At 39.8% G+C, this 123,971-nt stretch overlaps 2 protein-coding genes across 3 annotated transcripts in view; one reads left to right on the plus strand and one right to left on the minus strand.

The window, feature by feature from the left end:
* LOX (lysyl oxidase) overlaps positions 1-2,870 on the plus strand; it is a 12,397-nt gene extending 9,527 nt beyond the window's left edge. The window contains exon 7 of the mRNA XM_064140207.1: positions 377-2,870. Coding sequence (XP_063996277.1) covers positions 377-383 — 7 coding nt within the window. The 3' untranslated portion in view covers positions 384-2,870. The remainder of the gene's footprint in view (positions 1-376) is intronic.
* Positions 2,871-18,170: 15,300 nt separating this feature from the next.
* On the minus strand, positions 18,171-101,153 carry SRFBP1 (serum response factor binding protein 1). Of its 2 annotated transcripts, none has more exons than XM_064140358.1 (8): positions 100,965-101,153; positions 69,651-69,739; positions 68,625-68,697; positions 43,141-43,212; positions 22,134-22,215; positions 20,557-21,304; positions 20,123-20,160; positions 18,171-18,964 (listed from the first exon to the last, which is right to left on the minus strand). In XM_064140358.1, exons 1-8 carry the CDS (start codon positions 100,992-100,994, stop codon positions 18,777-18,779), a joined length of 1,320 nt encoding a protein of 439 aa, XP_063996428.1. In that variant the 5' UTR covers positions 100,995-101,153; the 3' UTR covers positions 18,171-18,776. The 2 variants fall into 2 exon arrangements, with proteins under 2 accessions (XP_063996428.1, XP_063996429.1); XM_064140359.1 differs by lacking the exon at positions 100,965-101,153 and adding an exon at positions 75,709-75,772.
* Positions 101,154-123,971: the final 22,818 nt, after the last annotated feature.

Genomic DNA, 123,971 nt, shown 5'->3' on the forward strand with positions numbered 1-123,971 from the left:
CTGTGTAGTAGTCAGACTGGCAAGAAACAGAGGAAAAAAGAACAGTAGGCTTCCTGCGGGTCATGAGTGATTATTTCTGCCAGACCTGGGGCAAGGGCTTTTAAAGCATTTCAGTCTAAGACGGCTGACTAATCGGTACTTCTAGGACCACTGTTCTGCTCACATTGACACTTCTTTCTTCACGCCCTGTAACTTGTAGTTTTCCCATCTTGCTTCTGTTGTGGTCATCAAGTCAATATATTCATGCAGGATGGGGAAACAATTTCTTTTATTGTTTGTAGACCTGTGTCTTCAAGCCGACAAAAGGATAATTAGCAAATACTCTTTTTTTATCTGTTTACTCATCTGCATAACACTGTTTTTTTTCTTTGGACAGATACTGAGAAAGATGCAAGAAAATGGATGAGACGTTGCCAAGTGTTTTGAACTGAAGTATCATTATATAAACTTCAATAGGATGTAAACACTATAGAAACAAAACTACAGAACATACACACATACACCCATTCACCTTATGTGATTCCGAAGCACTTCAGCTGCTTCTCAACCATATCTGTAACTGGATTTTGAATATTTAAATTGGCATTGCTTCTATTACTATTCAAATGTGTGGAACTGGTTATTCATGCACAGATACTCTAGATTTTTAAAATCTAACTGATTCATAGAAGTGAAGCATTTCTTAACTCCTGAAAATTTGGAGTTTAGGTGATAATAGACTTCAGTGGGAATATTACTGGTGAATGAGTTGAATGTATTTTAAAGGTAGCAAAAAATGTATAGAAAATGAATTAAATTAAATACAATAGAAAGTACTAACATCAGCCATCTCAGAAAACACCAGAATGAAAAATAGCTTCAGTGTAATGTTAGAGTACCATTACAATAAAACTTGCTAGGACATGTCGATGTGAATTAGAAAAGTATGTTCAGTTTTCAAGGAATATTAACAGAGCAGAGAAATACATATATATTTATATATATCAGTTATACCCCTGCAAGAAAAGTTACATTTACATTTTTAATACATTAGAAGATTTTTCCATTCTCTTAAGTAAAAAACAGATGAGGTTTTGAAAGAAACCTTTCATCTGTGGAAGCAGATTAAAATACTTAACCACCTTTCCATGTTGAAGAGGTTTTTTGAGGTGGGGATTTTAAAAGACTTCTGTAAACCTAATGTGCATAAAAATAAATGCATGTCAAAAAAAGGGCTCTTGGAAGTGATGATGAGTCCCTGATGTAGTCATCTGTGTGGAACATCCACCTTAAATAGGTTAACCATCAAAATAATACAGGCAATTAACTCAGGCGGCACCACAAAGCAACAGAAGTTGGTCAGAATCTGACAAACGATTTCTATTGTGAAAAAGTCTAGTGCCTGCTTCCCCCTTAAGTACTGTGTTTGACTTTGAAAATGTATATCTCAGTATTCAAACAGCGAAGTTGAAAGTGTATTCTATGTGGAGAGAAAGAACAAAAGTTAATGTGTTTAAGGTCTTATTTTAGGCTGTTCAGGAACCAATTGCAACATTGTTCAAGGTGAAAAAAAATTCCAGCCCAAATTAAAGTTTTTGCTGAACTGTTTAACTGGTGCTGAGTACACCGCTCCTCCTCCCATCCCCAGATCATTTTTCCTTTGCAGTGCACCCTGCTGTAAGATACGGTAGCTGTGATTTTGTTTTTAAACTGTGAAATTACACATCGCAAGGGGATCTGGTGTTTCTGACTTTTTTCAGAAGATTTCTGATTATGTAAAAGTGAAGGACCTACATTGGAAACAAAGGGACCTAGAAATACTGTTTGGTATTGGTCAAGTTTAATTCGCAGTTCAAAATACTTACTGAATCATGGAAAGCTCAGTATCTTTGAAAAATGCATGTGCTATTCAGTATAGGCAAAAAATGAAAAATCTGAGGAGTGTGGAGAGGTTTTATTATCACTATTGAGAATACTCCATGCAGTATTTGGAAGTGTTTCATACAGTAGAACCCTATGGATTTAGTTTGTGACTTATACAAATTGCCACAATGTTCTTTTAGGGATCAATTTGTTCTTTACTACATGTAATTAAGCTTATTGCATGATGATAAAGTGTTTCTACCTTAATCATAACTTGATTACAAATCTACATGATTAGTATGTATACTTTAAAAGAATCTAAGAACCAGCAACTGTGTTACCGATGACTGGGCGTAGGTGCAGAATAACCTTTATCAGTGCAGGTCCCTTTTTGTTTGCTGAGAGATCCATTTTAGCAACCAGTTACCAGTATGGGAAATAAACAGGCAAAATTTGGACACTCAATTTATTAGAAAGTTGGCTTATTGCATATGTCTGCAAAAAGGAGGGTCTGCTTAAAGTCTGAAATCTCAGCCCACAGAGAGAGTAAAGAGGTATTAAAGCATACAAGTGCATTCACCTTTCTACACACTTAGGTCAAAATTGGGGTGAAAGTCCTGATAGCTTGAGCAGTGGACACAAAAGGTACTGTAATGGAAGCTAGGCTGTGGGCATGGGCTGCTTCCTGGTAAGAGGTTATGTACTAGAGGTTATGTGCTTGTACCTCATTGGGCCTGATGCTGAAATGTGGGATAGAGCACTAACTGAACACAGAGCGGCCACAGAAATTGGGGTTATCCCTCATCTTACAAGGCAGTAACCTGCTCACATGTCTATACCCAAACTACTTGCAGAACTCCACTGAAGTCAGCGAGGAGCCGGAGGACCTTGAGCATCTGTGTAGGTGGAGCAGTTTGTAATACTGGACTTAGTCCTTTCAGTGAGAATGGCCTGGTTCAGAAAGGTGTTGAACGCCGTAACTTTGAATATTGGGGATATTGTGGCTACAAAAATGTAGCCTTTTTTTTTTTTTTGGTAGCAAATTATTATATTTGTTCTGAAATGTGTATTAAGCAGCATGATGGTGATGTACAATAGCACAAAAATTGCCTAAGATAACACAAACAGTCTATTTAGAAAAACGAGATTTTAGGATTAAAAAAAAAAAACAAAACATGAAGGAATGTTGAGTTTTGCTTCCCCTGTTTAACTATAGTAAATCACAGTGGAGTAGAAGAGTTTTATTATGTTGCATGTGTAGAAGTAGTTCTAAATAGGGGAGTGCCAAGCAGTATTTTCACTATCATGGCTCTGCAGTTTTGACCCAGACAGACATCTTAACTTACTTTTTTTCATACTGGAATATATTTATGGGTTCAAGTGCACTTCTGTTGAGAAACATTTATTAGTTTTTTTTTGTTTTTTTGTTTTTTTTTTTTTTTTATAAAAGCTTAGTTTTTATGGCAAATTACATTTTGGAAGCAATTTTTACCAGTTTTACCAGGCATGGCACTTATGCCCATCTTTGAAAAGCATCTTGCCATTTGTCTCAGAGTACAATTAGATTTCAGTTTTCTAGGAATTCTGGTACAATTTGTTTGTTTGTTTTGCAGTCTAAAATTTCCTTAGAAAAGCCAAATTGTGAAAATATGTGTGAAGCAATTACCTCCCACATTTCTGATCCTTTGGATAAAAATTGCACATAAGGAACTTAGTATATGTCAGGCTCATTACAGGAGAGGTTTGTTATATGTATATGTATATATTTTTTTTTTTTTTTTTTTTTTAATCCTGAAACACTTTTGATATTTGCATCTTTCTAGACAAAAGTGTAACAAAAATGACAGATTGGTCACCAATGGAACCAACATACTGCGTAGATTGTGTTTTTGTGTTATTAGAAGTGTACTCATTTTCTCTCTGCTCTGAGGTTTACTATTTAGTGTTGAATGAGTGCCTTCCTATAGTAATCCATGCATTGTTTTGCAGTGTGCTCATTCAAAACCAGCAGGGTGAATTTCATAAATGAGACATCGAAAGGTGGTTTATCCTGTGTCTCATATTTATGCCGATCAGGCATTTTCATTTTCTCCAAATCCTAAAAGGTGCTGAAAGATTTTAACTTGAATTAAAACCAGAGAATGTGTTATTGGGAATTGTTTATTATGCAACTAAGTGCTACAGATACAGTGAAATGCCACTTGTTTTTGCAACTTCTTTTTTTTCCAAAGATTGTTCATGATTTCTTTCACTTTTCTTCCAAGAGTCTTAGTAATTTCAATATCTTTGCATCTTTACCTGAAGAGCTCTAATTTATGATATTCAGGCACTAGCTTTGTATTCTTCATTGCACTTTCATATTCTTGTGTTACATGCCGGTATTATGGTTGCAAGTTTATGTGAAAATGACTTGAATAAAATGTTTCAAGCGGTTCTACTTGTCAAAGTATTGTACTTCGTGCATATAGGCCAAATACATCTCTCATTGAAAAAAGCTTCAGTTAAAGTTGCTACACCTGCATGAAAATGCAGAAGATGCTGTCGTGCACATGGTCTTAGGAAAAAATGTCACAAGTGAGATGTAAGAAGGAAAAAGGTACAAGACATGATAAATTAGCTCATGCTACTCAAAGGCTTAACTCTTGAAGGCAGAACAGGATGAAGTGTGGTTCACCTGGATACAAGACTTCTTTACCATATTGGCTGTTTCTGTAGGAACAGGAATTTAGAAACTACTTTCAGGATTTCTGCTCCCAAAAACTTAACTTTCATGGGAAGACATACATTTGAGCAGTCTGTACTCTAGAAAACTGACTAGCACATTTAACTCTGTTGCTCCAAGACCGTTATATCCTTTGTTATTTACAGTCTGTGAGTACAAAACAATGTCCTTGCTGTCTCCACTATGTATGCTAAACTGATAAAATAGAATGAATTGTGAAGCATCTTCTGTACCTTCACTGAGGAATTAATACCAAAAAAATGTGGTTTAAAAATTTTGGAATGTTAATTCTAGTAAGAGGTTGTCAAACACTTAAATACCAACTAGTGGCACTCTTGCCTTTGACTAAACAGAGACAAATTGATGTATCTTCTAAAATTTGTTAAATAAATGTAGAATTACTTCAGATATAAGGAATGTTGTGATGATGTTTCTGTAATTTCTTAACAAAGTTATTTCTGTGCTACTACGTAGTAGAGCTAAGAGCTTAAACCTGAGAAAAGTGTGATCCTCAGAACGCAGAGCTCAGTGTGGATCGGAGTCCATGCAAATACAGAAACACAGCAAAAAATGCATACAATTATTGCATAAAGTATATTGGAATTTATTGAAAATAAAGTATCTCCTAGTTTGCAAGTGTCTTCTTCCTGCTATTCTGCTATCTCATTTTTTACATTAGATCACCTGCTTAAGTATTGCTAAATGATCTATTGCCAGCCTACAATTAGAAAGCAGCCCAACATTTTCAGTTAAGAAAATACTGCTGTAACTGAAGTTTCATTGAAGTTCTATTTCCTGTGATCTCTCTATCTGTAAAAACTGATGAGTAAGGTATTTATGCTTGTTTGGAAACCTTCAAACTAACACCATCAACATCTGGGGTTTTTGGGTGGGTTTTTTTTTTTTGTTTCTTTGTTTTGTTGCCTTTTTTTAAAAAAAGAAAAATAAATCACATTTAAACTAATAGTGACTCTTAAAAGAAGCTGAAAAATTAGAGACTGTTGTCAATAGACTACTTTGTCAGTAACTCTGAAGTGAAAAAAACGTGTCCCTGAAGCAGTCTAGTAGTATCTGACAGTATGTACCCTGACAAAATGTTTCTTCTGTGGTATGTTACTGAACTAGAAAGCATGGTTCTCAGAGGTTTTGAAATCTAATCACAGAGTGAAGAAAGTGAAAAAAGCTTACATATCATTATAAAAATGAATTGGTAGTACTTTGTGAGAGGCCTCTGTCTAAACAGTATTATAGATAAGAGTTATGTTAAAATCCTGTATATAGTAAAAATGTTATATTGTTAAAATGAAGAGAAAATCCTGTGAACTTTATCAACAACCTCCAGGCAAGTTCACTGGGTTTATCAGTTCACAACAAAAATGTCCAGTTGCAGATAAAAGTATCTTACCAGGTTTTAACCATCACTGCTGCTTTACATAGTACATTAAGGCTGTGATCCAGGTGTTACTAAGCACCAGCTAAAAGTAGTAGTAATCCATTAAAGCATGAAGCAATGCCAGTAACCTAATCTCTCTTCACTCAGTCATGTTCAGTGTATGCTATCTTTTCCTTTTCTTTAAAATAAGCTCCAAAGTGGTTTTGAAAACAGATACTTTGATAAATCAGGTTTCCTTCAGAAAGAATACCATAGCCACAAATTATAGCTCTAAGAATGCAGTAAGTAATGTGCTCAAATGCCAAGATAAACCAATGCTTCTAGATCTCTGAGCACATATAAGAAAACACTGTAGAACATACCCTGCTTAGAGAGACTTCCCCCTGCCCCATCTATTTGCAGTCTTTAACATTTTGTTCTTTAATGTGAATCACTGCTTAAGACTTGGTACTCATCTCTTAAAGCAAAGATAGCCATCCATTAAAAACCTTACTTGACCTAATGACCTACTGAATGAAATTTTTCTTGCCCTTCTGTTGGAACCAGAGAAGCCACATTTTATGGCATAGGAATCAGGTAGGGTTTATTTTCTTACTTATTTAAAACACTAAAGATTGGCATTTGCACTTGGAAAACTTTAAAAAGTTTACATATAGAAAGAAAATGCATGTTTTTTTCTACAAAATGTGACCCTTCCCTACAAAAACACAGTAAACCTTTCCATGCTTGATGGTCCTGCCCTTAAATGTTGTTCTGTGTGGTACAGTGAAAATAACACCAACAGAAGCCACTAGGAAATGGAAGGCTGTTTGAATCATAAAATCACAGAATGTTTTGGGTTAGAAGAGACCTCAAAGATCATCCAGTTCCACTCCCTTGCTATAGGCAGGGACACCTCCCACTAGAACAGGTCACTTGAGGCCTTGTCTAACCTAGTCTTGAGCACTCCCAGAAAGGGAGTATCTGCAACCTCCCTGGGCAAACTCTTCCAGTGTCTCACCACCCTCACTAGTGCTCCATAACATCTAGTTTAAATCTCCCCTCTGTCAGTTTAAACCCATTACTTGTCCTGTCATTAAAAGACTGTGATGGTTTGGGCGTTCCCTGCCCCCCCACACTTTAGAAATCACCCAGACTAGACTCAGCCAGCTCTGGAAATATGAATGAAGCTATTTATTTACAGCTAGCACAATATACAAGCAGATATTGGCAGTATAGACAGTTATAGACAGAAATATACAAGGTAAAAGGTAATACAGAAACACAACTCCCCTCCCAGAAACCTGAGTCCCCAGGAGGAGCATCCAACCACCCCTACACCTCCCCCCCTGCCCCTCTCAGCCTTACCCCAGACCCAAGGAAGAATAGAGGTTTGGCCAGAGGGTTAAGAAGCAAAGTGGGTTAGTCCAAAATGGAGGGTGAGGTTAGAGAGTAAGATGCAGCTCAGACAGTTCCCCAGCAGCCCAAGGAGTGGTTATCTATGTTTTTATTTCTTGTTCCTATACATCCCAGAAAGCCTATGAGGGAAGCAGACATCACCCTTGTTTGTCTTTCACAGCCTGTAATCTAGTTCTTCTCACCAAAACATTCTAGCTAGCTTCAAACTAGCACAAAGACCTTGTAAATAGTCCCTCCCCAGCCTTCCTGTAGTCTCCCTTCAGATACTGGAAGGCCACTATAAGGTCTCCTCGAAGCCTTCTTTTCTCCAGGTTGAAAAGCCCCAGCTCTTGTAGCCTGTCCTCATAGGAGAGGTGCTCCAGGCCTCTGATCATCTTCACAGGCCTCCTCTGGAATCGCTTTTGTGATTCCTCTGAGTGACAGTGCCATTCAGGAGGATAAAACTGCACAAATACATTTGTTGAGCATGCAGGAAAGAAAGCCTAACTTGAGCGGGGCTAGGACATGCCTAGACAAGAAATTATACAAAATGGATCAACCAGAACATTCAGCCTTCAAGGACCTCACAAAGGATGAGCAAATGAGCAGAAATTGCTAGTATATAAAGATACAAAGTCTGCAGGAGAGGTGGCCATGCCTGCAACAGAGTCAGATCACATTAAAAAGCCTAAACTTGCTGCTGTCATTTGACTATAATATCATCCCAAGCAGAATACACTGAGGTTATCACACAGTGACTAACTACTTGTTTTAGATGCGCCCAGTAGCTTCTTTGTGACACTGGTTAAAGACTCCTTGTTTAGCTCAGTCCAAAGTATACAAAAACAAAAGGAGTAGAGAGAGTATGAAGACAGCTCTAATTATCATCTACTTCAAAACCACTGTCCAAGCAGGGTCTTGAGACTGCTACTCAGGAATGCATACAGCAATAGAACCAGCAATAGAACAAGGGGACACAGTCTCAAGTTGTGCCAGGGTAGGTATAGGCTGGGTGTTAGGAGGAAGTTCTTCCCAGTGAGAGTGATTGGCATTGGAATGGGCTGCCCAGGGAGATGGTGGAGGCACCGTCCCTGGAGGTCTTCAAGAAAAGACTGGATGGGGCACTTAGTGCCATGGTCTAGTTGACTGGATAGGGCTGGGTGATAGATTGGACTAGGTGATCTTGGAGGTCTCTTCCAACCTGGTTGATTCTATGATTCTATGATACAGGCAGATTCTGAGCATTTCCAAGGATGAGGGTTCCAGTCATTCTGGGCACTTGTGCCAGTGTTCTGTCACCCTCACTGTGGAAAAGGGTTTTCTAGTTCAACCAGAGTTTCTTGCATTCCAGCTTGTGCCCCCTGCTTCTTGTCTTGTCATACTTGATTGATATTCTTTACACTCCCCTGCCACCCTGTGTTTATCTCTTCTCCTGGAGCGCCTCAGCTCTTAGTTTCTGCTTGTATGTCTTCTACTCCAAGCCCTTAATCACCTTGGTCACTTTTTTGCTGGATTCACTCTTGTCTGTTCTTGTGTACTGGGGTGTCCAAAGCTGGACCCAGATTTGGCCCAGATATGGCCTTGCTGATGCTATGTACAGGACAATACTCTGTTGCCAGGACTCTGTTGCAGCCCAAGGGCCAGCTGGCTGCCTTCAACAACGTGTAGAAAAAGATTGTTTTTCACAAGAGTGTGATACATCTTAAAGGATTCCAGAAGTTTACATGTATTTAAGAGCAAACAAACCTGCGGAGAAGGAATCACAGAATCATTTTGGTTGGTGAAGACCTTTAAGATCATTGAGTCCAATCGTTAACTAACTGTACCATGTCGGGTAATGTCCCTTGGCACCACATCTATGCATGCTTTAAACACCTCCAGGGAAGAAGATTCAATCACCTCCCTGAGGAGACTTTTTCAATGTTTGATAACCACTTCAGTGAAGATGTTTCTTCTACTACCCAATATAAAATCCCTGGTACAGCTTGAGGTCACTTCCTCTCGTTCTATCACTTGTTACTAGGGGGAAGAGACCAACGCCCACTTCACTACAACCTGATTTCTGTTTGTTGTAGACAGCAAAAAGGTCTCAAAGATCTCAGCCTTCTCTTTTTCAGACTAAACAACCCTAGTCCTTTTAGCCACACCTGATAAGACCTGTCCTCCAAACCCTTCACCAGCTTTGTTGCCCTTCTCTGTATATGCTCAAGGACTGCAGTGCCTTTCTTGTGAACTAAACACAGTGCTCAAGCTGTGACTTCACGAGTGCCAAGTACAGGCACATAATCAATTCCTCAGTCCCACCTTGTCACACGATTCCTGATGAAGACCAGGCTGCTGTTAACCTTCTTGTCTACTGGAGGCACACTGCTGGCTCATGTTAAAGCAGCTGTCAATCAATGCCCCCAGGTTCTTTTCTGCTGGGCAGCTTTCCAGCCACTCTCCCCCAAGCCAATAGCATTGCATTGGGGTTGGTGTCACCCAAATGCAGGACCCAGCACCTGGCTTTGTTCAATCTCATGCTGGAGAGTCCAATGGAGAGCCATGAGGATGACTAGACTTCAGCATCAAGCCTGTGAAGAAAGACTGAGAGACCTGGGGATGTTTAGTCTGGAGAAGAGAAGACTGAGAGAAGATTTCATCAATGTGTACAAATATCTTAGGGGTGAGTGTCAAGTGGATGGGGCCAATTTCTTTTTGTTGGTCAGCAGCAATAAGATATGGAGCAATGGAACAGAGACGGTTTCACCTCAACGTGAGGAGAAACTTTCTTACAGAAGATTGGAACAGGCTGCCCAGAGTTTGTGGAGTCTCCTTCTCTGGAGACTTTGAAAACCCACCTGGATGCAGTCCTGTGTAGACTACCCGAGGTGATCCTACTTTGGCAGAGAGGTTGGACCCAATGATATCTGGAGGTCCCTTCTGTCAAGGTCCAGAGAACAGAGATTAACAATATCTCTGTCCAGAGGAGCAAGATCTGTTCTTATGGATTTCCATGTTGTGAAATTAAGGTGCAAACGAGACCATATATCACCATGAAACTATTTATTAAAGGATAAGGTTGGACAAAACGGGGGGGGGGGGGGGGGGGGATGGAGAGAGAATGATAAAGAGAACAATGGAGAAGAGTAAAAGAGCAGAGAAGGAAAAGAACTGGGATCATATCACATTACCCTCAGTCGCAGATGGAGGGGAGAGAGAGAGACGAGTGCGTGGCCCAGGGATGATCTTCTGTGGAGGTCGTCAGAGGTTCTGCTGGTGGTGGTGCAGCTCTGGTGGTCTGGTGGTGGTCCGCCCTTGGTGGTCTGGTAGAAGTGCCACTGGTGGTCTGGTGGAGGTGCCACCCTTTGGCAGGCATTTCTCCTGTCATTCATACAGTTTTCTGCTCAGTGTCTGGCTGCAGCTCCCCAGGGCATCTTCCTGTGTATCCTCAGGCATTCGCAGGGGTCCTGCACCACCAGGGAGAGAGCCTCCGCCCCCTCCCTAGCTGTACCTGCCCATACCCTGAATAAACACAAGCCTATCCCTTGGGGGTAGCTGAGATAAGATGTAGGCCTCCTGGGCATTCCAGCCAGGCTGAGGTCCAGGAGTTTTGAAGGTGTTTGTCTGTTGATTTGCATCCCTGAGCTTTAGGCCAAGCACCGAGTCTGAGTGCCAGAAGCAATCTTTATCTTGTTGATTAGGGAGAGACCCAGACTAGACTCAGCCGGTTCAAAGTAAAGTAATGAAGCTTTATATTCACAGCTTAGCACAATACACAAGCAGATATTTACAATATATACAGCTATATACAGCAAGAAACACAACACCCCTCCCAGCAATCGGAGTCCCCAGGAGGGGATCCCAGCCACACTTCCACCTTTGTACCACCGTCTGCCTTATCCCAGAGTATGCCTTACAGTCAAGGTGAGCTGCGAGGATCGGCAACGGGGATTAGAAGCCAAATTAGTTGGGTTACATGGCAAAGGCCCAGAGAGAAAAAACACAGTGTCATGGGTTAGGGTGGACCTCTCCCCTGGTAAACTCACTACAATATGGATTTTTTTTTTTGAAAGTCAGGAAGAATATAATTGTATTTCTTATAGTTTAACTATAACAGTATAACAAGAATAAACTGCTGCAGAAATATATTAATCTTAAGGAAGGTGGGGAGGGGGTCAAGCAGCAGCAGCCAAAACAGTGGCGGGGGAAGATAGCAGTGGGTGCAGCAGAAGCAGCAAGGGGAAGACACAAGCTGTACTTCCAGACATAAAGCTCTTGATGCTCCAATAAAATAATATTAACTTATCCATTGTTGCCATTATATGGCCTATCCCTAGGATGTTCACCTCTTCACTCAGAGCTTCCACTTTTAAGTTTCTCTTTTCAGAATTTTTTTTTTATGGCTGAGCTAGAAATATAGCTCAAACGGCCACAATCCACTCCTTTAACATAATCCCCAGTGGAGCATCAAGTCATTCCATCTAATTAGGGACATCAGTGTCATTGACAGTAGTCAGGCATTTTCTCCAATTCCCAGCCATCCATCTCCTCACTTCCATCTGTCTGAGCACTGGCAAACAGTCAGATATTTTTCTTCAGTGAATGGGATGGAGCAGGACTCTTAGCACTCACAGGGTTCATGCTCATATATGGTAGGTTCTTCATGGGGTTTATGGGCACCACAATTATCTGCAAAAGAACTCATAATGACTTATATCTACATTCTCTCTGATAATGTCAAGTTCCTCTGTGGAATACATTGTATTTCACCATTCCTTTGCATAACCCATTATGAATGAGCATATCCTTTGGCAGAGACCACCACTCAGACAGGCATAGCCTCCCCTGAAGGGGAGAATACACAAACAGACTTCCCTAACAAATTCTTCTCACGAATGACAAGTACTCTCTCACCTTCTACCTTTTGTAACACATCTGAATGAGCTGGACCTGCTCGGTTGGCAGAACTTCTACTGTTCACCACTCAGGTAGCTTGGGATAGATGTTTCTCCCAATTCTTTAAGGTTGTTCCTCCTATTCCTTTTAAAGTTATTTTCAGCAAGCCATTGTAACATTCAATTTTACCTGAGGCAGGTGTGTAATAGGGGATGTAGTTTATCCACCCAATGCTGTGCTCTTTGGCCCAAGTTTTTATAAGGTTATACTTAAAATGAGTGCCATTATCTGATTTGGTTCACTTTGGAGTGCCATGTCACCACATGATTTGTTATTTCCAAGCTGAGAATGGTGTTACATGCAGTGGCATGGGAAACTGGATAGGTTTCCAGCCATCCAGTGCTTGCTTCTACCATGGTCAGCACATATTGCTTTCCAGTCCGAGAATGAGGTAGAGTGATGTAATCAACCTGCCACACTTCACCATATTTATACTTTGCCCATCGCTCACCATACCACAAGGGCTTCAGGTGCTTGGCTTGTTTAATAGCAGCACAAATATCACAGTCGTGTATAACTTGTGTTATAGCATCCATGGATATGTCGATTGCTCTGGAGCTCCACCTTTCTCCAATGCATCATGGATCACTGCATGACAAATCATTGAGCTGTGCTTCCACCCCTGGGGCAAATGATTAAGCATATAATGAATCCCCCTCCAGGTGAAAGCAAACTAAGGCTTGCATTCCTCCACTATAGGAATAGAAAAGAAAGCATTAGCAACATCTATGGTTGCATACCATTTGGCCTCCTTGGATTCCAGCTCATGCTGGAACATGAGTTCTAACTGGAGTTCTGGCACAGCAGAACTGATGGGCAGAGTTACTTCATTTATTCTGTGAAAGTCAACTGTCAGTCACCATTCTCCATTTACCTTTCGTACAGGCCATATTGGACTGTTGAAAGGTGAATGAGTTGTTTTTTTTTTTATGATGTCCTGGCACTCAAGACAACGAATCAGATCATGTATGGGCACCAAAGAGTCATGCTTTGTTCTATATTGCCTATCATGTACAGTTTGAGTGGCAATTGACAACTTCACATCCTCTATATTATGCTGTCCAACAACTGCAGACTCATCTGAGAGCTCAGGTCTAAAGAACAACTTCAATCTGTCTCCAACAGCTTCTACAGTTGCTATTCCAGAGGTCTATTTATAACCCTTGGGATCTTTGAAGCGCCCTTCTCTCACAAAGTCAATTCCCAAGATGCAAGGTGCATTTGGACCCATTACAATGGCATGTCTTCACCTATCACTCCCAGTTAAACTTATCTCTGCCTCCCATCTTGTCAATTCTTGAGATCCTCCTGTAATTCCAGAAATAGAAATAGATTCCATTCCTTTACGACTTGAGGGCATCAATGTACACTGAGCACCTGTGTCCACTACAGCCTTACATTTCTGAATTTTCAAGGTACCAGGCCGTCTAATACATACATTCCAGTATATCCTGATATCTTCCTGGTCCCTGGTCTCCACCTAGTAAGGGACAGGGCCCCTTTAATGTTGACAATTGCAAGCACAATTGGCACAGTGTTTAATGGTATTATCTGAATCACTGCCAGAACTGTTTTTGAGTCATTCAGCGAAACCGAGGCAACTACTCTTTTACTCTTGTCATTTTGTAACTCTCTCACTCTCTTCAGGAGAAGTGAGGTAGGTTACCCATTCCACTTGTCCATGTTTTCACCAAACTGGTCATGTAAGATTACCCAAAGAGACTCACATGACTGTTGTCGTCTATTTTTAAGCAAGTTAGTTCAAATTGGTCTTCTGGGAGATGAGACATACCCACTCCGATGGCAAAGAGGAAAGCTCATTATCCTTCACCAACTGGGATGTGGAGGTTTCAGATTCCTCCTTCTTTCATGCCATCTTTTCTCTCTTCAGCCATAGTATTTATAGCTGACACCATGGCATTAAATGTCCTCCATCTGCCTCATCTGATCAGCAAACTCAACAACAGTCAGAGGAGTTGTTTCATCATCTTTCCCCACCATTTTACTTGCCAATGTATGGACATAATTAGAGGGAGTAAGCTGAATAAATTTCTGGAGGAGAGCACAGCTCACAGGTCCTCTGTCACATAATCTCCATAGATTAGCTCTCTTATGGCCATCTCTCACAACCACTGAATCCCCTGTTCAATTGTATTCCAGCGTGAAGGTCTCCAGGGCAAATCACCCCTGTTGGGGTACCACAGTACCACAGCTGTCAATACACGCAATCAGAGGTTAGAATTGCTGCTGAGTTGTCCTAAGTGCTTATTTATGCAATTGTCTCTCAAAAAAACTCTCAACTGCCTCACTGTCTGAGGGTTTATTCCTACAGTATCTGTATCTCCATCCCAACATGTGTTTAACCAACTCATCAACAGTTCTCTCTCTTTCCGGGCATAATCTTGCTCAATATGCCTGACCTCCTTCCTTGGCAATGAGGCTTTCTCTTCATCATCACTATCATCCATTTCCTGAGCATATTTTCCGTAGCAATAGCCTTTCCATTTCTTTTACCCACAGGGGTACCAGCCTTCACACCAGTAGATGTACCTTCTCCTGGATCCTCTTGCCTTTGCTTCATGAGTTGAGCAAACTTCTGAAACTCCTCAATAGCAGCAAAAAGGTCTCTAACTGTTCCACCCTTGGGATTACCCTGCTCTGGTTTATGCCCATCATCATCTCAGCTATCTTGACCCCCAATACTAGCCGCCATCCTTTTCCTTGTTTTAATTGCAGCAAGGGAGATCTTAACTGTTCCATTTGAATCCTCCTGCTCACTGCCATCTGTCTGCCTCTGTTCCTCACGTGGTGGTGGAATTGTGACTGAGGCAGATGGACTCTTTCTCACAGCAGTAACAGTCAGCTTGGCAGAAACAAGTGGGGCTAAAGCAAGAGCAGCATAATTAGCAGGCTCGATGGCATTAGTGGGCTTGCCCTCCGAGGACCCCACCGCATGCTCCAGTACCGCTTCAAGTCTCCTGACTGCAGGAGGAAGAACCTTTGCCTCAACAGCCCCTCTAATGGCGAATGGTCCAGTGTCAGGTACTCTCCTGCTGATCAAAACATTTGAGATGCATTTTCTGCAAGCAAGCTCCTCACCTTTACCCATCTGAGGAACTTTGCCATAGCTCACACCATTTGCAGCCAAATCCAGCGCCATCGCTGCAGCCCTCTGTGACTGCACCCCTGCAGGGGTTCCACCACTTCTACCCTGACTTTCTTCCATTCTATTTGTTACTAATGGGAACCAGATAGTTTCCTAACTCCATGCTTCAAGGTCAGTGGGGTACAGGGCATGTCCAACTACTTTTTCCTCTTTCAAAGGTTTCAAGGCAGGACATTTTGTTGCTCTGTGAGCCATCTGTCTGCCTGGTGCCATGGCCTTCTCTCCTCCATTTTGGTTGCAGACTGTGTCTTTAACTCCTATCTCCTTGCTACTGCCTCCAGAGAAGGTCCAAGACCTCACTCAGAGAGAGATTCTCCTTAGTCCTCCTTTTGTTGCTAATGTATTTGTAGAAGCGTTTATTAACAGCTGAAGTCAATTTCCAACTGGGCTTTGGCCTTTCTAATTTTCTCCCTGCTTAGCCTTGTCGTAGTTTTTTTAAAGAGAGACGACAGAGATTAAACTCTCAAATCAAATTAGAGAGAAAATACAGAGTTATATTTAGAGAGAGAAAACAGCGATAGACATTACAAAGCAATTGCCATGGCAAACCCCCTTGAAGTTTCCCCCATCCCCCAAAAACTGAATCTCCATTCCCCAGTGCTCCAATCCTCCCCCCCCCGCCATCGCCTCTGCCATCCAAGAGGTCTACTGCTTACATGTTCCAAATAAATTGGCTCCTGCCACACACTCAGGGCAGAAGGAGGAAAGGAGAGCCAGCTGACCTTGTTGTGAGTCTATAAAGGGATAGCAGAATTATGGGATTGAATAACAATCTTCTAGTCCCCAGAAAAATTTTTAACCCTATAGCCTCAACCTGGGACAAGCCTCTTAACAACTTGGTTATCTTCCTGAGTGCCCTACCCCTTCTTCCAAAGACCATTGTGGTGGTTTGGGCCTGACTGGGAGTCAAATGCCCACTGGAGCTGCTCTACCATTTCCCTTAGATGAACTGGGGAGCGGGGAAAATACAATAAAAGGCTGATAATAAGGTAGGGCAATTTAATAGCACAGGGAAAGAGCAAAGGCTACAAGTGGAAGCAAAAGCAAAGAGAGATGTCATTCTCTACTTTCCATCAGCATATGGTGGTTGATCTCAGGAAGCAGGGCTCTACACATAACAGTTGCTCTGAAGGACAGATGCCATCGATGAATATCTCCTCCTACTTCTTTCACTTAGGTCTTATGTCTGAGTTGACACCATATGGCATGGAATACCCCTCTGTCCAGCTGGAACTTGGATGATCAACCGGAGTATTTCTCTCATGAGAAGCTGACAGATCTGGGGCTCTTTAACCTGAAAAAGAGACTGAGAGGGGATCTTATCATGCACTTCTGCTGGTTCTGCTGGTATCATGAACAGTGTGGCCAGCAGGATTAGGAAAGTCATTCTTCCCCTGCACTCAGCACTGGTTAGGCCACATCTAGAATACTATGTCCAGTTCTGGGCCCCTTAAATTAAGAAAGATATTGAGATGCTTGAATGTGTCCAGAGAAGTGCAACAAGGCTGGCGAGGGGACTGGAGCACAGCCTTACAAGGAGTGGCTGAGGGTGTTCAGCCTGGAGGAGGCTCAGGGGAGCCCTTATTGCTGTCTACAACTACCTAAAAGGAGGTTGCAGCCACGTGGGGGCTGGTCTCGTCTCCCAAGCAACCAGTGACAGAACAAGAGGATACTGTCTCAAACTGTACCAGGGCAGGTTTAGGTCGGATGTTAGGAAGAAGTTCTTCACAGAAAGAGTGATCGGCCATTGGAATGGGCTGTCCCTGGAGTTGTTTGAGAGGAGATTGGATGAGGCATTTAGTGCCATGATTTAGTTAATTAGAAGGTGTTAGGTTGATAGGTTGGACTTGATGATCTGCAAGGTCTTTTCAAACCTGGTTAATTCTGTGACTCTGATTCATAGAAGTATCTAAAGGGTGGAGGCCACGAGCGTGGGGCTGGGCTCTTTTCAGTGGTGGTCAGTGATAGGACAAGAGGCAGCAGGTACAAACTAGAACACAAGAAGTTTCATTTAAGGAAAAAAATCTTTACTTTGAGGGTGTTCTGCCCAGGAAGGTCGTGGAATCTCCTTCTCTGGAGACTTTCAAAACCCACTGCACACGTTCCTGTGCAACCTCATCTTGGTGTACCTGCATTAGCAGGGAGGCTGGACTAGGTGGACTCCCATGGCTCCTTCCAACCTCTACCATTCTGTGATATATCACTGTGTGATTCCCCTATCTCTGTGCTTAAAATACCCATTTTTGACTACTACTGAAGATACTAGGCCAGATGGACCTTTGGTCTAATGCAGACCTATTCCTCAGCATTAAGAAATGCTACATGAACTCTACACTGTATTGTCTTACATCCATTGAATTATTACAAAGTTTCTGAATTCATCTTGACTATGAAAGACAAAGATTATTAAATATAACTGTACTTAACCAAGCAACACTGTTTAGGTTTAATTATGAGTACAGAACTTGTTTCAAATGAGCAGTAGGAAAAGCTCTTGAAGAAAAGTACAATGAAGACTTTACCTCATATCCAAATTAAGTCCCAAACTGAGAATGATACTTAAAAGTCAGATGCTTCTTAGTGTACGAAGACCTTTCATATTTTCAGCATTTTTTCAGAAAGTGCAGGACAGACATGCTGCAGCACCCAGATAATGTCCTACAGAACAACAGTATTAAAGATAGCCTCAGCTCTACAAACCGGCAGTATAATCAAAGGACATGAGATCACAATTTAACAGGATAATATTTTATTCTCTCCAGAAATTTTCACATTAAGCATACTATAAATTGGCTTCTCCAGCTACCTGACACATTATTGGAATTGTCAAGTCTCAGTAAGTTTATGAATCTCTTTTTAACAAATGAGATACAATTCACAGGATCATCAATTCAGTATTTTCCCCTCACTACAGTATTTTCCCCTCTTTTGACATCCAAGTTCTCATGCAGCTAAAAATTAGAATTTTAACATATTCCACTCCCCTGCCCTCACCCCCCCAAAAAAAACCCAAACCAACAGCTCCAAAGAATCTCTACAAGTAATGGTCCTAAACCTCATTCATTCGCATTAAGCTGTATTTCAAGAATGGTGGCACAACACTCTGGGATTTATGAACCAAGACCATACAAACTTAATCAACAGACAGCACACTGAATAAATGAAAGCAATCTTCATTACTAACAGAGGGTAAGTTCTAGCAGTTACCTTCTGTAGGTTGTGAATGATAATGACAGTGTAACAGAAAGGTTCAAACAGGACTTGTTACTTCATAAGAAAATATCACAGGATGCAAAACTGTACGGATCCTTTTTTAAAAAACTCAGCTTACACATAGCCTAGTCATCAAATTTGATCTTTTTCCCTTGGAATGCTGTAATTAAAGACATTTGTTCCCGGCGCCTCTTGCTTGCTTCCCATGACGGATGAAGAGGCTGCTCCAAACGTGCTTTCTTACTGTCATATTTAATATTTCCAGCTTTTGCAAATTGTTGCTTCTTGAGCTGTGGTTCCTTTTGGAGAAGAGCTGTACAAAATAAAATAAAATAAAATAAAATAAAATTAAATTAAATTAAAAATAAAATAAAATAAAATAAAATAAAATAAAATAAAATAAAATAAAATGTTAACTACACCACAAACCTTCATAAAAATATGCTAAAATTACCTTGGGATTGTACATACTTACAAGAGTTTCTTAATGAGCTTTGGGGAACGCATTAATGTGGATGTTTACAGCAAGATTTTCTTACATTTATTTATATATTTATTATTACTGATCACATTTAACATTTGTGTAGACAAATATTCATCACTGTCTCCACTTTTTAATTTTCAATAAAGAATGTAACACCATTGGAGGGCTTGGAAATCTCCCCTATGAAGAGAGACTGAGAAATCTGGGTCTGTTAAGTCTGGAGAAGAGAAGACTGAGAGGAGATTTCATCAATGTGTACAAATATCTGAGGGGTGGGTGTCAAGCAGGTAGGACCAATCTCTTTACAGTGGTCAGCGGCAGTAAGACAAGGAGCAATGGATACAAACAGGGATATAGAAGGTTTCATCTCAATTTTAGGAGAAATTTCTTTACAGTGAGTGTGACGGAGCACTGGAACAGGCTGCCCAGAGAGGCTGTGGAGTCTTCTTCGCTGGAGACTTTCAAAACCCTGTGTTCCTGTGCAAACTACCCTAGGAGATTCTTGGCAGGGCGACTGGGCTCAATGATGTCTGGAGGTCCCTTCCAACCTCTAAAGTTCTGTTGATAATTTGATTTTGTGACATGATTTCCAAAACAGTACCACATATAATAGATGGAATAGAATATTTTAGGAGGTACTGAAGAGATTACTCACAAGAGACTACTTGTTATGTATTACAAGGCACTATTATAATGCAGTGGTTAACACTAACTGCTCAATGTGAAGTGCTCAACAGAGGAAAAAGCACTTTACCTGTGTAAACCCTACTTTAGGTACTTCTAATATTCAAAACAAGAAAACAATAAACAATATGCACAGGCTAAAATGAAAGCTCAACAATTCGACCACTGTAACAATAAATGCTACAATCAATACATGCCACAAAACTGAAATGAAACAAAAACCAGCCTGCAAAAAACTGCAAAGGCAACAAAATCTCACAATGTTTTTACTCTTAAAACTTTACCAGGTTAAGTGATACATACCTGTTCTTCCATTTCTAAGAGGCTGGTCCTTAGGATTTCTGAAAATAAAAAGAGAATTTAGGATTTTTCATGAAACTTGTATGATAATCAACATCTACAAATAAAGAATTCTCATCACCAAAACATTTGTATAGTAACTTTTCAAATGTATCATGGAAATTCTTTATATATTATTTCCTCTTTATTAATAAATGAATAAAAGTAATCAGTAGTTATTTAATTTGGATGCAGGTCTAGTTAGAAATCCTGAATGTCAATGCTAATGTGAACGTGAAAACTATGTAAGTGTCAAGAAAGCACAAGATGACTTAGAAGTAGTTTATGTGATTATGTTTTAAGCTGTAATTGGCTGCCATTTTCCTTGTTTGGCAAGGGCTACAATTTCCATCAGTGGGAAGATGAGAGGGAATGAAAAATAAGGGGAAAAGGTTTACCTTCTTCGGTTTTCATTTTTCTGATTAGGGGTAGACAAAGAATCGCAGAACATTGATTCTAACTTGCTTCCTTTTGCATGTGGCTTTCCTTTTTCCATGCCAAAGTCTTGTGCTGTCTCAAGGGCTGTGTTCTTTTCTTTCTTCAGGATTTTCTTTTCCTGTAGTCTGTCCTTTTCTTTTGCTGAAGAAATGTCAGTAACTGCTGCTACTCTTTTCTTTCGTTTTACTTTGCCAATGAAGAAATCATCACTGCTGTCACTGTCAGAATCTGATGACTGGTTATAAAACCTCTCTTCAGTACTATCATCAAAGTAGTCATCTTCATTAGGATGCTTCTGTTTACGATTATCATTCTTTCTTTCTTTTATTGCATTTAATTTGTTCACATTCATATTTTCTTTCCTTTTCTGATAGGCATCTTTCTTTTCTGTTTTATTCTGAGTGACCACTTGAATTTCTGCTGCCTGAAGTGATGAGTCTTCTGGAGCACACATTTTCTCCACTTCCACAGTTTTTTGCTCAGAGTCACTCTCACAAAGTTCTTTGGGCACTCTGTCAGTTTCTATTTTCATGCTAATTTTTGTTTTGTGTTCACATCCTTGCTGTTTTTGAGCTAGTTTAAGAGCTTGGTCATCCAAATTGTTTTTGGAAACTTGTGCTGATTGAGCCTGTTCCTCTGATGCAGCCTTTTTCAAAGGAGTGGCTTTGTCTGGGTTCTTTCTTGCATCCTTAAAAGATGTTACAGCAGCTATACAAAGTGCAGAAGAAAAATCTTTTGTTGCAGCTATGCATGAGTTTCAGAAGTTACACTGAAATAACGAAACATTCTTGCAGGATAAATATGTTGTATTAAGTAAGCATATTTTCAGTGTCCTTATCAATCATTTACTGAACACATGGAGCAAGAAATATTTTAAGAGTCCAATATCAACAAAAGTGAGGAAAATAAATTATCAACTGAAAACATTGTTAAACTTGAGTTTAACTGTGAATTTTCTCTTTCAGCAAATAATCTGCAGCTGATAATCATCTTCAGTTACGGCATTACTCTGCAAGCAAAAACTGCCGACAAAAAGCGCATTACTCAGACACAATTTAATGGGTACTTGATGTTCTCTGTTACTAACTTTGTGTCATTATTACTAGGATTTTACCATTTTTGGCAACAATTTTACCTGAAAAATTAGAGTTTAAAGAAAGCAGGAGTTCTACATACAGGACTTGACTTTGGAAACCTGTCATAATCTGTCAGTTCAATCCTATTAAATTTAGAGATGCACCACTACATCTGTTAGATTTTTAGAGTTCCCATTATGATCCCTGCTTCCCCTATGCCCTGTATCTTAAATGTCATACAGCATATTGTCACACATAAACTTATTCCAACCAATGTAAATGAATATAAGCTTGTGACGCTTGGCTCACTGAAGCGAGTTAAGATCATCACAGGAGCTTTTTGTTGGAGGGTTTTTTTTAAAACTTTTCATACTTGTTGTTCATGTCAGGAATATACAGGAACAAGATGACACAATACTGAACTATGTAAGTCAGAAACCAGTTAGTGCAATACTTCATACCTTTAAGTTCAACAAATCTGGGTTTCAAGATGGGATGTGTTGCAAGTCTTGCAATGGCTCGTTCAGCTGCAGTACAGTTTGGCTATACAAAACAAATTCGAAGTCACAAAGTCAATAGAATTGTGAATGCTCAGGCAGTTCTATATTGCTTACTGATGTGATTCACTGAACAAGAGGAAAAGCTTAAAAAACGGCAATATTTTTCCTGTTTTACTGTCACTCTAAATGCAGAAAAATCTGTCTGAACACTGACAGAAATGTATCAGACACTTAAATCTGCTGTTTCTCAGGTACTGAATAGGGATAACAGGATTTTTTGTTTAAAAGTATACCTTTTAAAAGGACACATCTTTCAGAGCTAACACATCGATCTTACATTATTTCTTACAATTGCAAAGCCCTTGAACAAAGGACAAATAAAGATAGCTGGCATTCTGCATGAAGGAATACAACAACATGCACAAAGTGCAGTATGTATGCAAAATGAAGGCAAAATGACATAGCAGGTATTGAAGGAATATCTATAAAATGTGGTTGAGAGACAGGGTTTAATCTTGTGGTAGAATACTAGAACTCTGTAGACTGATTTGAATAAGAAATAAATCTCCTTGCTTTAATTTCAATTAAAAAAAATCTATTTCTGACTTTAACACAGCAAAAGTTACAGGTACAACACACTGTAAAACTCATCTTATTTTCAGCTTCTTATCATAGCTCTGCTTGAAAAAAAAAAAAAAGAGAGGTTATCTAAGACCTTTCCAAAGACACTTTTGTCTTTCTGTTGAAAGGGAGGGAAAAGAGGTGAAACAGGCTTGTAAAACTAAAACCTATTGTGGAATTTTCTGAGGTGACAGCAGATGCACCTTTCTTCCTTTCTCTGAGAAACACTGTAACGGGTACATTTAGGGTACATTTACATTGTTGTGACCTGCGACTTGAGCTCTATGCTACAGGATGCACTGCAGCAGAAGCCACACAAACCAACAGATGATAAGCCTTGCAAAGGATAGGGCAAATGCCCCATGACCCAAGCCAACCTGAGCTGGGCTTGGTGTCCAACAACTCAATACAACACACTGCCTCTCCTGTCCTGAGTAACCACCACAAAAGATGGAGCCAAACTCACAGGTATGTAAACAGCACAGAATAAGGGATGGAGACTGTACTTTCTTTGCCTTGAGATGGAGTTAATTTTCTCTGTGGCAACCAAGAGGGTGCTGTGCCTCGGATTTATGATTAAAATATTTCAGAGCTGGTAACACACCCATCGTTTAGATATTGCTGAGCAATGCTCCCACAGTATCAAGGTCTTATCTGTTTCTCTCTTCTCACCCAACAAGCAAGCAGGGGTGGGCAAGAGGTTGGAAAGGAAAATCACACCTGGGACAGATGACCTAAATTGAGCAAAAGCATATTCCATTCCATGTCAAGTCATGCTGAGCAATAAAACCTCAGAGTGGAAAAGGAAAGGAGGAGGTGGTGGGAGCTTGTGGTTATGGCATTTGTCTTCCAAAGTAACCTTTATGTAAAATGAAGCCCTGCTTTCTGGGATGTGCCTGAACATCCTGCCCATTGTCGAGAAGCAGTGAATAAATTCGTAATTCTTCTTTGCTTACACATGCAGCTTTGCTTCCTTAACAGAACTGTCTTTATCTCAAGCCATGAGTTTTTCTCATTTTTGCTCTTCCGATGCCATCCTCATCCTACAAGTGAGCAGCTGCTAAGTGCTTTGTTGCCAGCTGGGGTCAAACCACAATGACATGAAGACTACCTAATACATAAGCAATGCATTGTTAAAGGATCTAATATACTTAACATGAGAGCACTTAGTGGGGAATCTTACTTGTTTATACATGTAGCAGAATTATGCCACTTAGTAGGAACAGTCATGTGTGCACTGCATAAAGATACAGGATCAAAGACAAGCCTACTTTCAGGCTAGTTTAGCTCTGAGAAGGTGAAATCTGAATTTTGGTCCTTGGGTGACAGTGCTTCATGCTGCCACCAGATTCCTTGGACAGCAAGCTCACATTTCTGAAGATTAAACACTATTTGTTTTGGAGACTTTTCTATAGCTGTAAAATCTATTTCTGAACTTAATTAATACACTTTTTCCCTCAGCTACTTCTTGTGGGTTTTGAAAGAGTATACCATGAGGTACAGAAAGCAGCAGCAGCAGCAGCAGCAGCTTCTGTGCAACATCTGGTGTCCTTTAATTCAAATATTTATAGAAAAAGTTTTTTTTTTTGTAGAAAAAGTTTAAGTGTATGCCAATCCATAGAGAAAAACACATTTTTTCCTTATAGCAAAATGCTTCACAAACACTATATGCACTGATAGACAGAAGTCAACAAACATGCAATATGACATTCACATTCTTTATAATTTCCCATTTTCTGTTTTTGTGTTTGTTTGGTTGGTTGATTTTGTTTTGGTCAGTATTTTTGTTTTGGGTTTGGTTTTGTTTGTTTGGGGGTTTCATTCGTTTGTTTGTTTTCTGGTTTTGGTGCACATCCAATGTTCAGTTTATTTTTCCTCAAGTATTTTTCAGTATATAAAACTTTGGCAGAAAATAAAAATTAAAATAAAAATGTCAGTTGTATTTGCAGCAAGAACACCTCTTCCTTCCTTCTGCCCCCAGTATGGGAGCTGCAGACAGGATAACCTGATGGTCTCCTCAATTTTGCCAAGCAATGCATTATTTCTGCATACAGTATTAAAGACTTCTACCATGTCATTCAACTCCATGAGGACATTTAACTGAACTCATCTCTGCATTTTCAAATATCTTAAGATGGAAAGAAACCAAAACTGCAAAACAAGCATTCTTCATCCTGAAAGGTAGATATGCACATAGGTAAGACATGTCCATTATAGCATAATAAAGCAAGAGTTGTATAACTGAGACATGTGCAAGTACACATGCTCCGCACAAGGGAAAGAACCTTTGTACAGTATGGCAATGACTGGCAAGAGAGTGGACATTACATGCTTGCTAAGACGAAAACAGATTCACAATTTAAGTTCTGAGACATACTAGGACAGGGGTCAGAAGAAGTATGGAATCTGACAGCTAGCAGTACTGTGTAAAAACCAGGCAGATGTGCACAGTGCTTCACACAGCACAGGTGAGAATGGAAACTGGGTGCCACAGGGCCTTGGGGCAGATGGGATTAGAGGGGCTGAAAGGGAACTCTTGTTAGCACACTTTAGACAGCAAAGGTTCAGGAAGGATCAAATTGCAGAAGCCTGAGATTAGTATGGCAACATGAAATGAAGAGTTCTGACCATCACTTTATTCTGATTAGCCTTCCTGTTAAAATCTACTTCAGTTTATACTGTCTCTGATACAATCAGTAATAGGAAGGGAAGAGGTCATACTTCTATTCTCCAATTTACTTTCGCACAAAATGCCTTGTTTCAGCTCTCATCAGAAACAAGTTTGTTACTAGAACAATATACTAACACATAGACTACTACTAGAAGGGTCAAAGGATGGTGCTATGAAAGTGGTAATGCCTGGTGGCCCTTCAGATCATCTATCAATTATTTACAATGATGACATTTGAATGGAGATAGTCAGAAACCCCACTGACAAGTATGCAGTACATGGCAAAAGCCATGGAAAAAAGTAACCTTGAAACATGTCATACTCAAGTTTCTAAACTGACTGGAAATGTAGTTTAATGATGACTGTAGCAATAGCCTGGTTTTAAAAAGAGATAATGGTTGGCAGAGATAATGCCAACCATGGTAAGCATTTAAAAATCTCAATGTTGGGCCAAAATATCATTGCATGTCCTTTCTAGCTGCTTAGGAGAAAAGCTGTTTACTGAAAAAAACCCACAACCAAACAAAAACAACCCAAAAAACTCTATTAATCCACACATTCTTTCCAGAACTGTAATGAGTTACAGCTGTCCCTCACAATAGCACGTGTGGTTGATATGGAGTCACGGGGCGGCTGAATGTGCCAGAGCATGGCTGCCACCCAACTCCATCCCATGACCTCATATTTCTTTGGAATAAGTTATTTTGTGACTGTGAAATGTTGCTAGTTCTCCCTCTTCCTCTATGTCTACAGGACTTGTAGTCATCAGAAGTGGTGAATATTTTGCTATGAGAGGCAAATAATTTTTGTTCTCACCCATGGCAGCACTGCTGTGTCTCAGCTCCTGATAGCAAGAGACTAAGTCGTGATTTGGCTCTGGCTGGACACTAGATGCCCACAAACTGCTATGTCACTCCCTCTGCTTAGCTGAACAGGTGAACATTCTTCCCCTCAACTCTCTCCTTAGGGAGAGGGGTCCTCACATTCTTCCCTTGCTCCAGTGCATGGTTGCTCTCACAGGAGACAGTCCTCCACAAACTTCTCCAGCACTAGTCATTCCCATTGGTTGCAGTTCTTCATTTACTGCTCTACCATGGGTCCTTTCCACAGGGTATAGTCCTGCAGGAACAGACTTCTCCAGCTTGAGTCCTTCCCAGAGTCAAATTCTGCCAGCAAATTTGCTCCACGTGGAGCTCCTCTACATGGATCCACACATCCTGCCAGAAGGCTGCTCCACCACAGGTTTAGCAGAGTTAGGGACTCCTTCACATGCACCTACATGCTCTAGAGTGGGTTGGAGTCCTCCATCAACCTCAGCCTGCAGGGGAGGTCTTTATTCCAGTACCTGGAGCACCTCCCTCTACTTCTTTACTGACCTTGGGGGCTGTAGGACTGTTTCTCTCAAATACTTTCACCCCTCGCTACAGTTACACAGGCTTCTCCCTTCCCACATTGCCGCTATTGCTGATGGGATCAGCTTTGGCCAGCAGCGAGTCATCTCTGGAGCTGGCTGGCATTGGCTGTATTAGACACGGGGGCAGCTTTTAGCAGCTTTTCACAGGAACCACTCCTGTGTATCTTTGCTACCAAAACTCTCCAAGGCAATCCAATACACTCGCCATAACATGAGGATGGATCAGCTAGGGAACACAGTAAACAAGTCTGTTGGAATTGGCAAGAATTCAGAAAAGAATGGTTCTCCAAATACAGTAATATTGCATATTATTAATAATAATACAGCACAATATTACTGCATGCAGAATTATTGCATAATATTAATAATAATACTGCATAATATTAAATTGCCACTGTATTCAGAGGAAACATCAGCACTAAATGCTTCATACTCCAGACTGCAACTGCTTAGTTAAAACTTGTTCCACTCACCATCAGCTTTACACAGTTTTCACTCAAGTTTTCCCCATAGCATCAAATGATGGTACATGTATTACTAAAGAAGTAGGTAAAATCTTACAGCAATTACTTCTGTGTGGGTCTCTGGAAAGCAGGCATGTCTCTACAGATTTTTTTTTCTTTTACTATTCTGAAATTTTAAAATAGGCTGATGAAAAATGTACAGTTGAAGCTAAAAGGTATGTCCTCACAGATATAAAGTCTTTGCAAAAAACGATGAGTTTTTGCAACAAAACTTGTTCCACTCACCATCAGCAGAATGAAGTCTTGTAACAGAACAGAAGAAAACCTGAACAGTTACTTACCAAACACCCAGATGCACAAATAACTTGAAGAAATCTCCCTTAGTTTCTTGTTTAGTTTTTAGTCTTTTCAACACTTGCAACTGTTTATGTTGGTTTACATTATTTTCTGTTATTGTGTTAATTAAACTATGCAAATGTTTGGATATTTATTTATCATGCAAGCGTTATGGAATTTGAAAACCCATAGCAAGAGGTGTGCTTGGAACAAATTTTTGGCTCATCTACAGAACTGCAAACAATAGAAGGTAAAAGTTTGGAGAATCTAACTGACATTTGATTGACAGCAGCAATCCTGCCTGTCAACTCATCACTGACTTTTGCAGCCTCTTGAATCCAGCATCAGATATATGGATGAGATTCCTCGAAATACTGTCAAGGTGCTTACACTGTCATAACTTCACCTGGATATCTGGATTGAAGCTATTGTTATCCCCATTGTTTGGTCACTTTTACCTTTACTCCTATACGCAGCTTGGCTTGTCTTTTAGCAAAAAGAAGTGTGAAGTATAAGCTTGTTTCTATCACTGTCTCCTTTCAAATATGGCATAAGTTTGAACAAAAATAACTCTCTTGCTGCACTTCCCTGTGTGTATGATAAAAAGATACCTACTATCCAAGCATTTGAAAACTTTGGAGGCTATTTTAAGAAGCACAGCACTTTACAACTGTTTGCAGAACATATCTACCTGGAGTATAAAAGCATCAGTAGAATTTCTCTGAATTAATCTGTCACAACTAACTTAGCCAACCATACAAATATGAGCTAAAGGCAATTTTTCTCCGGTTTAGAAAATAGTCAAAGGGGAATCAAGTGTTTCATCCCACACTACCACTGCGATCTACAGCAGAGCTTGGCATAAACACCAGACCTGCCCAAATACCAATTATATATTTAATCATGTATTAATTCTTTCCTTCTTCTCCATATGGATAACATAATTGCTGTGATTGTTTCAATAAAGGAAAGTCACAGTAAAAGTGTCCTGAACAGAGTAGGCATAGATTCTTAGTTTCATCTCTTCATAGAGAACAGGGTCAGCTCTAGTGTTAAGCAGAAACAGCAAGACTGTGAGAAAGCTAAAATGCTGCTAACTTTCACTAGCCCTGGGAGAAGTAAGAATGTCTATAATCTTCTCAGTATGACATCCTGTGCAAACAGTGTACACACTTAAGGAAAGAAGATGTCAACTTTCAAAATAAAAGTTATAGAAAGGGACATAAAACCAGCACCATGCCAACTCCTGCACACAGTTGTGGTGGTTTAACTCACTGTGAATATCAACACTGAAACCTTGCTGGCCTTTAAAAAAAACCTAAAAGCATGTTGAACATTACTTTATGCTATGGACAACTGTGTCTATGATGAGGACAAATTCAGAGTGGAAAGCAGGTGTGAATAGAGTACTCCCTACATCAAATTCTAAAACAATTGTTAACATACATTTGTAATGTAAAAATATTCCGAAGTTTGAAATCGTACATCCAAGTAGACAATTAAGCAGTACAAAGCATGAACAGTTCTGACTGTATCGTGAAATGAAATACAACGTAATGTAAAATGAAGTAACTGTATAAAGGCTTTTTGCTTTTTATGCAGAGCTTTGTATATAATACATGCTTTCCATACACTTTGGAGGTGCTGTACCACTGTAACATAAATGTCTTGCCAAACTGAATAAAAACATTCTGGCACACAGCACAGCAAAACAGATGCCACTAAAAAAAAAAAAAAAAAAAAAAAAAAAAAAAAAAAAAAACACAAAAAAAAAACCAAACAAACAAACAAACAAACAAACAAAAAAAAAAAAAAAAAAACAAAAAAAAAACCAACAACAAACCACACCAAGGGAAAAAACCTCACAAACCAGCCAAAACCAATTATAAAACAAACCAGCCAACTCAAGTCTTCCCCAACCCAAATCAACCAAAAGACAACCATACTGAGAAAGTAAAGTGGAAAATAAAATATCATGAAATAGAAACCCTGAAGCAAAAAGTGTACTTCAGGGGAAAGAGAAACTAAATGGATTTTGGGTAACAGGCAGTGGCTGTGAACAACACAAAGAGAATAGTCTTTGCCACAAAATTCACATAGACTTCTTTGAAGAACATAATGAAATTTGGAGGAAAGGTCATATATAACTTAGTTTGGCAACCACTGTGTATCAGATCTGAAACCACAACTAACTTTCACAGAAATGCAGACAGATCATTTGCTTGCTACCGGCCATCTAGAATGAAGGTATGAAAACTCAAAACAGGCAGTGGTTTATTAACTCCAAACAGAGGGTTAAGATGGACAATCTCAAAACAAAATCTGAAACAATCACTATTTGGGAAAACAAAATTTTAGAACCTAATTACTTATTTGTTGCAGAAAGGCTAGCAGAAACACAAAGCAGAGCAGCAACAATCATGTACTGCTGCAAGCTAAGCAGGAAACAGAATTGTGCAAGCTTGCTATGACCTGAATGCATCTGAGCTCCCAAGCTGAAGCTGTGCATCACAGAATGAGCTCCACGTTATTAGAACTATTTAGTGGACCAAGAAGTTCACCGTAGTCTGTGTTGAAGGAACCTGAGAAGTTTCAGAATTGAGATATCCACTAGTATCCCTATGAAATCAAGCCAGTTAGCAAACTCTGTATCAAAACTTTCAGGGATGCAATCTTGAGAGCCTTACAATATTTTACTGTTATAGTAACAGATGCTCATACCTGGAATTATCACTTGTCAGATGCAGTCTGATACAGCACTATGTATACAAGCATATATGAAAAAGACAGAGAAAGCAGACACAGATCTTCAAATTTAAAACAGATGCAAAGCTAACACCTGACAAACAAGCTGTGATTTAAACAAGTATGTTTCAGGTAGTGTATGAGGTAAAAGTAGAAGATTTAAACCTGCCAACAAACCTTGCCTTGCTCTGAACTTCACATTTATAAGCTTTCTACTAGAACACACACCAATAAGTAACTGAAGTATTGTCAGGTCAATGTCTTCAGATAAAACTCTTGGGAGAGATGTATTTATGCTTTAGAGCACTGCTGAAGGAACTAAGTATGACAGCCAGGGATTTGGAGGCACAGATGACTTAGAAGACTTCATGAACACTGCACACACTAACCAGGGATAGGCCATGTTACAATATGCTTCTCAAAACAAGACGCAATTTCTTGGCATACCGCATCAGAATTTTTGTGCAGAATTGAAAACAGACTTCCTTTAATCTATGTATGTTTCAGTCCCCTTCTGAAAAAGACAATGGAAATACAAATTGTGTTTGCTAAAAATCTATTAAAACATCTGAGATAAACATACCAAGTTTTTGGCACTAAAACGCACATTTTCCATCACTAAGTCTATTGAGAGACTATATGCACTCAAAACTTATTCTAATGATAAAAACATGTCAGATATATATGGAAATCTTGATACTGGCTTGAGCATATCGGTGGATAAGGATGCAAAATAAATGAAAATCCTGGATGTTCACAATTTATAGCAGGTGTTTCACCAGGCACCAGGCACACAGGAACTGTCACCTCTATGCTTAAAGGCTCTCAGGCATCTTCTAGGCCATTACATTATTATTACTGAACTCTGGCATGGAGCTTTTTCCTAAAATCGCCAAGCAGTTACTTATATTCCAAACCTAAGAGGAAGTAGATCATCACCCTTCAAATTTAATGTTATAGTTTCAATAAGTGTCTAGTTACCTCACATTTCCCATACTTTCTCTTACCATAGAGGAGCAATAATCTGTAAATTTATACTCTCATGTTACAAAGCTGTAACTTATTTTTTTAATACAAACACTTCAGCAGCTATACTGACTGACATCCCAATAGATCAGATTTTTCTTCAAAAAGAATTCTGGTAACTTGAGAACATCTAACTTTCCTCCTACACTTACATTTTAGAAAGTTCACGCAATAGTGCCTCCAGCACTTCTGACTTTCCAGCATTAGCAGACTGATGGGTGTCACACTGGGCTGAAAGGGCCCTCCTAAGTTCTTGACTTCCTCCACCCCCCCCCCCACCCCCACCCCCCCCCCGCCTTAGCTTTTATTTTTGTAACTCTCCGTTTCTTAAGTTTGAGTGTCAGCACTTTAAAAACTGATCTGAATAGGAAACGGGGAAGAATGTATAATGTTTTGTACTTTATTTTTTTATACGACAGACAAACAAAATCTTGATAGGGTTTAATTTACAAAAAGGGCAAAATACAGCTGTTTTTAATTATCTGAAATATCACAAATGTCAGATCTAAAAAAAATACTGTTTTTGTAATGCAATTCTGATTCATGATACAAAGCATATATACAGAAAGTTTTTTTCAGTTAGCAATGTGTACTTGTCTTTAAGGTAAGTGATTGCAATTGTTTATGCAATATTAAAGATGTCTTAACACTTTAAATTCACTAACCAATCAAAATAAAAGAAGACTCCCACTCAGGTATTTTCTATTCTCCATTTTCTCATTTACAGTTCTCTTCTATGCCAACTATATGGTGCTTCTCAGAACAAGACCAAGAGTTGATAGACTGTGTGGGTTTGAGGCTAATTGGAATACTGTAATGAGAGATCATTGGTTGTGAAAAGAAAACAAGCACAGAATCATCCAGGTTGGAAGAGAGCCTCAGGATCACCAAGTCCAATCTACAATCCTACACTACAAGATTGACATTAAACCATATCCCTAAGCACCACATCCAAATGACCTTTAAACGCATCCAGGGTTGGTGACTCAACCACGTCCCTGGGCAGCTCATTACAGTGTCTGACCACACTCTCCGTGAAAAACTTTTCCCTAACGTCCAATGTAAATCTAGTCTCAGCTTGAGGCCATTCCCCCTTGTTCTGTCTCCAATTACCTGTGAGAAGATGCCTCAGCACTTTCACTGTCTCTAGTTACCTCTGTTTCTCCCATTCACCCTCAGATGATGAGGTCTGTATCACTCACTGGTTTGCTGAAAGGGATAAAAAGCCAAAATGCAAATAATCTCTGGCCTGTGTCACTGGATCTAATCACTTCCTCTTAAATCTGCCCTAACATCTTTCCACTAATCTCAGCAAACAGAAAACAACGCAAGCTGTGCTCCTAGTTTTGTTTGTCTGTTTGGAGAAGCAGAGGGAGAAAGAGAGAGGGTAGCTTTGAGCCCCTTCTGGGCAGTTTCTTTCGTCCAAGAGGGAGTTTGGATTTCTGTAAATTTGTATAGAATTGTAAATACTTGTAAATAGATTGTCTATATATGCTTGTAAATTTTGCCACACTGTAAACATAGCTTCATTTTACTTCCAAGCCATCTGAGCTAGTCTGGTAAATTCCAAAATATGTTAGGAAAAGTTCCTAACATATGTCATAGATTATGGCCACCTTTCCCTCAGTGGTACACTGGTTGTGGTTTCTAATACAAAAAAGCCCTGTTGGAAGTCAATGCTTTTACTATGACCTCTAGTACCTTGTCTGAAATTGCTCAGTGGGTTAACAATACCTACAAGACTAGCAGATAGATAGATGGCAAGACAGGAAAAGCATGCTGATTGGTCATTTGGTTAATCATACCCTTCTCTGTGCACCCTCATGTAGATGATTCTCTCCTTAGGACTCAAATTAATTAAGGTGAACCAAAAATTCGCACTACTAACCTCTGCTATAAATTTGCAACTTAGAATCATAGAATCAACCAGGTTGGAAGAGACCTCCAAGATCATCCAGCTCTGTCCATCACTAGACCATGGCACTAAGTGCCTCATCCAGTCTTTTCCTGAACACCTCCAGCAAGGGCAACTCCACCACGTCCCTGGGCAGCCCATTCCAACGACAAATCACTCTCTCTCAAGAACTTCCTCCTAGCATCCAGCCTAGACCTCCCCTGGCACAACTTGAGACTGTGTCCCTTGTTCTGTTGCTGCTTGCCTGGGAGAAGAGACCAACACCCACCTGGCTCCACTCCAGCCTCCTTTCAGGTATTTGTAGACAGTAACTACAGATTTAGGATTTAGGAAGGGCAGATCCTGCCTCTCCAACCTGATCTCCTTCTATGATCAAGTGACCCGCTTGGTGGATGTGGGGAGGCCTGTGGATGTGGTCTGTTTGGACTTCAGCAAGGCCTTTGACACTGTCCCCCACAGCAAACTGCTGGCTAAGCTGTCAGCCCATGGCTTGGATGGCAACACTCTGTGCTGGGTTAGGAACTGGCTGGAGGGCCGGACCCAGAGAGTGGTGGTGAATGGTGCCACATCCAGCTGGCAGCTGTCACTAGTGGTGTCCCTCAGGGATCTGTGCTGGGCCCCATCCTCTTCAACATCTTCATAGATGATCTGGATGAGGGCATGGAGTCAGTCATCAGCAAGTTTGCAGATGACACTAAGCTGGGGGCAGATGTGGCTGAGTTGGAAGGCAGAAGGGCTCTGCAGCGGGACCTTGACCGCCTGTACAGATGGGCAGAGTCCAATGGGATGGCATTCAATAGCTCCAAGTGCAGGGTGCTGCACTTTGGCCACAACAACCCCATGCAGAGATACAGGCTAGGGTCGGAGTGGCTGGAGAGCAGCCAGACAGAGAGGGATCTGGGGGTGCTGATTGATACCCACCTGAACATGAGCCAGCAGTGTGCCCAGGTGGCCAAGAGAGCCAGTGGCATCCTGGCCTGCATCAGGAATGGTGTGGTCAGCAGGAGCAGGGAGGTCATTCTGCCCCTGTACTCTGCACTGGTTAGACCACACCTTGAGTACTGTGTTCAGTTCTGGGCCCCCCAGTTTAGGAGGGACTTTGAGATGCTTGAGCATGTCCAGAGAAGGGCAATGAGGCTGGTGAGAGGCCTTGAGCACAAGCCCTACAAGGAGAGGCTGAGGGAGCTGGGATTGTTTAGCCTGGGGAAGAGGAGGCTCAGGGGTGACCTTATTGCTGTCTACAACTACCTGAGGGGTGGTTGTGGCCAGGGGGAGGTTACTCTCTTCTCTCAGGTGGCCAGCACCAGAACAAGAGGACACAGCCTCAGGCTATGCCAGGGGAAATTTAGGCTCGAGGTGAGGTGAATGTTCTTCACTGAGAGAGTGATTGGACACTGGAATGGGCTGCCCGGGGAGGTGGTGGAGTCGCCGTCCCTGGAGCTGTTCAAGGCAGGATTGGATATGGCACTTGGTGCCATGGTCTAGCCTTGAGCTCTGTGGTAAAGGGTTGGACTTGATGATCTATGAGGTCTCTTCCAACCTTGGTGATACTGTGATACAGTTTGTGTACAGTAGAACTTCTCTCATCTCATTTAGCATTTTCTGTTTAATACTCATTATTCTGGCTAGAGGCCATAGCATATTACTAGCACCAAACCATTATGACACTTGTAACTCTCATTCACATGGCTTCTTAGTGTTTCCCTTTTCCTGCAGTTTGTTTGTGCTGTTAGACTTCAAATACAGTGCTTCACAGCACAGCGCCACACTCATGCACATACATTCTACTCCATCATGGTACCTTTCTTTATCTTGCAGACCTGTTAGAAGGAAGATATCTATTACATCTGTGGCTTCAAGAACTGGTATGGAAATATTAATAATTTACACCCTTTCACTAGTTTAGTATTGGAGGTGCCTATTAACTGGCACTGTAGACAGTCTGATTTGCAGATCAATTTGTTCCCTCCTTGGTCTCTAGGTGACACCCTGAAAAGCAGCCACATGGCCCCACATGGGTCACATCACTGTGAATCAGATGTTCCTCCATGCATATTGTTGTCTCCTTGCTTTTACTTTAAGCATTCATTTACATACTTTAAAATTTTCAATGTCAGCAGTCTGGCATGTTCATCTTTCCTGTCTGGTCTTCTCTTGCCACACATGTTCCCCAAACACCTAAATCTCTTCTTTCTATACCATGTTCTCACTCCTGCATTGAGATTCTGGTCCTCTATGCACCTCTTGGGCATTGTATGCAAGTCTGTACAATATTTTAGAGTAGGATACCAAACAGATTTTGGACATCAGTAACTTGTTATCTTTATTTAAACAAACAAACAAAACCCCCACAAACAGACACAAAAAATCCAACACACACAAAAAAAGCAACTCACAAAACCCAACTGACATACTCTGAGAACCTCACTACACTACATTTTCTATTTCTGCATTTTCTTCAAGGAGAACATAGAAACAAGACTACTTCTAATATTTTCCTCTGCTGTTCCCAAACCAGCTCATATCTAGTAACATATTAATATACATCACTTAAATACTCTTAACAAAATAAGAATGAAGTATGAGAGTTGTCTCTCCTGAGTGCTGTGACATAAATCTGAGACTGAAAAATAGTGCCCATGAAGCACCATGTGAAACAATATCAGTACTACAGACACATCTGAACTCAAAGACACTGTTCTGCACACACCTTTCTACCCATTTATACTCTTGAAGTGTGTTTACTGTGTCTGAATTTCCTAGACAATCCAAGACAAGTATCATTTACAAAAATGTGAATCAACTCCATCTGAGCTTGACTGACAACAATACAGCAGCTCATTTTGGTCTGATACATCAAATAAGTGAAGTGAGGATATGCAAACTTAAAGCAATCACACAAGTTCTGAGATTGAGCCTTGTCTAAGGATAAGAATTCACCTAGATAAATCCAACAAGACAGCCAACAAAATTAAGTAATATATCTTCACAGAAATGCAATGAGTGGCAGAAAAATGCCTGGACTAGCAATTTAAATTCTGACAGGAAATGGCATTTTTGTGTCAGAGATAAGTGTAGTATTCCTCTGAAAAACTACCAAAGTTACTAGCAGTTTAATTTCAATACTGAACTTTAAAACGATTCTTCCCAGAATGGACAAAATCCAAAGTGTAATTGAACTGAGCTCCCTGCAATCACTACTCTGCTGTTGAAGATGGTGGTAGCTTTGGTCTAGTCTGTCTTCTTGCCCTCAAACAGTGACTCTACTGAGGCACACACTTGGCAGCCTAGTTTAAAATGCAAAGAGGCTACAGAAGAAGAGATTGGCAAAATGGTCTAGACAAAGTAAAGGAAAGAAGGTATGTATACCTGTGCAATAGCTAGCCAGAACCAGTCAGGCAATGGACAGAATGTATCATAGACAGGAGCCTGAACTCTCACATTGGAAGCCTGGGAAGGGACTGACGTTGGCTGGTCTGATAGATAGAGAGAGAACTAGATGAAGAAGGAGGTAGGAAGAGAGAAAGATTTATCAAAAACTGACTTAGTTTTATACAAACACAAATTTCAGTTGGAGCCACTGCAACTGATTCTAGGCTCTGAAGTATAGAGGAGTACATACATAAAAAATGTGCAAAACAGCTCGCAGTTCAAGTGCTCAAATTCGGAAGATGAGAAACATCAGGGAAAGAAAACAAACCCCAATCAGTCACACACAGAAAGTATTTACGCCTGAATGTGATATTCGTCACTGAATGTAAAATTCTTCACTTCATCAGTAGTCTTAGAAAGACCACAGACATTCCTGTTTAACGTTAGCATCTGGTGTTTGACATGGAAAATTCTCAGGAAACAGTGGCTTCACTTATTCAGTGTAACTTCAATTCAAACCGTCAAAATATTCAGGACAAAAAGAATTCAGCTCTGCAACATTGATTCCCCAGCATTGAGCCAATTATTTTAGCCTTTGTTACAGGGAATTGCGCTATTAAATCAGTGCAACACATTTCAAAAACCAGAAGATGTTGATAGATGCAACTATTACCTAGGAAATGTGCATCTGGTCTCTGTCATGCAAGTGGATACCTTTATTTCCATACTGAAATAAGCAAGGAACATAACATTTTAACATGAAGGGAAATAAATGGTATTATTTTACTATTTGCAGAGAGAATAGTGACAATATCTGTAGTACAGGACAATGGACTCACTTTTAAATCCATGTTAAGTAATGTTTCCAGTAAGTGACACTTAGAAGGGGTGGGGCTGTGGAATGCATGAGGAATGAGATGGAGCTTGTTAACAGAGTCCAGGTAGGTGATCATTAAACAAGTAATTTTTCACATTTTCTTCTTATAATTATGCTCTAATTATCTATACATGAATTCTAATTTAGGAGGACTAAGCACACAGAGTTCAGATAGAGAATGGAGTTTTGCCTAAGTCCCTCAAAATCACCAGCTGTATGCTCTCCCATTGCCAAAATCAAACCATAAGACATGGAAGTGAAAAGGGTTAATAAACATATTATATGAAGTTGATGCATTATCAGATCTGTATTACACATAAGACTGATTATTCATACAGTAGTTATCTCTCTATGGTTTATGGATTGCAAGCAAAATATTTTCATAAGCAAAGAATACTAAAAATCCACATTAACTAATTATCCAGTTATACTGCTATTAAAGGCACCAATAACAGAAACAGAAGTTTTATATCAATAATAACATCTATACTAATCAGAATGTTTTTGTAGTGTGTACAATTCTTCAGGGGGGCTTAGGGGAGAGAGGGGAAGGGAAGGGAGGAGGTTGTGGAAAAATCCCCCAAAGCCGAAACAAAAGACAGCAACTATTTTGTGCTTGATCCAAAGCTTTGAAGTTAACAGAAAGTCTTAAATTAAACTGCAGGAGACTGCACCAGGCCTCTTTTATGATTTAGTGCATTTCATTTCCTCAGATTGAACTCAGAGAATAGAGAGGTTTTTGTTGTTATTTATTTTTCCACTAGGAAGTACATTTTTAAAATAAACTAAGGCAAAGATCACAAGTAAACATTAACACCTTTGTATTTTCCTAAGTTAGAAAATACAGGCATGACTGTTCCTCCTCAGAGGCAGGGGTGTTTAACCAGAAGTTCTATTCAATTCAGAAATCACATCTTTCTGTCTCTTAAGAAGTAAGTGTATTCATCTGAAGAAATGCATTTATTTGTTGTGTAGCCTTGTCTTGTATGTGTTACTGTCTTGTAACCAAAGATTAGTCCCCAGTAATATTCTCTAGGGATTCTAATACACCAAATAATTCCTTGCTGGCTGTTAATTAATGCCTCAAAGTCAGTTACCTTTCATAAATTGCCTTTCACACATTGTTTGTGTGACATATGTCTTTAGCATAAATCTAACAGCACTATGACTACCCTATTCTTGCTTTTTATTTTTTAGTATTGAGAAAAATGTGGACTGACAAATAGACTAATCTGAGGATATTCCCACATAGTCTTGTAACTTCATCCTTCTTGTTACTGCTTATTCTAGGCAGAAATACCTTTCTACCTCTTTTTCAAGTCTTTCTTGCTCAAGAGCTTCCTTAGTCCTACACTAGAGATCCACTGAAATCATAGAGAAGTTTAGGAGTTAAAACTGAGCCTTCTCACATCTGAACTTGTTGAACTCACACTTGATAAATCACAGAAAACACGTTCTTATTGCAGTTAATTTTAGTTGGTGCTCCAGTCTCAAATTAAGACATAGAGGCAAACAGCCATAGACAGTCAAGTCACTCATCCTTGAAATAACATAAAGAACTGAAGTATAACACTTCAGTCACCTACTAAAAATATCTGGACCTGAAGCAAGACCGCACTAATATCATCCCTTCCAAAACCATGTCAAGTACAGCTGTCCTCACCAGGCAGCTTAGACTTTTAATGACTAGAATCATACTGTGCACTAGGCTGTTCAGTGAAATCTTGGCTTGTCTCTCTATGGCTGGGCATGAGCTGCCTGAGATCCTGTTTCTGAAGTCTTTGAATTCCTTCTGAATTCCAAACAAGACAAAGCTAGTTCCTGAACATGAAGCAATCCAAAATAAGCTCACCAGGTCTTACATTAACAAAGAAAAAGCTTTTAAGAGCTAGTAATGGCCTACATTCTGGTCTAGAAGAAATTGCTCAACTCATTTTAATTGTGGCATGCTTTTCAGTAATGCTGAGACTCAAGAGGCATGTGGCACAGCCACAACAAACTTTGGAGATCACAAAATACAAAAAATTTGCTGTGCAGAATCCTCTTTGCAGACAAGCACCAGCATGATTCAAACGTCACAGGATTGGAGTAATGTGAAAATACAAGGCTTAGTAGGAAAAGGTGGTGCTCTTCTAGGACCACAGATTAAAGCTCCGTGGAAAACTTAAAAAAAAAAAAAAAAAAAAGGAAATGATGCTACTAAGTTAATGTGAAGATTGTATCTGGAAACAAAAAAGAGAGGATGTATTTATCATCTGCATATATTGTTGGTATCTTTGCAAGTCAGATGCATGTGATCAGTTCAAGCCATGACAATCATGCCTGCTTGTGCTTTACTCTTCAATCTAAGAAAAACACAATAGTCCTTTGCAGTTGCAGTCTCAATCCCTCCCCTCTCCAGGATTCTGAAAGACACTGAATTCTTAAGTGCATAGACTGTATCACTTAGAAAAAGCATTTTGACTTAAAGCAACATGACACTCCAGATAGTTGCTTGTAGCAGAGTTCCAATCGGCTGAAGCAGATTTTTGTCATTCTCAGCATTTTAAACATGTAAGTTCTTTTTCTTATGTCCTCAGACCAACTGGAATAAAACTTAAATGAGATGATACAGTAAATTAGTCAGTATCTCTTTACCACTAGTGCAAAGCAACAAAACTAACATTGATTATGATGAAGATGTTCACAGGTGGATGGAGCAGTGTTTCCTCTTCTGGAGAAACAGCACAGATGATACATGTAATTTCTTAAATACCAGAAAAATATTAAAAAATATTAATCTGTCTATCTTGCCCATTTTAATCTATCTAAATTACCTCACACCTATGCCAGCAATAATTTGAAGATAACAATTAAGACCTTTGTGAGCTCCCAGGTCAGTTTTCTGCCTGTAATGAATGACAATTTTAGGAGTAGCTTTTGATTTGTAACTTGTGTACTGTAGCACAACATTAATGAAGCAAACCTCTTGTAACAGTTAAAGTATGAATGCCATGAGAAAACTTCAAAATGCAATCACAGTTGGCTAAAAAAAAATTAGACAAAAGATCTGTCACAAAAACTTAAGTCAAAACGTAGAAAATACAAGTTCCATTTTTCAGCAGTTATAACTGAACACCAAAAGTAAAACGTCTAGTTAAAGTTAACATGACAACACTGACTACAATTTTTACAATGGAATAGGAGTCTGTTGTTTGCAAAGGTGCCAGCTGCAGCAGTATTAAGATGGGTCAAAAGTTATTTCATCAGAGATAAACAAAGAACTGTTTGCCTTCTCTTGAATTTGTTAAGCTCTATAACATTGTTATAAATTAGAAAAGGAAGAAGTCTTGTATCATATGGCTTGCCAACACACTCAGCAACTATCACAAATCTGATCTGCTTACCAGCAGCTATTGGGATAGCAATATTGACAGAAAAAACAGGAGAATTCCAGTTAGCATATTTTTATTGTGTTTGACTGAAATCTATGCAAATTCTTTTTAAATAGAAAAGAAAGCTTATCTTATTCTGAAAAAAAATATATGGGGAAGCGATAATGGAACATGGAATAGCAGTGGGTAGAAGAAATTAAACAAATATCTTGACTACATGTCCACTATGCAAAACTAATATTCAACATTCCAGAGTGAATTAAAAGCAGACTGCCTTTTATCAATGAAAACAAACCTATTCTAAAAATGAAAACAGCCACAGGATGTTTTCATTCAAATATTTTGAAACTTCAAGTTAATGAAAAGGTAAACAATGTGGTCTGCATTTCATGTGACTTAGGGAATATTGCTAGGGATAGAAAATCAATGAAATGTATTTTTTTTTATTGCATGTACAGTAACTAACTGGGAAAAGAAGATAGAAAATACTGGTAAGTTATCAAAGGCCAGAAGGAATGCCTTTAGTTAGGGGTATTTAACAGATTTTCATGCCACTGCAAAACAGCCAGCAGCAGAAAGAAACTGAAATAACAACAGTTCTAAAAAAACAAAATGATTCCATGAAGGTATCTGTATGATCTGATTTCTTGGATCACAGCTAAATGAAAGCCTATTTCAATTAAGCAGCATACAGCTTCTAAAGCAAGCATACAGTCAGCTATGACTATGGATATGTCAAAAATAAAAGGATAAAATAAATGAGTAAGATAAAACTGCCTGCTTAGAAAATAAAATTCCAAACATAATCCTGTAAAGTCTTTAAAGAAAAATTGCAAAAATTATTTCATTTTGTGACTCATGTACTTCATGTGAAGAGTGTAAGCCTGACGCATTTGAATTCTTGACAAAAGAATCTCCTAGAAATTTTGAATTTAGCATTGTTCTTCAAGCATGAAATCCTTCTCCATGTGTCCTTGCACACCCAGAATCTCCACATATGCACCATGTCTAACATTACAGTAGGCAGCTTGTGACTGGTTTACCTTCAGACTGGAAAAATCTTGATCAAACACGTTTAAAAGAATACCGCTTTCCAGCTCCTGCTAGTATACTTACAACTTCCTCCTTACTCTTTTCTGTGATTAAAAGAAGGGTAAGAAATACGGTGTTTCCAATCAAACACTGCTCCAGAAATACCAAATTCCTACAATGTTTTCCCTACTAACTTGATTTTGCTCACATGAAGCACAGGAACCCTACTGCACGCTATGCCAGTAACTGAACTACATCACACGTGACTGTGCTCTGCAACAGCACAGCTGTATTATGAACCAGTGCTGTCATCACGGAAGGAAATACTAAAACTCAACCTGTGAACTAAAAACGTTACAGACTCCCTCAGTGGACCACCCGTAGGACTGTAGGCTAGCACGGAGGAAAATACACGACATCATGCACTGATATTTTTTCATTCATACCTGCTTTCTGGCATTGCTTCTGCAGTGCTTCTCTTAAAAAGTTACTTATTTCTGCTCCTTTTCACTCTCCATTAGAGTGCTCTCAAGCTCAACTACTAACTTTCAACAGGCATCTTCCTAAAGGAAATTCTTAATTTCATCTTTTGCAAACATCACTAGTTAGGCAGTCAGTAATTAATAGTGTACCATCAGTGGGCTTCAAGGCACTGAAACTAATGAACCACAGGGGTTAAAATTCCACCTTTTATTTCAGTCTAAAGTTTGCCACATTTTGTTTACATATGGAAACTTCTCTCTGCATCAAAAAGTATTCACAGCCTTTTTCCAACTGTTGTTGAAAGCTTACATTATTTACACTAACTGAACCATGTACATGTACTATATAAACAAAACAAATCTATTTATAAGGACTCAAAAACCACTAATACGCCTCCTGATATTCTGTTGCAGTTGCTGAGGATTAGCTAACACCTCAGAGAACAAGTCACTTGTACTAAACAGCTATACAACTCTTTCTGTAGTTCTCTCCTGGTCAATAGAACTCCTTAGAAAAAGAAGTAAGGTCTCCAATGAAGACACAATACAACATGTAAAAGCATGCACTCCCACATATCCTAAGGAGTGTTCTCACACTTGAGAAGAAAGGGAAAGCAAACAGAAACTAATAGGCCTTACCTTTCTGCAGACACTTTCAAAATTAACTTCTGTCCTAAGAGCAAGTCTGGTAACTTCATCTGGCTTTACTTCCTGTGAAAAAAAGATATATTTAATCTTCTTATGGGCAGGCTTTATAAAATCTTTCTGAAGTTCACCTTCCCCTAACTTCTTGGCATCACCAACTGATCTATTAAAGGCAGAAAATCAGTTTGTTACATGGAGACTTTTTTGTGTGTGCATGCAAAAATTACATTTACATATTTCCAATACACTACGTACACCTCAAATGATTGTATTGACTGCTGCTGAGGGCAGCAGAGACTTTCAGCATTGTAGTACGCAGAAGGGTGACTTTATTTAAAGGAATGGTTGAACTGTCTGTATTGTGCTGCAAATAAACTTCGGAAGGTTTGAAACGACCCACTTAATCTTAGACTGTGACACTTCATCAGAATTTACCAACATATGTCAAAATATAAGTTTAAGTCAATGAAAATTGACTAGCTAATTGAAAAGCTAAGAAGAAAAAAATAAAAGAACGTCTCTTCTCTGAAGAGACTGACTACACATGCAGTTTTCATTCCTGGACTTAAACATTTCCATTGGCAGCTGAAACAGAAGCATGAAGTGGATTTTGTTGAAAGTTGAGTATTTTAAGAAATGCACACGGCAGATTTCCTGTCATTTTAAAATACGCACTTTACAGATATCATAGCACAAAACTCATTATTAAGCTTATCAATTGAATGCAATGAATATTAGCTTTTTCTTCCAGGGCACTGCATCAAATAAATCATGTCACATACCAGCTGTTTGCCAGACAGCCATTTTAAAAGCAGGTCCACTACTGCTATTCATAGACCAAGTAACTTCCACACATTCATAATTCTGAAAAATGAAAGACTTTCTACAACGAAACCTAGTTATTCTGACAGCTTTCATCTAGAGCTAGACTATGCTGGTGGCTTCAACACCTGAAGATGATTACATGTTTGCTGAATTTCTAAAATTTCAGGAATGAAGACGACTTAAAATGTAAAATACAATATTGGCTTGTGGTCAATAAATAGGAAGAAAACCCATGCACATTATTTTAGCTTGCTAAAATGAGACACGCCCAGGTGCTTGAATTACACCTTTAGTTAATATTACACTCAGATGTGAAGAAGAAAGAATGGAAAACCTTTAAAAGCAACAACTGTAAGTATTGACTCAGAATAATTAATATGTAATTATTCATATGCAAATCAAATTATGTAAAACACAGTAATTTACAAACGTCTGGGGAAAACTATTATACAGTAGAGAAAGAATTCCATGCTCAACAACTAAAACCAAATTATACTTTTTCCTTCCCTTTTCCCCAATTAATCATGCTTGATAAGTATTCCAACAGTTTAATATCCTATTCTATTCTGTTTCTATATTCTATCTTGTTTCTCCCCTAAATGTGAAGGGGAGAAACAAGATAGAATATAGAAGCTTCCTTAGATGTAATTTCACGAAGAACCAAGTAAATTATTTTCTTACACAGGATCACATCTCACATTTCAAAACCTTACTTTGTCCTTCCTTCTACATATTAAAAGACACCCTATAGGGATTTTGCATCTTACCTACATCTTTAAGTGTTGCATAAACTCCATATGCTTTAAAAGTGAAAGTAAGCATACAATAATGGAAATAACAGAATGAAATACAAATAAATAACATTTTTTGTGAATGTCAGAACAGATTCCCGACAATGAGGTCTAGAAGTCTGCAAAATCATCTCCCAAAAGTACTGGTGGAAGCCCAGTAACCTGGAGGACAGAATCCCGACTGGAAAAACATTGGTGGATGTAGGAAACAATCTTCTACTGGCAGGTAGACAGTTGGATGATCTAATAGAATCTAGAGATGGAAAAGGCCTGTGATTCAGTTTCCCATGACTTTCCAAAGCATTTCACAGATGGCAAAAATAGGACATGGTGGCTAAGCGACATGCTTACTGTCACATAGTTGGTTAGGGGCTATGAATGAAGCTCTGAAACCCAACAGTACTCAGTAAATCAAACTCCTGAATTTTGGGGTTTCTTAAAGACACTTTTTATGATCCTTATCCCAAATGCAAGTATGTATTTCCTGTCTCTTTAGGGTTTATATGTAGCAGCCTGTTTCAGAGGGTGATAGGTAAACATCATTCCCTGGACACTAGAATGCCAAAGATTTAATTTTCATGTGATGATATTGCAAAATGTCCTCAACATTGCAGAATGATGCATAATAATGGGATAAAGAATGACTGGCTGGAATGTCAAGCCATGAGCAGAGCTTCACTGAAATGCTTAGCACACAGAATGAGACCAAGAACCTCCTGTTAAGGCTTAAATGTTTAGATGTATAAAGCATCTCTCTCACTTCTCCTACAGCAAAACAAGTGGCTTTTGACTTACTTCAGCAGCACACTGGTTTTATAAAAGCAGATGTGTAAGTCAAGTTACTTCAATCAACAGACCTTTCTTCTATGGCTATCAACAGTCAGTACCAGACAAGAACATATTAAAAAGGATATAGTGGTATTTTTCCCAGCACAGTACTCGGGAACTCCTGACTCACAGATAAAACTTTGTATTGATTATCTATCACAATATCTTCTTTTACCAGTTAAAGGATGTTTTAAGTGGCTGCTATCTCTAACATTTCCAGGATCAGTCTAAGGATTCTTCCTGCCTCGATGTCTGAGCAAAATCCAGTGCATCTGGAGACCTGGAAGTCTCCAGCCCAGGCTGACAGATTCAGGAGTTACTTTCTCATTGGCAGAATCAATAGGTGGCAAATCTCAGCTATGCAGCTAACTGCCACAGACAGGGCACATGTGCATGTAACACTCCTAGGACTCAGTTGAATTTAAGTACAGCCAGAAAAGACCTTTCTCCTTTTCATCAGATCAGGACTGAAGTTCACTAATTAAAGTATGTTCCCTTCCATTCCCTCTAGATTCAGAAGCATAGGCACATTCATGGATCCTTCCAATACATGCACAGTCTATCCCTCTGCCAAGGGCTGGAGCCCTTTTATCCATTTCATGTCCTTCCTGCATGTTGATTGACAGCAATACACTAGAGCAGGCAGACATACGCACACAGACTCATAGATACCCTTGTTTTAAAGGCACCCCACGCTCACAGGTGCTCCCCTTGCCCAGACCCTGCACTTCTTGTTTGCTGATAACTCAGCTTGAAGTTTGCTAGTGAACTACATGTGCCAAGGAGACATACAAGTGGGGTGAAATCACAAAGAAATACAAACACTCTGCCCACCTTCCAACAGCAGCAGGCACACAGGGCTGGGACCTGTGCTCCCAGTGCAGATACTGTGATGTAAGGCTCACTTGCTTCACTTACCCCAGTCCCAACCATCACTGCATCTAGGGCACACATAGCCTTCTGTCTTCCCTGTCTTCTGTGCTGCTCCTGCCCCTGTGGCTGGAGATCAAACACGTTTGCTTTTGCTGCTGACACCACAGCCACGGGGCACCTACACTCCTGATCTGACTCCAGTTGCTGGCCTCATATCTACTCATGCTGGTTCACCCAGTAGTTATCACCTAAACCTTACAGTGCCTGCACTGTGCCTTTACACCAGGTAAAGTAAGATTACACAGAGAGTTAAGAAAAGATTTATGAAAATAAATGGTGTGGTGGTAGGACACAGGGCTTGGTCAAGTAAGTGTACTGGCACTAGGAGGGATTGGCCTCTACAATACTTGCTCCCATCTATGCCTCCTAAGCATTGTTTAGTAAGTTTCTGACAGTCCAGAGGTATGCAGTATCTCAAAATCTCACATTCATTTTGTTTTCCTTTCTTATCAAAATTCAAGCTGGCCTTCTCTGAAGAAATAGGAGTAGTTTCTTAACCATCTATTACTCAGTGACTGGAGACATTTTGTCTTTGTCTCTACTAGCTCTTGTCTACCAGCTCTGTTCATCTCTGTTCTTTTGTCCACTACTTACCCCTTCACTTACTACCTTTTTCGCATTGAAAATGTCCACTACAGGAGAATGAAGAATGCACTCACCACCTTCCACACACTCTCAGATTACAGCTACTTTCCAAAATCATGTTAGAATTTGTGATCATAACATCCTGAGCCATCAATTTCCCAAGATTAATGAAGTGTTATGTTCCAAGTAACAAGCAAATACAAAAGTTAAGAGGGAACCAGATAAGTATGCTACTTTATCTAGTATTTGGTATGCAATAATCCAGATTAGGTAAATACAGACAAAGACCCTCTACCAACCAACACACACATACACACACACACTCTCCTTCTCCTTCTCATCTAACAAACATTTTAAACGACCCCCAGATATCTTACATTAAAAAAAGGAAGTGGGAGAGGGACAGGCAAAAAGCAGCATTAATGTGTTGAAGGGCTGACTGCCTCTTCAGGGATGATGTAAAACAACTGTTGAGATCAGCAGACCCTTCTCCCCTGCAAGCTGCCCTTGTTTTCTTTTGTGGGAAAGAGACTACAGTTACAAAAGTTACTGACTTTCAGATACACTGCCAGTGCCAATTGCACCAGTGTCCTTCCTTGATGCCAAATGCTGGCACACTGGTGGATAATGAGTTGTAAGCAAACAGGGCAACAGATTGTTTCCTTTTAACTGCAGACTGCATCCTTATTTCAGCTTCTGCCACAAAGGTGCGCAAGGAAAGACTCTCTGCAGGCATGTAATGTACATGTCACAAAGCTCAAAGTACACCTGTAGTTCAATCTCTGTAATGGTGACTGTGCTCAGCCAACAAGATGAGACTAGAAGGAGGTGATGAAGACAACATAGAAGCAGCAGGACCAGCCTGGCTTTCAGTGCTGGGATTTGCACAGTTTTGCAAGTTTTTACAATGTGGAGAACCAGGCTCCTCCATGTGCTCAGTGCTCCAGCAGCTGCTCTGTGCTCCAGCAGGCAGTGGGAGAATATTAGGCAAACCAGCCCATCAGCCAGTTGGACCTCATCACAGCTGCAGGCAGATGACTAGGCCTTGGCCTGAGATTAAGCTGAATAAACAGGATGTGAGAAACTACTGGACATGACATAAGAAAACTGCTGGATATGACAGATAATGCGAGAAGCTGACAGAGTGGCTGGATTTTACAGATCATTAAGGCAAAGTTACACGAAAAACAGACAAGCTCCATGGAAAGGTGGAGTACAGGGCAGCTATGGGAGGAGGGGAGGGGTGACACACATCTTGCAAAGCTGACAGTACCAAGGTAACCACACAAGTAATAGCAGACAAAGCCAAGACCACCTAACGAGTCAGTCTTGGGAAAAAATAACTATAGGTGGGCAAAGACTGGCTTGTGCTGGGGCACAGAACGGGATACAGTGCTGTGCGAAATGGTTAGCTGTAGAGCAGCCATGAAGCCCTGAAAAGTCTCAGTACCAGAGCCAATGAACTCAAGACACTACTTACAGAAAAGTAAAATTTGTGTTTATTGATTTTTAAATTATGAACTTATTTAAATAGACCATAACTATCTTCCATAAAGGCAAGTCTATATAGTACAGGAGTATGTCCAGCAAAAATGGCATCTGAAAATGTTATTTTATGCTCATATTAATTGTTGTTGCTCAGAATACACTTATTCAAGTGACACTGAGGAAGACACAGTTTCTAACTTAACAGTTACTGAAATATAATTTATTGAACAGCTTTCAAGATAAAGGAAAGGCATAAAAAAATCTTATCAGATGAGGCTTTGACACATCTCAGAAATGCAAGGTTATTTACATAAAATGTATTCCCACCTTTGCTCTCTAAGGCAGTGCTAGATGATACTCAAAAAAGAAAAAAAAGGTATGCCAGTAGTGGCCTGTGATAGCAATTTGGGAGTTCTCACACTACTGAACAATATACAGTTTCAATTTTGTTTTGACTAGTACTTTCCTTTCACCTTTATCATGCAATTCATTATTTCTCCTCATTTCATTTTTTCTACATTTCCTTAGCCATAAGAGTGTTATGGTTTTCAGTATGAAATCATTCACAGAACGTAGGGATTGGAAGGGATGTCTAGTCCAACTGCCCTGCTAACACAGGTACATTTAGAGCAAGTTGCACAGGAACGCATTCGTGTGTGTTCTGAAAGTCTCCAGAGAAGGAAACTGGGCAGCCTGTTCCATTGCTCCATCACTCAAAGCAAAGATGCTTCTCCTTAAGTTCAAGCAAAACCTCCTGTGTTCAAGCTTGTACCTGCTGCCCTATGTACTGTCACTGGGAACCGCTAAAAAGAAGCCAGCTTCATCCTCATGACCACCACACTTTAGATATCGACATGGTTTTCTCTTTTCCAGGCTAAAATGCCCTAGCTCTCTCTGCCTCTCCTCATAAAAGAGATGTTTCAGTCCTCCAATCATCTTTGTGGCTCTCCATTGGATTTTCTCCAGCAGCTCCCTGTTCTCCGAACTAGACACAATACTCCGGGTGTGGCCTCACTAAGGCAGAGCAGATGAGGAGGAGAACCTCCCTTGAGCTGCTGACCACAATGTTAACACTTCTAACACCACATCTTTGTAAGATGGTTTTTGTTTTAAAATGGAGGAAATTCTATAAAAAACAGGTAATAGAATCAGAGTATGTACAGCTAACTAACACAATACCCATATTAAAAATAAAGTATTTCTGGTGAAATTTTAAATGTAGTTTGTTACTCATTACACTTAAATGTTTTAAAACACAATAATTTTTACCTTTGACGAGGTGTTTAGGACTCCTTTCTCACACGGTTTCTTAGATTTTTCCACAACATTCAGTCTGGGTTTGCTGATTTCTGTCATTTTTCTAGGTTCTTTCATGAAGGACAAAGGGATAGGAAAAAATCCAAACCTCATTTCAGAACAGGGCTTCTGCGGCCTTTTTTTTTTCCCTCTGAAAATTCATCATTGCATGGCTTCCTATTAGAAGACATTTGTTCCCTAAGCCTGTAAAGTTTGGTATTTCAGTTATTTGGAGCAAAACTAGTCCCTTACTTCTTAAGTGTACATACTACCATTGTGAAAGTGCCCAAAAATGGCATTATGCATTTACAAGCAGGGTATCTTAGAAGTAATGAGATAGATCACCCATGGTTCACCTGAAAGCTTATATGCTTTTCCAAAAGAAACTAAAATTATGGTAAGAGTACTATGAACGGCTGCCTTCAGGAAAACAAGCATTCAGGTTATACCAAACTGATTATGAAGAAAAAGTGACACTTACTTCCCCTGAGAGTTTACAAATACAAACACTTTGTCAGCAGCTGTGACCCAGGTACATACATCCATATACAAACATATATATATATATATATATATATACAGAGAAAGATACACACACAAATACACACATGAGAATTTCTACAGATGTAGAACAAATGTCACTCTCCCCATGTCCAAAAAAAAAAAAAAAAAATAAAATAAAAGGGTAAAAAAAAAAATCCGTCCCTCATTTTACCAGATGTGAAACCAAGATGAGTAAGTAAAAAGAAAGGAATTTGGATAAAATAAACAGAACAGCAGGACAGAAAATTTAACCTAGTAAACAAAAATGTGGTATTTTCTATGTCGTTGTGACTTAAGCTTATTAGTTACTACACCGAATAGCTGCTTTGTTATAAAATCACTATATAATTTTACCAAAAGACAAAATCAAGCAGTTCTGAGTAGCTGTCTGCCTTCTTTGCAATACTTAAAAACTATCACGTCACCTCTCACGTTCCCTTTTGAGTTTGTTAGTGACTTGAACTTTATCTACTACAGAACGAAAATTTGCCTGTAGGCAGCCCATCTAAGTCTTTTCTGCAGTTGCCATCACAGTTTAACTACTTTTCAACATAGGAATAAAACAGGGTGCTGTCTCTGTCTCACTAATATGTAGAAGAAAAGAACTCCCATTCTAGACAGAGACTTTAGTCTTCCTTACTACTGGAAATTCAATCTTCCATTTGGCGTTACTTTTTTCCTCAGTGGAAACCAGGCAATCCATGTCAGTCTCATCTTTATCCATTGCTTTTGAATTACAAAAAATCCTTCCAGAGAGGTCTACTGGTTTGTCTTGAATTTGCCCAACTGTAACCTAATGTTAGATAAACTCAGAACACTACGTTACTTGGTTGTGATTGTGCCTTCTGCAGCAAAGCTTCTGACACCTATAGGATTGGACTTTCATTTTAACAATTTCCTGCTTTGTTGACTGTGACAAGTAATCCCCAAAACACATTTTATCTCCTCCAGACGAATCACAACGTGCTAGTCTGAAGCTAGTTAGAATGTTTTGGTGAGAATATTACAGGCCGTGAAACAGGATAATGTCTACTTCACCCATAGGCTTGCTGAGAGGTATAAGAACAAGAAATAAAAACATAGATAAGGCACTTCTTCCGCTGGGGAGCTCAGAGCTGCATTTTTTTCTCTCTCTAGCCTCTCTGCTGTTTCTCTGATTAATCCACTTTGCTTCCTAACCCCCTGGCCAAACCTCCATTCTTCCTTAGGACTGGGGTAAGGTTGAGAGGGGTGGGAGAAGGTGGAAGGGCGGTTGGGAGCCCCTTCTGGGGACTCAGGTCTCTGGCAGGGGAGTTGTGTTTCTGTATTACCTTTTACCTTGTATATTTCTGTATATAACTGTATATACTGTAAATATCTGCTTATATATTGAGCTAAGCTTTAAATATAAATCTTCATTCAAATTTCCAGAGCTGGCTGAGTCTAGTCTGGGTGACTTCCAAAGTGTGTGGGGGACAGGTAACACCCAAACCATCACACACAATATGAGAATACATGAAAGGTGCAACTGCAACATTTATTTGATTTGATTTGGACAATCATATTGCAATGTTTCATTTCTAAGTAGTCAAAACATAAGCAAATACATTAATTAAAATACTCAACATTTTGTTGCAGGCAGCTCCTAGGAATCTCATCTTTGCACCTACTTCTTCTTACTAAACATATCAGCACAATCTCAAAGTGTGGCAAGGGAAAAAAAAAATTATTTTTCATCAGGAATTCAACCCAGTATCTCGACACTTTGGTTCTAAAAAAAACCTGCTATTGCCTCCTGCTGCAGACACTTTACATAATGTAATGCTTCTCATCCCTGGATGTGAAAATATTATATACCACAGTAACTAAGGGTTTAAAATGACTGCTGTGGTAGACAAAGGGTTTCAAACTGTGGATAAAAATCTAGGGGTCGATTACACTCTCATTAGAGGTAGACTGAGTCACAGTGAGTCTATGATGCCATTGTTAGGGCTGTCCCTGTCACAGACTTGAATTTCACTGATGCTCAGAAAATTAAAAGGGGACACAAACTGCCAAGTCACTTGTTCAGAACATTACTGCCCTTCAAGTATTCAGACATGTCTGTGCTGAACAGTTTCATAAGATTTTTGTTTGCTTCTTTTAAGCAATCATTTGGAAAAAAAACCTGCACTCACCAAACCTAGAGGTGTTAGCTCACTCATTTGCCCACAAACAGTTGAAATGGGCACTTATTCTTGCAGTTCTTGGGTCAAACACAATTGAGGCTCGGGGCAGAGAATGTGCTGTTAAACTTTAGGGCTTCAGGTGCACCAGTTTATAGAATCCTGCCATACAACACAGAGAAGGGCCTTCCTATGCCTCCCAAACCTCACTCAGTCCAGGTTTGCTTTAAACAAAATACAATTAAAAGCATTTATTTCTAAAACTTTTAACAGACACAGAAACATTTATAAAATACTTAGGTACATAAAAGGCAAGATATGCTTAATTTAATCACAATAAGGTTAAAGACCTCTCTGCCTTGCTCAGCATGAACTTGCTGTTCATCCTGACAAGGTGACACTCGGTGTTTTTGCTGTGTGGATAGTTATGCAAAAGCCTACATCTTCCAGGCAGAGAAAACAATGGAGTCTATTTGCAAGCTACTGCCATAGATTCATTTGTGACATATCGGTGCCTCCCTGTCATAAATCCTCGCATTTTAAACTACATATGGGCAAAACAAATCTAAGCGGTACAAACATGTTAAGCTTGTAAATTACACAGTACTCTACTGGGTCTTAAAAGAGATCCAAAAAGATACTAATTAATCACTGCAGGGTGATTTTATTCAGCAAGGTGGATTCCCAGTCCTTTTCATCTAATATAACGTAATACAATGACAAAGTAAAGACTGTGTGTTGAGGCACAAGTGTGATCAAGATTAACATAAACAAGACAAATAAATCAGCATATTACTAACATATTTGTTTTTCTACATGAAAGCGAAATGTCACATTGCAATGGGGGCAGGAAAGTCTTTCCAATTAGAAATACTCTACATGTTGTGTGAACTTGTCATTACTAAATCTGCTTTCATACAAGCAGTCTTGCACATTATTTACTACTATTGTTTGAATAAGCATAATTTCAGAAGTCTGCGCATTTTCAGGACACTACCTTCTTTCAATAAATGACTTCAAGGAGTTAAAACTTGTGCTGAGCTTACAGCCAACGTAAGTTTAATAAAAGTTCAAAGTATGTGATGTACAGATTTAGTTTTCCATAAAAGTCAAGTTTTACTGTAAATACCTGTGTTCTAAAGAACACACAACTGCCGGAAAGCAAAACCACAACAAAAAAGATTCCACAGATCTTTTTTTGTTCCACCAGTCTGGCCAACAAAGCTTTTCTGGGCAACCTGACTGTATGATTTGATTCTATATCATCACATACTGAAACCAGAGGTTTTAACCGGTAGAAATAATAAGACATTTTCTCTCTAATTGCAGACAAATTAAATGAATTATAATTCAAATACATTCCCCTATGTCATTAGGGTTTAAGATTATTATTATATCCTGCAGTAATTATAGTATTTTTCACTTATCAAATATCTAGATTCTGCATTACGAAAAGGAAAGCATACAAAGAAAGGGTTGTACGGTTGCTAATTTTCCTATAATATACATTGAAGAAAGCTTCATGTATTTTTAATGACCTGGCATATTCATTAGATTGCCTTACATTTCCAAAATAATTCCACTGTTGTTTTAACTTGCCCTTTCATTTTGGTATGCAACTTCTCAAAATAAAAATTAATCTCCCTGAAACCATTTAATTTTTAGCCTTGTTGGATTAATAACAACTTGGACAGGAATACTAAAGAACAGAATAAGACAAAATAGTAAAACTAAATTCTCATTAAAAACAAACCAAACCAACCAAACAAAAAAACTAACAAAATAAAAACCAACCCAAACCAAAACAACCCAAAATAAAACCCATTAAAAAAAAAATCAAACCCAATAAAAAAAAAACAACCAAACAAAAAAACTACCAAAACCCAAACACATAAAAAACCCCAAACCAAACAAAATCCCAAAACCAAGTAAGTCACTGGAGGGAATGATTACAACAAAACTACTCCAAAGAAAAATCAAAACTTTGTACAACAATCTAAGTTTTAGATGAATATATGACATTCACTTTTCTTGGAAATTAACTATTACCAACTTATTAATAACAAAAAAAAAAGAGTACTGCAAAAATCACAGTGAATCATTGGGAAGGCAAGAATGTGTTTCAAGTGGAGCTTGTCTTGCAATTGTTCTTTTTGTTAACTACACTGGTGTCAGGTTTTTGCTGGCACCAATCTTAAACATTACTAAATGTCTACAGTATTGCTGTCTCAGTTTAGATCCAAGTGAAATGCAATGTCAACCTGAGAGTTTTCATCTACTAATTTTTACACTACAAAAATCCTATGGTTTTCTGGATTTATTGTTCTCTGGAAAATGAAAGTTTTTAAAATACTGAAACAAAACTACACAATATTCCTATAAATGCTTTCACCCAAATGATTAAATTCCTCTAGCTAAATAGCCTTATTCTGCTGTGCTATACAAGCTGTCTTAAAAGCAGAGCATGCAAAGAAGATTACTTATTCAGGCCATTTCATAATGAAACTAAATGAAAAAGTAACTCTCCAAAAGAATGGTTAACATAGATAGTTTAAGCTATTGTAAAATACCCAAGCTTTATTTGGAAAGTATAGGGTGGCTCTTTTCTGCCACGTTTATAAACTAATTTAATATTTCAAGAGGTATGCAAGTCAAATGCCAGCAATTACATCAGTTCACTGAGATGAACACTGTGAACTTGGCATTTTATTTCATCACTTAGATTAAATGAGTTGCTTAATTCTGGAGGTTCCCATCTTATTCAGAAGCCATTCAAGGAGCAGCAGTCACTGTTTTCACCATAGGACAGAAAAAACGAGTTAGCAAGTCTGTAATCTTGAGACAAATTCAGAAGTAGAAAGTATTATAAAAGCTACAATTACAAGCACTCAAATGAAAAGCACCCAAAAAAAAAAAAAAAAAAAAAAAAAAAAAAAAAAAAACAGAAGAAACCAAGCTCACTGGATTATTCAGGACAGCAAGCATGATGATGCCAGAATTATTGTTATTTGGATACTCTTTTTATTTTGAACATCTTTTAAATCTGAATGTCAGTGTTCACTTGGACTGGTACAATCTGTAATTTCACTCTGTACTGGCAATTTGTTCCACACTGCTTTTCTAATATTAAAATAACAACCACATGCAATTTCAGGGTTAACATATTTCCAAGCAGTCCTGCACTGGCTGGAACTATCTTTGGTTTTGAATTACTATCCCTGGTATTCAGAATTGTTGCCAGTACTGCTGGTTGCCAGATGAACTATTTTTGAAAAATTTAAAAGAAAACCAGCATTACCTACCAGAAGAGGACGCTGTGCACAACTAGCACAACGCTGCCTCATTCTCAGTTTAGCTTCTTCCAGCAGGGTCTTGAGCCAGCAGGACTGCCACCAAAGCAGCCATGAAAAGGATATGCTATATTCTCACAACATTCTCAATAAAGATGGTGAATGACAAAGGGGTGCAATCCTGCTAAGAATCTCCATCTGCCAGATTCTGGTTTGAATACATAGGGAAACAGGAATTAGTATGGAAAACAGAATAACCTGGAAAGATGCAGGAAAAGGCAGAAGAGTGTGAATATACACATACATAGCCCCTTTGTCTGCTTCCAGAGGGCATGAAAGAAAAAGAGTTTGAAATTTATACAGAATAGAGAAAGAAAGAATTTCCTTTTTCCATTCCCTTTCCGAGTACACACTATCTCCAAGAAAAGTACTCTTCCACCAGTCTTCTCTTAAAGCACCATGGGGAAGAAAATATTTTCCACCTTTCCTAAATATCTTGAGCAAGACAAACCAGCCATCACATTGGCTCAAGATGAGGTGTAAACATGGAAGGAAGGCATCTGGCAATAAACCACGAAAAATGCTATGATTTTTAACAGTACCTGCAATTGTCCAAATTGGGTGCTAAGAGCTCCTGAGCAAAATACTAGTAAACAAAGTGAAAAATAATTAAGCAGGACAAATACGTGAATTATGTAAACCTCCAGCACCAGCAATTTACTTAAGATCTTGGGGAATCCCATTCCAATTTTGTTACACCTTCTGTAGATGCTATGTCATATCTCTCATCATCCTTTTGCACTTTTGTTTACACTTCTACTAGTCTTATTTTACAGAGGATTTTTGTGTGTGTGCATGTGTGTTTTCAGTTTGTTTTTGTTTAAATACACTAATGACAACACTTGGGCAGTATATGGCTGTGACACTTTGAGGTTAGCTGAAATATCTTAGTGAGAGATTTTAGATTACAGCCCGTCGAAAGGAAACAATGGTGATGTCTACTTCACTCATAGGCTTACTGAGATATATAAAAACAAGAACACAAAACAAAGCTAATGCAGTTTGGCTCTGTTGCAGCTGGTGCCTGTACTTTTCTCCCTATGCTGCTTTCTGTGAAACTAATCCTTCTGCTTTCTAACACTCTGGCCAATCCTCCAAACTCACCTTGCACGTAAGGCAAACTCTAGGGTAAGGTAGAGGTGTGGAAAGGAGGTGGAAGGGTGGTTGGGAGCCCCTCCTGGGGAATCCCGGTTTCTGGGAGGGGTGTTGTGTTTCTGTATCACTTTTAACTTGTATATTTATGTATTATAGCAGTATATATTGTAAATATCTGCTTGTATATTGTGTTAAGCTGTAAATATAAAGCTTCATTTCTTAATTTCCAGCTTGGCTGAGTCCAGTCTGGGTGATTTCGTAAGAGTAGGGGGCAGGTAACACCTAAACTGTCACAATTCATTTAAATAGGAGCAAACTCTCTTCTGTTTGAAGACACCAAATAGCAATACAGAATTTTCACACAAGTTAACTGTGGTAGTTCCAGCATCCACCTCCTCACTGGTAATAGTCACTTTCAATCAAGTGCAAAATGAACCACTGGAAACAGAATTCTCATTATCACATGCATTATTTTACATTTTCCTCTACTGAATTTCTTTAGCCATTCTATTAGGCAGTTAGGAAATTCTGTAATATTATTCTGCAGTGTGTTAGTGCATCTTTATTATCCTGAAATTTTGGATTATGGAACTGTCATTCATTCTCGTTTTCTGAATAATTTCCAGCACTAATTCCAGCAGAACTCCACTACTGGCTCTCCACCATCACAAAAATTAACCATCTCTTCCACTGAACATATTTAACTCTGAGACTAGAAGAAAAAACCCTCATATCCACAAACAGCTTTTTTAAACAAACAAACACCACAAACCACAACCAACCACACCCCAAATCTCCCAAAACACCAAAGGTTTGGTGAAGGCTAGACAATAGCTTTTTGGACATTTAAAACAACATGCAGTATTGTGCTAGTTTGAAGCAGGCTAGAATGTTTTGGTGAGAAAAAGTAGCTAATTGGATGTGAAAAGGAAAACAATGGTTATGTCTACTCCCCTCACAGTCTCGCTGAGAGGTATCAGAACAAGAAAGGAAAACATTAGATAACACTTTCACCATTTTGTCTTCACTTTCTGGCTGGCTTCGGACTGAGCTACATCTCCCTAACCTCACTGCCACTAACCTTGCTTCTTAACCTTTTGGCTGAACCTCTTTTCTTCCTTGGGACTGGGGTAAGGTTGAGAGGGGCAGGGGGAAGGTGCAGGGGTGGTTGGGAGCCCCTCCTGGGGACTCAGGTTTCTGGGAGGAGAGTTGTGCTTCTGTATTACTTTTAACTGTTATATTTCTGTATATAACTGTATATACTGTAAATATCTGCTTGTATATTGTGCTAGCTGTAAATGAATAGCTTTATTTATATTCCCAGAGTCCGACTGAGTTAGCTGGGGTACCTTCTAAAGTGTGGGGGGGCGGGTAACAGCCAAACCACCACAAGTATTAATCAGCAACATCCACTGTATTTATTCCTTCAAAGATCTCCCGCTGATTTGCAAGACATGAATTTAATCTCCTAAAGGTACAATCATTCATCCATATGTTCACTAAATAAATTCTTTTAAGAAAAGTGCAAATGAGTCTGTCCGGCACTGCAGAAATATTTACAATAGTATTACATTCCCAGAACACTTTTATTTTTGTCTTCTCTTTATTTGCAAGCATGAGGCAACCATGGGGGAAATACGATTTTACACACAAAAGCATCAGTTGGAATAGTTATACCAGCTACAGCCACCATTCTGCATTTTTTTGTTTACAAGTGGCTATAAAGATATTTACAGCAGGTCTCTAATCTCCACTACCAACCCTTTCAAATCAAATAAATAAGAATAAAACCTTTGCTGTAGTATTCAGTAACATTTTTTATAACAGCTGTGAAAAACAGGAGACCTAATTTTTGCAGCACTTTTTTTTTTTTTTCAAAAGGGAGAGTCCCAAAATAGACAGTTGATTAAAAATATGAGGACAGTTTCATATTGCTCCACCATACTAAATTGATTCACTATGTACTGAAGATATTCTTAGCTTCTGCAGAATAACTAAAATACACAGGCCAACTAGCATGCAGCAAGAAACTAAACTAGAAGTGCTGCAGAGACAGAATCACAGAATGGCTTGGGTTGGAATGGACCTCAAGGGTCATCTAGTCCAACAATCTAGATCTAACAAGATAAATCTTATTTGGCAGCTATTAGCTAGTATTATTAGTATATATCAGCATGGGATAGCCAAATGGTAAAGGAAAGGTATGCAGTGCTTACAAAAATGTATTTTCTTATCTCAGGTTCAAGAGAAGTATGGAGGTTAACGAAGAGGCCTAAGTTTGTGCACCAAAGTGAAAAACACATTGGGATGATGAAAGAAGTCAACTACAAAAAGAAACTAACTACTTGGAAAACAGATAAATATTTTAAATATGAGCACAGAAACATGCTGACGCTTCTGTCATTATTTTGAGTAATAATACGTGGTTTGGTTTGCTGTCGCTGCTCCACTTTGAAATAAATGAGGGCATACGGATTGCATTAATTTGTTTTTTGTACTACTGCAAAGGTTGCCTCTTTATTAAAATAAACAATAAAAACAGTTATGCGGAATCCAGAAAGGAGATGGAGACTCATCTGCAAGCCATATTTCTCAAAAAGTGAAAATGGCTTATTTTGCATCCTCAAAAAAAAAAAAAAAAAAAAAAAAAAAAAGTAAAATTCTTACACAAGAATCAAGAGGGAAAAGCTTCACATGCAAGCCATATTTTTAAGATAGTTGATAATCTTTACCAAGAATCTACTTTAATATTTTCCTTAAGTTGTCTCAAATCCAACAAAAAAGCTGCCTTTATGATCTGTTTTCACTTTGTAACCAAGAATCTAGTGGATAAGAAACAAAATGCCATGATATTACTTCTAAGTATCTTGTCAACAACAAAGTCTTGAAAATGGAGCTGGTGAAATTTGTACTGACTTTTATTTAAGAAATGAAGTCCATCTTTTTTACACAATTCACAGCAGTACTTGGTGTAGAAGAAAACCATTACTTCTGTTAATGCCAATGAAATAAAACAGCAAACATGTCTGTCAGCTTTTTTTTTCATTCCAAATAAAATTGTACTGTACGGGACCTGCTCCAAACACTTTCATGTCAGTTTTTCTTACAATTCTAAGCATCTTTTCTGCTTGCTACCTAGGAAAAAAGCCCCAGCTATCAAATTCCACAGTTTTCTCACTGCTCCATTACGACAATTTGACTCCACAAGAGAAGCAAACAGGACACTGACTTGGGAAAGGCTGTTTTCAATATGGGGTATCTCATTTTAGCATAAACATGAATACAAGCAACGTATAATATGAAATGTGATGAAAGTTAAGAACAGCAGTCACTGAGTGAATCAACCTCCTTTACCACAACAAAGATAGGTCCTACAGACTTGTCTATGCCCACTTAGTTTGATGTTGTTCCCTAGCCTGATCCTCTTCCATCAAGTATTAATCTTCTTAAGTCTGGACTTTCCCAGTGGCTCCAGGGTCCCATGATTCCCAAAGGCTGCTTTTACCAGTAAAGACTAGCATGAAGAATGATGGATCATCTTGACCTTTTAAATGTCCTTTATCAGAGATTTCCTGTCCACTCACTAGGGGACTCACATTTTCCCTAGTCTTCCTTTGGCTGCTAATATTCCTACAGAAGCCTTTGAGTTGCCCTTCATGATCCTCACCATATTCAACTACAGATGCACACTCGGGCAATGCTTCTGTATTCCTCCCCAGAGGGCATCTGTCTCTGTTTCCACCTCGCACACTTGCCTTTTACATTTGACTTGGTCATGATCTCATTGTCAGGTGAATACCTGAAATATCAAACTCTCTGGGGCTTCCCTCCAGAACCTACCATGAGATTCTTCCAAGCAGCTGCTTGAGAAGGCCAAATTCTTTTCTCCTAAAGGTCAGGAATCCTGTCTTTTTTTTTTTTTTTTTTTTTTTTTTGTTGCTGTGCCTCAATATCCTGAACTACTTCACCTCAGGTTCACTTAGCAATGTTGCCTCTGACCTTTATCATACTGACTTCTTTACATATCTGGTCCAGCATAGGATCTTCTGTCACTGGCTCCTGAATCACTTGTGTTAAGAGTTACCATTAGCACTGTGGTTTATAGCTCTACAGCAGGGGCAGTACAAGTCTGCAACAGACTGTGGACATAAGGTTACTTTTAGTTGTCTGAAGACGGCTTTCTCCACCCTGGGAAGGCTGTTGTTGAAGGAACTAGGCTTGCTTAGTTTAGAGAAAAGGAAGCTCACAAGACACGTTATTGCTCTGTGCAGCTCCCTGAAAAAGGGATGACTCCATGATTCTATGATGTGGAATATTTTCCTCATGTACTGTAGTCTTTTAGAATCAATTGTCTGAAATATCATCTTAAAATATTTCAACTATATTTACTCCTAGTGTATTAAAATAGTTGTATACACTAAGAAGTGTCAAATTGAGTCCTTTTAATCACAAAGGTCTTCCAGTGACAACATATTATCATGACACTTGTGTTTAATTACATGTTCCTAAGTCAAAACATATGTCAGACTTTCCAAAATACCACCACCTACCTGTCACTGCCATTACTGTAGCTGCAAGCCAGGTTCTCATAATAAAGGATTTTGGAACTTCAGAAAACAGATGAAGATGATCATCACTGTGAAGACCTAACTATCTGCAACAAATCTTTAATCTGTGATAAAATTCTTGCAGCCACAGAACAAGCAGACTCAGTCTTAACTTGTGCTGGGGAAGGTACAGGCTGGATGTTAGGAGGAAGTTCTTGCCAGAGAGTTATTTGCCATTGGAATGGGCTGCCCAGGGAGGTGGTGGAGTTGCTGTCCCTGGAAGGGTTCAAGGAAAGCCTGGATGGGGCATTTAGTGCCATGGTCTAGTTGATAGGATAGGGCTGGGTGATAGGTTGGACTGGATGATCTTGGAGGTCTCTTCCAACCTGATTGATACTGTGATTCTATGATTCCTCTCCCAAGTAGTAAGTGATAGGATGAGAGGGAATAGCCTCAAGTTGCACCAAAGGAAGTTTAGGACATTACAAAAAAATTCTTTACTGAAAGAGTTGTCATGCACTGAGCATGCTGCCCAAGTAAGTGGTGGACTCACTGTCTCTGGAGGTACTTAAAAGACATGTGGTGCTTAGGGACATGGTTTAGTGGTAGACTTGGAGGTGCTAGGTTAAGAGCTGGACTTGTTAACTTTAAGGGCCTTTTCTAAACAAATTTATTCTATGATTTATTATTTATTTTCTGATAAAGTGTTGTGTAAAAGATAAAATAACATCATCCATGTTGGTGTGTCCGGCAATGCTGACCCTAATGCTCTTATCTGACTTGTAATCCACTGTCAGCAGTGTTGCATGAATTCTGCTCTCTCATAAATCACAATATTCCTTTCTTTGTCTTTCTGGTTCTAGTTTGGCTATAAGGAGATTACAGGAGACTGCCACAGGTTTTACTGAAGTCCAGGTATAAAACACCTGCAGCTTTGCTCTTGTCCATGCAGGTAGTCACCTCATCACAGAAGGTAATCAGTTCTGTTAGGCACACTTCACCCTTGGTAAATCCATTCTGCCTATTCCCAGTCATCTTTCTGTCCTTCCTGTTCCTGAAATTAGCTTTCTGAAAGACATCTCCATAACCTTCCTGAATATTAAGCTGAGACTGACCAGTAGATATTCGCTAACATTCTCTTTGAAGTTAGCACTGATGTTTTCCTTTTTCTGAATGTCACTAATGTCTTCCAATTATTATGACCTTTCAGAAATTATGAAAGCAGACACATCTCCTTCACCCCAAATACAAGGTATCTGTTTCCATGAGTTTGGATGTCAAAACGAACTATGCATTCCTTAACGACATAATTTTCTGCTGTGGGTAGCATCTCACTCCCATAGACTCTGCTTGTAGGTTCTGGAAGCTCAGAAGCCAAACAGAAAACTGACTAGTAAAAATCCAGAGGAGAGAAAGGCACTCAACACCTCAACCTTTTCCATATCTTCTTACTGAGCTGTGCACTTTTACTTCCTCTTAGTCCTACTTTTGCTTCCAGAGTACTTGAATAAGCCCTTGATGCAGACCTTCATATCCCTCACTATCTGGAAACTCGTGTGAGTTTTTTATCACTGCCCCTGTGCATTCAAGCAGTATCTCTACATTTCTCCACCTTTCATGGACTTTCTTTTTGCATTTGGACTCAGGAACATACTGGTTATCCACACTGTCTTTTTCTACATTGTTAGGTGCTACTTATATTGTGTTTCCTACATGGAAGAGCTTTCTACCTCAGCCCTGACAGAATTTGAGATGAAAGGATTAATCAAAAACTGTATCTGTCAGTAGAAATACTACATGGCTTTTTGAAAAAGACTGGTGTTTCAGGACACTAAAAGAAAGATCTATCAAGCTTTGTAGGCTGACCTACTATAAAATCATCAGCTACCTAGTCTTGAGCAACAGCCCTTTCTCACCCATATCACTACTACTCTCATGAAACTGGATGATTTTTGTTCCAAGACCAAATACTGTGAAAACATCCTTCAGACTGAAGCTTTACCTTTACAATATAATTTGGCCTTTAAAAACTTGAAAGTAGCACTGGAGTTAATAGGCAACTCCATTTCTGTTCTTATCTTGCTAAAGGTTGAGAGAAAAAAAAGTACTATTTTGTTCCTGTATTTCTTCTACTGAACTCATTATTCTGTGATAAATAATTTGGTTTAAGTGTATTAAAACAAAAGCACAGTACTGGTGTATTTGTTTCTCCAGGGACAAACTTTATCAGAATAGAGAATGCTTCTTCTCAAGCCATGTAACAGTGGTTGTAACCAATTGCTGCTTATCTCCAAAATCCAGAATATGTTTTCCCTATTGTGTTTGCGTCCTCCAAAACCAATATTGCTATAGCAACTTCTTCCATAATATAAAGATTTTTTGTTGTAAGATAAAGACAAAATATACTCCTAAATGCACAGTAAAGCAAACACAAAGTTGGATTAAGTTCTAATCTCAGCCAAGAAATTTACATAGTTCAGGATATGCTACATGTTGCTAAGAAATCACCAAAGAGTCAAGTTAAATTTGTGCAAAGAAACTTTTAAAAAGATCATAGCTTCATAAACATGCTAAGTAGTAGTCCAAACTGGGTAATTATGCTGTTTTGACAGTACCATCAAGCTTAACAAACAATTAAGCATTTCCTGTAAGCACAGAATCATAGAATGGTTTGGGTTGGAAGTGACCTCCAAGGGTCATCTAGTTCAACTCCCAGTACACAATTTTGTGTTTTAAAAGAGCAGAATCACAGCAGAAGGACTAGAAAAGAGCAGGTTTTTTCCACATCTTTCAGGAACTGTTAAGCAGTTTTTATGATTCAGGTAAAACAAAATCTGAAGAACTAAAAAAAAAAAAACAGCATACTATTCCAATAGCCTTGAGAACTCCTTCAAACAACTACCCCAGTTCATGCATCCATGTAGTTGGAATTTTTAACTGCTCTACCTCCCACAGTGCTGACTTTTCATTTTGTGCTTGAGACATTATTAACTGCATCTGCCAATTAAGTTAATGATAATCTCTTAAATTCCAACAGTGAAAACATACACAAACAAAAATTAATGTCATTGGAACAATAACACAATATATGCTATTTGTAAATCCAAATAACAATTTTTTTTAAGAATATAGCCTAGCACCAAGACCTTCTAGGTCTTCAAAATATGCAGAACTGTGCATATGGGAGTATGCACAGGATACCAAAAACATACACATAGACAATATTTAACCTGAAAACTGAACACCTAGTTATACCCCACTCCTAGGAAATAGTACAATCACAGTGAAATTATGCCAGTAGTGTCTGCTAGAGTCTACTTGAAGAGAGGAAAAAAGCATCCTCCAAGAGGTAATGACAGAACAAAAGTTATCAAATAATAGCAGGCATTTTCTTCATTCTTTAACATCAATTGTAATTAGTTGGGTTGTGCACTAGAAAGAGAAGATCTTGCACCTGAAAACTCACACTTGCCTCATTCAGAAGGACAGCAGCTCCTACAAGGCCTGCTAAGCCAGCTGCGAGCAGTCAGCTTCTAACAACAGATAAAACACAAGGCAATTTATTTTTATTTTTGTGTTACAGTGGGGTCGAAAGATAAAAAAAAATGTTCTATGAAGTAGCAGCAGCCCTATTGCCATGCTGTGCTGACCAAGTAAATGAACTAATTCCCCAAGTAAATGAACTAAGATTCCACAGGCAAATTAACTAGTATGAAAGATTTGCAGGTTTACAGGCAGCTGAATGCAGAAATGCAATTCTTAGGAAAGTAAGGAAACCCCTCATTGGGATTTTAACCCCTCCAGTTTTATTCCTGAGAATCTCGTTGCATTAAGAGAGATTTTGACACACTTGTCTCAAGAGAATTTCAGTCTCTCTTCCCTGAGATTGAAATAAATTTCCTGTGAGATGGAATCTTCCTCTTGGGCCTTCTGAGGTCATCATAGAGTCCTTCACAAAAGACTTTCTTCATGCCAGCAGCCTCCAGAAGGCCTTTCCTGGATATGTGGTAGGGGAAAGGGGGTCTGGGTCCATTCTTGACAGATGGAAGAAAAATGCATCTTTAGAAAGAAGTATGCTGGTTTGTGCAACTGGTTAAAAAAATGAACAGAATTTGTACAATTTTCCTTTTCTTTCAAAGATGTATTTTTTCCATCATACTGCAACTCTTTGTGTCTCTGTCCAACCAATAAAACAAGTAGCTGCCATGGATTGAGTTGAATCTGCTGCTGTTATTCATACCATGATGCTGTCATGCCAGCTTCAAAAAATGAAATTACTAACTGGAGCAAATTATTATAGGGCATGAGGTTCAGACTGCAACATGGGAGGCTTCCTTTTCCAGTTGCTGCATCTAGGTTCAAAGTTCTTGGGTGTTGGCTCTTTCATGCAGACAAGGTGGTAGAACGGGTGGGAGTAGGGCTGCTGGCTTTGGTTTTCTATTTCATACTGTTTGCTTCTTTTTCCACGCCCTATATTTCACTGACCTTCTGCAAACAGGCTAAATTAAGGTAACCATACATTAATCAGATTATTAGCTATATGCAGTGTGATTATGGTATCTTATGTTACATTAAATGCTTATGTCTTTGCCTCAATCTTCAGTTCTGTGTATTACTTTTCCCCTCACTTTTGTTTTGGGGGAGTAGGCAGCCATCTCAAGAAATCTCCTAATTTCAATACACACACAAAGTCAGACTCTGGTCTCTAACGTCCACTTTCTGACTCCAAACCAATCTGGCTGGCGTAATTATTTCTTTTGGGTTTTGTCTTTTCAGGTGAACTTTTCTTTGCAACTTGATATACTCCTCAAGACTAGGCAGTCAACAAGAGAGAAGGCAGGCATTTTCTCTTTACATGAAACACTGAAGTAGAATGTCGACTATTGGAAAATGACCAACTCCTGTATTATGCACACAGTCAGATGATCAGTTTTGACATGATTTTGAATCTCCTCTGGAAAGTGTTCAGGATCCACACAGTCAAAATGATGAGAATGGTCTGGGTAAAACAATACTGCTCTAAGTTGCGACTCTATAGAACACTTACCAGCTTACCTCATTAACCATTTCTACATAGCCCATTCTTTTCTAGAAGTTATAAAATATCCATTCAGGTTATGCAAAAGTTCTTTACGAATCCTATGATCAATAACTTAAGAAAAAAGGTTGCTGGGAATGACATTACACCAGTATAAAATCCCTCATTATCTCAAATAATAACAATTATTTCTGTGACAGCTGATAGTCACTCTTCCATGCTGAATGAGGAATGTTTCTATGACAACTCCAAAAAGCTGTCTTAGGTCTAGAAATCAAGTGGTGAAGAAATGATGTAAGTAATGTCTTTTCGGCTGCAATTCATACGAAATAGTAAATTTCTCTCTTCTAAGAAACAAATACACTGTAGAACTAGTAACTGTATCTTTCTTAATTTTTAAAGACAAAAAACTCCCAATAGACCTAACCTTCTTGTTATATATTAAAAAAATTAAATAAAGGTGCATCTTTTTATACCAGAAAGACCACTTATAGCACATTTTTCAGAAAAATAAGAATATTTAGCAGCTGTCTTCCTGAGAAGTGAGAGAACTTTTCCTCTTTTTCAGTTGCTCATTTTGAAGATTTCTCCCTTTTCAAATATTGTTTCAAAGCCAAAATTTGTTTGCGTTCATCTGTCCAGATTGCAAATCTATCTTCCCTTAACAATCGCTCTTAAATTCAGCACTGTCAGTCCTGCATTCACTAATGTCCACTGAAGAAACAGCTTGAATGTACTTGGCCAACACAGTCCTTAGTGCAGGCAGCCTTTAAGATGCCAATATAAGCCAGTCCTGGAAGGAAAAGCACAATGTGGACAAAGAGAACACTTCTGGAAGGGTTGTGAAGAATGGATCTTGCAGTGAAACCCTCTTAAGAGGACTCAGAGATGCCCCAGTAAAATGGTAACTTTTGATGTCTGTGACGCACCACACCTAATCACTTGAGATATGCTATTGTAACTTGAGAGACCTTTACAGGATCCTCATCATGCCATCATGCAACAGACACATAAAGGAATCATGAAAAAATAAAGCAATCAAAGATTAAGACTGGTGACAATCCAGAAAAGCAGAATTCCTCAGTATGACAGCCATGTTGCCTGACCAGGCCTTTTATGCTCTAATACTCTAATACTATGCTCTCCATTCTCTCTTCCCCCTTCAGTGATTTGCAAGGACTCTCGTTTTTAAGAACAGTTCTAAAAATATACATGATTCTGTCTGATAAACCTGGCACGAAGCAAATCTAAGTGGGCCAGTGAAGCCTTTCCAGTTACCAGCTTTTTTGAAGATTAAGATCTGTGTGCACAACCCAGAAAGAAAAAAGAAAAAACAACCAACCACCAAACCACAAAGGTTAAAAAAAAGACCCAACACCAAAAATACCAAGTACACAATGGGAAGGGCGATTAATCATGACAGTCAGCAAGGAAAAGTAACTAAACAGTCATTTTATGTGAAGCACTTGCTGCTACGTCATAATGCAGAAGACATATAAACTGTATGAACTGATATCAAAGCTTAAGATAAACAGAAAGAAAAGTCTGACTTAAGGGTTTTTAGTCCCTTGCAGCTAAAATTTCCAACTACTACAGAACTTTGAAGTCAAAACCAAAATACAAGTTGCATCATACTTAAAGCTAAAAGAAGCAACAATGAGGATACTGCTTTGCTTTGTCAGGCACACAGAATTATTTCCATATTCCTGAGCAGAATGGTAACTTTTGTTTCTGTGCTTTAACAGTTATGGGAAATCCTTCAAGCACCACACATTTCTAAATAAATTCATGTTTAGCCTGGCAAGCTTAAGACTCAAACTGTCTCACACCTTGACAAATGCAGCAAATAAACACAGAAATACACAAATATTCATAAATTTCCAACTGTAATGACAGTAATGACAAAGCTGACTCTGGAAATATTTTAATTCAATTTCAGCAGTACAGTCACAGAAAATTGACAAAGTTTTTTGTTATTAAAATTAATTGCCATAAATATCTAAAAATGTTATTACCTTCATGGCATGGATTTCTTCTATTAATCTCTCAACTCGCTTTTGGTTCTTTAATTTCACGTCTTCTGAACCCCTGCAAATAAAGTCTGTCTTTATTAAAAAATATCTGGGCTCTGTACACTTTATTCCTCTGTGGTCTAGTACTAAGTAGCAAAATACAAGTAGCACAAGAGTGGTCATGAACACATTCCCTTGTTGTTAAATAGTCATTTTAGCTAAGAGTTGAACATACTCTAATGCTTCTGTTGTCCTGAACATGCAAAAAAACAAACAAACCAAAAACCCCACTGAGGATTTATCAGAACAGTAAGATAACCAAATGTTACTTTATTATAAAATAGTAACTACAATTTTTATCAAAAATAGATAGGAGACACTGGTATCTCAAATAAAATTCCATTTCCAGTTCTGTGATATTTAATATAAAAGACCACTTGATTTGCTTCCTATTTTGCATTCTGTTACTAAAGTTGTGAGATATCCTCCATTTACACATCGAACATAGTAACAGACATATTATTTCCATTAAGATCTGTTGTAAGCTAGTTTGGGCCAGTTATTTTAAAAAACTTAACCTTTAAAATGTTGTATTTAATTAAATATTAAGTAAATCTCATTATATTAATAATCAAGTATAACCTGTGTACCTATGCAAGCAGAACAGTATTTTTTACTATAGAACCTTCTCGCTGCGGTGAGAAAAGGTTGCAGTGAGAAGAGGCTGCACAACACATCAAATAGCAAAACAATCTAAAAGATCAAATGTGATACAATAAAAGTGAATTGGATTAGTTTCCAATACACTATTTTTCAAAAACATTATGCCAGCTCTCCTTTTTGAAATGGCTTTTTAGTTAGTAATTTTAGTCTATCTAAAGTAACAAACATAAGACTTTTTTTTGCATCATGGTGCTTATGTTTAAAATGCAATACATGTTTCTCCCATTTCTCTGTGCTTGGAAAAATTATTAAGATACTGGATCATTTACAAACACACAAACAAGAAAACTGATATTTAAAACTGACTTTTTCAACTTCAGCTTTTTGATGTGTCTGGTTAGTTTGCGAACAGTCAGGACCCTGGCCTTCTTCACATCTTTTCTCATCTTCACCACCTGTTAGAAAGATGGAAGACATAACATAACTTGTTTTCCGTGATTAGCTCCCATATGCAATGCATTCATTACATTGAACTAGTTTCTAAAACACAAACAAACAAAAAGAGCTATTTTTGAAAAAAGAGTGCGTTCTCATGCTAGCCCAATCCTAGTTCAAATTAAATGTTTCATTTAAAAATCACACTGCTTTCTTAAACACCAGGGGAAGAACAAAGAAGTCTTAAAATGTGGTTGAGATCTAAAGAGAAGACATTTCTAACTACCATATTTTAACATTATTCTTAGAGCTAGACTGAAACAGTGATTTGAAAAGACTCATCTCTTGCCATCACTTTATTAATTTTTGTCCCAGTGAAACAGCATTAACTCTACATGTATCTACATTGGTAAATAATATGCAAAAGCATTTTTGTCACAAAACATTTTGAAAGACTAAGACTTCAAAACTAAATATTATTGTTGTAAAGCAGAGTTTGCTATGTTAAAATCTGCTTCTGTATTTGAATTTTTTATTGAAAACAAAACCAAAAGCGATTTCCAACTCACTAGTCTTTTTCAAACTCCTATCCCAAGCATTGCAACGTTTCCAAAACATATTATAGAGAATATTAAAGAAAAACCTGACAATGATGTTTCAGTCTCATTTCTCACCTCGAAATAAAAGAAACAGAACCCCAGTTATCATTAGACACAGGACACAAACAGATCAACCTTTGGATTCTTTTTTGCTATTAAATTCTATCATGGGAATCCTTATGTCTAGGCACTATTTTCTTAATGACACACACTTTGGAGATACAAAGTCTCAATACTGACTTTTAACTTTGCCTTTTTCAAGACACAAAACCCCCTTATTATGTATGGAGACATATCTTACTACTAGAATTTTGGTCCTAACAGTAAAACTTCTGAAATATTTACTTTAAAAACAAGTAAGTCTTCCTACAAAAAGCCAACTTTCCCTTAAATTTTTCCAGTGCGGTAAGTTTTAAAACAAGTCCTTCCTTTCTCAAGGAAATTCTCTACCTCAGATTTCTGTTCGCTTTTCAAAATTCTCATAGATAATGTAAGAAGCGATTGCTTGACAGTGATCACACCATCAAGTCAGTTGCACCAGGAATATTTGCACTATTACTCTTCAGAATGCACAGAGAGACAATTTAAACCTATGATGGGAAACCTGCACTACACTACCCCCTCATACTTTGAACAGCAGATTGCATTTGTAGTTAGGACACCAGCACAAACAAGTGGTTAAGCCTTCAACTGTACTCAGCAGCAGCTCTACTGAATCAGTCAAAGCAAAACAATTTCTAGAGAAGCATCCCAACGATTATAGCCCCATCTCTGCCAGGGAAGAGGAGGACTACGTAGAGCAGCGCTTCTCCGAAACCGGCAATAGGAATTGTATTGGGGCAACACTAGTGGCACAGAGAGAAGGAAAAAGGAAAAGATGGCCTTTGGGACATGAATGACTGACTTAGGATCTGTCTCCTGTTCTAAAATTGGCACAGCTAAGTCAGTAACTTTGTCAGTACTTCACTACATATTGAAAATCACTGTGCATACAAGCCTACCTACAAGCATTTCTACCTCAGTTAACAGCAGAAACCAGGTGTTAAAAAAGCACCTATGTCTTGTGTCTGCTGGAGAGTAGCACTGCTTTAGTCTCCATAAGCTAAGGTAGAAACCCTTAACGTTACCCTTTGCCATCTGAGCCTGTAAGCATTTCCTTTTACAACATTTCGAAACAAAGCATATTCTGGTTGAATACCTGTTAAGTACTATACATGTTCAAAGAGTTTGGCTCTCTGGATGCAAATGTGGTATGCCTTCTTAAGAAGTCTAGGAAGGGAGGATTGTCTGTTCTGGCTTGAATTTTGTTTGTTTGATTAAATAACCATTAAAAACATCCATGAGCTACAAACACATCTGAATTTAAGTAACTCATACTTTACATATTATCCAAACACAAAGTATATTTAACTTTCTCTCTCAAGAAAAAAATTCACAATGTATTTTTTAACAGAAATATGAATGTAAACACAGCATGTTTCTGGGGCCTGCAACAGCCAAACTCCAGCCTCCTCTGCTGCCAGCCAGTGAAGCCTGTATAGACATATGACAGCAGGAATGAGGGAAGGTATTCGTTCTTTGGCAGACTAGGCATATCAATTTATGTAATCCACAGTCACTTCTTTCACACGGGACAGTATGCATCAACTTTGTTCTTGGAAGTACTCACACAGTTCTCAAGAAAGCAGTCTGCTCTTTGGGATGGAAATCAAAAAAGTTTCACTTTAGATTCACAATGTGCCTGAAATAATGGGGCTTAGGCCACCAGAGTGTCTCCTATGGCCCACTGAACTGTCCACCTCTTGTGTTATAAAGTGAGATAGCCAACTTCCTCCTGAGTAAAACAAAAAAAGCAAAACCACATGCATGCACACACACCACCTCATCCCCACATGTGCTAGTTTGAAGCAGGCTAGAATGTTTTGTTGAAAAAGAACTAGATCATAGGCTGTGAAAGGAAAACAATGGTGATGTCTGCTTCCCTCAGAGTCTTGCTGAAGAAGAAATGAAAACATTAGATAACACTCTTGCCATCTTTGTCACTCTCGAGCTGGGCTTTAACTGAGCTACATCTCCCTAACCTCACCTGCCACTAACTTTGCTTCTTAACCTCTTGGCTGAACCTCTTTTCTTCCTTAGGACTGGGGTAAGGTTGAGAGGGGCAGGGGGAAGGTGCAGGGGTGGTTGAGTGCCCCTCCTGGGGACTCAGGTTTCTGAAGGGGAGTTGTGTTTCTGTATTACCTTTTACCTTGTATATTTCTGTATATAACTGTATATACTGTAAATATCTGCTTGTATATTGTGCCAGCTGTAAATAAATAGCTTCATAGAGCCGGCTGAGTCTAGTTGGGTATTTCTAAAGTGTGGGGGGGCAGGGAACACCCAAACCATCACACCACAATAAAAACAAACCAATATTTACAGATAAGCAATATTATTTTTAATATATATACAGGTTAAGAAAAGATAGCAAGAACAAGAGAAGTCTTTGGACTGAAATGTAGAAAGGCTGCAGTGTAAGTACTTAACCAACGCTTTAAGACTAGGCAATAAGGACTTTTAATCTACCTGTCAGGTGGGGTAAACACAAAAGAATTAACTATGAATGTACGCAAATGTCAAAGTAAAAAAAAAAATCTTCTATCAACAGAAATATATTCTGGTATTCCTGCATATTCAGCAACTCTAAGCAGAAATAATCATTTCAATGATGCTGTGCAACAGAGGACAAGAGATACTTTCTTTTGCTGAAGACATTTCTTTATTCTGTAGGACACCACTGCCTACTACAAGGCATTACGGCATGACTTGCCTAAAGGCTTATGAGCACAACTCAAAAGCTATGGTTAGGAATGAAAACTACTGTGCCTTCTTCCACTGCTGTGCTGACGTTACTGCAGATCCTAAACAAAGATGAAATGCAAAAGAAAAATTCAAGGCTGCAGGTATTCCACAAAAAGAGGCTTCCAGCACCCCTAGCAGCTTGCAACCTACAGTAGGTATTGCCACAGAACATCACATCTACCAGCCAACTGCACACAAGTCATTTTAAGCCATAGGTAGATGGCAGCTGCTGCTGTTTCAAGAAACAGCAAACTCATGAGCATAGCATGGGATCAGCAGATTACCAACCAGACAAAAAACCTGTTCCAGCAATTTACTTTTGCCCAAGGAGAGCAAATTGCTGAGCAGGACTGCAAGAGGAATTACTGACTTCTGCACAACATATGTGATAGTTCTCAGTACTCAGTGCTGGTAACAGCAGTATCTGGCAGCAACAAGAGCCACGATTTGAATGGAGGTGTACCACTTGGAACAAATTAACAAGAAGGTGTACATTGAAGCAACAAGGTGATTTCCAGAAAATAATGCATCTAAGAAGTGTGCATCTAAAGGCATCACCAGTATTTAACTCAGGACTTATAGCTGAGGAAGGAAGAAACCAACAGCTTCAGTCACCTTTCCTTATCTCTGGTTTCCCCTGCCTCTGAAGGGTGAATAACCATTCCCAGAGACTTGCAGTCTTGTGTATGTGGAAGTCCACTCAAAGCTTCCTCAACTTTCAGCAGATTCAAGCCCTTCTCATGCCCAAGCACAGCAAATAAAAGGAGAGAAATGAACACAGGATTCTTCAATTGTACCTTTGATTGCCAAGTTTTCTTCTAGTATTTTTCTACAAGAAAACAGATTGGTTTGAATACTTATACTTTAGTTGCAGTTACAGATTACTTAATTTCAACTACTAAAAATCCTTAAGGACTGAATAAGCATTTGAATCAGTATTGGACTTAGAGGAAAGGGCTCCTGATCACATACATTATTCATTTTACATTAATGTGACATGGTTATTCCATGTTATACAAGACAAAACACATGTGTAAAAGAAAGTGATTTTAAGAGCCTCCCATATAATTAACTTGCTGCAAGCCTTGTATTTTATTTTAAAAAATCAAGTTTCCTGAAGAGAAACCTCAGTTATTTTTAAGTGAAAGGAAAAAAAAAATTCTAGTTTAGGTTACAAAAATGTAAATCACTACCGAATGGTCCTTCTGTTGGTGATGGCAACAAAACCACAACACGTAATGTGAACAAAATGACAGTACAGACCCAATATTAAATTCAAATTCACACGACTAGTCAGAAGTATTTGCTGTCACATTTTTAAGAAAACAGCAGCAAAGTTCTCAAAGGAACACTACATTAGAATAAAATGTTGTATTTGGCTGCTTCTGAAACTTGTTTTGAGGTCTGCACAGGCAACATGACTCCAAACTAAGCTAGTGTTCAGCCAATTCAAAGAAAAGGAGGAAAAAAAGGGAAGGGGAAAGAAGGGAGGGAGGGAGGGAGGGAGGGAGGGAGGGAGGGAGGGAGGGAGGGAGGGAGGGAGGGAGGGAGGGAGGGAGGGAGGGAGGGAGGGAGGGAGGGAGGGAGGGAGGGAGGGAGGGAGGGAGGGAGGGAGGGAGGGAGGGAGGGAGGGAGGGAGGGAGGGAGGGAGGGAGGGAGGGAGGGAGGGAGGGAGGGAGGGAGGGAGGGAGGGAGAAAATGTGGCTAAAGATTTGTAGATGTGCCAGGAATGGCTACTCTGAACTATAGTATCAACTACATTAGATTACATGATTACCCCCTCAAAATCAAACTGCTCTCAAAAAAAAGCAATACCATTTCTGTACATGACTTGTTTAATATAACCTTCTTTAAAATCACTGAAAGACTACAATTCTGTAGGTTTACAATCTGAAGAGTTTGTTTTTATTTCATGTTAGTATTTACAAAAGCCAGTACCACACAGTTTTCATCTATTTTCTGGGTATTTGCAACCTTAAATATTCAGAATATCCTAATTTTAAAACTCAAAATTAGTAAAAAGTTATTTATGAAGCCAGCTCCAATACTCAAAATGCATAAAAACCAATAAGCCAATGGCCCTGTCTTTTTCCTTTAGAGCACCTGAAGCACATACAACTACTGTCCTTGGGCTTCAGTCCATGAGGTGAATACTGTGGTCCGGATCCAGGAATGCACTTAAATCTTTAAATCCTTAAACAATTAGCACTAGACAGACTGAAGTTTCTTAACCCACTTCTGCTTTATGCCAGCACACAGCCTAGTCCTAGTTTCTGTACTAGTAATTGGAAAGAACAAATCATCCCTGGGGCTGTTCAAGGCAAGGTTGGACGTGGCACTTGGTGCCATGGTCTAGCCTTGAGCTCTGTGGTAAAGGGTTGGACTTGATGATCTGTGAGGTTTCTTCCAACCCTGATGATACTCTGTGTGATACTCTCTGTGTGTGATTCTATTAAGGATTCTTCATTTAACCTCACTCAGTGAAAAACTCACTGCAAGAGTTTTTTAGCATTCTGAAATATCTCTAACATTACAGAAACACACACCTGTTAAACAGAGGCTTCCTTTCTCTTGCTTAACATGGTGGAGTCTCCTGTATGCACGGATTTCACAGCCCTGACACAATTTCAAATGATTTTATTTGTAGTTTGAAGATACCACTCCTAAGCAGGGCTTTTTAATTCTCAGTGGACACAGAAACATAGAATTGTTTTGGTTGTAAAAGACGTTTAAGATCATTAAGTCCAACTAATATGTCCAAATCCACTTTGCAATATAAGGTCTGATGTATTTCCCATCAGTTGATGTCTGGAAAAAAAAAAAAAAAAACGTAGTTCTTAAGTTTGCTTTTCTGTTCCACTTTCTTCCTGTAGGCTTTATCTGACATGAAGGTCACATTTCGTCAATTCTCACAAGAAAGAATCTATTTTAAATACATCTTATCATACTGCTATCAACATATTGTCATGCATTTGTGCAGACTGGTTCTCATGAATGAATGATGGTGATACATGAGACCACGGGTGCAAGCCATGCCTTGTTCCTGGTGGAGACCTTTCATGCCCAGAGAATGCTAGCAGGTTGAAATGAGAGTCTGATCCAGTAGTAGCAAATTGGTTTGAAGCAAGAGGCAAAAATAATTTACATGTGCCCAAAGGCATATAATAGCTTTTCTATTTTTATTGCATAAAGAATTTTGCTTCAAAGTCCCCTCAAATTTAAGGTGCTCTTCCGAATTAGAAAGGGGGAAAGCCATTAAAAACACACCAAAACCATCTGTGTGCACCTTAAATTATGCATCAACAAAATCCAAATCAAGAAATCCATCTTTTATAGTGAAATATATTTGATTATTCAAGGTCTCTCCAATACCTACAAGAAAAAACATGGAACCAAGTAAAGTTTCTTTCAGTTCTCACTGATTTTCTTTTCTTTCCTCATTTTAAGACACACCAAAATCACTAGTTTCATTTTACTGTTACTTGGCAGTCTTCTATCCAAGAAATTACTATGGCAACAGAGTAGTCTAAATGTTAAATTTTTGGTGCTATTTGGCAAGAGAGAGTTTTAAAATTCAAAACACCTGCAGTTGGATCACATACTAGCCAGAACTAACAATAGTACATAATCTTTTGAGTGAATAATCTAAGTGAAAAAATGTTTCTGGAACTTCATTACAAATATTTCTCTCTATTATCTGGAATGTCAGCTTGAAAGATCTAATGATTTTAAGATTCGTAGGAAAAGTTAGGAATGGCCAAATTTACTTTTTTTTTTTCTAAGAAGAATCACTACATTACAGTATATATTTTATGCATGTCAAAATATGTGAAAATAGCCAGTCTTAGGTTTATTACAGGTTCATATGTTTGCACATAAACACACACACACACACACATACATATATATAAAAGGAGGTAAATGCAGTATGAAGAATGTAAGTGCATCTATCTGCAGCATCAAGGTTCAGCTGTTGAATTCCAGGACAATTTTACACAAATGTTTATCCACAAAAGAAGAAAAACATCACATGTTCTAACCTTACCAAAAACAAAACAAGGTCCGTTTTCAGCCACATCAGTTTCCTGGACTGTTTGTCCTTACGGTTACACGAATGCTAGCTAGTTACTAGGCAAAAGAGCAGAGAGAGAACACTCGGGAGAATACACAGCTATCCCTGTATTTAACATAAAGATCGAATGCCATCATAGACAGTGCTAAGAAACACAGTTACTGTAGTTAGAGTCTATGACACACCAGCGTAGCACTAAGTCTCGCCTTTGTTACCTTCAGCTATGCATGCAAACAGGTTCAGGCAGAGTGGACTGAATTATACTGCAATATATATAACAAAATGTAGACAAATCCATGGAACATAAGGCAACGTTTTTTCTGCATTAAATTGTAGCTCCCTGCTCCCCAAACCAGACAGAAGCACCATCAGTAGCTGGAGACAATCACAAAACAGAACATCTGTAGTCTCTGAGGCTCCCATGCACTCACTCTGTTAGGCTCTCAAGGTGGGGCTGCTAAAAATTACTTGGAAATAACACACTGTCCCCTTGGGCAGGTTTCCACCTTTATCATGGGAAAAACAATATAACACACTCCTTGTGAGTTACGGTCAAAACCTTTCTCCACAGTCTGTTCGCGGTGCCTCTTTGTACTTTCTGAACTGAAGCACTGAAATATGACCATCTTTTTTTTCAATGCAGCACTATCTTTCCTCCTGCATGAAGAATGGTTGACATTTCCAGCATAATTTCTCCAAGTGGAAACCACAATGAGTACTCAGACTGCTAGCAAAGATCACTTTGATCTAAAGGTTTTGAAAAGCAATTCCAAGTATCTCAGACAGTTGGGAGAGAGTAAAGCTAGTTTAGAATTACTTGCCCATTGCCAAAGACAAAAAAAAAATAATGGATTTACTGCTTCAAGTTCGTTGTCTCGCTGTACAGAGTCAGGCTCTATGTAGTACTTTGGAAAGCATCTGAACTTTCAATTCTAAACTAGGATCCTGAGCTGGCTAGACCCATTTCCAAAACCTAAATAAACATCAGCAGTTGTAAATGTCCAGATAAGAAACAACTACGACAAACTACCTCAAAGATGCTACACTACATAAATCACCACATACGTCACCACATGGAAATAAAAACTACAAAGTCTTCCAAAACATAGGACTACCTGAAGGCAACTTCTAAATTAACTGATCATCTGGACAGGAGTTTGAAAACCCCAGCTAGCACTTTGCTAAAAATATTTCCACAGAATGTTGCAGGGGTATGTGATCAAGGAAGCAAACACAGCCAAGCTGAAATGAATGGGTTTCTATGTCTAGGACTTCTTAATTAAATCCAAGGTCTATCTAGAAGCCACATGTGAATCTTATGCTCATTTATGCTTAGGTTTCACAGGAAGACCATAACAGCAAAAGCTACAGTATTGACATATGAATTATCAAGATAAACACACACAAATAAATAATGAGAGTGGTGAGGGGGAGTTCCCTGTTTTTACTTCAAATGCTTAACTTTTTAAAAGCACTGCTTCAGTTGCAACATTATAAATCCACTCTACCAAAGAAAAGGAAAAGGCTGAGCTGCTTAATGGCTACTTCAGTATTTGTCAGTGATCCCAGTTGCTCCTTGAGGGGTCAGTCTCTGCAACTGCAAGACAGGGAGGGGGACCAGAAACCAGCCCACACAATCCACGAGGAAAGGCACCTGCTGTGCCACTTAAATGTGCACAAGTCTATGGAATCAGATGAGATCCACCCAAGGGCACCTAAGGAGCTGGCAGAAGTGCTCACCAAGCCACTCACCATTATCTGTCAACAGTCCTAGCTAATTGGGGAGAGGTTGTAATTGACTGGAGACCAGCAAATGTCTCACTTTTTGAATTAATTATACAACTAACAAACACTATCCAAACATGTAGAGCTGAACTGCTATCACAGAAACTGTGGCAAAACCTTTCACAAAGTCAGAAATGCAACAAAAGCATTTCCAGAATTAATATGGGGGAACTGTGTGATTGCTTTGTTTTGGGATTGTTAGTCTTGCTTTTTTTTTCTCTCCTTTAAAAAAAACCCTGTCATGTCCCCTCTTCCATTTCAAGGGAGATTGGCATCTTTCTGTAGAAAACACACATCTGTTAAAATAAGAGCCATTCCAGAAATTTTTAAGTTTACACTACTGTTCTGAGGATATTTAAGAAACATGACTCAGATTAACACATATTTTTGAAAGATTAAGCCTCTTTTACCTAAAAATGAGCCTGAGTACTGCTGTTGAGCACTTGCCACCCTTTCACTTACAACTCACAAACCACTGTATTAGTTTAACCACTATCAAGGAGCTAGAACTCTCTCTTCTGACTGATTGGTATCATACCAGCAAGCTCTGTATATGCATGGTAAATTCACACTGTCTGTCAAAGCCCCAGAACATAAACAATGAAACTGTTTGATAAAACTAAGAGATGCAAGACTTCCTGCTATGCAAGCCAGCAGGAGGTTCACTATATACCGACTTCTTTGCAACAGAACATAGAACTAAAGCATGTGAATAGATATCACTTCATCCTGCAAGAAAAGCAGCAGCAGGACTGGTTGGTAGCACAGGGGAAAGGACAAACCAGTGCATAATATTATTTTCCCTTATTCTGCCTCAGTCTTCTTGTCTCAGTCAAGGACTGTCAGTTACTTTAAGAAGTGCCCTTTAGAAGTTGTTTTAAAGAGGAGAATGGTAAAATAGTGAATGAACTCTGGCAAACATAGCAGTGTTTCCTTTATGTTCTTCTCTACCTTATCTATATTTATTTCCATGTAGCATTGGACTGTGGAACATTCATACAGAATCACAGAATAATTTGTGTTGGGAAGAGATATTTAGAGGTCATCCAGCTCAACTTGTGCCAGTTTGAGGCTGGGTGGTACCTTTCAGTACCACAAAGTTGAAGACTCCCAGGAGCCAGTTGTCCAGAAGGCATACCAGAAACTGTAATCTTTGTATTTCATACCTATAAACCTGCATTCCCTATAAAATCTAGCTGTAAAGTCAGCATTTTTCTTTTGCCACGTCCCTGTCCTCCTGGGGAGCATGAACAGGTTCTCATGCATAGAGGAGGAGGCCTGCTTGTTGATCTTGGTGATGTTGCCAGTTAGGCAGGTTAATTGGCCCTGGAGAGGCCAAGCTTCATTTTGTTCTGCATCACAAATGCTTTTGGTAGGGAGGTGACATTTAGAAGGCCTGTGGAATTAAGGCACTGTTGAGGGGATGGCTTTGGAAGGTTCTAGCCAAATGAGATTATTGTAAGCCCAGGTCACAGGACCGGACCAAGGCTGAATATGAATTTGTGTATTTTACATGCTTTGCTATACTCACCACTATGTAGAACTGTAACATTGTAGCTTCTACATTTCTTCCCCATATTTTCCAATAACCCTCCAATCCATTGTGTGTTTTCTTTTGACCCTTTTGGAGCAGTAAAGCAATCTGTATGCTCATTAAAATCACATCAACCCCACGCTATAATGAGACAAGACTTCTTCAACTGGATCAGGTTGCTCAGGGTCTTGTCTAACCTGAACTTAGAGCAATGAGGCTGATGATGGGTTTGGAGAGCATGTCATATAAATTGTGGCTGAGGTAAGAGGTATTGTTTTGTCTGGAGAGCAGGATAAGGGGTGATGTTATTGCTCTCTACAACTACAAGAAGGGAGGTGGTACTGAGGTTGGTATTGTTCTCTCCCAAGGAAACAGTGACAGGACAAAAGGAAGTGAGTTTAAGTTGTGCCAGGGAAGGTTTAGACCAGACATTAGGAGGAACTTTTTTACTGAGAGGTGAGGTATTGGAACAGGCTGCCCAGGGAGCTGGTGGAATTGCCATCCCTGAATGTGTTCAAGAAGGCAGATGTGGCACTTCAGGATAGGGTTTAGTGGACATGGTACTTGGTTATGGTTGGACTCAATGATTTTAATGGTCTTTCCTAGCTTTGGTGGTTCTATGAATGTTGCCAGAGATGGGGAATCTACCACCTGGGCAACATGCCCCAGTTTCCATTTCCCTCTTTACAGAACTGCTTCCTGATCTCTAAACTAAATTCCTTTTGTTTGTTTGTTTGTTTACAACGATTACCCCTTGTCCTGTCACAACAGACTCTGCTAAAAATTGTCCCTGTCTTTTTAAAAATTCTTCTATATACTGAAAGGCTGCAATTAGGTCTGGACTAGAGCTTATGGCTGAAAACCACCAACTTTTAGTCTTCATTCACAGGAGAGGTGTTAACAGCCCTTTGATAATTTTTGTGGCACTCTTCTGGACCTGCTCCAGCAGGTCCATGTACTTCTTGTGCTTACAACTCCAGAGCGAGAGACAGCACTCGAGCTAGGGTTTTACCAAGGGCAGAATTACCTCTTTTGACCCACTGGCTCTGCTTCTTTTGATGCAGTTCAGGATTATGGTTGGCTTTCTGGGCCGTGAGCACACATTGCCAGCTCACATCCAGCTTTTCATTCACGTGTGCTCCAAGTCCTTCTCTACAGGGATGCTTTCAATCTCTTAATTCCCCATCTTATACTGACACCAGGGAATGTCCCAACCCTGGTGCAGGACCTTGCATTTGTCCTTCTTGAAACTCATTAAGTTCAAAAAAATAAGCTAAAAAATTTTCCTTAAGTGTGCATTTTAAGCATCCTCACACCATTCTCCTGGCCAGACAGTCGTGTTTTTTTATGCTACACTTCACTCTGCCATTCGTGTACCATAAACAGACCTCTAATATGTTATGGCCACACTGTCGGCAGGTTACCTGTCATTCTGATTAGGATATTAAGCGTGCTATGTCATGAAGGAAAACATCAAGATTTCTTTATTAACTACAAGAAAGCTGACTGGTTCCAGCTGCAAGATCAGTCTCCTGTCCTAGATTACTATTTGGGTGTGGAAGGGAAATAGGGATGGTGCCAGCTGCATGCCAATTAACTCTGAAGAATACTTGCAGCCTCTCTTTCTTGCAGTGGCAGAACTGGTCCCACATCATTCATGCATTCACATGTTTGGAAAATATCTACTGAAAGCAGTTATTTGCATCCAGAAAGGTAGCACAGTTCATGATGGGGTTTAAAAGCAAGCAGACAACCAGCACATGTGCTGACTCAAAGTGCAAGATGCAAACTCTGAAGACTGCCAGCCAAGCTGATTCTTCTAAGTGTAGTTTTAATAACTTACTTTTAAGTTCTTTAAGCATTACATTAATTTGTGTAACTACTTTTACATAACACTGATGTTAAATTACATTAGTTACATCCTCAGAAAACAAAGGAAAACACATCCTATACTACATTTAAAACATATTGTGTCCATACCACCTTAAGAGACTCACTTTCTCAACTTTGTTTCAAAACTTAATTTAAAAAATTTTCTGCTCCGCATTTGCAAAGAGTCAATGACGAAGTCCTGAGAGCCAATACATCCCAATTTCCCTCAGCTATCCTGAGAGTAGAACATTAACACTGGGTATTCTGGAATTAATTTTGTTAACCTTGTTTCTGAAGAAATTACATGTGTCAGCATGTTGTTTTTCTGGCAGTATACATCCCCAGGAACTTAAAAGGTTATTTAGCAGAAACCAAGTTTGACAAGTCAGCACAGGCCAGAGTTTCTTCACACTTGGTGAAAACTGGTAGCCAAGCAAGAGATAAGGACTAAAATTAGTATGTTCAGCACAGAAGAAATGCACAAGCAAGAATTAAAATATTTTCCATTCTGGTTCTCAGTTGGTACAGGTATACTCATTTTCCATCAGGTCTGACTGAAGCAGTCATAGAATCATAGAATCAAGCAGGTTGGAAGAGACCTCCAAGATCATCCAATCCAACCTATCTCTCAGCCCTAACCAGTCAACTAGACTATGGCACCAAGTGCCTCAGCCAGGCTTTTCTTGAACACCTCCAGCAACAGTGACTCCACCACCTCCCTGGCAGGCCATTCCGATGGCAAATCACTCTCTCTGTGAAGAACTTCCTCCTAATATCCAGCTTATACTGCCCCTGGCACAACTTGAGACTGTGCCACCTTGTTCTGTAGCTGGTTGTCTGGCAGAAGAGACCGACCCCCACCTGGATACAGCCTCCCTTCAGGTAGTTGTATACAGTAATGAGGTCATCTCTGAGCCTCCTCTTTTCCAGGCTAAACAACCCCAGCTCCCCCAGCCTCGACTCACAGGGCTTGTGTTCCAGGCCTCTCGTCAGCTTCGTTGCCCTTCTCTGGACATGTTCCAGTATCTCTTGAATTGAGGAGCCCAGAACTGGACACAGTACTCAAAGTGTGGCCTGACCAGTGCTGAGTACAGGGGAAGAATAAGCTCCCTTGTCCTACTTGCCACACTGTTCCTGATACAAGCCAGGATGCCACTGGCTCTCCTGGACACCTGGGCACACTGCTGGTTCAAGTTCAGCCAGCTGTCAACCAGTACCCCCAGGTCCCTTTCTGTCTGGCTGCTCTCCAGCCACTCTGTCCCCAGCCTGTAGTGCTGCTTGGGGTTGTTGTGGCCGAAGTGTAGAACCCTGCACTTGGCTTTGTTAAATTTCATCTCTGCCCACCTATCCAGCCTGTCAAGGCCCCTCTGCAGGCCTCTCCTACCCTCCAACAGAACGTTTGTCACATCTCCTGATCAGCCAAGCAGGTGTGAACCACAGGCCATACCTACAGTTACTGATAAGGGCTCAAAGAGAGCAGCTCCAAAGACAACACATTAAAAAAAAATGTAGAGACAGAATAATAACCGAGAATGCTGATATGAGGTTTTAAAGAATAATAGACTCAAATCTGTGAAGATGCCAGGCATCATTGGTTCTGCAACCTGAACACACAATATATTCTACATGTACCAAATCCTTTAGACTGATGTTCTTAATCTGGTGACTGAAATGTTGAGGCAAATTAGAACACTGACAGATTGCTGAAATGGTAAGAAGGAGGAAATGTTCTTCTGTGCAAGATAGTTTGTGTACAAAGAGGCATTTTTACAGCTACTTCATTTACCTTCAGCTTGTAACAGCCTAACCTCCAAAGAAGCCAGGGAAAGGATGGGAAACCTGTGCAGCACTATATCAACATAATATTTGCCAAATATTCGTATGTTACTATTACCAGAAATGCATTATTCTTGTGAACCTGTCATTCAGCACAGGCATTCATTTTGTACCAAGACTCATCCATGTCACAATTTCTATTTCAGTGTCACTACATAGTTATTATGCAGGCATAAAGGAATTATAAACAAAAAATGGTTTCACAGTCATTAAACAAAACTTGACATAGGCCGAGGAGCAACCAAGTTCAATAAGCACTTATTTAATAATTTATCTATTTTTCTGTGAATCTGAAGAATAAAAAAGAACAATTTTTTTTAATTTTATCCATAAAGTATATGTATAACCTATTTTTGTAAAAACTGAGAATAATAGTAACTGATTTTACTTTTATAGGAAGTAATCTTTTTTGTTGCAAAGTCTAAACTACTTTTCTTCAAACATCTCCTCAGTAAAGTTCACTCCTGTCCACACATCTAAGAAGAGCAGCAGGAAAACAAAAGGCAGGAAGGATCTTCAGGTATGTGAAAAATCTCATCAAAAAAGGGGAAGACCTCAACTATCAACTCCTGTCGCTAAACTCAATACTAACTTAAATTCGTTTTTGGAGAAAACCCCACACCAAGTTAAACCTTGTACAATGAAAGCTAAGTTTGTGAGTCTCACCAGTACTGCTGCATTTTGGAGGAATACCATAAACTCTCCTCAGATGAAAGAATTTCCACTGCACAAATATAGTTTAATGAAAAATGTTCTCTGGTCTCTAACTCACAAGAGTACCTACTTTCTTGCCTGATGCTCAAATATGATACTTCTTGAGCTTAGGCAGGAATAAAAAATTAATTGGAATTACAATACGATAACAAAAAACATCATGCAGGAGATAAATAAAGAGAGATATGTCATGGAATGAAGGCTGTGATAAGCAGCAGCAGATTTAAACTCAACCTATTATTCAAAACCATCCTGCCTCATGCCTGTTTTAAAATGGAAGTGCTGGCTGGAGCAAAGTATTATGGGGCTTGAAGTTCAGACTGTAACACCAGAGTCTTCTGGTTCTGTTTGCTGCTTCTGGGTTCTGTATTCTGGTTGTTGGCTCTCTTTCACTGGGATGGCAGCTGGACAGGAAGACACGTGATGGTAGCTCCCTGCCTTGGAATTTTAGTACACTGGCTTCTGCTTGCTGCTGCTTTTCTGTATTTTGCTGCACTTTTTCTGCAAATAGGCTAAGGCAATTGTGTATCATGTTACTTTATCTATATGAAACTCCTTTTATCTTATCCCAACTCTTTATCTCAGCTTACAGGCTTTTTTGTGTGTGTTTCTTTCCCTCACTCTGTTGTGGGAAAAGGCTGTGCTAAACTAGCACAAAGGCATATAAAGGGAGCAAAGAATGATGTCTGGCCCAACAGAATGACCAAACAGAAGTTAAAATAAGTAAATGTGGTTCAGGGAGGAAAAAAAAAACCCCATAGGTATTCTCTTCCTATTCCTGGAAAGAATAAAAAAAAAAAAAAAAAAAAAAGACAGAGAGAAAAAAAGCTGTGACCAGAAACACGTAATAAGAATTTGACATTCATGATTTCAAAGGAAGAAATCCTTTATTAAAAAAAAAAAAAAAACATGAGAGAGGACATGAGGGGAAGAATAGACATGTATGTAGTTTTTCACTTTCAAAACACTTGCTGCTTTTGCATACCTTCTTAGAAAAACTATCTTCTTTTTGTATGAAAAATGTTAATAGAATCACATTTCTTGTGATGTACAATAAAGTTTACCTAAGGACTTTTCCAATGCCTTATGCTGCCCAAGGCCATCTATCACAACATATATACAAAATACAGTTCTCTGTTCAGACATAGGATATCAGAGTGACTGACAAAAGCCATGGCCTTAGAGACTACACTGACATCAGGGAAATCCAGACTTGGATGACAGATTTTTCAGATTTACTCAAACAGAATTCAGCCTGTGTCATCTGAAAGAGGTAAACTTCTGTTAGCTTGAAACATGTTTCACTATTACTGGTTGGCCAGACCTGAAACAATATTGCTCTTCCATACCCTTGGTGAATTAATAAAATTATTAGCTAAGATAATTATGCACTGTGATTATGGTATCTTATTGGTGATTATGGTATCTCTTTATCTCAACCCTGAGTTTTTATGTGTTATTTTTCCGCTGTCTTTTGTGTTGGGAGAGCAGGCAGCTTAGCCCTTGCATTAACCTGCTACATTCCACTAAGCTGATTTCTGCTACCACATCTCTATGGCCTACCTATTTTTGTGGGAACTCTCTCTCATGCGAGAGTTACAGATTATGCTGAAAAATAACCTTAGAAAGATATTTCAATGCCACTACCATATAACTCACTTCTCAGTCTTTTTGGAAATGACAGGAAGAATTCTTTCTAATGGGAATGTACCTTGCTACAACAGTTAAGCATTCTTTATTCTGAGAACAGCTTAAAAAAAATCAATTTCACAATGAGAATTTATCATAAATACAAACACATGGGAAAGTCAGTGTTTTAAAGAAACACAAACTCTAATCATCTGCATTCTTCCAATAAGTTTATGACACAAAACAGAAATTGAGAAAAAGGATAAGTATCAAAAGTATAAGGAATAAAGAACTTAAAATATCTCTGACACACACCGCTCTTGTTTAAAAACAATACCTTCAACCAATCCGTTTTCAGACAGGCACCTGGCAAGACACTAGATACACAAGAGTTTGATACTGATCCTAGTATCAGTTGCTAACAAGGCAGCATCTGAAGGCTCCTGCAAAATTATCTCTGTTATAATAGACTAAGTGCTCACATTACCCACTTGGTTTAGGTATGGCATGTTTATTCTTCAGCCATTAAGAACTTCTCCACACAAAGTTCTCGTTCTCCCGCTGATTCCCTTCTCTGGAAGCTTGCAACTTCCTTCTTCTGTCTTCATCTTTTTCATACCAAACACACATTTGCCCTCCATATGAGCTTTTTATTCTGCTCATTTTAATTCCTCCTGCCCAAGAGCTCACCTGTTATTTTTGACTGCTGCAGTATTTAAAGAATAACCACCTCTCTCTTCCATCATTTTAAACTGGTCAGCAAGCCAAACAATCACCTTAACTGCCCTTCTGCTTTCTATCATCTGGAATTCCTATTTATCATGCAACCAAGTGTAATTTATGCTCTCTTGCTCCTATGCTACTCATTTCCTCTGCAGCCATCTCCTAGTGTTTTTTGCCTCTGGATGAAATCTCTTATTCATTCCTTTGAACCAGTTGCATGAGAGGCTGGTAAGAAGTGTTTTGAATAGCAGCTATCTCTTACTCATCCCTTCCAGCATCAGCGTATCAGATTTTTCGAATGCACTCTCATACAACAGCGAAGAGAGCTTAACAGAAACATTTAGGCTGGAAAAAACCCTTAAAATCATCAAGTCCAACTGTTAATCTGTCACTGCCAAATTCACCAGTAAACCATCAAGCAACACACCTACACATCTTTTAAATAGCTGCCAGAATATTTACTCCAACACTTCCTTAAGCTGCATGTTACAATTTTTGACAACCCTTTCAGTTAAGATTTTTTTCTAATATCCAATTTAAACCTGCCCTGGTGCAAAAAAAGGCCATTTTCTCTTGACCTATTGCTTGGTACTTCAGAGAAGAGACTGGCACCTAGCTACAAGCCTACTTTCCAGTTTCATAGGGCAACACGCCCTCAACTCAGCCTCCTTTTCTCCACACTAAACAATCCCAGTTACCACAGCTGCTCCTCAGATTATTTGTACACTAGCCCCCTTTCCACCTGCACTGTCCTTCCTTAGGTACACTCTAGCACCTTTACGTCTTTCTTGCAATAAGTGGCACAAAATAGAGCACAGTACTTAAGGTGCAGCCTCACCAGTGCTGAGCAGAGGGGCATTATCACTTCTCTACTTCTGATGGGCACATGGCTTCTGACACAGGCCAGGATGTCATCAGCCTTCTTGGCCTCCTGAATGCATTGCGGGCTCACGTTCAGATGGCTGCTTATCAACACCCCCAAGCCCTTTTCTGCCAGGACATTTTCCAGCCACTCCTCACCAACCTGTAGCACTGCATGGTGCAGTTGTGATCCAAGAGCAGGACTGTTGAATCTCATAAAAATGGCTCAGCCTATCGATCCAGCCTGTCCAGGCCCCTCCAGTATATCAACACACCCTCTCAGCTTGGTGTGGTCTGCAAACTCACTTGAGGCTGCATTTGATTCTCCTTGCCCAGATGACTGAGAAACATTGAAGAGAACTGGTCCCAAAACTGAAGCCCTGGGGAACACCACTTGTGACCGACTGGAGGTCAAGTAGGTTTAACTCCATTCACCATCACTCTTTGGGTCCAGAAATCCAGCCAGTACAGTACAGGAAGAGTATGCCAGTCCAAGCCTGGAGTAGTCAAGAACTCTCTACAAGAATGCAGTGGGAAACAGTGTCAGAGGCTTTACTAAAGTCCAGATAAACAGCATCCACAGCCTTTAACTCACCCACTAAGTGGGTCACCTTGTCATAGAAGGAGGTAAGTTAGTCAACCAGGACCTGCCTTTCACAATCCTCTGCTGACTGGGCTTGTACATGTCTGTCCTGTACATGCTATGTGATGGCCCTCAAGATCATTTTCTCCATGACCTCCGCTGCCACCAAGGTAGAACTACAGGCCTGCAGTTCCACAGATCCTCCTTTCAGCCCTTCCTGCAGACGAGCAGTTAGCAAGAACAGCTGATAAATGATGGGAAGTGGTTTGGCAAGCACTTGGCCAGCTTTCTCAATAGGCTTGAGTGGATCCCAAAGTTATTGCTGATTCTGAGCATAACAAAGATGGCCTGCTATCACGGAAATAATTTTGATATGTCATTACCTGCTACATCTTAACGGCTACAAATTTATCAGAAAACGTTTCCATAACCACTCAGGAATTCAGATATTCATATTCAGCATTTACCTGTAGCTCTGTGTTTGAAGATTTTTATTTGAAATGGGCTTGCTCATTGTTACAGTTATTTGGGAACTGAGTTAAGCCAACTGGTATGACAGTTCTAATCTAAAATATCTTTCAAACAAAGATCTATTTCAGATCCACTGCTTATATTTGTACCTTACCTTAATACACAGTATCTTCTAAGGGAAAGACAAGTCCAACATTTGGCTCATTATAGAATAGAAACAAAAAGCCCCTCACATTCTACTTTTGAGCTCTAAGCTCCTGCTCCTAGGCAGGGTAAAAAAATTTTGAGATTGAACATCAGTTTCAAAGACCTTACAATCTAACATCTCACCCTACCAAGATGAGCTATAATAATATCTTAAATTGACAGCTGTCTAATTCAGTTTCTGAAACTCACTTCACATTCAGTCTTTACCTGACAGATAAAAATAATTTTTTAAAAAATCTACAAACATGCAATAAACTACCTTTCAATACAACTGAATGAATCCAATCAGATCTCTAGACAGTACGTTCAAATTTAAATGTGTGAATTAGAACCCAGAGGCTCATACTTGGTCTCAGGCAGGAAGATCTCATTATCAAGCTGTCTGGTAATTTATTTCAATGGAATTTATCTGAAAGCCACTACACAAATAATGTGCTGAGCTCAATTTTCATATGTTTACTCAAAAATTATAGAATAGAAAATACATCAGAATAAAAATCAAGATATATTAGTGTTCTAAAAAAAAAGGCTAAATAATTTACATTCTGAGTAGTTGGTTTGGAATACACATATACACGCATATATGTCTGGTATTACACAGAATCATAGAATCAACCAGGTTGGAAGAGACCTCCAAGATCATCCAGTCCAACCTAGCACCCAGCCCTATCCACTCAACTAGACCATGGCACTAAGTGCCCCATCCAGTCTTTTCTTGAAGACCCCCAGGGATGGTGCCTTCACCACCTCCCTGGGCAGCCCATTCCAATGCCAGTCACTCTCTCTGTGAAGAACTTCTTCCTAATATCCAGGCTATACCTACCCTGGCACAACTTGAGACTGTGTCCCCTTGTTCTATTGCTGGTTGCCTGGGAGAAGAGGCCACCCCCCACCTGGCTACAATGCCCCTTCAGGTAGTTGTAGACAGTAATAAGATCACTCCTGAGCCTCCTCTTCTCCAGGCTAAACAGGCCCAGCTCCCTCAACCTCTCCTCATAGGATTTGTGCTCCAGGCCCCTCACCAGCTTTGTTGCCCTTCTCTGGACATGTTCCAGCACCTCAACATCTTTCTTGAATTGAGGGGCCCAGAACTGGACACAGTACTCAAGGTGTGGCCTGACCAGTGCTGAGTACAGGGGAAATAACCATGTATCATTGTGACCAGTCTTTCCAATGGAAATGGTAACTTTTTTCATATAGAATTAGTATGAAAATTTAAAATGCACTTGTACAATTAAAGAACAACCAGTAGAATTAATGAATTTAGTGGGTGGTGAATTCTGTGCTGAAAATCCTGAAGTTTGTTTTGTTTTTTTCTCTTAATGTTCCTCGCTACTGGCCACCACCACATCATAAGACAAACAGAAAACAACTTTATCATTGCCATACCAGCCAGCAATTTGCAACAAATTCACAAGTGTTTACTGTCCTTCTAGAAACCCTCCATGTCACCAAATCCTCAAGTTCTATTGGGAAAAAAATTCAACACCACCCCTTCTCTCCACACCCATTTCATTCTGGCTTCCCTCTTCATTTGACAACAGGGTTCAGGCCCAACAATGCAAAGGTTGCAAAAAAAGATGTCTGAAATGATGGCAGTAAGCAATTAAGCATACTCACCATAAGAGAACCACTTTTTGTAGTATTTTATGCATGCCAATACACTCATAAATTACAATGGACAGAAGACTATACTGTGTACTGCAAGTACCTCCCAGTTCCATTAAAAAGAGTTGCAAAGTTTCCCATGACCATGTTTGCATGTTTTTTTCATTACTGTATACAACCACACTGAGAAACCACAGATGTTTTGGTTTAGAGAGCATCTTACTAGTCTACGTGGCCTACCACACACACTTTATATAAACCACTTTAGCTAGGAAGAGTTTTTATTTCTGTACTGAAGTACAGCAGTTTGATAACAATATACAGTATACAATATTGTCAGAAGCAAAAAAAACACATAGTTTGTCATGTTTAATTGGTTCACTAATCTGTTGAAAAAAAAATCTGTGTGAATAGCAGATCAGAATTTGCTGTTAATAGTGATATAACTGATGATGTGGCAACTCTAGAAACAGCTGGTGGAGTGGTTCCTAGGGATTAAAAAAAAAGAAAAAAGCCACAATTCCTCAGAATTATATCTCACAGAGTATAAGTTTGGAAATTTCATAATCTTACAAAAGACCTTTTCCTTAGGACATTTACATGGTCGGTAAAAGAATGTCAGCAATTTAACACTTGAACTGTTCTAAGCAGAATCCAAGTCTAGTCCAGCACAATTTTCTTCGTCAAGGAACTGTTGTGCTTAGAATTATTTATTAGTAACACAAGTTACGCAAGAATTTTTACATGCATTTCCATAGAGCTAAAATGACTCCTGCCAAGTATTCCAGAGCTTAAGAAGAAAGTCTTATTTGCATTCTGACTTTGCACAGACTTAAAATTTACAGAAAAAGGTGTCATTTTTCAGTATACTGAGAAATAAACTGATGGAAAAGATTAGCTATTTGGTTTTGAATTGTGCAGAATTTTCCTCAGTTCTCACAATTTATTCCAAGACATTAGATCAAATTCAGTGCTATGTAAGAGACTGTATGACCAGCTTTATGGAAGGACTTAAGAGTTGTGCAAACTAGGGATACGCAGGTCTTGGCAGTGTCAGAATTCAGCCACAGTTTCAATTTAAACCACAGAGTATCCTCAGACACTTACATTCTTTCAGAAGTATTTAAGTGCTAATTACTTTTCCTTAAGAATAACTTTGAAGTGGTCACAAATGAACCTAAAGCTAACTTAAGTTGCCCAAGAGATGGAATCTCTCTGATAGAGCATTACCACAACAACAGACAGCTCAGAACAGTACTAGAAGTGGTGCCCACCACCTAAGGAAGTCTGGATAATGGGGCATTTACAATAAGCAAAAAAAGCCTGTAATTACAGACTTTCATCAGTGTGAGTCTAGACAAATGCTTCCACTTCAAAAGAGTGGCTTGGCCAGCATGCTGGATAGATGCTGGAACAAATAAGGTTTATAAGCCAGAGATGAAACGGTAAAAGGGAATCCATCTGTAGACCAGCAAGAATAATTTCCTCAGGGATAGAGACTCGAGTTCCAGTATTTCCTTTAAAGAAGTTCATGTATTTTATGTTAATTGTTGGATAAGCTGCCTTTGGAGCACTGCCAAGGACTTTTCCTACGGAAATGCTCCCACTGGTGAAATACAAGACCAGGCTTCCCTCTCCCCATAAAATCTCCCATCCTTGCCGGACAGTAGCCTAGCATCAATATTTGTTAGTATTTGTGGTTAGTGCACTCTGCTGGTCATTAAGATTACAGGATTCATCTCAGGCTGAGGGAACTTATACACTAGCTTTCTCAACTACTGGGAAGTTTTCTAATGATTAAGTCATTAAACAAAAAATGCAGTATTTTTCGTATCAGACAGAGGCAAGCTTTGAAAGAAGGCATGATGCTTTGAATTATGAGCATTAAAGACATCACACAGCTCAGGTCAATAACAGGTAATTGGCAACATAAGTCATAACCTCATGTCTTGCCTTCACCTCACCTTTAGGCAGCTATAAAGTGATCACACAGGAATATAAATTATCTTAAAGGAATTCCTAAATTCTCACATAGCCCAGGGGATAGTACATGAAACCTGGAGACTAGCTACTTTATTTCAAAAAGAAGTCTGCGTCACTGTACTGGTTGCCCAAACTGCTTTAAACATCATAATGCCTGCGGCACTTAGTCACTGTTGTTTTTAAAGTTTATATCAACAATTCCTTTTTATCACTGTTTAAGAAGGTCCAGAATGCATTTAAAAATGTCACATCTTGCTAATGTTGCAACTACTCTCCAACTAACTCATTGTGTAACATTAGCAAGATCAGACAAATTCAAGGGCTCCTTAGACTTCTACTTTCAACAGTGTAGTTCTCCAGCCCTCACAGCCTTGATAGAATTTAATTTCCATACCGTAATTACCAGGCAATACAACTGCACAATTTATCTCTGAACACTGTTCACAAATCTTATGCTTATTGTGCAGAAAGGCTACTGCCTGAATATAAATACTTAGGTGAGATGCAGAATAGCGCAAGACTACCAGCCCCATAAGCTAACTGAACAACTCATTACGACAGAATTGGGACAGTCCATCTCCACTCTTCCACATGCCTCCCACTCTCCGTGTTCTGCTGCTCTTACTCCCTCTGTTGGATGCTGAGAGAGCTGGCAGATGAGCTGGCCAAACTCCTCTCTATCACGAGTCGTGGCTCACCACAAAGGTCCTCGAAGACTGGAAGCTGGCCAGTGATGCCCATCCACAAGAAGGGCCAGAAGGAGAAACTGGGAAATTACTGACCTGTCAGCCCAACCTTAGTGCCAGGCAAGGTCATGGAACAGGTCACCTTCAGTACAATCACACAGCATCTACAGGACGGCTAAGGGATCAGGCCCAGCCAGCATGGACTTAGGAAGGGCAGGTCCTGCCTGACCAACCTGATCTTCTTTTACAATCAGGTAACTCACCTGGTGAAAGTGAGGAAAGCTGTGGATGTAGTCTACCTGGACCTCAGCAAAGTCTTTCACACCATCTGACATAACAAGCTCTTGGCAAAGCAGGCAGCTCGTGGCTTGGATGGATTCACTCTGAAATGGGTCAAGAACTGGCTGGAGGGCCGGGCCCAGAGAGTGGTGGTGAATGGTGCCACATCCAGTTGGCAGCCAGTCACTAGTGGTGTGCCCCAGGGATCAGTGCTGGTCCCAGTCCTGTTCAACATCTTTACTGATCATCTGGACGAGGGGATTGAGTCCATCATCAGTAAGTTTGCAGATGACATCAAGAAAGGAGCAGGTTTTGATCTGTTGGAGGGTAGAAGGGCTCTGCAGAGGGACCTTGGCAAGATGGATGGATGGACAGAGGCCAATGGGATGAGATTTAACATGGCCAAATGCAGAGTTCTACACTTCGGCCACAACAACTCCAAGCAGCACTACAGGCTGGGGACAGAGTGGCTGGAGAGGGACCTGGGGGTACTGGCTGACAGCCAACTGAACATGAGTCAGCAGTGTGCCCAGGTGGGCAGGAGAGCCAATGGCATCCTGGCCCGTATCAGGAACAGTGTGGCCAGTAGGACAAGGGAGGTTACTCCTCCCCTGTACTCAGCATTGATCAGGCCACACCTTGGGTATTGCATCCAGTTCTGGGCCCCTCAATTCAAAAGAAATTCTGAGGTGCTTCAACATGTCCAGATAAGGGTGATGAAGCTGGTGAGGGGCCTGGAGCACAGCCCTATGAGAAGAGGCTGGGGGAGCTGGGGTTGTTTAGCCTTGAAAAGTGGAGGCTCAGGGGAGACCTAATTGCTGCCTAAAACCACCTGAAGGGAGGCTGTATCTGGGTGGCGGTTGGCCTCTTCTGCCAAGCAACCAGTAACAGAACAAGGGGACACAGTCTCAAGCTGTGCCAGGGGACATACAGGCTGGATACTAGGAGGAAGTTCTTCACAGAGAGAGTGATTTGCCATTGGAATGGGCTGCCCAGGGAGGTGGTGGAATCACCATTCCTGGAACTGTTCAAGAAAAGACTGGATGAGGCACTTAAGTGCCATAGTCTGGTTGACTGGAAAGGGCTGGGTGCTAGGTTGATTCTATGATTCTATCTTAAACCAGTAGTAGAGTACCCTAGTAAAAAAATTGTGCTGCTCACAGAAAAGGCTGGCAGAATCACATGGCAGGAATGGGTGAGGTGCAAGGAGCAAGAGAAGCCTCAGCTTCACAAGCAATGAGCCCAGCTGCCCCTGGAAACGTGGAGAACCTTTCAGGAACATGTGTGTCCAAGACACCACACTCTGAACAGGAAAGCAATTCTTAAAAGCCTGTGCTAGTTTGAAGCAGGGTAGAATGTTTTGGTGAGAAAAAGTAGATAATTGGATGTGAAAGGAAAACAATGGTGATGTCAACTCCCTTCACAGTCTCGCTGAGAGGTATGGGAACAAGAAGGGTAAACACTAGATAACACTCTTGCCATTTTTGTCTTCATTTTCTGGCTGGGCTCTAGCTGAGCTACATCTCCCTAACCTCATCTGCCACTAATCTTGCTTCTTAACCTCTTGGCTGAACCTCCATTCTTCCTTAGGACTGGGGTAAGGTTGAGAGGGGCAGGGGGAAGGTGCAGGGGTGGTTGAGAGCCCCTCCTGGGGACTCAGGTTTCTGGGAGGGGAGTTGTGCTTCTGTATTATTTTTACCTTGTATACTTTTGTATATTTCTGTATATATTGTAAATATCTGCTTGTATATTGTGCTAGCTGTAAATAAATAGCTTCATTTATATTCCCAGAACCGGCTGAGTCTAGTCTGGGTACCTTCTACAGTGTGGGGGGGTGGGGAACATACAAACCACCACAAAGCCTCACATACAAGACCTTTCTATGTCAAAACCTGTTCCAGTTTCTACATTTGAAAACATAATAGAAAAAGTTGTTAACAGACAAAATCTTGAATTGCATGTCTAAATTGTCATGTCAATGAAAATACAGAAAAGGTGTATGATATCTGAGCCATGCGACAATTACAATGCTGACACAGGATGAAAATAAGGAAAATCTTAAGTAACACCAAGTAAACACTATGGTGAAATCTTAAATTCACTTTATACAAAATGTTCTCCTGCAAAAATGATGATCTTTAAGTTAGTTTTATTTCTGGTCAAGTTAAAAGTGCCATTTATGCAAGCACACTGGAATTTGTATCAATAACTGTATACTCGCCTCTACACATGGCAGTTGATGATAATGTGCTGCCATCTAGCAAACGTTTCCAGAAGAATTTAACTTTGAAAGCTATTCTGGGAAAAAAATACCTGAAAATTCTTCAGAAGTTACTTAAAATAGGAAACATGCAAAAGATGGTGATTGTTTTTTAAAGAAAGATTCCTCAGTCTGCATGCTTACAAAATTAAACATGAGATGATAATACAATCAGGCTTAATACAGACAAACACTGCAAAAGAGTGATCATATGCAGTTGATAAATAATTGCATAACTGGACTTTTTGCTTCTGTAACTTATGTGTTCCCTTGAATAAAATAATGTGGCGAGTTGGAAATGGTAAAAAATAGTGCATTTCTCTCTTATTTCTCAAAAACTTCACTGTTCCACTTCATTCTAAATTTCTGCAGTCCTACTTGCTTCATACCTCTACTTCTTCCTCAGGCACAGAAAAGAACGCAACAATCTCATATAGGATTAGGATGTTGGATCTGTAAAAAACAGTTGCATTTTTTAACTCTTTTTAATCTTAATTTCTCAGTCATGCAATCATACTGAAACTGTACCATGCTGTTTGTCATCAGCAAGATGATGGCTTGTTAAAATTACTAGACCTTGCTAACTGTGGGTTCTGCCAAGATCTTGCATTTTTCTGTTAATATCTAAGTATACATGCAATTAAAGAAAAAGAACATTCACACAATACAACACTTAATGTAATACCCATTTGTTAACATGGAGATAACAAGAGTTTCTGAAGCAGTTACACCAATACAAAAATATTATATTTTCAAAAAGAAAAACAGATTATTACAAAACAACACAAAACCCCATCTAAACTACTCTGTGAATATCCTGAACAAATAAGACAGAAAAACATACAAAATCAGTTCTAATTATCTCATCACAACTGCAATTCACTCTTTTACCCAGGATCCCCTACCATTTGTAATGGATGCACTCAATCCCCCTTAACCAAACCAGCAACAGTTTGATACAAGCTTTTCAGGGGGTAAAGGCCTAAGCTACTGCTGGCCAAGAATTCCTCTAGGAAACCCATAAATCAGCAGAGCAACACAGTATACATCAAAATTGAGTTGTAGGTACAATGAATCTTATGCATACATCACCAATTTTATGTAATGTGACTACATGCCAAACACTTTATTCATATGATAGCCTAAGTAACCCTTCTTTAGGCCTTCCCCTCTAAGTAGTGTGGCTATATGGCAGTGATCTCTTCTTGAGCTCAAAAACCTTTCAAGGTGTCTCCTTGAAGCAACAAAATCTATTACCGATGAGAGACCACTGGATGAGTCCACACTCAAATTAGAGTTCTCCCAGAACAGAAACTAGACTGCACACCAACCAGCTCCCCCCTTGAGCTGAACCTGATAAAATCCAAAGCTTGAGACTCTGCTTTGGGAAACTGTTCAAATTAACACCAGAGTAAAAGGTGGGAACTTCAGAGCAAATAAACAGCAGACACCGGTACAGAAGATAAGTGAACAGCGTTTAAGCATGCTGATATATTAAAATCTTAGCTAAATGATAGGAAGAATTGAGCAAAAAAATCTATAATTTGTTAGCCATAAACACATGTATGTTTATGGATAAAGCGTTATATAACCCCTTAGCCATAAAGCACTGACTAAGTTTGGTACTTGAACTGGATCTAGATTACATGTCTAGAGTCCTCTCCAAGAGAGAGCTTAGAATGCAATGGTGTCTTTTCTGAACCTTGTGACTCAATAGGGAGGACTCCTTTACTTTCCTGCATCACCAGTCTCTGTGCAAATAATTGCAAATCAATTCCTACTCAGTTTTCCTTTGTATATTTTCTCCATGTAGTAAGCAACAGAGTGCATCTTGTCACAGAACTCTAAGTCCCATTTTTATGAATTCTTTAAGTGATCTAAAGCACTCATCTGCAACAAACTGGCATAGTCAACAGGAACCTCAGCCAGGATTTGTGACACCAATGTACAGTAACTTACTACAACTTTAGAGATCTTTATTCCTTTCCAACTTCTCTAAGATTATCCAAAATAAAAATCCGTTAGATAGGAGACATGGTCTGTTGTTTGCCTAATTTCCTAGGAGGATATAATAATAACAACAAAAACTTTCAAGTCAATTTTTTGATAAGATCATCATCCAACTAGATGGCTTTTAATACCAAACACATATACACCTTACTAAATTACAATAATGGAACCAGCAGTTTGATTTTGACACTGGACTAACAAATCTTTTCATTAAGATTGTAAAGGGTTTATGTTTTCACCAAGACACTCATACTAGAATGCCTGCCACTAAACTGCACTGAACTGCAGGTATCTAATCAAGAATTAAGTATCCTTCCCATTCAGAAGTAAAATACCTGCACAGAGATGCCCATACAAAATAGATGCTGCGCAACATTTACCTGTGACAATACTTTACAGGAATGCTGCAGACAGTTCAGAACAAAGAAGTTTTGGAATATAACTATTTGTTTATTTACTTCAGTTACTAGTATCAAACATGTAACAGGAAGTAATAAAGATAAAGGTAGATTCAGAAAGCTACTGAGAAACACTAGTCTTTGGCCACTTGTTCTTCCTGAAAACGAAGTAAGACTTGCAAAAAAAAAAATTAAAATTATCATCCTAGAATTTCTTAAGACTCCATCAGTTATCAGGCTATGACGGTTTACGATATTAATTACTAGCAGAAGTTTGCCTTTACAAGAGAAGAGACTGAGGTAGCCGGGGCTCTAATTTCAACAAGAGGAGACCTCATTAATGTTTATAAATACGTGAAGGGTAAGTGCCAAGAGCATGGGGCCAGGCTCTGCTCAGTGATGGCCAGTGACAGGACAAAAGGCAAAGGGCAGAAGTTGAGGCACAGGAAGTTCTATATAAACATGAGGAAATTTCTTTTCACTGTGAAGGAGATAAAACACTGAAACAAGCTGCCCAGGGGAATTGTGGAATCTCCATCTCTGGAGATGTTCAAGACCCGCCTGGACACATTCCTGTGTGATCTGGTATAGATGATCCTGCTCTGTCAGGGGAGTTGGACTGGATGATGTTTTGAGGTCCATTCCAGGCCCTGACACTCTGTGATTCTGTGAACTGAAACTTGGAATGTGCAAAAACAGTACATCTCAATTTTTAAAGCCTTACACAGAACTACTGCAAATCCAGTTAAGAAAAAAAGAGTAAATGAGATATATAAGGGTCATAAATGTATTTCTGCAACAACTACCATCATGCTTATTTGACATAGTCCAATGGTGGAAGAAATTTGCATGGTCTCGAGCATTACTTGATTTCACAATGCAAAACGTGCATGGACAGGGTGACGTCTGAACTATAAAGAACAGGATCCTCAGTGTCCTTACAGATATTTTAAAATGATTTTACAGAAATTAATTTTATTCTGTATTTTCCTAAAGAACTATTTGTTTATTCCTCAGTCAAATAATGTTGCTTGCTTAATTCCTTGTTATACATGTATCTCTTTCAAGGAAGACTATGAATGACCACCTGAAATTGATCAAAAAAAACCCCAAACCACAAACTTTCTTCGACAATGAATTAAATACTCTCTTCTTTGGTGATTCACTGGTGCATTTCAATCACTCACCCCTGACTTTACATTTGTTAATAGCAAGGATCAAAAGCTTGCTATAACATACCAAGCAAATTGTTTTGGGTAACGTCAAATTAATTTTTTTTTCTGACAAATAGGCTATTTTTCACCAAATTTTTTACTTTCAAATTAACCTCTCTCAGACTTACTACATACCTATACAATAAAACTTTCTTTAATTAAGAATGTTTGTATAATCTGCCATTGTGGTTTATCTGACAACGAACTGTAACTTTAACCATGCTGCAAATTACCTAGGCATTCTGGAAGCGCACAATGCCATCTGTACAAGCTGATACAACACATGATTGGCACAACTGACAGCTGTTTTTAAGCACTGCAGCAAAGATTTAAAGAGGCCTGTTCTTTCATGCCAGACTTATTGTACACAATGACTCGCAAATGTGTAGTCCAAACTCATCACAAGTAAAACTACGTTAATCAATGTTATTAATCTATGTTAATTCACATTACAGAGCAAGGAAAAAACCTTACGAAACATCAGACTTCTTACAGAACAGGAAAACGTTTGCTGGAAACCATTAATGTTTCATTCTGAGCTCCTTCAACGAAACAGGACCTCATCATATCTCTGTTATCCAGAAGACAAACAGTAAAGACTTTGGTAGGCCTGCCAGAACCAAGTGTTAAACTTTAGTGCGCACACACGTGATACGTACGAAAGCGGTATGCCATTCAGTGACAGAATACAGAGCAAAAGAGCACACGTCCATAGTTGCGCTGCGCCCCGAAAAGGTAACAAGCCGTGATATCCATCACACAGCCCTTTCGCCCAGAGTCAGCACGGAGCTCAGCGTTTCCCAGGGCGACTGCGGCACTCGTCTCAAGCCACATGGTGACGGCCGGGTCCGCCCAAGGACCTTCCCCACCGCGCCAGGCAGCCACACAGGATCTGGGCAGCTCAAAGGGTGACACACCACCTTCCGGCTCTGCCACTTCCCTCTCGGTGCCCCTGTCCCTTTCAATGGCCGCTGCGCCCACCTACCCCACCGGGCACGCTGCGGCCCAGGCCTCCCCAACGGCCCCCCGCGGCCTGCTCTGCTGTCACTGCAGAGGACACGGGGGCGGATGGCTCACCTCATTGTTGAGATTCAGCACAGGAGCCATGGCGCCAGCTCCTGCTCGCGGAGCTCCGCTGACCCCTGCCCAGCGCTGGCCACCCGCGGCCCTCCGAGCTCTCCCCACGCCGTCGCACAGGGAGCGCAAAGCGAAACTCCGCGCATGCGCGGGGCAGCGACAGAGGATCCCCTCCAGACTGCAGCTCTATGGTTGGAGCCTCTCTAGGCGCACGCTCGAAGATCTCGGTCCTCCAACGGTTGCCACGGGTCGGTGTCGTTTTGTGCTTCTACTTCGCAACCTTATCTTGGCGGACTCAAACACCCCGAAGGACGCTCATCTCTCAATGCAGCGACGTCTGCTTCTCTGAATAGGTTATAATCTGAGAAATAACCTGGGTTGTTCGCGTTTCTCAGCACGGTGCTGCCGTTATGGAACTAGCCACAAGCCCCACCCCAAAAACCAAACAGAAAAAAAACCCCAAAAAATTAGTAAATGGCGAACAAGTTTGTATTTCTGGATTTTATTTTCTCATTCTCCTTTATGACACCAAAGCAGCCTCCGTTTTCAGATTCCTTTAGAATCCTTAGATTGTACAGAAGGCAGAGTACAGACTGTAGAAATAACGTCACCTGGAGCTTCAGCTCTGTGATGTTTAGTAACACAGAATTCATTTGATGTAGCTATAGTAAAGCCAGGCTGAGCATGGGTTTTGAACTCTGAGAAGACTCAGTTTGAAAAGTTTGGCAAAACTGCATCGGAATTTTTCTTCATTATTTCCAAGTTATTGTTCAAGAAGGAATATTTGATCTAAATTGTAAGAAATAGTTTTCTATTTTTACAGAAGTGCCTAAAGGTAAGAATGCATGGAGAACTAATAAGGTTTTGTTTCACATCACTGTTTATCTGCTGCAGTAGTCAAAATATCTTGGGAGATTGTTTCAAACATAAAACTCTTTTTTTTTTTTTTTTTTTTTTTTTTTTTTTTTTTTTTAATATGAATAAAATAACTTTCAGGAAATTCACTGGAAATTCACCAGCAGTTGGCTGGCCCCTGGATGGCACTGTTGTGCCTGGAATGCTCTGCTTTGAAGTCTGGATATTTTAATAAATCGTCTTTCTCTGCAACGCATTTTGTCTGCAGGATCTGCCTTTAGACCTTGTCGTATTTTAATGTTTGGTTTTTAACTGGCGCTCAAGCATCTTCTGGAAGTGAACTGTCTCCAAGTCACACATGTAAGTAGGATCAAGTCAGTCCTTCAAAGAAAAGCTTTTGACTTCCATTTGGGATGTTTCAGCCAGTGGTACTGGTGGTTCAGTAGCAGTCTGGGTTTCATTAGGATCTATAAAGAGCCAGCTGAAATTATTTTTGAAGCAAGCTCTTCATAAGACAGTAATGGTATTTCGTTCCAGCAAGAGATGAATTTCAGGTTAAACACAAGGTTGCTGAGAATGCTTTCCCTCTAATGGCAGGTGAGGGCTGCTTATCACAGCTGCTGTTTCAGAAGAATTCTGACTTGGGTAGTTACAGCCTACCTGCAGTCAGCTGACCATCCTACAGATTCCTTTGCGGTTTCATACCACTGATGTCAAGAAGCTATAGTATTCTGCATAAGAAGTAGATTATGCATTTGATTGTCTGCATATAAAGTAATCATAGGTGTTAAACATTCAGTATTGTCCATATACATACATATATATATATATATATTTAAAATAATATCTCATCTCTAGATTGGATTTGTATGCACTGAATGTAAAATTGGAACCAGAAACTCAATAAGGAAAGATAATTCAAGAAAAAGAAAGATGTGATGCCCTTTGTCTTGATCTTCTATGCAAAACAAATTCCTAGATGTGCCAGTCTTAAATTCCACTGTGCACCTTAGCAAAGAGAGACACATAAGCTGGACCAGGGAGCCAGCTGCAGTTCAGTGACTCCATCCAGTGCCAGCCTGGTCTAACACTGAATAGAGCTGGTTCTCTGTCTGTGTAGCCCTCTAAGTTGTACCTACAATTTTCCTTCTCTTGCCTTCTGGACACTGAAATAACTTGGCATTGTAAGTTTCTCGTAGACCCTGATGACATACTTCTGTCTCTTCTTCATCTGAGAATTTTGTTTTCTTGTTCTTCGGTCAGTTACTGATGAAAACAATTTTTTTTTGTCTTGTTGTTTTCATCTTTATCAACTTCAGTGGCCTTCCAAATTTTAGGACTGCCTCACACCTGGTTAGTTGGCTCTTTTTCATACTGTTGTTTTACTTAAATTCATTCTTCATTAAGATTTTCTTATCAGCTTGTCACAGTCAGGATGCTTTGAGGTACTGCCCCATATAGCTCTTTCATACTTAGATGCTTTGTTCTGACCTTCCCTCCTTTCATGTCAGTCTTTCACTCAGATATTTTGGTGTGCTTTCTCGAGTGTTTGAATTAATTTTTTCTGGGCCATCTCTCAAAACAGCTTCCTGGGTGTGCACTTGTCAAGACAGACTATATGTGTAGGACATAATACAGTGCAGAACAATATAGGGGAGTTGGAGTTGTAAGCTATGTAAGGAAAAGAAGTGTTATTACTCTGTCCCATTTCCCTCCCTTTATCGTGGCACTCCAGACCTATGTGATGTCATAGCAGCTGTGCAGATTATCTTGCAGCTACATCTGGCCTTGATCCTGGAGGCCATGCACCAAAGTAATATTTTTTAATACTTATTGAAATGTGTGATTATTGCAGGTACTTCTACTCATATGTGCAGTACAGACAAATATGCAGTGTGTTGCACTGGAAATGGTAAAAAGTAAATTACCACAATTTCAATGGTTCATGTTTTATCAACCATATTTAAGAAGTCTCATAGAAGTAAATTGTCAGTAATATTAATTAGACACTGGGAGTCACAAAATCAGAAGGTGTTCTGCGACTTGTAACTTTCTAGTTAGCAGCTTGTGCTCTGACATTTCCTGGAGGAGGGTGGCTTCTTTTTTTTTTTTTTTTTTTTTTTTTTTTTTTTTTTTTTTTTTCCAAGGAGTCTAATTTGAGCTTGCACCTGTTCTACTATGGAAATGTCATATATATATATATATATATATATATATATATATATATATATATATAGGGGGGGGGGGGTGGGTGTGTGTGTAAAAAATATTACAACAAAATGTGAAGAATCTAGATGACATTATGTAAAGGGTTAATTCTCCTGGAGGTGGTCTTGAACCTGACCCCAGGTCCTCCTGACTCCACCCCCGGGGGTGGGTCTGAACCTGGCCCCAGGTGTAGTGGTTAGCCTATTCCCACTGCCTGCCTGGCCCCCTGAAAAAACAGAGGAACTTCCTGTTTCTCTCTCTCTTCGCCTCTTTGGTAGCACTACCCTGATTCCTGCTGCTCTTGTCTTACCATGTGTCCATCCTTCCACATGATGGACAAATCCTCATTCTACCTCCATCCTTTGCCATCAATCTGGTTTATATATACATATATATATATATATATATATATATATACATACAGTATCTTGTTTTCCTTCCGTATACCTCTTTGCAGCTCCTCTACCTCAATACCTTTTCTTTATTGTTAAAGGTGGGTTTTTTGTGGGTTTTTTTTCTTCCAAATCAAAGCAAGGCTATTTATTTGGGTGTGATGTTTTACCCTCTTCCTCTCTACATCTAATTCCTTTCTTTCCAAAAGGGGTGGGGGGAGGAGTGCGGAAGGGCAAGGAGGGGATGGCATTCTATTATTGTATTGGTTCTGTTAGCTATGTTTTGAGTCTCTGGGGAATTTAAACTAGAACCAAGACACATTAGTCAAGTGTAAGATTCAGGAGAAGAAATGGGAAAAAAAGCAGAAAAAAAAAAAAACAGAAAAAAAATGCCAATGTCTCCAAACACTTGCATAAGGACCACTTGATAAGCTGCCAAAGCACTCTAAAGGGATCATGTGAGCAGAAGCTGCCTGAGATTATGAAAAGTACCAAGTCCAACAGTGAGTCTTTTGTCACAGCACACAAACAATTGCCATACCATCAAAGATGAAACTTAAGTGGATCTGATTGTTGCTCAGAGGAAGATTATGGGAATTTGTAGTAAAAGAGGCACTGGGAGTGTATATGGCATCTACTGTGAAAGCTATATAGGATGAGTCTTAATACTGAGTCCCTGCAAGGGAATTTGGAAGTGGATGATAGAGCCTGGAGATGGACAGGGAAGAGTAGCTGGAGTGACTGATAGGATCTGCAGGGCTGTCTGCTGACCACATTGTAAAGAAAAAGCTGCAGAGAGTAAGTGGGCAAGGAAAGAATAAATTGTAGTATGAAACTGAAAGCAAGTGTAATCAGGACTAGCATGGAATCATTAGTGCAAGTGGAGAGGTGTGAATAGGCAAGTAGATAAGAAACTTGGCTAAAACAGAAGAGAATTTATTGTTCACAGAGTAATGTTATTCACTTGTGTAAAATGGTAGAGCAAAGCATTATCATTTAATTCTATTCTAACAATTCAGAAAGTATTTTATTCTAGAATTTAAATTTTGAAATCATAGATCTTTTGTATAGAAAAGTCTGAAGGCCAAAGTTCATCACACTCTATGTTAGGCCTTTAAGCAGTACATTTAGTTAGAAGCCAGATCAACATCAGTTGTCCCTTCCATTTCCTTCAGAGGGAGGTATAGTGATAATCCCAGAGAGCACTTAAACTTATCTAAGACATTGCTGCTGAGGATAATAGAAGAGTGAGTAGATTCTTAACTTTAAAGTGGGATGAATCTTGGCATGGGTATCATTCTTGTAGTTGTGAAGCAATACTCAAAAATGTGAAGAGCGAAGTTGCTATTTACTGTCTACATAAGTCTGGAATCATAAACAGATGTGTTTTATTCCAGATGTTGCAAGGTGTTTCTTGAGTGCTCCCATTGTAATTAAGTAATTGTTTGAGTCAGTGTCATATTTCTTCCGGTTCACATACAAAGGCATCTGGGGGATTGGATTCTCTTAGGATATTCCAAGGGGCATCTGATGAACCAAGCTCACTGCTTGTTCTTCCCTTTAAAGCTGTTCCAGGAGTTAAGTCTGTGGAGATGAGAGACCTGGCACTGTTTAGCCTGGAGAAGAAAAGGCAGAGGAGTTTGGATCAGTCTTTACAAATAACTTAAGGGTGGGTGTCAAGAAAATGGGGCCAATCTCTTTTCAGTGGTGCCCAGTGGTTGGATGATGGACAATAGATACAAACTAACATGCAGGAAGTTCTGCCTCGACATGGGGAAAAGCTTTACCGTGAGGGTGACAACACTGGAACAGACAGCCCAGAGAGGTTGTAGAGTCTCTTTCCCTCCTCTGGGGACTTTCAAAACCTGCTTGGATGTCTTCCTGTGTGGCCTGCCCTAGGTGAACCTACTTTGGCAGGGGGGTTGGACTCAATGATCTCCAGAGGTCCCTTCCATCCCCTACCATTCTGAGATCCTGAAAACTGTGCAGAATTCAGCCAGGTTTGCTCCCTCAGAGAAGTGAAATCAAAGGAACTCATCAAACTCCACAGACCAGATCTGGTGGAGGCTGCTTGCTTTCTAAGTGAAGCTTTAGTTTGCGAGCTCAAATGATTACAGTTTTTCATAGTTGGAGTTTGGATGTGTACTGCTTTGGGAGAGCATATTTGCACAATACTGTTAGGTGGTGATTGCTGAGAATCCTATTTCATCATTGATAATGACGATAATTTGGGTACATTGAGAAAGGTAGTAGACATAGAAGAGCAGATTTGTTACAGTTTAAGTTTTTTTAATTCCTTTCAGTTTACTAATTGACAGTTGTTTTTACTGGAATGTGCAAGAAATATGTTCACTTTTTTTTTTTCTTTTTTTTTTTTTTTTCTTGCCATAGACTCATGGAACTGTCAAGGCTGGAAGAGATCTCAACAATCATCTACATCCAAGCCCCCTGCCATGGGCAGGGACAACTCTCACTAGATCAGGTTGTTCAGAGCCCCATCCAGCCTGGCCTTAAAGACCTCCAGGGATGGGGCTTTGACCACCTCCATGGACAACCTGATCCAGTGCCTCACCACCACCATGGTGGAGAATTTCTTCCTAACATCCAATCTGAATCTACACACTTCTGCCGACATTGCACCCCCAGAGTAACAATTGTAACACCAATGTGGTTAGATAATTGTTCTCCAGATGATCTTTATTGCCGTGATACAGTGACTTTTATGCTAACTTGGAAGTGGCGTGCATAGTTGGCTTAGTTAGGACTGGTACACGTGGAAGGTACAGACTGGCTTAAGGTTATGTGTGAGGTACAGATAGGTTAGCTTATATAAACAACTTGTAGGGTCAGCCTCCTGTGGCCAGCAGATCCTGCCTCCTGCAGCTGCATGTGGGGAACTGTTATTACCATCTCAGTTCTTGCCTCCGGGAGGGACTCAAGGACATTCTGCAGCACAGGGCTGCTCATTGTTTATCAGTTCATGTCCTCTGTTAGCGAAAAATCTGTCCACACACTTCTAGTTTGGCTCTGTTACCCCTAATCCTATCACTACCTGACATCCTAAAAAATCCCTCACCAGCTTTCCTGTGGGCTTCCTTTAGATACTGGAAGGCCACAATTATGTCTCCTCAGAGCCTTCTCTTCTCCAGACTGAAATGTCCCAACTCTCTTAGTCTGTCTCCACAGGAGAGATGCTCCAGCCCTCTGATCATCCTTGCAGCCCTTCTCTGGACAAGTTCCAGCGTGTCCATATATTTCTTGTAATAGGGGCTGTCCTAGTTTGAAGCTAGCTAGAATGTTTTGGTGAGAAGAACTAGATTACAGGCTGTGAAAGACAAACAAAGGTGATGTCTACTTCGCTCATCGGCTTGCTGAGAGGTATTAGAACAAGAATCCAAACATAAGTCACTTCTTGCGGCATTGCCTGAGCTGCACTTCTCTCTAGCCTCTCTGACTTTTCTCTAATTAATCCACATTGCTTCCTAACCCCCTGGCCAAACCTCCATTCTTCCCTGGGACTGGGGTAAGGTTGAGATGGGTGGGAGAAGGTGGAGGGGTGTTTGGGAACTCCTCCTGGGGACTCAGGTTTCTGGGAGAGCTGTTGTGTTTCTGTATTACCTTTCACATTGTATATTGCTGTATATAACTGTATGTACTGTAAAATCTGCTTGTATATTGAGCTAAGCTGTAAATAAAAATCTTCATTCAAGTTTCCTGAGCCACCTGAGTCTAGTCTGGGTGATTTCCAAAGTGCAGGGAGGCACGGAACACCCAAACCATCACAGGGGCTCCAGAACTGGATGCAGTACTCCCAGGTGGAGTCTCACCAGAGCGGTGTAGAGAGGCAGAATCACCTCCCTTGACCTGCTCCCACACTTCTTTTAATGTAGCCCAGGATACAGTTGACTTTCTGGGCTTCAGGTGTGCACTGGTGGCTCATATTGAGCTTCTCATCCACCAGCAGGCCCAATTCCCTTTCCTCAGGGCTGCCCTCAAGCCAATCACTGCCCAGCCTGTATCAGTGCCTGGGATTGACCTGACCCAGATGAAGGATCCTGCCCTTGGTCTTGTTGAACTTCATGAGATTGTCATGGGCCCACCTCTCCAGCCTGTCTAGGTCCTTCTGGATGGATCCCTTCCCTCCAGCGTGTCTGCTGCACCACACAGCTTGGTGTCATCAGTAAACTTACTGAGGGTGCACTCAATGCCACTGTCCATGTCACCATGCTGAACAAGATGGTACCAGTACTGATCCTTAAAGGACTCCATTTGTCACTGGCCTGCACCTGGACATGGATCCATTGACAGGCACTCTTTGGGTGCGGCCATCAAGCCAGTTCTTTATCCACTGAGTTGTCCATCCATCAAACCTGTGTTTCACCAGCTTGGAGACCATGATGTTGCATGGGACAGTGTCCAAGGTTTTGCTCAGGTTCAGGTAAATTATGTCAGTTGCTTGCCCCTTGTCTATTAATGTTGTGACCTTTTCATAGAAGGCCACCAGTTTTGTCAAGCAGGATCTGCCCTTGGTGAAGCAGTGTTACTTGTACCAAATCACCTCTTTGTTATTCTTCTGTCTCAGCAGTGCCTCCAGGAGGACCTGTGCCATGATTTTACCAGGTACAGAAGTGAGACTGACTGGCCTATTGTTCCCTGGATCATCCTTCTTTCCCTCTTTGAAAATGGGAGTTATGTTTCCCCTTTTCCAGTCAGTGGGGACTTCACCAGACTACCATGACTTTTGAAATATAATAGAGTGGTTTAGCAACCTCATCCACCACTTCCCTCAGTACTTGTGGGTGTATCCCATTGAGCCCCATGGACTCGAACACTTTCAGGTTCACCAAATGGTCACAGACCTGAACTTCGCTCACAATGGGCAGTTCTTTCTTCCAGCCCTTGCTATTATCTTCTGTGGCTCTGGGAGTGTGGCTGGAGCCTTTGCCAGTGAAGAATGAGGTAAAGAATTCATTGACAACCTCAGCCTTCTCCATGTCACTTGTCACCAATTTACCTGTTTCTTTCCTGAGAGGCCCACACACTTATGTACTTGTAGAAAGTTTTGCTGTTCCACTTGATCTTTCAGGCTAGATCTAATTCTAACTGAGCTTTAGCTTTTCTGACCATGTCTCTTGCTGCTCAGGCAGCTACCATATATACCCCCCATTCTAGCTGTTCTTTCTTCCAGTCCTTCTAGACTTTCGTTTTGTGTGACAGTGTGTCCAGCAGCTCCTTACTCATCCAGGCAGGTCTCCTAGCATTCCTGCCTTTCTCTTTGTTGGTATACTTCACTTCTGGACACAGAGAAGGTGATCCCTGAACACTGAGCAGCTGTCCTCAGCCTCTTTACCTTATGGGGCTTTGTCCCATGATACTCTGGCCATCAGATCCCTGTGAAGTGATCAAAAACTGCATGCCTAAAATCCCGAGTCATAAGTTTGGAACAAATTCTCCTAGTTGCGCTGAGGATCTTAAATTCTAGCACATTGTGGTCACTGCAGCCAAGGCAGTCCCTAAGCCTCACATTGGTCACCAGCCTTTCCCTACTGGTGAGAACAAGGTCCAGCACTGCACCTTTTCATGCTGGTTCCTTCACTATTTGGAAGAGGAAGTTGTCATCTATGTGTTCTAGGAACATTCTGGATTGCTGGTGCCTTGCTGTGTTGAAATCCTCCATGAGGACCAGGGCTTGTGAACATGAAGCCACCTCTATTTGCTTGTGGAGGGCTTCATCTGCTTGGTTCTGCTGGTCAGGTGGCCTGTAGCAGACCACTTCTGTAACATCATCTTCCCCTCTCTTCTCTTTAGTCTTAATCCATATGGTCTCAGGTAGCTCATCATCTTTCCCCAAATGGAGCTCCACTGATTCCAGCTGGTCACTGATGTGAAGGCAACACCTCCTCCTCCTCCTCTCCTACTCTTCCTAAAGGGCTTGTACCCATCTATCCCTACATTCCAGTCATGGGAATCATCCCACCATGTTTCAGTAATAGCCACTATGTCGTGGCCTTCCAGCAGCACAGTGCCCTTCCAATGATCCTGTTTATTGCTCAAGCTGTGGGGATTCATATAGACGCGCTCCAGCTGGGCTGGCTGTGTCGTCTTCTTGTGCCAACCTGCCTTGGGATATTCCCTTGGGATATTCCCTGGGAATATCCCAGTGCATCGTTACTGGCTTGTGTCGTGGAGGGCCTGGACCCCCGGTTGTAAACAAGTTGTGTAAGCCACACACACCCAGCTCATGTCTCTCTGGGGAAAATCCATGTGATCCCCATATTTGGGAAAGTCCAGGCAAGAGCCTTCTGCCTATTATGGTAAGGTTTGGCTGACTGCCAACCTGATTGGTCATTCTAGTGGCCAAAGAGGCCATTAATCTCGGCCCACAGTCAATAAATAGGGGTGCACAGGTAAACAACGTGCTCTGACCATACCTGCAGCTCAGCTCAGCTCTGACTCACCTGCATGGCACAGATGCTGCATGGCTCAGACACAGCTCTGACACTCACTTGCAGCACTCAGCCACTCAGACCCCCATGCTCAGATGCCATTGCATAGCTCCGATGCTCAGAGGCTCAGACCCTCATGCTCTGACCCTCATTCGCAGCTCACCTGCCTGCGTACCTTTCTTGCAGAGCTCATTTAAGTCTGCACATAATATAAGGAGCCTATAGTCTCTTAAGACGGCTGTGCACATCTGCACGCTATTGCTATCAGGACCAGATCCTGCATTGCCTTTACCTACAGAGCTCAGAATCCCAGCAGCACGCACACTTTGCATGCCCGCTGCCTATCATTGCCTGGTAAAAGCCACTGTCGCTGAGATAACCAGGAAGCAGACTCTGGATTGTCTGCACACACACACAGCCTGAAGCTGTGAAGAACCGTGCCAGAGACAGCACCAGTATTCTCATGCTCCTGAAAGTCCTGCCAGCTGATAATCCCTGGACAAAGCATCCAGAAGAAGCCAGCAGTACCAAGGCAGAGATCATCCCTCGCCAGGAAAACAAAGGTTAGAGAAAACCTATTTCCCCAGAAACTGGGAAGATTTCTCCTCTCCCTTCAAGCTGGGAAGATTCCAGCCTCAGAGTCCACAGGCAGAGACCCTGGAGAATTGGACATTAGGCACAGGCTGTGACACAGCTCCGGAGGGTGATTAATAATTGATAAAGAGTTGTGAGTAAAAGCTTTAATACCTCTGTAATATAAGTTGCCTCTGCCATAGACCAGAAAGAGTTTCAGCCCGCTCAGCTGGGCAAACAGCATATGACCTCAAGTGGCCGTAAGCCACGGAGAAAACCCCTCTATCTGTTTATAGTTTGAATGTTTGCTAGTTAAAGAACAAATTCCTGTACATATTTTATCCTAAATTGTTTTCATAACTGTGTACCAAACTGAGTATTAATATACAGTGGTTGGGGGTGGTGAGAGTTCGGAATATTGAATTTAACAAATCTAAATTTTTGTAAAAATTTATATTGCCCCAATTAATTTCTCTCCTCCACCAAATAGGTGTAGGTACTGAGAAATCCCCCTCCACAACAGCTTGCCAACAAAACGTATATGTAAGTGGTCTTAGTTTGTTATTCACTGTAGTTCTTGGGACAATTACATTATCTGCCACTAGTCTCATTGCAAAGAATTGTCTGCTGGCATTTATAATCATAATCACAGAACTAAAGGAGGTTGTGAAAAGTTTTGATAGTTAAGAACATGAGTAAAAGTGCATACAGTATTTTATGTTCCAACAGATACTTAATGAACTGCACGTACATGTCTTCTCCTGGATAGGTACTAAAACTCTGAACATAAAAGTACATTCCTGGTTATTTTAATGATAAGGATGATGCAAGGAATGAGTTTTAGCAGCTTCAGAGCAGTGAGTTCTATTTGTAAATGCATAACTCAAATCAATGGATACTCATTTGTAGTAAAACGTTTTAAAAGTCAAATGCATATTTTCTCTCATTAAAACAAGCAAAAGGCTAAAATTAATTTTAGATAATCTCTCTTAAAAAGGTGGTTTGTAGAACAGGCCTGTTTTTCTATAACTTACAGGAACAAAAGAAAATATGGGAGACTTTGTGCTTTAAAGTTTGGGTTTTCTTAATGTGATTATGGCTTAGAAATAGTTTACAATTATTCTTCAGAAGTTAATCCTTGAAATACAATTCTATAATGTAGCTTTGAGAGTAAAAGTCTGTAGTGGGAATGCTGACTGATGAATTCATAATGGCAGCAGCATCCATGTAATGTATTTCAAGGTTTTTATAAATGGAGTTGAAAAATACAGATTAAAAAAAATATATATATTCTTAAGTTACAAGGGTGTTGAACTAGCACTGCCCACAGAAAGGGTTCCATTTAAAAGCACTCTTTATCACTGCAAAAAAAAATATCTTATGTGATATACTCAAGGTTTATGTAACATGTAATCCTTTGGCAAAGATTAAATTTAGTGAGTTATCAACCCAGAAAATGATGGGGAAAATGCGGTGCCTTTCCAAAGTCAGAGCAATTGTTGAATGTTTGCTGTGAAAACAGTAAAAACTGGACACAATTTCCTGAATTCTGAAGACTTAAAATTATTTAAAATTTTTAAATTGTCTTTTCTCAGTTACAGCAATGTTTCGAAGTAACATCAGTGGTTATGCACTAATTTCTACATTTGGTTCAAAGAGAAGTAATAAGAAAGGGATGATGAGGGAATCACTGCTGTTAATATTTATGCTACAGACACACACTGTGCTTATTCTTCAGCTTCCAGTAAATGTATGATACTGACATTGTGTTTCAGTTTTATTGGGTTTTTATTAACCAACCAACCAAACAAACCTCTAAGGGATTTTATATACAAAACTTCTAGGTACAAACAGCTTGCATTTCTTAATCTGTTCCATTTATTATTTGTAATTTGTGAGATAATTAAATTCTTGGTTATTCTCTTCTTTGTGATTTGGCTGGTTTTGAAAGCCGAGCCAATAAACATGTGAACAAACTAACAGAACTTAACTTACTTTCACAAGTACCAGTAAAATAAAAAAAGGAGAAATTTAAAAAATAACATTACAGAAAATTGCAATAGGAAGTGCCTCCACCCTCACACTCCCATCCTCCCTGACCCACGTGTTTTCAATGCCATGAAGAGTGAACTGTTCTGGGTTTTGTGAACATTGGAACATAGATACTAAATATAGTGAAGCGACTGGTGAGGTAGGCAGTATTGTGGGTTTGTTGTTTTTTGGTTGGGTTTTTTTTTTTTTTTGGGTGCTTTGAGTTTCTTTGGTATGTTTGGCGTTTTGGTTTGTTTTGGTTTTTGTATGTTTGTGTTTTGGTTTGTTTTTTTTCCTCCATTTTTGGCTTTTGTTCGCAGGCAATTAACAGAATCAGTGAATTAGGTTGGAAAGAAAACTGCTTTAAATAATCAAGCCCTACTGTTAACCTAGCACTTGCAAATCCACTCATGTTCCTGAGCACCACATCTCAGTGATGGGCCCAGTTCTGGACTCCCCAGTGCAAAAAGGATATGACCATCTTGGATCAAGTCAAATGAAGGGTCATGAAGACCCTCAACTTTACTGGAGGCAAAAAGAAGACTAAAGGAAATGTAGGCCTGCTGCTGAATGAAGTGGGTGCCCTGGTGATGGAGGATTCAGAGAAGGTGGAGTTACTAAATTCCACTTTTGCCTTGGTCTTTACTGCTAAGGCCAGCCCTTAGGAGTCCCAGACCTTTGAGATCACAGAGAGAGATGAGAGTAAAAAAACACTTTGCCTCGGCCAAAGAGAATTGTGTTAGGGATCAACTAAGTAAACTGGGAATCCACAAATCCATGGGCCACAAAGGGATGCACCTGTGAGTGCTGATGGAGCTGGCAACTCCCCATCATCTTTTGAAAGTCCTGGAGAACAGGAGAGGTGCCTGCAGACTGAAGGAAAGCAAATGCCACTCCTGTCTTTTAAAAGGACAAAAAGGAGGACCTGGGTAGCTACAATCTCGCTAGTCTCTGCTCCATCCTTGGAAAGATGATGGAACAGCTTGTTCTTGGTGCTGTCTTAAAGCATATTGAGGAAGTGCAGTTATTAGGAGTAATCAGCATGGGATTCACCAAGGGAAAGTAATGCTTGACAATCTGATAACCTTTATGTGATGGCTGGGTGAATAGATGAGGGGAGCACAACGGATGTGGTCTACCTTGACTTCAGCAAGACTTTCAACATCATCTCTCACAGCATCCTCACAGTCAAGCCTAAGAAGTGCCGACTGGATGACTGGGCAGTGAGATGGTTTGAGAAATGTCTGGAAGCCAGAGTTCAGAGGGCTGTGGTGAGTGAGGCACAATCTAATTAGATTAGATGGTGATTCAGTGACTGAATACCACACATTCAGTGTGACCTAGACAGGCTGGAAAGTTGGGCAGGGAGAAATCTAATTAAATTCAACAAGAGCAAATGAAAGATTACAGTATCTGGAAAAGAACGACGTGTATGAGTACAGTTTGGGGGCTGACCTGCTGAACAGCATCTCTGGGGAAAAGGACCTGGGAGTCCTGGAACCAACAATGTGCTCTTGCAGCCAAGGCCAATGGCATCCTAAGATGCATTAAGAGAATGTGGCCAGCAAGTTGAGGGAGGCTCTCCTTCCACTTCAGATCTGCCCTGATGAGGTCCCATCTGGAATGCTGCATCTGGTTCTGGGCTCCTCAGTTCAACAGGGACAAGGAACTCATGGAGAAAGATCAGCAAAGATGATTAGGGGACTTAACTATATAAGGAAAGGCTGAGAGAGCTGGGTTGTTTTAGCCTGGAGAAGAAGAGACTGAGGAGGGAATCCTAATGCTTATCAATATCTAAAGGGCAAGTGTCAGAAGAGCAGAGCCAGATTCTTCTTACTGATGTCCAGCAGACAAAGGGCAATGGAGACAAACTGGAATACAAAAGGTTTCACATAAAGAAAACATTCTTCACTTTGAGGATGACAGAGTGCTGAAACAGGCTGTCCCAGGACATTGTGGAGTCTCCTTCTCTGGCAGCATTCAAACTCCACCTGGAGTTTGTTCCTATGTGATATATTCTAGGTAATCCTACTTTACCAAGGAGTTGAAATACATGATCTTCAGAGGTCTCTTCCAACTCCTACCATTCTATGATTCTGTAGCATGTAAGACTTAAGAATACTACTACTGTGTAAATAGGTTAGAACCTGCCATGGTCTTTTCACATAAATTAGGCCCAGCTTTTTTCCAGTCCATTGAAGGCTAAATTGTGTGCAGGCTCTGCCTGATGATTGTCAGAGATTTCCTGACTTATCTCCCCTGCTATTTCATAATTGTCTAAATTATATACATCTGGTCTTGGTATAACTTGGTCTGTCTTTTATGTCTGTAACAAAAGTCTGTCTCTGATGCAGTAAGTTTTGAAACAGAATGTGTAAGTACTAATGTCTGTTGTGGTGGTTTGTTTTTTTTTTTTTTCATTTTCTCTTGCAAATGCATTGAAGTTTTCAGTCATCAGACCAGCAATTTTAATTTATGCCAGCCTTGGGAACAATATTCTATTCCATTTTGGTTTTTTTAGCATTGCAAATTTGTTAAGCTTCTTAAAAAATATTATCAAATATTAATGTGGAATTGTTGTTTCGGTTTGTTTGTTTTTCAATTACTGTTTTGACTTCCTTGTGTGAGTGCACTAGTGTGCTTTGGACCTGTAACTTTGGTTTTTGGTATGACAATGAAAGAATAAATAGTACAATCTTTTGTAATAATGAGAAAAAAATTACAAGAAATAATTGAAAAGGTATTTATAATGCTGGTGCAGTAGCACCTGTGTAGACGTAGTGCAGACACAGGTCTGCCCAGATTTTATTTCTTTTGAAGTAACTTAAATAGGAGAGGAGCCAAGTGAATTGCTTGGCCTCTCTGATGCTTCTCTTGCAGCAACAACAACAAAAACAACAACAAAAAATACTCAGAGTGTTGACAGCAATCGCAGGCTATCATTTAGGCACAATATTTTGGGATTAGTTGTAGGATTTTTTTTTAATACATATTTTTAAAAGGTGAAGACTGGCTTGATAAGAGTGAGTAAATACGAGTGTACGAGTTCTTCTGAAAATTGTTCACTATAAGTGAGCATAGTGGAAACAGTTATGGTGATATAAGGCTCTGAACAAATATCAGTTATTTGATTAATAAATGCATGCAGAGAGTGATCTTGTCTGGTTCTCTGCTGATGAACATATCAAATCCCTGTAGTCCATAATGGTACCTTGATTAATACCTGATCATAATTCTTGACAGTTGTGCCTGGGAAATGAACAGTTATATTCAGTTTGTTCCAATTATAAAGAAGCATATTTCAAGAACAAATTTCAAATTAATACATGAGTAGCAATCCTGTGAAATGATTTCACATGCTCTGATTTCTTGCTGTCCAATGATGCATACCCACCTTTAGGAAAATTTTAGAGAGGAGGACAGCCATGACAGACATGATAGGAAGGTCTTTTGAAACAGCTCAGGATGTTAATAATTTAACTTGTTTAAGATCCTAAGTGGCTTATTCAAAGTTCTTGCTCAAATTTGTGATCAAGCCAAGGAAGTAAATTTGGGTTCTGTTTTCAGCTTCATGGTGTGTCTACTGAATTAACAATATTTTAACCACTGGTTTCCAAAGAAAGATTATGTCAGTCCTTCTTCTAGGTTCATTCATTTATTTATAGATGAAAGTCTCTGCATAACTGTTGTGCAGTAGTTTTGGGAAGTAGATAGAAAGTTGATAACGTAGCCTTCATATGACTTCTCTGCAGAACTTCTAGAGAGGGTAAAGAGTGCTAATGGATTTTTATTGTACTCCTTAGTGACATGGAAGCTCCTGGGGAAAGGAAACAAGGTCAGGATACTGCTTAGCCATTGAATTGTTCTCTTCAGCCACTGGCAGCAGGCTATCAGGATGCTTTAAATTATAGGAAGGTCAAGTAAGCCAGCTGCAGGTGAAGTAAGCCAAAAGCTCTTGGAAGTTCAAAATTGGGAAAAGCTAATGGCTGAGCATAGCTCAACTGGGAATCAGAAAACCTAGGTTGAAATTGATGTAGCTGAAGTCTGCAGCACATAAGCACCTTTGTAAGCTTCATACATGAAGAGTGTGGCTCATGTAATTAATTCACTTAGCCAGATCTTTTTTATACACATTAATTTCATGCCTGTTGTTAAATCTCACTAATTAAGATTACTCTAGAGTCCTCAGTGGTTTGGGGGGGTAGATGGTTAGTGTCGTTATAATCATCTGAGTGATGGGGATTTTTATGACCCTAGGAGGTATTACTTTTATAGTTGGTGAGTTTGTTTGTGATACCATTAAAATGAAAAATTGGTGAAAAAGATCAGAAGCAAATTTTCACTCTACTTTTTGAATGATTATGCAGTTGTTAGAGTCATTTCCATTTCCTATTTAAACCACAACTTTCCATTTGTGTAGAATATCATTAGGAAGATTATCTAGAAAAGAAAACATTTTATTGCTACACATTTCTTTGTATTATTGTCTAAGAAATACTGAAAAGTTGCCAAGAAATTACCTCCATTTTATTCGAAGACGTTACTGTACTGGAACAGGCTGCCCAGAGAGACTGTAGAGTCTCCTTCTCCTAGAGACTTTGAAAACCAGCCTGGATGTGTTCCTGTGTGGCCTGTGCTAGGTGATCCTATTTTGGCAAAGGGGTTGGATGCAATGCTCTCTAGAGGTCCCTTCCAGCCCCCAATGTTCTGCTGTTCTGTACTTGTAGCAGAAGTAAGTATATCCCATGATGATCTGAAAGAGAAAAAATACACAAATCTTGCAAACCTGTATTTTATGACTCTCAGAAGGCCACTCTGCAATTAGGGTAATACATGTAAATGAAGAAAACTCACAGAGTTTCTTATTGGCAGTTATCAGTAGGAGGTCCAAAACCTACAAACATCCATCTGCTTGGACATTCAGATACATTCTGTAGCATATTTTCAGTGAGGTTTTGACTAAATGGATTTTCAGTCTAAGTCAGCAGAGATAAAATAGTTTATAGTAATTTTTAAGTAATGCTGGCCAAACTACCTCTGCTTTATGATACAAGTTCATGAAGGTGCTTGTTAAAATATGGTGAGCAAGCTTTTTGTCCTTGTCTGATGCATGGTAATTCTACATGATAGGCATAATTTATCTACCCAACATGGGTCAAAAGGTACACCATATGTATTAGGACAGCATGTATTTTCTTTTACATGGAGTGAAAATGCAAGACTGAGATTTGTAACTTTCTGTTATACAATTACTGATTAAGGAGGATAAGGAGGGAGAAACTCTGCAGCTTTTAGTATCACTGAGAAATGGGAACAGACAGATATCAGAATCACAGAACCACAGAACCTTAGATGTTGGAAGGGACTGCTAGAGATCATCAACACACAGTGCCTAGGGTAGTTCACACAGTAATGCACCCAAGAGAGTTTTGAAAGCCTCTAGAGGAGGAGAATCCATCACCTTTGGGCAGCTTGTTCCAGTGTTCCATCGCTCTCACTGTAAAGAAGTTTCTCCTCATGTTGAGATGAGGCCTTCTATATTCCAGTTTGTAGCCACTGCTCCTTGTTTTATCACTCTTCTCACAAATTTTGCCCTCTTACAATTAAACAGCTTGTCTTCTACCACTGAAACCTAGAAGCACTTTCTCTTTACTGACTAAAGGAAATGTAGGTGTTACTAAGCATGTGTCTCATCTTTTGTTTTGCTGATAGTGAAGTCCCTTTATTTATAATTAAGACTACTGCTGGAGTTATCCAAGGACTCGAAACTTCACAAAAGGACAGGTTTCTAAACGTTCACACTGTATTTCTGAAAGTTCATGCTGTTTGAGAGAATTTTTTTTCTATCTTCAAGTAAAATCTTGACAGTGAAGCTGAGAAGCAGAGGAATTTGTGATACAAAAGATCAAGATACAAAACTCTTTAACACTTGTGTATCATTAGCTGATTTTACTGACCTGTGCTGTTTTTTCTTAATCATATTTAATACTTGAGACTCAGAAAACATCTGAGTAAGTTAAACATTTATGAAAATTTATTTCAGTCACAAATTCTTTGATATTATTTAAAGTTCTGAGAAACCAATCAGATGTTTTTACTTTGTTTGGAAAATAACTATTCTCCAATATTACAAGTTTAATATGTGTTACTTCAGATTTTAGCTTCTGATCTATCTAGAATATATAATACACATATTTAAGAGTATATGTATAAAGTACTGTGGCTGTTTGAGCTTATTTTCTATCTCAGACATAGGGGAGAGGTGAACATTCCAGAGATAGGCCATATTAATGGCAACAATGGGTAAGTTAATAGAATTTCATTGTAGCATCAAGTCTAGAAGCACAGCTTGTTCTTTCCCCTTGCTAGCTTCTGCTGCTTGAGCTGTGCCTGCCTGCTCTCTTCCCCTGCTACTGTTTTGGCTGCTGCTGGTTTTGCTGATTCACTGCACCTCGACCCCTTCCCCATCTTCCTTAAGTTTATTAATTTTTTTTTCTCTAGTAGTTTATTTCTCTTTATACTGTTATATTTAAACTATAAGGAATACAATTTCATCCTTCCCTGACTTTCCAAAAAAAAAAATCATGTTGTGGTGAGTTTATTCTACTGAGGGAGGGATCCACTCTAACCTGGAACATTAATTTTGGTGCCCAAAATGGGGTATGATCTTTTTTTCTTTTGATTGATAATCAGGATAAGGAAGTCAGGGAAAAATGAATTTGTTTGTTATATTTTGGGCCATTATTGCTTCAATTTTGACTTTATCAGTTCACCAGTGTTTTACCACTATGGTGCATTACCATGTATTTGCTTTCTTTGCTAAGATGGTCTGGAACACGATACTGCTTGCAACAGGCGCACTTCTGTCCAGCATGAGCCAGCAGATTTTCGGATCTGAGGAGCTCCAAAGGACCATGTCTTTCCCTGGGTATCATACTACTGTCTGCCCTTCAACATATCTATGCCCAAAAGATTTCTTGGGAAAGGGCCTGCCATTAACTGTGTCTTCCTCCATGGGGTAACTGTAATGTTACCACAGCCATAGGTACTGATGGTATCCTCTCCAGAGCCTTTGAAATAATTAGGTTTTTAGATAAAATTGAATTTCCACATGGCTCCACCTCAGACTACTGCTTATGGTTTGGATCAGTGGACACTGTACTGGGCTGAAAACTATCTGGATGGCTGCACCCATAGAGTGCTGGTGAATGGAGCCAAATGCAGTTGGTAGCTCATCACAAATGGAGTTCTCTAAGGCTCAGTTGTGGGGCCAGTTCTGTTTAATGTCTTTATCCATGGTTAAGATGAAGGAATTGAGTGCTCCCTCAGCTAGTCTGCAGATGACACTAAGCTGAGAGGGAGTATGCTTGAGGGTAAGAAGGCTCTGCAAAAGGGTCTGGGTAGGCCATGATGGCCAGTTGTATGAGGTTATCAGTTTCCTCTCCTAACGTACAGAAAAAAACTCTAGAACTCAAAAGTTATAAGGTAGGTATGTTTATTGCGCAAGATGCATGGGGGGTATTTCCTCCGAAGTCGAGCATAACCAAAGGAGCAAGCTATCCCACATTTATACACTGAAATCATGCATATTCATGAAATGCCTATACATTTTTATCACTGAAACCCGCTTATTCCCGCTTTGCATGTTAATTATCTTATCAGTCCTCTGTGCCCACGTAGTTCCCTTCAGAAGTTGTGGGCAGGGGTCCTTCAAGTGTGGGCGGTGGTCTTCTGGAGGAAGGCCGTGGGTCTTCGTCACAATGTACTTTTCACCTCTTGCCTGGAATTTGGTGACTGTGCACTGAGGCTGTCGCCGCCACTTCTGCCACTGCTGAAAACTTAGTGGGGATGCGCGAAGCCGCATTGCCATTAGTCCAGACTGTGCACCCTCTGCAGGACCAGGAGGAACGCGCGGGAGGGGGGAAAGGCAAATCTCCTTCATCGCCTGTACTCGGTGCTGCAGGTCCCGGCGCTGTAAATTCAAAAGTAACACGCAGCGGGAAGAGAAAACCTCGCCGCTCTCTCGGCCTGGCACCGCCCCTCACACACATCGAGCACATGCTAGCTGCTCGCAGCCACTGTCCGCACTTGCGTGCTGCCTAGGGGAAGAGACGTAACTGAGCCATGGCCTCTTCCCGTCCATCATTGGCCCATCGGCACGAAAGGGAGTGGCTGGGCCAAGCAAGAGGACATAGGTGCCTCCCGTCCTGCGCACCACTGCAATCAGCCTGCCGACAGTGGCGGAGCGCCTTCCGGATGGCACCGCCTTTGAAACGTTGCCCGAATTACGGGACCAGGGGCACCTGCGTTTCTGCAACCTGCGGATTCACGCACCGGGAAGAGAACAGACAGGTGGATTCCCCAGGTCCGCTCTACCCTCTGCCTCCAGCTCAACCCGTGCAGTGCCGCTCAGCATCGTGCCACTCAGCACTGTGCCATGGGTCTGCACAAGCTGCGGCCACTTCAGGTGGGGGCCCGCATCAGTTTCCTCACCCACCTTAAACTATGCAGACTGGTGCCCGCTGCTCACTCCTGCCCCCTTCGCTGCCACAGAGGGGACCAGCTTACTCTTGCAAGTCATCTCTCTCGAGACTCAGCGGCCGCCACCGAGCCACGTTGCGGAACGGCAGGAAGGACAAGCACTTCCTCTCCGCAAGCTTGCCTCACTACCCCACCGCTTTGGGATGGGGAGGGAGCATAAGAGAAGTGTGATGTCTTTTTCAACAAGCAAAAACTACAGCGGAAGACAAAACTACACTACAAGTAGGCTGAATACAAGCAGCTATGTCCATGTGCCCTTGACAGCCTTCCCTATGTTGTGTGAAGCTGGAGTAAATTTAGAAAGATGATGAAGCCCCCTGTGTTGTAGCCAGTCCTCAGAGAGTAGAGGAGACAGGTGGCTGGACTTCTTTCTCCATATGCCAGCTGGGGTTGCTTGCTGTAGGTGTCATACCAGATACAGCACAGTTTACTGTAGGTCTCCGAGCCTCCATGGCTGCCACCATGACATAGTTTAGAAAGGCTGAACTGCTGTAATAAATGCTGGACTCAGAATGAATACTATTCTTTTTTATTCAGGCAATAAAAAGCAAGCAAACAGTGCTGGGTGCTGTGGGGAGGCTTGGACACGAACGAGCACAAGTTAGTTCCTTAGTTTGTGGTTTATATTATATTTCTATATACATATGTCTTAATTACTCCAGGACAAAACAGTCTTATGCAAATTGTTCCTTGGTATGGACAGGGCTTTAGTGGGGTCTCGTGGTTCATGTCTCATACCCTTTTCGATCTGAGGATCTCTTCTTCTCCCTCTGAAGTCTGGAGTCTTCCTCTGTATGACTCCAACCCCATTGTCCACGCTGTATAGTTTTTTGTCTATCTCAGCATGTCTTTAAAAAGTCTTGCTACAAAAGCAGCCATTTCCTGCTTTCTCTCAGTTCCTCTTAACTGCTGGTTACAACAAACAGCCATTTTCTTATTTTTCACAAATAATTCTTGTTATGTCACAGCAGTTAGGTCACTACTTCTCCTTGCTTTCCATCAATTTTTCCCACTGATCCATATCATCTAATTTATCACACTTCTATCTCAATAAGCCAGTTGGGGTTTGTGCTAGTTTGAAGCAGGCTAGAATGTTTTAGTGAGAGAAAGTAGATAATTGGCTGTTAAAGGAAAACAATGGTTGTGTCTCCTTCCCTCACAGTCTCGCTGAGAGCTATGGGAACAAGAAAGTAAACATTAGATAACATTCACCAGTTTGTTCTCACTTTGCTTTTGGCTTCAGACTGAGCGACATCTTCCTAACCTCACTGCAAATAACCTTGCTCCTTAACCTCTTGGCTGCACCTCTTTTCTTCCTGAGAACTGGGGTAAGGTTGAGAGGGGCAGTGGGGGGTGCAGGAGTGGTTAAGAGCCCCTCCTGGCGACTCAGGTTTTCTGGGAGGGGAGTTGTGTTTCTGTATTACTTTTACTTTGTATATTTCTGTCTATGACAGTATATACTGTAAATAGCTTCTTGTATATTGTGCTAGCTGTAAATAAATAGCTTCATTTATATTCCCAGAGCCTGTCTGAGTTAGCTGGGGCATTTCTAAAGTGTGGAGGGGGGCGGGTAACAGCCAAACCACCACATCTTTTATTTGGCTTCCCCAACGTGGGGCAAAATTAATTTGAGTGACTGTTAATTAACTCTGGGAATCAGAATGAAGCTAATAAAGCAGCTATTGTACTTGGTGTGGGCTATTGTGTGGCCTGTTTGCTGTTTTTTTGTGCACAATTGGATCAAAGACTAAATTGGTTATTTCTTGCTTCATGTAGTTTTTAAGAAGGTCAAAGCTAAACTTACAAGCGTTTTCTGGTCTTGGGCTGATTTCATTCTTGGTTATGCTGGTTTTAATGTCACTGAAAATCTTACCAGTAACATTACAGGGGTATTAGTCAATAATATTACAAGCAATCAAAATACTGCTTTAACTACAGCCCTGATGAGGGTAATGCAACCT

The sequence above is a fragment of the Pogoniulus pusillus genome, chromosome Z, assembly GCF_015220805.1.
Source record: "Pogoniulus pusillus isolate bPogPus1 chromosome Z, bPogPus1.pri, whole genome shotgun sequence".
Lineage (NCBI taxonomy): Eukaryota > Metazoa > Chordata > Aves > Piciformes > Lybiidae > Pogoniulus > Pogoniulus pusillus.

Excerpts from the sequence above, each read along its gene's own strand:
- SRFBP1 (XM_064140358.1), bottom strand. The coding sequence starts at position 100,994 with ATGGCTCCTGTGCTGAATCTCAACAATGAG. Across the intron at positions 22,216-43,140 it reads TTGAAAGTGTCTGCAGAAAG|CCAAACTGTACTGCAGCTGA; the intron begins GTAAGGCCTATT and ends TGTTTTGTATAG. Across the intron at positions 20,161-20,556 it reads AAAAATGAAAACCGAAGAAG|AAATCCTAAGGACCAGCCTC; the intron begins GTAAACCTTTTC and ends TTTTATTTTCAG.